This window comes from Jatropha curcas, chromosome 11, assembly GCF_041381405.1.
Source record: "Jatropha curcas cultivar XTBG-Jc1 chromosome 11, XTBG_Jcur_1.0, whole genome shotgun sequence".
NCBI lineage: Eukaryota > Viridiplantae > Streptophyta > Magnoliopsida > Malpighiales > Euphorbiaceae > Jatropha > Jatropha curcas.
In genome coordinates, this window is record NC_143161.1 from 10,967,801 (window position 1) to 11,081,872 (window position 114,072).

At 31.7% G+C, this 114,072-nt stretch overlaps 7 protein-coding genes and 1 long non-coding RNA gene across 11 annotated transcripts; 5 read left to right on the forward strand and 3 right to left on the reverse strand.

The window, feature by feature from the left end:
* Positions 1–16,476: 16,476 nt before the first annotated feature.
* LOC105636444 (uncharacterized protein At5g08430) lies at positions 16,477–51,046 on the forward strand. Of its 2 annotated transcripts, none has more exons than XM_089716102.1 (11): positions 16,477–16,885; positions 17,611–18,397; positions 20,433–20,545; positions 21,722–21,781; positions 23,881–23,931; positions 31,977–32,047; positions 34,180–34,436; positions 44,493–44,537; positions 49,903–49,998; positions 50,144–50,250; positions 50,389–50,528. In XM_089716102.1, the coding sequence occupies exons 2-10, from the start codon at positions 17,746–17,748 to the stop codon at positions 50,227–50,229; spliced, it is 1,431 nt and encodes a 476-aa protein (XP_089572228.1). In that variant the 5' UTR covers positions 16,477–16,885; positions 17,611–17,745; the 3' UTR covers positions 50,230–50,250; positions 50,389–50,528. The 2 variants fall into 2 exon arrangements, with proteins under 2 accessions (XP_089572228.1, XP_012075111.1); XM_012219721.4 differs by having other exon boundaries at positions 16,481–16,885; positions 50,155–50,250; positions 50,389–51,046.
* LOC149492564 (uncharacterized) lies at positions 26,647–31,533 on the forward strand. The gene is made up of 4 exons (XM_089716402.1): positions 26,647–26,917; positions 27,028–27,524; positions 27,631–27,744; positions 28,467–31,533. The coding sequence occupies exons 1-4, from the start codon at positions 26,647–26,649 to the stop codon at positions 29,544–29,546; spliced, it is 1,962 nt and encodes a 653-aa protein (XP_089572528.1). The 3' UTR covers positions 29,547–31,533.
* Positions 51,047–51,588: 542 nt separating the features above from the next.
* On the reverse strand, positions 51,589–53,904 carry LOC105636439 (putative cytochrome c oxidase subunit 6b-like). Its single transcript, XM_037638179.2, has 5 exons — positions 53,842–53,904; positions 53,231–53,461; positions 52,313–52,422; positions 52,042–52,123; positions 51,589–51,799 (listed from the first exon to the last, which is right to left on the reverse strand). Exons 1-5 carry the CDS (start codon positions 53,902–53,904, stop codon positions 51,746–51,748), a joined length of 540 nt encoding a protein of 179 aa, XP_037494107.2. The 3' UTR covers positions 51,589–51,745.
* A 14,115-nt stretch (positions 53,905–68,019) lies between these two features.
* LOC105636837 (putative invertase inhibitor) lies at positions 68,020–68,854 on the forward strand. Its single transcript, XM_012220205.4, has one exon. It carries the CDS (start codon positions 68,075–68,077, stop codon positions 68,669–68,671), a length of 597 nt encoding a protein of 198 aa, XP_012075595.1. The 5' UTR covers positions 68,020–68,074; the 3' UTR covers positions 68,672–68,854.
* Positions 68,855–72,641: 3,787 nt separating this feature from the next.
* LOC149492565 (ras-related protein RABH1b-like) lies at positions 72,642–78,146 on the reverse strand. The gene is made up of 6 exons (XM_089716610.1): positions 77,829–78,146; positions 76,470–76,540; positions 74,689–74,777; positions 74,270–74,381; positions 73,830–73,920; positions 72,642–72,945 (listed from the first exon to the last, which is right to left on the reverse strand). The coding sequence occupies exons 1-6, from the start codon at positions 77,943–77,945 to the stop codon at positions 72,799–72,801; spliced, it is 627 nt and encodes a 208-aa protein (XP_089572736.1). The 5' UTR covers positions 77,946–78,146; the 3' UTR covers positions 72,642–72,798.
* Positions 78,147–92,195: 14,049 nt separating this feature from the next.
* LOC149492566 (uncharacterized) lies at positions 92,196–93,232 on the reverse strand. The gene is made up of 2 exons (XR_016318979.1): positions 92,628–93,232; positions 92,196–92,430 (listed from the first exon to the last, which is right to left on the reverse strand). It is a non-coding gene; the product is annotated as an uncharacterized LOC149492566 (long non-coding RNA).
* Positions 93,233–98,887: 5,655 nt separating this feature from the next.
* LOC105636426 (Intron maturase, type II family protein) lies at positions 98,888–101,709 on the forward strand. The gene has a single exon (XM_012219696.4). The coding sequence runs from the start codon at positions 99,338–99,340 to the stop codon at positions 101,531–101,533; it is 2,196 nt and encodes a 731-aa protein (XP_012075086.1). The 5' UTR covers positions 98,888–99,337; the 3' UTR covers positions 101,534–101,709.
* An 860-nt stretch (positions 101,710–102,569) lies between these two features.
* On the forward strand, positions 102,570–106,626 carry LOC105636419 (putative purine permease 11). 3 transcript variants are annotated; one of them, XM_037638294.2, is made up of 4 exons: positions 102,570–102,878; positions 102,965–103,021; positions 104,973–105,066; positions 105,405–106,626. In XM_037638294.2, exons 3-4 carry the CDS (start codon positions 105,030–105,032, stop codon positions 106,514–106,516), a joined length of 1,149 nt encoding a protein of 382 aa, XP_037494222.1. In that variant the 5' UTR covers positions 102,570–102,878; positions 102,965–103,021; positions 104,973–105,029; the 3' UTR covers positions 106,517–106,626. The 3 variants fall into 3 exon arrangements, with proteins under 3 accessions (XP_037494222.1, XP_089572525.1, XP_089572526.1); XM_089716399.1 differs by having other exon boundaries at positions 102,965–105,066; XM_089716400.1 differs by lacking the exon at positions 102,570–102,878 and having other exon boundaries at positions 102,969–103,021; positions 104,852–105,066.
* The last annotated feature ends 7,446 nt before the right edge of the window (positions 106,627–114,072 follow it).

Below are 114,072 nucleotides of genomic sequence, written 5' to 3' on the forward strand. Positions count from 1 at the left end.
ATCGCTATTATTTAAATATTCCAGAAGTTAGTTTGTTTTTCCTGAACAGTAATTTTAAATTAGTTAGTGTTAAAATATAAAATTTCATGCATTAAAATGTCAAGGCGTTAAAATGCGTTTTTAATGTTATGAAGGAAAAAAAAAAGAGAGAAAGATTAAAAAGATAATATTATCAACTCTTATCATAATAGTTTTTACGTAGAAAAGACTTCAAAATAATACAAATATACATATATAGATAGAAAAATTAAATTCAAAAATTTAAAGATGATATTATCAACTCTTCTGTCAAGTTTATAGATAGATATATATGATATTAAATTCAAAAATTTCAAAGTCCTATATATTTATTAAAAAAAAATCAAATTTCAAAGATCTAATTATCTTTATATCTATTTTTAAAAATTAATTTTAAAAAATACATCCAATTAAATTAGAGAAAAATTAAATAAAATTTCATAAATTTCAATAAAAATATTAAATAAAAAGAAAGTCTTGAATTTTCTTCATTATTTCATCTTTAATATAGAAAAACTGAAAATAAAAATGATAACAAATATGCCCAAATAGCCATTTTTCATTAACTCAAACTTTTATAGCATAGTTTTTTTAATAAGATTTCATTTAAAAAGAAAAAACTTTTTTACGATATTAGTCAAATACAATAATATGTAAATAGTCTAAATAAGTGTTCATATCATCTCCAAAAAATTCAAAGAGAAAGAATATAATTAAAAAATTTTATTTTAATTTCATTATATTTAACTAATAGAATCTAATAGTAAAATGTTTACCCATATTTTAAAAAATTCAAAATATAATTAATTAAAGAATTTAAATTTCTATATCAATATCTGAATTAAGGTTTTTGATTTACTTTTTAAAAAACAATCTCATATGAGAACCTATAATTAAGAACATCAAAATCTATTAGCTATAAAAATTATTGGACAATAATAATATAAGATTAAATAGAGAAAAAATATATACATATTTTCAATTAAAATGCATGAAAACATCTAACTAAATGGATATATTAGAAATTCCAAAAGATATTCAAAAGGATAAATTTTCTCCAATTAAAAGATAATAAAAAAAATACAACTAAAAAACCAACAAGGTGTTAGTTGAGGTGGTGAACGACCTTAATCCTCATAAGGGTGAGAATATAAATTCAATCTTCGGAGAAGCGCACTTTACTGGGAGAGCCAAAAACCTTTACGCTCTACGGTTCAAAGGAGATTAAACTTCCTATATATATCTAAAGAGGTTACATACGAACTTATTCACTTTTCCTATAATTTCATAATATTGCGTCTCTCCCTTTGATAATGGATAGCAGGATTAGTAGAATCATCATTCATGCTATCTTTATGCTATCTTGCTATTAGGCTACTAATTCACTAAGTGGAATTTATGATATTGATATAAGAGATTAATAGCTTTTAGTAAAATTATTAAAATATTATTATTGATTAAGTTTTGTTTAAGGCTTAAACTAGAATTAGATTGAGATTTTATACGCTCAGATTGCAATTTTGATTTCGATTGAACAACTTCCAAACAAATTCAAAACAAGATTAAAATACAAAACATAGTAGTAGGACTCCAAAGCATATCATTATATTCAAGGACACTATTCCACTGTTTAGTTCCCGATTAAACTAGTTGGACCGGCCGTTTCGATTCGATTTTCAGAACCACAGTTCTTCAATTAAAATGCATAAAAATAAATCTAACTAAATTGATATATTAGGAATTCCAAATTAATATAAGGCTATTATAGAAAATTTCATTATTCCTCCTATTTTCACAATCTATCTATATCTATCTATCAATTTATATAAATATATAAAAGTTGAATCCTATTTGATGATGTGGCGAAATTTTAAGAAATATAGTCATTTACGTGGCTTTTTGTTAATTCTTAAATTTTTCATTATTTTTTATTTGATTATCTAATCGAAGAAATTAAAATATAAAAACCTTCATTTTTCCAATAATTTATAACCATATAATAAATTTATTATATTATTGCATTAATGAAAAACTTTTTAACTTCTTTTCAATAATTAATAAACCAAACTCTGTCAAGAAAAATAATTAATAAACCAAACAAAAATTTATTGTATTAACGATGAAACTCTTTTTTTTTTTTTTTACCAAGACTCTCTTTATCCCCAAAAAAATAGTCCCACTATCCATAAAGGACGTCCAAAAATAATAATCATATTTTTATTTTTGAAACTAACCTTTTTGTTAACTTTTCTATAATACCCTTATAATATAATTTGTGCTAATAATTAATATATATACAATTACTAAGTATTTATTCAAACATAAATATAAAATAATTGAAACATGTGCTGAGATATTAATTTTTTATTGAAAAACTCAACAAACAGTTCTAAAATTTAATCAAAAGATTATTAATATAGGGGGTGTATATGAAAAAAGAAGGATAAATATTATGGTTAAACTAATTTAACTAGACATTCTTAAACTGTGTGAAAAAATATGAGACTATATTTTTAGGATGGAGCAATTATTAATCCATAATAAATAAATTAATTGCATTTATATGATTGTTAAAAAATAATGCAATTTAAATTAAAAAAAAAAAAGATTGTATATTTCGCGCGAGCATTGGGCTAGTTATGTATAGTATAGATTAGTGACTTTATTTGGTAAGATGGATTAATTAATTATTTTTTTCCAATTATAAATTTTTTTGTATAAAATATAAATATCATTCTTTGACAAAAATAATTATTAATTAATTATCTTGCGCATATTTTAATTTATAATTTAAAAATACTGGGTTTGCCATTATAGTTATTTAGACACCGTTGATATCCCTCCAAACCGCAAAGCCGGAGAAACGTTGTTGAATACTGTTGATAACTGAGAATTTCTATATATACATGTGTGTGTGTGTAGAATATTATTATCCTTGAATATTTTTTGTTTAGAAGAAAATGGTGCAATTAAATTAAGGAGAAGAGCCAAATCAACCCTTACAAGAAAGTAAAAAAAATGAGGTAAGTCTTGAATCCAAATTTGCTCTTCCAAAAACGAAGAAAGAGCGTTGAAAGAAAATACATACTTTAGCTAAGGCCAAAATTTTTAGCACTTTAGTACCTTGTTCCACGTTGGGTACCTTCCCATTTCTCACCATGTTGACCAAACCAAGGCAATCAGATTCACATGTCACTTCTGTAAAGCCGAGCTCTACCGCCTTTTGAATAGTAAAAATCCTTGCTCCAGCTTCTGTATTTTCAGGGTTTAAAGAAATGGACGATCAACAGTCATCATTCCCCTTACAATTTCTAGCAATAAAATCTGCGGCAAACAAACTCCATTTTAAATATATGCATCGCAATTGAGTTAATCACGTGTTAATCACGTGACCTGAAGACACTATCCATATCTGGATAGTTTCATGTAGTGATTATCTATCTGTAAATGATTCAGAGATGTGCACTCAATTTTTTATCTGTAAATTTATTTTTCAAAATTTAGTTATCTCTAATATCTCATATTAAAATCCACATTTATATCATTACATACATTTTATGAAATCTTAGCACGTTGTACTATAAGAAAACTAAATAGTAAGAATTGCATGATTCATCATAAATATGTGTCTAGTCACAAAAGTTGTATTATTATGCATGTGTAATATATTATTGTTGATAATTGTTATTATTTAAATATTACATAAATTACTCAAAGTTTTATTTGCTAAGTACATAATTTAATCCTGAACTTTAATTAAAAAAAAAAATTTATGACATGTTGAATTTTAAACTCGATCTTGTAGTATTTTAAACTTCATTTTTTGTAATAATCTCATATTTTATCATGTTACTAACAAAATTTTTAAGACTTTTAGCTTTTATATATAAAATGTTAATTTGATATATAGTTACTAACTATTTTGAAACAATAATTTTTATATTTTTTGACTATATATAATACATATTTAATCTATCTGAGTTTATAAGTGCAAGTGTTGATAGATCAGTTTAAGGTGTTTAAGTGCAATTTTATAAATTGAAATGTTGGGTGGGTTAAAGTAAAAGTTAATAGTGCTATAAAATTTTTCGTGAAAAGTATAGAGATAATTTTATGTATTGTGCTATGTTTTTTTAATTATATATAAAGTCGTATGTATTTGAAGTAAAAAATTACTAATATCTAAAAATAATATGGAATACTATATTTAGTTTATTGGTATCAACAGTAAAATATTAATCTAAATATTTACTATATTTACATGAATTGATTGCCAACTCCAAATATGCAAAGAAGACTTTTTTTTTTTATATAATTTCAACAAATTGAGCTTTCTTCTTTAAATAATTAAATAAATACTCATGAATAAATAACGCTGCCAATTTCTCCTCACCTTTAATGTATCACATGAACAATAAACTATTTAAATTAATAAAAAAATAAACTTGTAACAAATATTATTAATATCTTTTTTTAAAATAATATATAACTTCAATCCATCCACTAATATTGATTTTGGGAAAAAAAGAATATAGAGAATGTGGTCAATATATCTATTTGGGAATTCAGTCTCATAAAACTGTAACTACTGAATTTTGTGAAAGAGATGCAATTACTTCATCTCCTTTTCGAAGTCGCAGTATGTATGTCTTCTTCCTTCTAACAATATCTTGTGATAATAATAACCATATTGGTTTCAATACCTATAACTAAATGCTCCAATGAATAATTTCTACGGTTTTCTCCGCAAATTTTCCACCATTGATGCCTAAAGACAATTTTAAGACAGCTTAAGCATTATAGAGTTTTAATGGCCATTAAAAACTAATTGCAAAATAATTTTTTTCAACTTCAATCCTAACTTATAATTTCTCTTTCAAAATTTAGTTTTCTCAAATATCTCATATTAAATTTCATTCATTTTTTACCAAATGTTGGTCGAATCATTATAAAAGAAGTAAAATAATAAAGATTTCATGATTCATGCTAAATTGTGTCCTTAGTCACATAAATAGTATTACTACACATCTGTTATTTATTATTGTTATTCAACAATATTATTTAAATATTACAAAAGTTTAGTCAAATTTTACTTTAATTAGGGTTAAATATGACAATTTATATATTAAAAATGTTAAATAGATTATGGACGATAGGGAAAAATGTTAATATTATCCATCCTTACAATGATATAATTGTTTTTATAATTTCAGCCAACTATTATTAAATGGACTACATATTAGGACGCAGTCCTCCTCTTAATTCATCAAATTGTTGAAAACTATTATAATTAAGAGTACTCAAATTTGAAACATACCTCACAAATTAGTGAAAAGACTACGCATAGTTAGCTTTTTTTTTTTTTTTAATTAGTTATATGTAGGACGTTTTATGTATTTAAAATATTATGATGTTGGATAGATTAAAATTATATAAACAAACCCAGTTGCATATGTCTCTTTCAATTTTGAAATAAACTTTTACACCCAACTATACCTAAATCATGGAATTAGCAATTTATTTTCGTTTGGTTTACATATCTAAATAATGCATTTTTAAAGTATTGGCGAAGTGAGATTCGAATCTGGATCTAGTGTTAAATAATATATGCATTTACCACTAGGCTATGTCTTGGTATGCTCTAAATAATGCATTAAATTTTCCATTAATTTAATTTCAATTATTATAAGCAAAGTTTTTGATTATTAATTGCTGCGGTAAATCATTATATATTTGAAATAATTTCTTATTTTGTTTTTAAAGTAATAGGATTTGAGTTAAAGTAGAAAATTCATTAAGCAATTAAATTAAAAATTAATATCTTTTTAGATTATTTTTAGCCAATCAAAATAGAGAATAATTTGTCATTATGAAATTAAATTGTGATTTGTTTTGTTTATCTTAATATTTACCTTCTCATTCGTACTATATATATGCTCAATTTATAATTCATGCGTGATTCTTCAAAAAGCCTCTGAATTTACCTAAATTTTCGCATTATTTGAATTTTTTTTAAAACAGATTGTACATAAGTTACAAATTGAAGTGATAATTTGAATTAAAAAAAAGTTACCTTTTTAATTTTTCTTTTTGAATAACAGTCGGGTAAAGTTAAACTTTCTCCCAAATTTAAAACGTAATGACAATAACATGATTAGTTAGGCTTGCGAGGTGCAACTGAGATTTAGTATGACGTCTTTGATTTCTGGCATTAAATTGAAGCAAGAATATGGTTGATTTATGATGGTATTTTACATTCTGTTTGGTATAAATGAATTCAAAATATGAAATTCATTTTTAAATTAATTTTTATATTTAGTATGGTTAACCTAAAATATATAATTTAATTAAATTTCACATAATCATGTATGAACTTGAAACAACCTGAATTTATATTTTTAAAATTTTTCATTTAAAATTTTAATAAATTAACACCCTACGAATTTATTTAACCAGTAAAATATAAATATATAATTTATGTAGTTGAATCAACCTCACAATTAATTGAAAACCAGAATAAAAATCGATTGAAAATCAAAAACCGCACAAAAATCACGATTTTAACCAAACCAAACCTGGATCGAACCAAATCAGCCCCAAAAACCCACCCAAACACCTTTTAGAAACTCTCCTCCCCTTATTTCCAGCACCGACTTCACCTTTTTCCCCCTCCCCCTTCGTTTTTCTGATCACCAGTGAGCCGCCTGTGCCACCATCTCCTTGCCGTGTCACCTCCCTAACCCAGCGCCGCTCTAGTCTTCTCTCTCCCTCTCCTATTTTCCGATCACAGCTATATTCATTTTGGAAATAACACCTATTTTTATATAATTTGGTGTAGTTATATTCAATTTTTTAAAATTAAATTTCTAAAATTGAAATCTACACTTTTTTTTTTCATTTCAATGACAAAAATATAGATTTCTAAGTGAATTTCACAAAATTTTGTGGAATTCATTTGCTCCAAAGAAGGGCTAATCTCAACTTAGCATATATAAATTCTCATTTGTCATTCTCATTTCGTTATATATTATTACTATCACTAGGCTTTACAAGATGCACAAAATCAAATATCTATAAATTTCTGTTAATTTAGTTATCTCTAATATCTCATATTTAAAAAGTTCTGATATGTACCATTATATGAATTTTATAAAATCTTATCAAGCTTTGGTATAAGAAAACAAAAATACAAAGAATTGCATGATATATCATAAATTTGTGTCCTTAGTCACATAATTTGTGTTAAGACTGGTTCAAAACAAAAATTGTACTAATTCGCATGTGTAATATATGATTGTTAAACATCATTGTTATTTAAGTTAGCATAATATATCAGAATATTTCAAATTTTATAGGTTTTTCCAATTTCATTTTATTTTGATTTTTTTTACTAATTCTATCCTAATGTTGATTTTCTATAGCAACAGCACTTACAATTGTAATTAATAATGTAATTGCAAATAAAAAATATTTTTATTATTTTTAAAACATATAATTTAAAAAAAATCCATTAGTCTAAATAAATAATGTTATGCAGATTAAATTTTAAATTTTGAAATAAATGTACAAATTAATAATTTAATAACACAACCTACAGATTGCGGTTCAATTAGCAACGCAGGCTGACATGTAGAGAGAGCTATCGGATTCGATATTATCTAAACGTACTTGCAGAGAGGAACGAGGAGTCTTAATTGTGACTACGCCCGAGCCGGATTAGATGGTCCCTAGTAATTTCCATAATATAATAGAGTCCAGATACCGGTAGTTTACACAAAAAAAAAAATTTAATAACACAAATTTCTGCTACTTACAAAAAATCCCTAAACACATATAAAAACTCATTTAATAAAATATAATTTTAATTATTGTATTTTTTTTATATTATCTATATTTAACTATGACAAAAATCTTATCTGCGGTAATTTTTTGGATCGATGACATAGTAAAATTATAAAAATAAAAATAAATAAGTAAGTTCTTTAAAATTTTAATTGCACAAGCCTCAAATATTATATTTCTAAATTTACAAAATGTCACCCATTATATGTAATTGATATTCAAAGCATATTTTGAATTTTTAATATTATTATTATTTTTAAAGAAATGATAAAAATATTTTTTTATTTGCAATTACATTATTAATTACAATTAAAGATGCAATTGCTACAAAATGTCAAAACTAAAATAAAATTGATAGAAAAAGCAAAACAGAATAGAATTTAAAGTTCGGATTATTACGATATATTAGCAACTTTAAATATTACATAAGTTTGTCTAGGTACAGTCTTGTCGTAAGATTACTTTCATGATTGGTAAATAGTTAATTGCATTATTAATTAATTAGTGCTAATAAAGTATAACTATAATTGCATTATTTATTAATTAGTACTAATATAGTTATAACTATAAAACAAGGTCCATAAAAATTAATAGTTACATAGAAAGTCCTTATATTTGGAATAAAAAATTACTAATAGCTAAAAACAATATTGAGTTATATGTCAATGTAAATACTAATATAAAAAAAAAATTGAATTGCAAAAAATATTATTAAGATTTTTTCTTTAAAAAAATATATCACTCCAATTTATCCACTAATATTTATTTTGGATATAAGAAAAATAAATATAAAGAATTTCTATAGTTTTCCCGGTAAATTTTCCCCTATTGATGTCTATAAAACAATTTTTAGATAACCAAGCATTGTATGTCGTTTTATATTGTTTTTAACCTACCCATCTTCTATTCGAGGAATGATGAGAGCCATTTTAATGACTATTAAGAAATAGATTGCAAAATAACCTTTATCAACTCCAATCCTAACTTATATTTTCTCTTCCAAAATTTAGTTTTCTCCCATATCTCTTCATTAAATTTTTACAAAATTTGTTCCATCAATATAAAAAAGCTAAAATAATAAGGATTTCATGATCCATAGTAATTAATTTCATGACTCGTACTAATTACGGCCTTCGTTACAATTTATTCATTAAAAATGTGATATGGTGTTAAATAGATTACATTACAGACTATAGTCAATCAGGTATTCTCCGATTGATCTTTTCACTTATGCGATGAATAAGAAGAAGTCTCGAGTTCGTGTTACTTCGACCGTGATAGTTTTCAACAATTTGGAAAATTATGAGGCGAGCTACACTTGTTGTGTAGCCTGTAGTAATGAGGGGTCTCGAAATCCTCTTGACCACAATAATTTTCACTAATTCGGTGAGTTAAGAGTGAGGCTACACTTGTTGCATTGGAATCAGCAAATCGAAATTAAAATCGTTTTAAACGATTGTTGCATCTGCTCAATATTATATTTATTAGTATGCTGAAACAAAAATATTTTTTCCAAATTCTAATGTTATATGCTCTAGTTATTTATATTATGGCTATAAATTCTAATAAGATTTGGATTACACAAAAATTTTAAAAGGCCACAATCCTTCCCTTTGGATCCATACTCAAATCACAATTTATCTCATGAAGTTAAAAAATAGGTACATAGACATGGAGATTGATCTCCCTTTCCAATTCGAAATGTGAATGAAGAGATAGAATAAGAACCAATTCAATTCAATTTAGAAAGAACAAATAAATAAATAAAGAAGAAGAACACTAGAAGCTCTAAAGCAAAAAGGCACTTTAGCATTCACATCAAGTAACTTGTTTGTATAAGAATTCTATATTTCACTATGGTCAGAGATTAACACTATTACTCCTGCTATATATATACATGTCAAAATTGCTCTCTCGCGATCGAATTCGCAGAATCATTAGAATCAATCAGCAGTACTGAAGCTAATCTTTCTGTGAGTAGTGAAGGAAAGAAAATATCTCGAGGGAACCAACTCCATCAAGACTCAAGAATCATCAAGAAAATGTATAAACATATAGATACAAATATTGCAAGAGAAAGATAAACTTTCTCTTGGGAAAAACTTGACACAACCATTTCCATAGTTCTTGAAAGAGAGAGAGAGAGAGAGAGAGATAAAGAGATTTGGAGAAGAGAGAAAGTGGATGAGTGATTTGTAGGAGAAGATGGGTAGAGAAGTTCAATGCATATATATGCAAATTTATTAATCTTGTCTTAGGTAGAAGAAGGAGGGATGGTGCGTGAACCTAGTTTCAAGATTCAGGTGATATATGTAAGGCTTTACGTATTAAACATGTGGTTTGGTTTAATAGTTCCGTCTGTTAAGTAAAATTAGTTATTTTAGTAGCCTATAACTGTTAATTGTTTAAATAATTTTTTATGAAATGCTAAAAGCTAAACATATGAGTTAACTTTTTTATAAAATACTACTTTAACTACTAAAAGATAGTTCAAACACTATGTTACCGAACGCTATAAAAAAATAGCATTTAGCTTAATATTTTAACCGGTCAAAAAGCTAAAAGCTATTTAAAAAACTGTTACACAATACAGCCTTCGTTAAATCTATAGCAACTGGGTCATTAAGAGTATTTTTATACTACAAATTTTCTCATATTATAAGGTACTTTTATACTTTTCTTTTAATTTTTTTGTTGATTGCTTGATTGATTGACAAGAGTTAGCTACATTTTATTGTGTTTATTCTTTTGTAGAAGAATAAATTTTTTCTACTCTTTTCATTTTAATGACCATTAGAAGAATTTACTGATCATTAAGAGTTCTTCTTTTATACCATCGTTGGGACTTTAATTTTTGCTTGTGCCTTAAAGTTTATTGTGTTCCTTGATTTATTTTACGTGAAAAATTTATTGTATTTGTTTAAATTATTTTACATGAAGAATTTATTGTGTTTGATTGATTTATTCATTCAATTGGACATAGCCCTTATGTTTCTACTCTCATCTTCTTGTATGAAACAAAACCTGTTCTGATGTTCAACCTGCTCTAACAAAACCTGCTCACATGCATCACGTTGTTGCTCTTGATTTTATTTTATAAATTTCATCTAGATAGTTTAATTATTTTATTTTCTAATTCTCAAACAGCTAGTCCTTCAAAGTATCCTAACATTTAGCAATTAAAAATACTCTATTCAAACAAATTCAATTATACACATAATAAATATTTAATTACCTTCACACTAGCTGGATGAAGCAGCAACATCAAATCAAATCCAGTCCTATAACAAAAAAAATTGATGCGTAAGTCCATTCATTTTGATTGACAAAAAATTACCAAGTTATCAAATACATTTATACCCTAATCCAACTGCTTATTGGAATCAACGGGAATCAACTGCAGCATTGAAAATCCCTAACAATTCACAGGAACTAAATTTAAACAGTTTGGGTCTATTCCGTAAAATTAGTTGTTTTGGTAGTTGTTGGCTGTTTTAATAGTTTTTCCTCAAACGCTGAAAACTAAACGTTACATGAGTTATAGGTAACTATTATTATTTGAATTTGGTAAGAGATTTATATCTTTCTTGCAATAAATAGATGGCTTTTTGATGATTAAACATTTTTAATTTTCTTGATTTTTTTTTCTTATATCCTAAATCTGTTTGACTTAAAAAAAAATAGTATTTAGGAAATTGGAAAAAAACTAAAAATCTATATTTCTGTTTTATGTCACTTTTTAGGGTTTTAAAAATTTTTGGGTATGTGCATATATTACTTTCTCTAATACACTAGATAAATAATACTCTTGTTGTAGCCAAATATCATTATCCATTCAGTTTGAAACCATTTCATTATATAAAAATAAAATTAAGTACAAAAGAAATTACAAATAGCTTTTACGATAAAGTGCAATACAAAAAATACTTGTATTTATTTTAATCTAAATAAAAACGTATACTTTAATATTATATAGATAAAAAAAATTAAAAGATTACAAAAAAATTAGTATATAACGAGCATAGTCAATGTGCAATGCACGTCATGAAAAATACTAGTATATATAGAAGTACGAATGGGGAGGGGAACATCGGGATTGCGAAAAACGTCCCTATTAAGTTTATGAATTGACAAAAATATCATTGGATATTTTAATTTTATTAGTTGTAAAATAACAGTAATTTAATTTTAATTAATCACATTAATTTTCTATTTAAATCTAGAATTCTATTGGATAGATTAATAAATTTTATTATATATTATATAAAGTATACATTAAATATAGTAAGAATACATTAAAGTATACATTAATAAATTTTATTATTGAAATTATCGTATTTAGTAATAAGGGCTAAAATTTTTAACTTAAAAAACTGAATGATATTATTAAATATCCCTTAATTAGTTATAGGTCTTAGAACTTATTTCTTATTAAAACACTTAATTAAGAGTGTGTTAATTACTTCACATAAAAGCTCAAAAACATAAAAGTTCAAACTAATTCATTTAATTTAGAGTTGGATAATTAATTGGTATAATTAGTTTTATATAAATAAAATGTTTCAAAAAATTGGACCACCAAAAGCAATTAAATTAAAATATTATCATAAAATAAAATTATATAGTTTTTATATACAATAATTCTATACTCTTCATTTTAACACCTAAGATCATCCAATACTGTAAGAACATGTACATGGTTTAATTTTGCTGCCTTGTCTTAGCATTGTTATTAAGACCCTTCTCAAACTTATTTTTATAGAAATCTAGCAAATGATCAACACAAAATCTAGCAAATGATCAACATGAAATCCAGCAAATCCCAGTCTTTTCATCTTTGATCATAAGATTAGTAAATTCGTCCATACAATCTACCTCTGACATATTTCTTCTGGTACAAAATGCTAAAATGGCACCACCATAAATTAACAACAGTGATGAAATCATACAAATGAAAATAATTCAAAACTAAAGTAATTGTTTAATAACATAATCACAGAGTTAAAAATTCTTCCAAATCCAAACTGTAATTTTTAATGGTACCTACTTGCAGTGCTCGACTAAATGACCTCACAGAATCTCTTGTGACCATAAAAGAAGTGAGAAAAAAAAAAAGGCTTTTATAGAGATAATGAGATAAAGATGAGTAGATTATGAGAAATAAATTTGAAGATAAAGCTTTACAATTTAAATTTAAATAATTTAATATAGATACAGTAAAATCTATATAGATAACGTTTGTAATAGAATTTTAATTTAAAAAAGTTATTTATGCAAACAAAAAAAAAAAAGAAAGAAAAAGCTCCAAATTCTAAAAAAAAAAGATTGCTGAAAAAAAGAAAAAGCTCAAAAATTTATAAAAAAAGAAAAATAGATTGCTGAGAAAGCAAAGCGCCAATTCAACATTTTTAAACTATTTTTTGCTTCAGAATTATATATATAGATATATAAATAGATACAATATAAGATATATATTAAATATGGTAAGAATATAATATCTTTAAGGACTTTAATGTATATAGATAATCTAAATATGGTATAGAATTTAAGAATTTAATTTGATTTCTTGATAACACTTGATTGAAACGAGTAATTAAATAATGAAAGGTCGGTAAAAATAACTACGGTTAAACAATAAAAGTTTGTCCTAATTCTATTCTTTTATTAAATTTTTTTCATTATCTTTTAATTTATTATAGCATAATAAAGGAAATTATTTTAAATAATTTATAATTTGATTGGTTATGATTCAAGCTTAAAATTTATATTAGAATTAGTAAAACCTACCCCTCCTCCCATTTTATTTTCTTACGATTCCTTTTTTAATGTCCCATAATATTTACAAGACTTCTAAATTTATATACTTAAATAATTATTTTTCTCGTAATAATCTTTATGATTGTCTATTAAATGAATGACTTTTACTAATATCTAATGAGTTCAGAATAAAAAATGGCAAAATGATTTTTGTTGATTGCATCCTAATATGCGTGTTTTGTCAAATTATGCAAACAAAATTAGATGAAGGTAGCATTTCACAAGTATAGGGAATCGGAAGGGGAACACTGGGACTATTAAAAAAAAGTAAGTTTAAATTTGATAATTACAATAAATTTGATAATTACAAAATTACAATTTTCCCCTCTAATTTATGGTATATTCAACAAAATTGGTTATTTTAGTAGTTGTGAGTTGTTTTAGTATTGTTTAGCTGTATGAGTATATTTGCATAAAATAATAAAAGCTAAATATTACAAGGGTTAATATTATATAAAATGCTAATTTAATTTCTAAAAGTTAGTTCAAACGTTATGTTATTAAACACTATAAATAATAGTACTATCAAATACAACTTTACTTCGCTAAAAAATAAAATGTAAAATTATTATTTTTAATAAATTTTTAATTTAATTGGATATATTATTTCCTTTTTAATCCAAATTATATTGCCAAAGTTATAATTGTAAATTATAAACTTTAATTAAAGTAAGTTTCTTACAACATAAGTAATTTCTTAAATCTCACATATATATTAAGATAATATGTTATAATCAACTTATATTGTAATTATATTAATGTATTGAGTAGATTTGGTTTTAATCAACTTCCATATAGAAAGATAACTTATTATTTTTAATACATTACTTTGGTAATACTTTTTATTCTATTTTTATTTATTAATCTATTAATAGGGTTATACTTTTTTTTATATATATATATATGTGAGATTTAAGAAAGCAATGTATTATCTAAAATATCTAAGTATCTATATTTATATTTATATTTTGAGATGTTTACTGTTGCTTTAAATATTTCTTTATTTCTTTACATAATAAATAATAAATTATAATGTTGGACATGATTATGTTTCTATTGATACTTTTGAAGTTTTGCAAAAAGGATGAAGTATTAGAGTGGTAGTCCTTAAGGTTAACTTCTTTGACCAATACAAAAGGAACAAGAATGTATTTTTAAGGAAAAGAATATTAGAAGATTCTAAGGCAAATATTATATTTTATTATCTATTTATTTTTATTATTTTCCTAATTATTGCATTTAAAATTTTCTTATAGAGAATTAGAATTCAAGCTGTTATGTTTAATGATGTTCTGGAAATTTTTAAATATTTTTTTTTTAGTTAGGAAAAACCTATTAGTAATTAGGATAAGAAATGCAATCACAGTTCCTTATTCTTTTATTCAGTAAAATATAAATTATACAATAGGTAATAGGTTTTGAAATAAAGTGTGTAATAGGAATTCTTAACCCTCCCTTCTTAATTCCTATTATGGATAGTTAAAGTACCATAAATGCTCTTAAGTGATTTGGATGTTGTTTATTGGATGAATTTTTATAAAATATCAAATATACCCTTAAATTGAAGGTTGTTTTTTGGAATTTTTAAAATAAAATATCATATATACCTTTGAATTAAATTAATAAATTTCTATATCTATTTTGTTAAAATATTTTAGTCACATAAATATTACATTTTTTTGAAAATTTATTAAAAGATAAAAATTATAAATCTAAAAAATAATTTTCATTTTCACTATTTGCAAATATTAAAACTAAACATATGCCTATCTTCAATAAATGTCTAATTTAATAAAATAATTAATTGAATAAATTAATTTATAGTAAATTGATTGATATGGATATTGTAGTATTTCTACTAATTCATATAATCGTATTTCATTCCTTCCATTTTTTCTATTAACCAAACACATAAATTAATATAATCTCAATTCCTATTCCTTGATGCACAATAAACATAGTAATATAAATTATATTTTCTGTTCGATTTCTTTTTTCTAATTATGTGGATTTTTATTAATATATCAAAAAATTGTATTATATTACAATTATAATCATTAAAAAAATGAGTGATTAGAATGAGTTAACACATGTAATGCATCATCTTAAAATACCGCTTAATGGTAAAAGGAGGCTAGCTATTTTTTTTTTAATTTACAATATAAATTAATTATTATTGTTTTTTCGCTTTGCCCCTCAAAATTGTAAAAAAAATTTTTAGCCCTTTAACATATACTTGATTTTAATGTTAATTATACATGTAAAAATGAATATAATACAATTTAATAAATACTAAAGGTCTCCTGAAAATTAGTTTTAATGCCTTAAAAATTAGGTTAAAAATTAATAAATTACATAGTAATTTTAATTTGGATGGATTGTTTTTAACTAAATATATAAATTTACTTATGAATTTTGCATCTTTAATCTTAGAACAGCTTGAACTTTGTAAATGATCTACTGTGTACTTGAATTTCCAAATTTCAATAATATTGCACATATTTTCACACTAATAATAATAGTTTTTAGAAATTTTCATTTTTATATATAAAATATTGATTTAACGTATTATTAGTATAACTTTTTTGCAATAATAATTTTACATTTTTTTAATAAATAATTTTTATATTTTTAAATTAATTTAATAGATATTTAATTAATTTAATTTCTTAAATTTAAGCGTTTAATAAAATAATTACGCTACCTTCAAAAATAAAAAAAATTATGCAATATGTGTAATTTATGGAATCGTTTCCAAGATAGTGCTGAATTTATGGAAAAGTGGTCACAACCGAGCACTTACCGTATACAATACAATAGTATTATCAGTAACTGTTAAAAACGCCATCCTGGACCTGAAGCAAATTGCCAAATTAGAATTCAATACCAGTCCAAATAATCAATGGCTCTTCCATAATTCCGTTCTTCAGCTCTTCAAGCGTCAGTGTCTCTGTCCTCATACAATCCGTCTTCCTCCTTAATCATTAATTTGCAAGGCCACCACCGCGTCTCCGGCACCGGTATACTCTGGCTTCTTCAACATTATCCCTGGCTCAAAATGGAGTTCCTAGCCTGCTTCACGTAGTGTTGAGGCTTCTTTAACTATCATCTCAACTGCTTTACGACTGTGTGAGACACAAGGTCGATTAAACGACGTCGCTACATCCAGCTGGCCGCTGCATGCTATCTCCGCTGCTCCAGTGCGCAGGTGCGAAGCCTCTCTTGTGTTTTCCCCTGTATGATTGAAACTGTATTGTGTGTTATTGATTGTTGCGGTGGTTGGTAATGTAATTCAGTGCTTAAAAGTAAAATTTGTAGTTGTTTTTAATTTTAAATTGTTTGATAATGCGTTTCTTTATATAGTATTAGTTTCAATTTAGTCAAAATTCTCTTGAAACTATGAATCAAACTTTTATTTGTGCTGAAATAAGGTTTACTAAACAATTAAGAACTACAAAGCATTGGAAATTTTAAATTTAAGCGTTGAATGATGGCATTAAAGGCCTTAAAACTTGCACTTATTTATTAGCTTTTAAATAATTTTGTAATTTAGAAACTAATGTATTTATATTATCGAGGACTTTGAATTTTGCTCATAAATTTATTGCACTTAGTTTTCAGCTTAACCACAAACCAAATCCTTAGATTGTTGGTGGTTTGCTTCGGTTCTTTGCTCATTAACTGTGATTGCGATATTAACACATACTAGGGAGCCTAGCTAAAGGGAGTTCGGAAAAATTGATTTTTATGGCAGATTTAACATGTTGCTGGATATTTTTATTTCTCTCTCTATCTCTCCATTAAATAAGAACAAGATGGTGCATCTCTAAATTTTAGTTTCTGCGTTATTCTTTTCTTTTGCTTTGTTTTGTTGGTCTTGAACCAGTTCAATTGTAAATCAGCCAGGCTTATAGCAGTCCTTTTCTCTTGCAGGGTATGTGATAGATTCTGAATTTTTTGAAACATAGAGATTTGTATTCCGGTTCTAGCGGAAAAAAAGGCCGAGGCTGAGATTCATTAAATATCACAGTGAGACGGTTTAGCTGTTATATTCGTTATTTTCAAAACATGGGCGAGAATGAGCAGTTTTGGGTGGAAGAACACACAGGACATCAAAATTTTTCCATAGGTATGAAACGAAAGGCTAGAACAAAGAAACTGGAATTTATTGGGTGGGGATCTAGACCACTCATTGAGTTTCTTGAATCAACTGGTATAGATGCTAGCAAACAAATCTCCCAATATGATGTTGCTGGCATTATAAATAAATATGTTAATGATCACAACCTTAATCATCCAGCAAAAAAGAAGAGGATTGTTTGTGATGAACGGCTCCTTTCTCTATTTGGAAGGAAGACCATTGCCAGGATAAAAATATATGACATGCTGGGGACTCATTTTGCTGAAAATCAAGTGGAATCAGATGATGAATTGCTTTTTAGTTCAGAAGAAGAGGACGGTGCCAAAGAGCAACAGAAGCATCTGACTTCAGACAAAAGAACACCTAGTAAGAAGAAAGTTTCGGAAGCTCCAAAGAGCTGTTTTGCTGCCATAATTCCTGCTAATATTAAACTTGTCTACTTAAAAAGGAGTTTAGTTCTGGACCTTCTCAAGGAGCCAGAAACTTTTGAAGGCAAAATAGTAGGGAGCTTTGTACGAATCAAATCTGACCCGAATGACTACCTACAGAAAAACTCTCACATGCTTGTGCAAGTTACAGGTAATTAAAAATTACTTACTTCCCATTTGATTGTTATTTATATAAAAAAAATGAACCTCTTCTCTGCCCAAGCTTATGAACTAATCTGTAAATAATATATATATATATATATATATTATTTTTCTCATCTAAGTCCAGTTCATTGGGTATTGACTGAAAAAAGAACAAAGAGAAAAGATTGGAAGAAATTTCCTATCATTTGTATTCCTTTTACTTTTGAAATATGAAAACGAGAATCGTTTGCGTCACACTATTGAAATGCAAATGGTTTTAATTTTACTTGTCAGTTAGAGTCAGCTTGCTATGCAACTATAGTTATGTGATTGCAATGCATTTCTTTTGAAAGAATTACATTAAAGATATAGAAATGCGAAGCTTCTCCTATTGAATTGCGGGTTATGATGGGGAATTGCAGTGCAATCAACAGACTTTAAGACAGAGAACCACTAGCTCTCTTTCTCTGTTCTCTTTGGACTTTCTTCCTTCAGAAGTTTCTGAAGTTCTTCTCTTCCAGATTGTTTCTTGAAATATTTTGCTGTTTCTATATTTTTGTAACTCCGGTTGTAGAAGGTTTGGTTGAGGTGAATACCTGAATATAACCTTAGGCCTTTCTGTCACCTGTGTGAATAGAGTCAGTGAGTTAACGGTTGACCTGTGGGTCCATTTAAGATTTCTAGTCTTTTGCAATGAGGGACAGTGAGTTTCTTCGAAGTATGTGAAGAATCAAACTATTTTTTGAGAGTACCTTCTATGAATGTTTACAAGTCAATTCACTGTTATTTATGGCCTTTAATCTGCTACATGCACCTAAATACCTAATTTTACTCAACATACCAATGCTTTGTTTCAGAGGTGTTTGAGTTCTTGTCTTATATGAAGATTCTTTAGCAGGTTCCAGGGAAATTCTAATTCTATTTAGCCAAATGGGCATTAGAATTGTTATAATTCCTAAGATGTACAATGTTAAGGGAAACAGTTTTGCTTTTTTAGTGGGTCTGTAGTATCAGGATGGTTGAGATATAATTTAGATGTTTTGTGTTGAAATGATGAAGAATGAGATTGAGAACATTCTGTAGTTTATGGTTACTGGTGGTTGCTAAGGCTGTCATGCATAGTATTCAAAAGAATCCTAGGTGCCGAGATACGTACCTTTCAGGTTGTTTTTTTTATTTCCTTTTGTCTTTTACTTTTATCAGCTGGTTTTACCTTTATCGTTAATTAAATGTTACTACTGTCTACTAGATTTGACTTTAACAGTGCGCATGTGGTATTTTATGTCAATAAATAAATAAAATTACATAGGACCAAGTATGAACTGTGAAGCGGTGAATGTCATAAAATGATCTGGTGGTTTAATCCCAATTTTGAAGCCCTCTCTGTCCAACTTATTTAGAGCGGCTAAATGCAAGTGCTTATAGGACAAGGAGGTTCTAATTTGGAGGACATGGATAAAGAGGAAGAAGGCATTGGGGTCTAAACTCTTAGGAAGAGGAAGAAGAAGAAGAAGAAGAAGAACAGGATATCGTTGGCTTGATTATGATGATACTATTAGTTTCTCAAAGAGCTTGGTAGAATTTGGGGTTTGCTGTTATGAGCTTTTGTATCTGTGTTAAATAGGCATCAGTGGCGGTTGGAATTCCCTTTATGTGCACAACATAACTTGAGGGAAGAATTTTATTTTGCTATGATTTTTTATTGATTTTTCTACATTTCCAATGCGCACATCACTTATGTTGAACCAACTTCAGTAGGTAACGGACTTTGTGTCGTTGATTTTTCTCATGCAATTATTCCTTGGAGTCTTACTTTTTACTAATGACATTTATCTTTCACTGTAAAAGGGGGTTGACCCTTTTTGCTGGCATGTGTCCTTAATCCATTATTCCATTTAATGTCATTTTACTAATCCTGTTGATATCTGTAACTCATTGATGTTTATGTCATTTTCTGAATGTAACAATATATTGTGAGGCAATTCCTTGGAACTTTTGTAGATAGTTTAAAAATAAGCCCCATCTTGTTTCCTCTTCTCTAGGTTTAAAGAGGGCCTCTAGGTCCGATGAAAAGTCTGCAGATGTTGTTCTTCAAGTTTCAAATTTTGTAAAAGATGTCTGTATATCCATGCTCTCAGATGATAACTTTCATGAGGTAATTGGCAGAACATTGCTTTTACTTGTTTGTTATGAATGAAAATGTGCAATCCTCCACATTACTGATGCTGAACAATTAGCGTTTATTTCAAAATTATAAGTACTGAAATTATTTAGTTTTCAATTAAGAATTTCATGCCTTTTCATATTAATTGATGCAGGATTGGCTGCTTAGTGAAAACCAATAGATATTAGTCATAAAAGGCTTTCTTGACATTGAAAAACTCATTTTATAATTGGCTATTGTCCAATAACTTTCAGAAAATAGGAGAAGCCATAACCATTTTTGTTATATGTGAGTTACCTTTGACAAGATTGCTCTCCCTACAAACCCTCCCCTTATTCTTTCCTCAATTCCCAATAGCACCGAATACCAACTTTTGCAATGAGAACTTGGGAGGAAAAAACATTCTCATTGGACTAAATTTGACAATATTATTGGCCATAGTCTTAGAAAAAATGGGTAAAGTGTTTGCTGAGAACCTAAAGATATACTATGAAGAGATAATTAGTTAAGTTCCTTGAACTTCTCCATTCTGGTTAACGTTTTCTTTTTGGGAAAAAAAGGTTAACAAATGAATAAAGAAAATTGACTGATCATAATCAAATCTGAGAAAATGGTGGGACTTGAAAGAAATGTTTTCCATTATGTTCTGAATGAAGTTGTTGCTATGGAGTCTTGGAGATGTTCCTGCATTTTGGCATGCATGCTTAAAATGGCTACTGAAATGACCTGAATCCACTATGATTGCAAGCTCTAGACTTGTGCATGAATCATTGATGTAAAAATCTAAACATTAAGCTTTTAGACACTAAACACTTTTTGCATGAATAGCAATGTAACCAGAGGTTAGCTTTTCCCCGTGCTCCCCATCATATTACCTGATTATCTCTACATTCTGCATTAGCATGATCTCATGTTCCAATTTTATTCTAAGGCCTTTCTAGGATCTTTTATTTTATACCCAGGAAACAGTAAATTTGAGAAATAGGCATATTTAAATAAATATGAGTTTGGGATCATAACAGCTGCTGCATATGTCAAAGCAAAAAGTTCTGCATTTTGGTTGACTGGTTGCAGCCTGCATTGTAGATTACCATTTATTCTAGTACAAATTTGCATAATTGTGCATGTAGCTCATGGGCTTCCTCAGCTTTGTTCTATGTGTTGCAGGAAGAATGCGAGGATTTGCATCAGAGAATAAGAGATGGGCTGCTCAGACAGCCAACTATTGTAAGTTTCCCATTGTGTTGCCTAATTATTTTTCATACTTTACACCCTGCAGCCTAAGTTGAGGTCATATCCATGTGCACGATGAATTTTCTTCTGCAGTTTTTATCATTCCCTGTATTTCTCGTATGGTAAAAATTTCATGCTGGGGAGGAGAAATTACATTATGTTATTTTTTATGCACAAAGAAAAAATTGGAGCATTTTTTTTTTTTTTTTTTGGCTCTTTCATGATTATGTTCCTCCTTGTAAAGTTCACTGGAAATGTGTTCCCTAGATCCACGTCTTATGTTCGTTTTTAGTGCCTGATGCCTAATAACGGGGCGTGGCTCACTTGGCTAGGGATTGTGCTCACCATTAAGGGAGGTGATGCAGTCAAGGGAAAAGTTAGTGAGTCATGATGATTTAATTCTAAATCTAGATAATTCAGTTTTTCTTATAAATTTTTATCAGTTCAAAATTGCTTCATAATCAGGATCTTCCTATCCTATGTAGGAATCTTATTGTATTATTATTTGGGAATATCTTATGTTGGTTAGAGAATTATGTTAGTTAGAGCAGATATTGGAAACAAAGGATTCATATAGTTGACTCCAATTAGTTTGGGACTAAGGTTTAGTGGTTGTTGTTAGAGAATTATTTTTGGGAAAATATTTTGTAGATTCTCACCCTAAGATCATGATCCCTTGGTGGGTGTTAATCTTTGTATTAGGGACTATTTTAGATAATTCTTCTTTTTTTTTTTTCACTTTTGATGATCAAAGAAAGTTCACTAATAAATAAGAATAGAAGATTACTACATGGAGGACGAGGTAACCTGCTAAACGTCAGCAGCAAAATTAGATTAAATACAAAACCAAAAAATTTGATAAACAGTGCCTTGCAATCAAGCTGAAAAACTCGTAAGAACAGTTCAAGGAGAGTCCTTGTTGGTAGGGCTGTTCGTGGGTCGGTTTGGTTCGGTTTGAATATAATAATCAAACCAAACTTAAAGTGGCAATTTGAAAAAAAAATTAAAATCAAACCAAATCATCAAAAAATTCAAACCAAACCAAACCTTTAACAGTGGTTTAGTTTGGTTCGGTTTGGTGGTTTAGGCGGTTTGAAATAAGAGATATTAAACTTCCTCATTCATCTTGTTAACAAGTAAAAAAGATTAACTTTATACTAAATATGAAAAATGAATTAATAAAACTATACCATAAAATACACATGATTTTGAATAGCTATTAAAAGTTTTTAAATTAATTTTTTTATATGTATATTCTTAGTTTGTACATATATATTAGTCTAATTTTACATGAATTTTTAACATTTGAACATTTTATAAAATAATTATATAATTCATCTAATTATTAAGAAATTGTTGTTTAATTATTATCCAATATAAACTAATCTCATAATTTACTATCCAATATAAATTAATCAATACAAAGGAAATTTCCATTCAAAAAAATTGAATTCAATTTAAAAGTTCAAACATATATAGATATAACGGTTTAGTTCGGTGTGGATGGTTTTAACTCTAAACCATAAAACCAAACCAAAAGCTCGATTTTTAAATTTTACAAAATCAAACCAAACCATCAATCTTTTAAATCCGAGGTTTTGGATTGGTTTGGGCGGTTTAGGCGGCTTGATGAACACCCCTACTTGTTGGATATGCTCATGAAGAAGCAAAGAAAAGCACTTGTTCTTACAATAGATAAGAAGGCGAAAAAAAGTGGTCTTGAAAATTAAGCATTCCTTTCAATTCACAGCACAGTACAGAATCTGCAATTTTACAGGGTTTTAGCATCCTTTTTTTTTTTTCACCAGATTCTCTCCATTTTAACCCTACAAAAATAATATCTGGATTTGGTCTTTTTGTGGAAAGTTACGGTCATTAAAAACTCAACTCTGCATTTGGGTGATGTTGAGTTGGTGAATGAATCGTGTCAATTTGACTTTTCTACTCATGATTGAATTTCTTGTATATTAAAAAGGCATCACTTTTGGCATCATTTTCTAACTTTAATTGTCTCTGTTTGCATTCAATGTTGGAGCTTTTGTTTTCCTTTTTATGGTTAAATGTTTGTTGATGTGATTTTTTAACCTTAATAGGTGGAGCTGGAAGAGAAGGTGCAAGTCTTGCATCAAGATGTGACAAATCATGTAGGTACTTTGTTTAAATCTTTATTGTTCATGTTTGACATGCCATGAACCCAAATTAAAAAGTTCATCTCTTCTGGATGTACTTTGTGATTCAATGTTTTAAGCATAAATGCTCTTGTGAAAAAGGATGTCGATACTGTGGGTCTACAAATCAAAGTTCAGGAAATGATAAACTAGACTTGTATGAAAAGGATTCTTCTTGTTGCAACAGATAACTTAATGTATCATAGTCATAAAACTTGAAACACTTAGGTATCATTGAATAAAGCTTGCAACTTATCGTCGATCAACATAAAGAATGTCTCATAGAAATGCAAATATATAGATGCTTTTTTGAACATTTAGGGCAAATTTGTACATATTTTTGAACTAGCAATTTATGCAGATTAGTCAATTTATTTTGGCTCATAGTAAGAAATCTGAAGAACTTGACCTACAAGAGACCCAAGGCTTGGGTAATCTATGAATTAAATTTTGGTAGATGGACAACTTAACATTGATAATCTGTAAGTTTATGATGGCTGGTGCTCGAGTGATGAGTGAGTTGCTCAGGAGACATGTAGCTAACCAGAAGAAAATAGTGACCCAGTTTAGTTATGTAGACCAATCTGCTGCCCTGGGATGTGGGCAATTCTTGAATAATCATCATAATATAAGATAGCTTGTAGGTTTAGCTATTTAGGACTGGTTTATAATTCATTTATAAGCTACGGTAAATAGAAATTCAAGCAGAGAATTTAAGTTACTGATTGTAACTTGGTTGAAGTGGATAGCAGAAGAAAAGACAAGTTTCTGTGGTTGTTTGATAGGAAGTTGTAATACTGTGAATACTACTCATTGACAGTTTTGGGGAAATGCGGATAGGCTGAAACTATTTGATTAGTGAAGACTTTCTGACCTGAATGTTACTGGAACTGTAAAATATGCCTGCGAACTTGAAGAAAAGTGATAAGATTCTAAGCTTCACACTTAGAATTATTAGGCACCACATACCGTATTGAACTGCAGCACACAATCCAAAGTAGCAGCAAAAGTTTCAATGACAAATTATTATTAATTTTTATCACGAAAACACAAGCTCAGATATTTATATATATATTCTGTTTGTTTCACAGAATTTATTTTCCTGAAAACATTTTCTGTACTTTTTGGTGTTTGGGGCACCTAGGAAAATAATTCGATGGAAAATATTTTTCCGGTTAAAGGAAAACTAAGTCATTTTTCAAGAAACATGACTTCCCTTCTTCAAAATAGGAAGTTATTTTCCAAACCTTTGCAAACTCATTATAATGAAAGAAAAACATATAAATAGATGCTATTAATCCACCAATGCCCACCACCAACCACCACTGTTCGTCGACAGCCACTGGAGGCCACCTCTATCATCAGCAACCACCACAATTTACTATTTTTATGTTTTTTTCCTCATATTTAACAATAAATTAATAAAATATTAAATTTTTATAAATATAAATATTTTTATAATCTATAAATTAAAAATGTTAATGTCTTCCGACAGATTTTCAATGTTGAAACCAAACAACAGAAAATAAGTTCTTTGGGAAATATTTTACAGAGATAGGTTATTTTCTATGCAACAAATTGCCTAAGATAATGCTGGACCTTTTAAGACATTTGACTCTTAGAACTGGCCCTTGTTCTGTAGGGATTTAGGATCCCATACAAAATATGAAGGGTGATTTTTTTCTTAATCTATGAGTACTATGAAAATAAGGCTCATAGTGTTAAGGACTAGTTGTAAATAGAGTTCTGTTAGGAGTTAGATTCCTAATAGGTTTATAGTATCCTGTATATGTATATATATGTGACCCTATTCATGAAAAATATACAACAATAGTTTTCCACAATATTCTACATGGTATCAGAGCCCCCTGGGCTCGTTATTATTATTATTTTTTTTTCTTCCTTCTCTGCTCTTTTTTGCGTTGAAACTACAGGCAGAGGGTATTTTTTGGTGACTGCCAGTCTAGGTCACCCACATAGGCTAGTCTTTCTGTCTCACCGCCACCCAAGGAAGAAGGACAGGCCGCCGATCGGCTCTCCCTCCAAATCTGGTCACTGGAATCCGCGCGAGTGGGCTTCACGCGCCACTCCAAGTTTCTGCCCTTCTTCACGTGCCAGCGCGTGGGGGAGCGTCCGGCCATCTCCGGTCACCGGCTCTCAGTTTTCGGCGTCGATTCTGCCAGTACAGTGCAACCCAGTGTGTTGCGTCGACTCTCTTTGACTTTTGTGGTGTTTTTTGTGCTGCACCTTTGCTGTCGCCTTGCCGGGTACATTCTGAATTTGTGAATTTATATTGTGCTGCTGCCTCTTTGCTATTCTGCTATCAAGTTACCAAGAATCGTAGTTTTCCTTTGCCGTGCTACATTTGTTTTTGAGCGTTTCATCACAAATCATGACGAGTACTCCACCGGGGACTTCCGAATCGAAACCTGTTATTACTGATGTGGTGCCATTACTGAATAAAATAACAGAACACAAACTTACTGGCTCTAATTTTCTGGCATGGAGTAAAACAGTTTGTATATATTTTTGTAGTTTGGATAAGGATGACCACTTGACCAATGATCCACCTGAAGGAGCTGCTAGGCAAATTTGGCTTAGAGAGGATGCTCGATTATTTTACAACTTCGGAATTCGATTGACAGTGAAGTAATTGGTTTAATTAATCATTGTGAGTTTGTTAAGGAACTGATGGATTATCCTGAATTTTTGTACTCGGGAAAAGGTAATCTATCCCGTATGTATGAGGTTTGCAAAGGATTTTATCGGGCTGACCAGCAAGATAAGCCCCTCACAGCTTATTTCATGGAATTTAAGAAGATTTACGAGGAACTTAATGTTCTATTGTCATTTAGCCTTGATATTACGGTTCAACAGACTCAGCGAGAACAAATGGCTGTAATGAGTTTTCTTGCAGGTTTTGCTCCGACTTTTGAAACTGCCAAATCACAGGTTCTTTCAGGTAGTGACGTTACCTCTCTTCAGGAGACTTTTACTAGATTACTACATACTGAAGGTTCTTATACCCCTTCCCTTATGATAATAGTGCCCTTGTGAGTCGTAATCAAATAGTTAGACAGCCAGGAAACAGAGGAAGAGGAGGACATAACCGTAGTAATGGACCAATTAATCAGGAGGCAAGCATTCTTATCTGCCGTTATTGCCATGAACCTAGTCACACTAAACGGTATTGTAAGAAACTGCTAAATAAGCCCCTAAGGGCAAATATGGCCACTCAAGATTCTGCTGTTACTTCTTCTGAGAACACTGTAACAATTTCTGCTGCGGAGTATGCTGAGCTCTCTGGATACCGTTCTTCTAAGTCTACTGATTCCTCAATTGCTGCTGCTGCCAATTCAGGTACTTCTACTACATGTCTTATGTCTACCTCATCAGAGTGGGTCATTGATTCTGGTTGCACAGATCATATGACAGGTAACCCTAGTCTCTTATCCTTAGTTAAAGAACCTGAACAATTTAATCGTCATGTTACTCTAGCTGATGGGTCCACATCTTCTGTCAAGTGTATTGGCACCGCCAATCGCATCCCATCTCTTCCGTTGTCTTCTGTTTTTTTGTTTGCCTCGTTTTTCATTCAATCTATTATCTGTTAGCAAAATTACTCGTCTACTGAATTGTTGTGTTAAATTTTATCCTACTTATTGTGTGTTTCAGGATCTTTTGACGAAGCGGATTATTGGTAGAGGACGTGAGTCTGGTGGCCTTTATCTTTTGGATGAACAAGTTTCGTCATCTCTGGCTTGTGTTGTTGCTCTCTCTCCTCTTGAGGTTCATTGTCGTTTGGGTCATCCTTCATTGACTACTTTAAAGAAGTTGTGTCCGCAGTTTCAGTCTTTATCGATTTTAGAATGTGAATCTTGTCAATTTGCCAAACATCATCGTTTACCTTTAGTTCCTCGAGTCAATAAACGGGCTTCATCCCCTTTTGATTTAGTTCATTCTGATGTTTGGGGTCCATGTCCTGTTATTTCTAAAACAGGCTTTCGATATTTCGTAACTTTTGTGGATGATTATTCTCGTGTTACTTGGTTATTTTTAATGAAAAATCGTTCTGAGATATTCTCTATTTTCTATTCCTATTGTGCTGAGATTAAAAATCAATTTAATACCTCTGTTCGCACATTGCAAAGTGACAATGCTAAAGAATATCTATCTAGTTCCTTCCAATCTTATATGTCATAGAATGATATTCTTCATCAAACATCTTGTGTTGATACTCCTTCTCAAAATGGGGTTGCAGAAAGAAAAAATCGACATCTTCTTGAGGTTGCTAGGGCACTCCTATTTCAAATGAAGGTCCCTAAACATTTTTGGGCGGATGCTGTCTCTAGTGCATGTTTTTTTATTAATTGCATGCCTTCTTCTGTGCTTAATGGTGCTATTCCTTATAGTGTCTTGTTTCCCTTCTAAACTTTTATTCCCTATTGAACCTCGTATTTTTGGTTGTACTTGTTTTATTCGTGATGTTCGTCCATAGGTTTCCAAATTAGATCCAATCCCTTCGTTGTATTTTCCTTGGGTATTTTCGGCATCAAAAGGGATATCGTTGTTTCTCTTCCGATCTTGACCGTTATTTTATTTTTGTCGATGTCACATTTTTTGAGAATACTCAATTTTTTCCTTCTCCTATATATAAGAGTGAGGGGGAGGATGATGAGCTTTTAGTCTACGCTATCCAACAATTTCCTAGCTCTCCTGCTCTTGTTCCTGTTCCTGAACTTACACCTGCTCCTACTACAGAGTCTGCTCCTCCTATTCCCCCTCCTGCACCAGCATCTGTCCACCCTCGTTCTGAACAGGTTTATTCTAGGAGACCAGAAACTCTTGACTCACTTCCTCTATCCACCGCTTCAACAGAAGATCCGGTTCCCTCCACTCAACCTGAGCCTGTGCCATCCACTGCTCCGTCAGACCTTGACCTTCCCATTGCTCTTCGAAAAGGTAAACACACGTGTACTTATCCCATTTCTTCTTTTGTTAGTTATGATCACCTTTCTCCTTCATCTCGTTGTTTTGTAAGTAACCTAGACTCTGTCTCTATCCCTAAAACTGTTGTCCAAGCTTTGTCCCATCCTGGTTGGTGTGCAGCAATGAAAGAGGAAATGGCTGCCTTAGATACTAATGGTACTTGGGATCTTGTGCCTCTCCCGGCAGGTAAGAAAGCTATTGGTTGTAAATGGGTTTTCACGGTTAAAATGAATCCTGATGGATCTGTTGCCCGTCTCAAGGCTCGATTAGTTGCTAAGGGCTATTCTCAGATTTATGGCCTTGATTACTCTGATACTTTTTCTCCTGTGGCCAAAATGTCTTCTGTTCGTTTGTTTATTTCTTTAGCAGCTACTTTTGACTGGCCTTTACATCAGCTGGATGTTAAGAATGCCTTTCTTCATGGGGATCTTCAGGAGGAAGTTTACATGGAGCAACCACCAGGCTTTGTTGCTCAGAGGGAGTTGGGTAAAGTGTGTAAACTTCGAAAATCTCTTTATGGCCTAAAACAGAGTCCTCGAGCTTGGTTTGGTAGATTTTGCAATGTGGTTCACCAATTTGGCATGCAGAAGAGTACTTCTTGATCATTCTGTATTTTTCAGAAGTACTAACACTGGTTTGATTCTACTTGTGGTTTATGTTGATGACATTGTTATTACAGGGAGTGATTTTGTAGGAATTACATCACTCAAGTCATTCCTCTAGACTCAGTTCTAGACAAAAGACTTAGGATTGTTGAAGTATTTTTTGGGTATAGAAGCATCTAGGTGTAAGAGAGGCATCTTCTTATCTCAAAGGAAGTATGTCCTTGACTTACTAAAGGAAACTGGAAAGTTGGGTGCCAAGCCATGCAGTACTCCAATGACTCCTAATTTGCAACTTTCGATTGGTGGCAAGCTATTTGATGATCCTGAGATGTATAGAAGATTGGTGGGCAAACTGAATTATCTTACGGTAACACGTCCAGATATTGCTTACTCTGTGAGCGTCTTAAGCCAGTTTATGTCTTCTTCTACTGTTATTCATTGGGAAGCTTTAGGACAAATTTTGTGCTACTTGAAAGATAATCCAGGTCGTGGCCTCCTTTACAGTAATCATGGGCATTTGGACATTGAGTGTTTTTCGGATGCGGATTGGGCATGTTCGAAGGTTGATAGAAGATCAACTTCAGGATATTGTGTCTTTGTGGGTGGAAACTTGATATCGTGGAGGAGCAAGAAACAAAATGTAGTCTCATGATCGAGTGCTGAATCAGAATATCGAGCTATGGCGCAATCTACTTGTGAGACAATTTGGATTCGTCAATTGTTAGAAGAAATTGGCTTCAAGTCGTCCTTGCCTGCAAAGTTATGGTGTGATAATCAAGCTGCTCTTCATATTGCATCAAATCCAGTATTCCATGAACGAACAAAACATATCGAGATTGATTGTCATTTCATTATGAAAAGATACAACAGGGTGTTATCTCTACAGGGTATGTTAAAACAAGTGAACAGTTAGGAGATATCTTTACAAAAGCTCTAAATGAACCTTGGGTTAACTATCTTTGTAAAAAGTTGGACATGATTAACATCTATGCTCCAACTTGAGGGGGAGTGTTAAGGACTAGTTGTAAATAGAGTTCTGTTAGGAGTTAGATTCCTAATAGGTTTATAGTATCCTGTATATGTATATATATGTGACCCTATTGATGAAAAATATACAACAATAATTTTCCACAATCTTCTACACAAAGTAAAAGTAAGACTTCCTTTTCCAGAAAATAAGTTCTTTGGGAAATATTTTATAGAGAAAGGTTATTTTCGATGCAACAAATTGCCTGAGATAGTCCTGAACTTTTTCAGACATTTGACACTTAGAACTGGCCATTGTTCTGTAGGGATTTAGGATCCCATACAAAATGTAAAGGATGAATTTAATCAATGAGTACTATGAAAATAAGGTTCAAAGTAAAAGCAAGACTTCCTTTTCCAGAACAGCTGAAAATTACAAAATGTTCCTGATTTCTAAAAGTGAAATCCAGTGATTTTCCTGCTTAAATAACATGAGATCAAGACCCTTAATTGACTCCAAAACTTATGGTTTGTTTGGCATTGCTGTTGTAGCCACTATTGAGAAACACAATCTTGTAGACGGGATTGCATTCTGCAACGTATAAAAGGTTGTTTCTTTAAACAATAATTTCAACCCTAAATGGTTGATAAACAAAGTTCGTGCTTGCTAAGCCTCTCATCATTGAACATGTGCTAAGTAAGTTCTGGCATGGGCACTGGGACTATGGCCCACTGTTTCGAAGCATGCTGATAATGTTCTCCATATGGTTTGCATTTGAATGTTATCCAGTGTGACCATGGAGAAAATTAAATAGTCATTGACCATGGAAGAACAACATAATGATCAAGGGGATAGCTTATTGTCGATTGAGAATTAATACCGCTTGCTTCACTATATAAAGAATGGGAAAGTTTTTGGGTTTTAAAAAAGTGGAAGATATGTTCAAGTTGTAAGTTTTGAAGTAGTCCAGACTCTGATTTGGATTTTTTTTTTTTTTTTTTTTTTTTTTTTTTTTTTTTTTTTGGTAATATAGTTCCTCATGTAATAATGTATCCTAAATATTTGGATATAGTATGTTTCTTTTTAAGTCAAATTAATTGAAAGAAAATCTGTAATTGTGGATAAATAATTTAATATGCTATTTTTGTGTGGTTCCTTGATTTAGAAGAACAATCAAGAAAAAATAATATTTTCCTTATCACTAGATGACAAATCAAGGATGGAAGAGACATAATGGATTCTCAGTCTGATATATATTCCTGTTTCACGTAGGTGGATATAAAAAATGTGCATCCCTAATGTGCAATATTCTAGCATGCATTGTGACATTTTTTCTGAGTTTGAAATATCAGTTCTAGTCTCTGACCTGGGAGCTTGTTGTAATGCTTTAATGAAATCGTACTGATTGATAATTCAACTTTATTCATCTCTTTCTGATTCATGTTGTGAAAACGTTTCAGTGGCTTGTGAGGGAACTTGCACTGCTACAAAAGCTAATTGATCGAGCCAATGAAAAGGGATGGCGCAAAGAATATCCTTTTATGATTTCAATAAAATTTGTGCCATAGTCAAAAGCATTTCCTTATTTTGTTCTGTGTTGCTTAGTGCATTTTAATTTCATGGTAAGGTAGATGTTGCATTGGAATGTAGAAATAATGTATTGTCATCCTTCCTGCTAGGCTTTTCATCATTAGACATGTCCCAAGGATGCTTGGACTTGGATGTTAGATACAACTATTAGGATTAGAAAGAATTCATTTAACAATGACTTATTAAAGTAGTGCAATCTGAAATAAATGTGATAGAAGTGTTTGCTCTCTTAGTAAGAATCACTCTGCACTTTCATACCCAAAGCGTCTCTTTCATTTATCATGAATTCTCATGATTCTCCATCCTTTTACCAGCAAATGCCCAAATATTTTCAGTGGTCATGGCTGTTGTTTAACAGCACAGGTCAAAACTGGTGTTTGCTGGCTATATGAGGGTACCAGCACATTTCATCATTTATATTGAGCACTTTAGCATTGTGATATCTATGACAGTTTCTAGAGTTCATTTGAGTTTTCGGGGACTGCAGTAGGGTGGTAAAGTGTTCTTGCTGTTTCAATAGACCACTGGTCACAATTCACAATGTATGTGAATAGTTTGAGCACCAGTTGCATTGAAAAGGTATGATGTTGAGTTTGTTGAAATTAAGAAGGAATGCAGTTGTTTCATGTGTAGAAATTAAAGGAAAGAATATGTTTTATTTCTTTCAATTGTGTTATATTTTTCAACCTCTACTCCACTATATATATACAAAAAATTGTTCCAATATAGGAAGCAATCTAAATAGGAATAAACCTAAACTAGGAAACACAATCTTTACACTAATTAGGAATAAACCTAAACTAGGAAACACAATATTTAATTTAATCACAAAGATTTTGAATGGATGGACTTATTTTGAATGACTGCCTTTTGAACTTAGCTTTTCAAGGAGTCTTAGTTATTTCTGGATCTGGAAGCAGATTTTATATAGGCAGAGAAAAGTAGGGGGAGGGAAGGTAGCAAGATAAAATTGTCATTCGATTCTTTGATTGTTGGTAAACAACTATTCTTGTAACTTGATAGATTTGATGGTGTGGCTGAAGATAAATTATTATGGGTTTAGGCTAATTAATTGCATATAATGTTCAAATACATAGTCTAAAAAATTTAGCCTTCTAAAGAGTACTTTGCTTTCAACTGTGAAATGTCTAAGAAATGTTAAGAAATAAATAATGACAAGTAAATAGCAATTGGTTTTCTGATTGAGAATTTTTAAGAATAATCCATTATCAGAAAAGATTAATGAATATTCTGGATAAAAGAAGAGGACTAATAAAGAAAGAAGAGAAATCGAATTGAAGGAAATGGTATCCTCCTTTCAAAGAAATCATAAAAGTGTTGGCAAAGAAACAAAACTTAACGATATTATCCTTGCTACTTTGAATGAGGTCAAATGGATATTTAATTTAAATTTATAGATGAATCTCATTTTTAGTAGAAATGATGTACTTAGAAACTGTAGATTTCTTGCATGCCTTAGAAATAATTTCAAGAAACAAAATACTTCAAAAATATCAAATCAAAGCCAAGCCTGTTTTCAGCTTGCATATATATCATTAACTTATTCAAAGCATTAATATTATGGCTTTTAGTAAACCCTTGTAGAACAGTGCATTGCTGTTATTCACTTGGTTGAAAAGGAAAAAGAAAATATTTTTGTGTCAATTTTGGTCATGACCTTTAAGTAACTCAATTTCCAAATTGCCTTGGGAGTCAATGTTAATTTAGCTGGTAACACATGCAATTTTTGTAGTTAATTTATGCTTTAATTGTTCTTCCCAGATCAGTAATCCAATAAGATTTTTCGACTATTGTAATAGAGTGCTATATAATTGTGTAAATATCATTTTTTGCAGGTGAGATTCAAGTGAATTTGCAAGTTTCCTTAAAATGCTCTGAGAACTAGAACATCTTGATCTTCTTCCCTTTTGAGATAAATTTATTAATCTCAAGTAACTTGTTCTGCTAGAAAAACATCTGACATCATCTTTTAATTTATTGTCACATTGTTTTAATAGCTGGTAATTCTGTCTAACATTCTCTTTGAAGTCCTTAACTTGCTTGAGCTTGTACGCTTTTTGAGTACTTGGATAGAAGGCAGCTGCTACAGACTCCAGATGAAAAGTCACGACTCCTGCGTGAAGTTCCAAAAGTTATTGCTGAAGAAATAGAGGCTGAGGTTACTCCAGAGGATATTCCAGATGATGCAGAAAATGGAAATCATGGTTCACCAGAATCAACCCTCAATGGAGGTTCGAAAATCATTGTTCGTGATGTAGCAGCCAAAGAACTCCCATCAGCTTGGATTTCTTTTAGTGTGGATTCAACAGGTACATCATAATCATATTCATTTATTTCTTCTGAGGCTGGCCCATGAGAGCTGAAATTTTTCTTTATTTCTGTCTCCGCATCTGCATGCTCACATTTGTATAATTGCGTTCAGTTTGCATTAACAGCTTAGTGGGAATGTTTCACTTAGTTGGGATGCCTTCATGGCTTCACAATTCACCCAATACCTATGCTATGGAAATATTTATGGAATGTGGCACTTGGAAACACGTCAAAAGCATTTAATAAATCTACTTTTAGATAATGCCAAGAAATATTGAAGGCTGTGACAATACTGGTGGGTTTTGATTCCATGCCAAATTATTCTCAACCAATTTACTTGTTGGTATATTAGCACACTTAATGATGAAGGGCGTGCGGCATGACAATGAATCAACAAACAGATGTTGTTGAACTCTAGTATCATCCATTTGTTGGGAAAGGCCCTGGGAAGGTAAGGGTAAACTTCCCATGGAAAGCTCTTTGGAAAACTTGTATTCCTACCAAACTTGCTTCTTCATAGACATAGACAACATAAGAAAAGAAGGTGTTGTCATTGTCGCTACGCATTATTTTTGCAAGAATAAACTAAGTGCAGCACCTTCTTAGTAAAGTGTATTTGGATGGACCTGATAATTTTGGATATTGGCCATTTGGACCTAGGAGTGTCTGGCCGGCTGAATAGTAGATTCAAGATGAATAGTTGGCTTGGTGGGTACACTCTTGTAAAAGTAGGACAAAGGCTGTTTGCTCTAAATCTCCTATCTTTTTCTTGGACTTGTGGAAGAAAGGAATAGAAGGGCCTTTTTGTGGGTAATGCTTTAAATTCTTGGCTTAATGGCTGCCCTGGTGAATATATATGTAAATGATTTCCCTCTTTATATATATGACTTGGCACTTTGAATGCAATATATATTCTTCTTAGCTTGAACTCCTAATGGTGACCAACTCACCACTTTCTATATGGTTTGGCACTTCCTTGGGCATTGTGATATTAGGAACTTAAATGAGTAATTTTTTATCTTCATAGTGTCATTTAGGAATTTTCTGTTTTATGTTTTTGTATGATGATGTAACCCCTATGGGCATATCTGGTTTTTGATTTAATTAGTATATTTGTTACATTAGGTTTCTATGTCTTCATACCATCTTACACTTTTTGCTCATTAAAATGAAAAGGGATAGAAGAATAGAAGTAAGCTCCTCCAGTGATTGGATGTTTCCCAATTAGTTTAGCTTTGGAGCATAACCCATCAAAAAAATATATTTTTTTTTCCTTTGATAACAAGGTGGGATTATCTTGTTGGATTTTCTTTCCTTTATTTTTTCCTCATCTCTTTTCAAAATTTTTGTCATTAATCTATTCCTTTGGGCTTTCCTCCACCCCTTGTAGTTCCTAAGATTTTACCAATTCTCTATTTATATAGTTGCTCAAATTGAGATCCCATAAAGGTATTGATCCTTCCGCTATTTTCCCTATAGGATCATTAAAAGGTCTCTTCAGTTTCCCATGTCTCTTACATGGGGTGTGATTAGTTGGCAAATTGTATTTGGTGACTAAATTATGGGATGTCAAAAAGAAGTATGGATAGAAATATTACCATCAATTTGGTGTATTTGAAGTATCCTAAGATTTTGTAACCTATGTTACATAGAAACGAAAATAAAGAAATATGGAACTGCGGAAATGATATGGGGAAACGACATTTAAAGTATATTTTACACGGCAAAAAAAATATTTTATATGGGAAACAGATATGGAGAAACGTTTCCGAAACGCGGAAATGCCTATAGTTAGGAATTTCTGTGCATTGTAGTTTGAAACTAGAAACAGGTTTGCTTAGTGGCATAATGTCATGGGCCTGAGAGACTGGGCAATGATGTTAGTCGTTCTTAGTTCCTCCATTAGAAATATTGATGCAAGAGCATCTAGGAAGTTCTTTTTTTATACAATTTCCTTCTTTATTTAGGATTCCTAATTAAATAAGAGAATGTTCATTAATTAGGAATATTTTCAATTTTTCTTCTTTATTTAGGATTAGTTAAAGAAGAATACTATTCAGTGTTAGAAGTATTAGCTAATTAGGATTATCTTTTAGTCTAGAATTAGGATTTGTCCTAACTAGTATACATAGGACAACAATTATCAGTTTATATTTTTTATCATTTTCTTCATTTAGAATTTTAGTTCTAAGGTTTCTTTAAGATCAATTATCTTTTTTTTGTTCCAATCATGATCAACTTTTTCTAGCCCTAATTGTTGAGAGTTAATTGCTTAAATTCTTCCCCAACATCAAGTGATATCAAAGCGTAAAATATCCTAAATTGTAGTATTTTTTTTTTTTCCTTTGTTCTAAATCATGGTTGGCAGAGGTAGAAGTCAAGGTAAAGGCAATCGCCCAAGAAATAAAATTGGTTGAGATATGGCGAATGATTTTTGACCCACAACTTTACTAGCCTTGTAGCGTTAGGAATTTGCGGAAGGTCTAATGGCGATTCCAGAAGGCATGAACAACTCAAGATTTAAGAGGATCTTGAGATTGATGATGAAATTGAGGGTGTGAACCCTTTACATGAAATTGGACATGCAAAACGAGGGGCAAGAGGTGGATTAAGAGAGCCATTGTTACACGCTCTTGATTTGAATGGAGGGGTGAAGTGTTGGAGAGAAAAGAAATTATGTCTCTATTTCTTGTGTATATTTACAATCTCTTTGATAGCTAATTTATATAAAAAAAAAAATCCTAGAATAGGAAACTAGCTAAATAGGAAAGTCTAAGATTCTAAGTCTATGATTCTACAATAATTACAAATATATTTCAAGATATTTCAACTCTCCCTCTTAAATTGGTGTATAGATATTACACGTGCTCAACTTGTAAACTGAAGGATCAGACAATTTACAATTCAAGCCCATCATAAGCTAGTTGTTCCTTTGAAGCTATATAGGAAACATTTAGGAAGCCTTCAACTATCTTCTCTTTAATAAACTGACGATTGATCTCTGTGTGTGGTTCGATCATGCTGAACTGAATTATTCACTATATTGATAGCTGCTTTACTATCACAAAATAAGGATACTTCTGTTGTTTCCAGTAACTTCAATTCTCCCATCAACTTATGCAACCATAAGAGTTCACAGATTCCTTGTCGCAGAGCTCTGTATTTAGCTTTTGCAATGGACCTTGCAACAACAGTCTACTTCATATTCCTCCATGTTACCAAGTATCCGCCAAAAAAAGCACAATAACTAGTGGTTGATCTTCTGTCATCAAGAGAATTAGCCCAATCTGCATCAGTATAACCTTTTATTTCCAAATATCCATGTGTGGAAAATAGCACCCCTCTTCATGAGATTGATTTCAAATATCTCAAAATCTTATTCACAGTTTCCAAGTGGGATTCTCGAGGTCATGCATGTATCAACTCATAAGACTAGTGGCACAAGCAATGTCTGGTCTAGTATGGGCAAAGTAAATTAATCTCCCAACCAACCTTTGATATCTACCTATGTCAACTGGGTTTCCCACTCTAGCTTTAAGTTTGTGATTAGTTTCAATAGGTGATTCTGCATGCTTACACCCTAATATGTTAGTTTCCTTCAGAAGATCAAGGATATACTTCCTTTGGGAGACAAAAATTCCTTTATTAGACATGACAACTTCTATCCCAAGGAAATATTTCAATTTTTCCCAAATCCTTAATCTCAAACTCCATGGCTAAAAGTTTCTTTAAGTGAGCCATTTCTTCTTTGTTGTCACTTGTCACCATTATATTATCAATATAAACAATAAGTAATGTGATATTACCTTTTTAATGTTCAATGAACAAGGTGTAATCAACATTGCTTTAAATGTATCCAAAAGAAATTATGGCTTTACTAAACCTTTCAAACCATGCTCTAGGTGACTGTTTCAGCCCATATAGTGACTTTTTTTAATATGCAAACTTTCCCTCTGGTGTTGTCATCATCAAACTTACGAGGGATCTACATATGTATTTCTTTCAAGTTGCCATGTAGAAAGGCATTTTCCGCATCAAATTGTTCTAAGTCCTAATCAAGGTTGGCTGCACAAGGCAACAATATCTTGATAGTGTTCATCTGTGCTACAGGCACAAATCTTTCTTGATAATCAACTCCATAGGTTTGATCGAATCTTTTAGCTACCAATTTGACTTTATACCTTTCAATTGAACCATCTGCCTTATGGTTAACTGTGAACACTCATTTACATCTAGCTTGTCTCTTTCTTGGTGGAAGAATTACCAGATCCCATATCTCATTCTTTTTGCAACTGTTCTCATCTCCTCCTCAATCATTGCGGCCTTCCATTTTGAATCACGTAATGCCTCTTACCAATCTTACTGTATGGAAATAGAAGAAACAGATAAAATAAAGGCCCTATAGGGAGGAGAGAGAACATTATAGGAAATGAAGTGGGAAATGGAATGTTTAGTACATGTTCTAACTCTTTTACAAAGAGCAATATGAATATGAAGGTCATAATTAGACGGATTAGAATGAGGACTAGGATTATCAAAAGGATTAGAATCAGGACTAGGATCAGAGTCAGAAGTGATTAAAGAGGACTTATTAGGTTCTTTTGTATTTTCAGGACCTGAAATTGGAGAGGTCAGTTCATGAGAAGTCACATGCTCCATGGTTGTATATATATTATCCCACCATCGGTAAATTTTCAAGTTAGGTCTATCCAATCTTCCTATAGATTTCGATGGTTTGTCTTTTTTATTTCTTATGTCCATAGGAATCTCCCCCTATAAAGGAATATCTCTAGCTTTAGGATTATTCATCACCTCTTCCATCTGATTCTCCCCCCTAAAGAGGTGGCTAGGAAGGAAAATAAGGTTCAGATTCTCTAAATGTAACATCCATGCCTGCCAAATACTTTCTAGAAGGGGGTGATAACACTTATCTCTCTTTTTGAGTAGTTGAGTAGCCAACAAGCACACCTTTGGAGGTGCAAATGTAAGTTTTTTGCCTTAAAGAACCTCTAATGGAGTTTTAAAATTTAAAGTACGAAGAGGCATACGATTAATAAGATAAGCAGCAGACAAGATAAATCACCCCAATAGGGTTTGAGAAGATTCATAGTAAACATAAGAGATCTAGCTACTTTCAGTAAATGCTTCTTTCAACTACTCCATTTTGAGCACTTGTATTGACACAACTCGTTTGATGTAAGATACCATTGGAATTTAAACAGGTACAAAAAATATTATTCATGTATTCTGTACAATTTATTAGTTCTCAGGATTTTAACATGTGCATCAAACTGGGTCAAATCATTTTATGAAAGTTTTAGAAACACGAAAAAAACTTCATGTTTTGCTTTCATCAAATAAACCCAAGTCACTCTTATGCAACAATCAATAAAAGTCACAAACCATCTATAACGAGAAAGAGAGAGTTTTAGAAGGACCCCGAATATCAGAGTGAATAGTAGCAAAAAGTACCAAATTGTTATTATTAATCGAAAAGTAAGGACGCCGTGTGTTTGACAAGTTCACAAGCATTACAAACTAATAAATCAAAATCACACTGTCTGATATAAGTGTTCTAAGACAGAAAAAGAGAGATATCCTGATCTCCTATGCCATTGAATAATCTCATGGGAAAGGTTCTTAGATACTCCTAGCAAAGCCTGATTGATACCTGAATTTGAAAAACAACAAACATCATCCAACAGATACAATCCATTTCACAAGCTACCACTGCCAATCGTTCTCCTGTGTTCAGTTCCTGAAATATACGATGAGTAGAATGAAAGATTACTTTGCAATTAAGTGCTTTTGTGATTAAACTATCGACAAGAAATTAATAGGAAATTGAGGAACATGAAGAACAAAGGAAACACTAATGTTAGGATTATAGTTAATAGAACCCATGCCAGCAATATGTACTAAGGAATCATCCACAATATGGATTTTATCTGTACCATGACATTTGGAGTATGTGAGAAAATGCTTGGAAGAGCCCGTTGTATGTCTGTTTGCTTTCAAATCTATAACTCACGAAGGTTTTGCAATTTTGGCAAGAAAAGTGAGCAAAGCATTACCTGAATTAAAAAATTAGAAGCTGCTGCCTCAGTTGGAGAAGAATCAAGCTGTAACAATAAACTTTCAAGGACTGAATTTCCTTATCAAAAAAGGTACTAGGAGGAGATGGTTCTTCAGATAGTGTTCCCCTATCCGAGATATGGGCTAGTGTTCTAGAAGAACTACCACGTTTCCTCCCACGCCCCTTAGTTGGATGTCTATGTAATCTCCAGCAATATTCTTTAATATGCTTGGTCTTACCACAGTAATCACACTGTAGTTGATACTTATCTGATGGACCAATTTTAGCAGCCCGTATTTGTTCCCTTGTAGAATTAGCAAGCAACCCTGCTTTCAACTGTATATTTGTGAATCATGACATTTCTTCTGCACTCCTCTTGTTGCACATATGAGTATGCTTGTCTCAAGGGTGTGAAAGGATCTCGTCCAAGAACTTGGACTCTGGAATGGTCATATTCGTCATTCAGGCCTGCCAGAAAATCATACATACGTTCTATATCAATCAGTCTCTGAAATTCAGCTGCATCAACGGAACATTTTGCTTTGAAATTTTGGTAATGATCTAGCTCTTGGCATAGCCTACTGAGTTCCGAAAAATACTGAGCAATCGTTGGATCTCCTTGCTTAGTCTCATCAACCTTTTTCTATAATTCATATATTTGGGCATAGTTTTCAAATTGAGAATATGTTTGTGAAGTTGCATCCCATATCTTTTTTGCAGTGTCAAGAAGCAAATAACTATGCGCAATAACTGGTTGCATTGAGTTTATCAACCAAGACATAATAAAAGAACTTTCAGATTTCCATTTGTTGAAACCTGAATCTGTCAAATTTGGTTTTTAATTTCCATCATCAAGATAACCCTGCAAACCTCTAGCCTCAATGAATAGTTAACAGGATCAGGACCAAGCAATATAATTCGTTCCATCTAGTTTTATGGGACTAATTTGATATGAGATTATCAGTGGGACAAACCATTTTTTTCTCAGTTTTAATTTTTCCTCCATCACCCATATTCAAAACAAGTTGAAGTGATCAGCAGAAATACTATAAATAGCAGCCAGAAAAGATAGACAGTAGCCCCAAAAAACAAAAGTTGCGAAACTTAAGTAAGGGTCAGAATAAAGAACTAGGTTAGTCAGAGGCGCAACACCAAGAGAGGATTGTCGGAACAAATCGCAGTAAAAAAAAGTGGCTGGACTCTGTGTCACGCGTAGCTGAGCTGCAGATTTTTGCGGCGGTGCATGGAGCTATGCGCCTCATTGGTGGTGGTGATTTTTCGGGGACAGGCCAATCGGTGGCTGGGCGTTCATCTGAGCCGGGCGGTGACACTTCACTTGCCTCCTGTAGGCTGTTGGTAGTAGCTTGACTCTAACCTAGGGTTTTTCTAATGCTGGTTTTTCTAACCTATGCCGATGGTAGACGACTGGGCTCTGATACCATGTTGGAGAGAAGAGATTCTAAGTATATTTCTTGTGTATATTTAAAATCTCTATGATAGCTAATTTATATACAAAAAACATCTTAGAATAGGAAACTAGCTAATAAATAGGGAAGTCTCAGATTCTAAGTCTATGATTCTACAATAATTACGGAAATATTTCAACATGAAGATTGAAGTAGCTGAATTTCATGGAAAATTGCATGCGGAGGATCACTTAGATTGGGAAGCTAGTCTAGAGAACTACTTCGAATGGAAACCCAAGGCTGAAAATTGAAAGGTTTTATTTGTAAAGCTTAAATTGAATGGTACTGCAGTTCATTGGTGGAAGAGAGTTGAAGAGCAATGTACATGACTAGGCAAGCTCAAAATCAGCACTTGGGAGCACATGAAAACTAAGCTATCGGAGCAATTTTTACTTGCTGATTATGCGATAGAACTGTTTGAAAAGTTCCACTATTTGAAGCAAAATAACATATCCAATTTGAGTACACTGCTAAGTTTAATAATTTACCAATTCAAGTTGGTTTATCTGAAAGTCACCAACAAATTACTTCTTGTTATCTAACTGGTTTAAATCAGTGTATTAGAGACTAGATGGGAGTAGTCCGTTACATACTATTGAGGAGGCTTGACATCATGCTTTAGTGGCTGAAAAAGCGAATTCTTCGTTATTGTACTACAAAACCTACGTATAGAACCAATTGGCAAAGCAATTTGGGAGTTGGACTTGAGCATCAAACAAGCCAAATAAATTGGAAAGCAGCTACTGCAACAAATAAAATTTTGGGGGTGCAACCAATGTTGAAATAAACAAAAAAGGGAAAAGTATTATACCTTGTGGTGGACAAAATAATGCCGGTTCAGCTGCAACTAAAGGAGGCAGCAATTTTCAGGTTTGATGCTGTACTTATGGAGAAAAAGGCATGTTTTATTTTCTTGTCCATAAAAGGAGGGTGAATTCAGCAGAGTTTGAGGAAGAGTTAGATCCAGTTTTTGATGAATATGGTGAGGAGATAGAAGAATTTGATATCCATCCTGCTCAAGGTGAGTCTTTAGTGGTGCGAAGGGTAATAGAAACAACAAACAAAGACAAAAAGGAGGATCGGAGGTGGCGTAGTATTTTCTGTAAACCTCAAGTACTTGTGCACGATTTCCTAAAGGTACTTATCATAGGTTGAAATCTAGGAAATTTGGATTTTGTGAAGTATTAAAGAAAATTAGTTCATATGCCTACTTAATTGAGCTACCACCTGAATTGCAAATTAGTCCAGTCTTCAATACTCCAGACTTGCATTTTAATGGATTTGATGGTGTTTAAATATCAAATACAGCAACTGCCAGTTGCAAAAGCTGATATTATTAAAGATATGTTAGATGTCAAGGAAGTTTGATTTAGATGAGGCAACCGACATAGAAGATTCTTGGTGAAGTGGCTTACTAAACCAACAGCTTAAAGCACATTGATTTCTAAAGAAGAGCTTAAGCGAATTGATCTAGACATATATGAGGAATATGTCAAGACTCATCGTAGCTGAGTTTCATTTGAAATTGAGGAGAATGATGCGGGAGAATCCAGGAATTTTTTAATATATTTAGGATTCCTAATTAAATAAGAGATGTTAATTAATTAGAAATAACTTTCAGTTTTCCATCTTTATTTAGGATTAGTTTATAAGCATACTTTGCAATCTAGAAGTTATTAGCTAATTACTTTTTAGTCTAGAATTAGGATTTGTCTTAACTAGTATAAATAGGACAACAACTATTAGCTTATGTACTCTGTTATTTCCTAGAACTCATAATTTTGATTGCAAGGTTTTTCTTTAAAACCAAATATCTTATCCTGTTCCAACCACAATAAACCTATTCTATCCTAATTGTTGAGAGTTAGTTGCCCTAAATTCTTCCCTTTCATCAACACTAGTGAATCCCATTTAGATATCTTAGAATACACGGCCCATACATCGACTTATAAGCGGGTAGGCATTGGAATCCATCTTACATAAAGCTAATTGGCTTAAGCTAGGTCCAATACCAATTGAATTATGTCTTTTAGTTATTTATTATGATCCAAGGTGGAATACATTTCCCAAAAGGATGTACATTTTGAGTAGTAAATGATAATAATAATAATAATGGAAATGTATCAATTGATTGGATGTAAATTTGGCATGTTGCTAGTTTGAAATCTTGGCTATTACCATTTTGAGTTGGTTTGGATATGCATGAGCTTATTGAACAATAATACATTATTGAGGAAAGTAGAGCAATGAGATACATGTAGTCTTATGCATTTCCTTGTAGTTGACGATCCCGTCTACCTTTTTTGGCAATCATATTAGAGTACTCTCCAAGCCTTGACTATACAATTATTCTTTTTTTGCCATTCGGTAGAAATTGCGTAAAAATGAGTTTAGTTATGTTCTGCTTGTGCAGCTCTTGACATTTGAATCTTTTATGTAACAATACCAGTCAACTCTAATATTTTTTGTCTCTCTCTCTCTCTCTCTCTTTCTTTTCCTTTATTTTCCTGCAGGGAACCAAGCAACCTTTGCAACAACGAAGCAGAACAATGGAACAGGTTAAAATTCCTTAATATCTCTCCCATATTTCCTGCTTATCTTTATTTGTAAAAGATTTTTTATTTAAGTTCATAGGAAGAACAAGATAAACATGATGAAAAATGACATTGGTTGACATTATCTTTACATACTTAAACTCATGTCAAAATCACTATTCATGGGAACAGTGATTTTGGCTTCCCTATAATGACCAAGCTTCTTTGATTTTGGTGTGGCATGGATGGTACTCTATGTGTCTCAAAAAAGTTAGCTATGAAGTTCAAGAACATCATTTCAAGCTTTTCCATATAACCAAACGAACAATCAACAAATTCAATGTAATCATGGAGCCTACAAAACACAAGTAAAAGCTTTTAAAAAATAAAATCCAACAGTAAATTGGAGAATAATTTTTTATTTTTTAATTTGAAGTCGGCGTCTAACAATACACATTTAATATATTAAAATCTATTAGAGTTTTTTGTTTCTATTTAATCTTGGTGTGTCAAATCTAACTACTATTGATGAATAAATTTAAAAATTTTAAAAATCTTTTAAGATAAATGATAGAAGAATCAATAAATAAAACCAGGTTAGATAAATTAAAACTATGTATAAACAAATATGTATGTGTATAGATTGTTGATTACACATTTAAAGATAGGATTATTAATTTAAATCAAATACTTTTTTAAAAATACAAAAGTTGTTCCATAGATATTCAATTCTTTTTCTCATAATCTTTTTAACAATTACGTTATCTCAATATTTGTTTGTATATTTGTCGGTCCAAATGTTAGTTTTGCCTAAATTGGTCATCGGTTTATTGGCTTAATGCATAAATTTGCCCTGAACTACAACTATTTTTCCTAATAGCCCCCTAAACTTTACAGGGGTTCTATCGTGATCTTGTACTAACAAATCCTTCAGTACCCATGTGCCTCACCAAAATGTAAAAAAGAGGTGAAACACATGTGCGATGACGTGAATTGAATGATAACATGTGATATCCTATGTATGGGAAAAATGTTGATTGAATATAAATAAATAAATAAAAATGAATTTGACAAAATGTTGACTTGATAAAAATAATAAACATAAAAATGATGTTAATCCACGAAGAATCTCTATTTTTGTTAAAGGAATTTTGTTTAAGATTTATGGCAAAATAAATTAGTGATGTTGATCCCAGTTTTGTTGCCAAAAAAGCTCGATTGTGTCCGGAGATCATTTGTCAATTCCCTTTTTTTCACTGTTCACAAAGAGCACTGTAGAACTGGGCGAGGCAAACTTAGAAGCAATGGGAGAGTTAGAGTCAAAGACCAGATGACTCATAATGTCGGGCTCGGTTGTTGATCGATAGAGTAAGCTGAGGAGATGTTGTGGTGGTAGAGAGATGGGACTGAGTTGGCAAAAATGAATGAGGAAGAAGACTTTTTGAAGCGTTTCTGTCCAATTGCTAGGTTTTAGATGGATTCTTGGTTAGAACATGGCGAAGCCATCATCTTTGGCCTTGTTGAAATCTCCACCCTCAGGTTAAACGTCTTATTCGTCAGTCAGTCCTGCTCCTACTCTAAGTGGCTTGTCGTTGCTATTCTTGACGTCAACCTCCTTTGGGCTTTGAGGGTTTATATACAAGGCTCATATCTCATAAAGAGTTTGTGACCTAACAACATTGAGAAGCCACGTTGGACATACACGTAACAAACAAAATCAATGTTCACTTTGCAAAATGTAATTGAATGCATGCTTTCCTTAATTTATGTGGCGAGGGGTATGGTTACTGAAGGATTTGTTAGTATAAGGTCACATGATAGAACCCTGCAAAGTTTAGCGGATCACTAGGAGAAACGACGATAGTTCAAGGGTAAAATTATGCATTAGGCCTCGATTTATTTTGTGCCTACATACAGTTGTAATGCTTTTAATATTTTACTTTTAGAAGTTTTCCAATTAACTTGGCATTCAATTACAATCTTATGTGTTCTTCAAATATAAAAGTTATTTTCACTATTATCTTACCTTCTCCTTCTTGGGATTATCACAAAATAATCTAATTTGGAAAATTATTTCTCATATTGATGTAAATTCAATACTATTTCCAAATATGATGTGAGTGCTTCGGGGAAGTAAATTTTTGCATGAAATGGTGGTTTCAGTATAAAAGGTTTTAGAGATGAAATCTGCGAACAATTATGGAAGAAGGACAAAAAAAGGAAAACTTTTTTTATACTTTGCACCAAAACTATCAATTCAATTGGCAGTTTTAAGGCATGCTTTATAGCTGCATCATTTGCAGCTTTTAAACAAAAATATTATACTTTGCATCAAATTCAAAACCTCCAATTTAATTTGCAAAATTCTAAACATCCAATTTAATTTGCAATTTCGGTGCAAATTATGAAAAAATTATGTTTTTTTTTTTTTTTTTTTTTTTTTTTTTTCTGAAGGCTGCAAAAGTTATAGCTTTTATAGCATGGTGCAAAGCATAAAGAAAATTTTTAAATTTTATACTAAAACTGCTGATTGAAATGGCAATTATAGTGAAGAAGCTTGGTTCCTAATGACACTCACATCATATTTGGAAATTGTTTCAATTTTAAGTTGGGAAAAAAATTTTCCAAATCATATTATTTTATATTAAACCTTTCCTCTTATGTTTACAGCCACACAAAAGTAATTAATAACAAGCGAGAAAAATCATCAACTCTTAAACTTTTATCGCATAACACTAAAAGCGTGTTTAGTACGCTGAATAGGAATGGGAATGTAATTTCTATTCCTTATTCCCTTGTTCAATAGCAAGTTGTGTAATAGGTAATAGGTTTTGGAAGTATGTAATATGGATTCTGACCACAAATTCTTTAGTTTGTTACAGAATACCATATATGCCCTTGCTTTTAATGCTGTTTTGTTGGATGAATTTTTTATAAAATACCAAATATGCCTCAAATTGAATGTTGTTTATTGGATTGTTTTCTATAAAATACCATTTATGCCCTTGAATTAAACTAACGAATTTTTCTCTGTTCATTTTGCCAAGATATTTCTGTCGCATGAATGTTATACTTTTTTGAAAAATTTATTAGGAAGAAAAATTATAGATTGAGAAACAATTTTCATTCTCACTATCTACAAATATTGAAGCTAATCATATGGTTATCTTAAAGGAAAAGCCTTGTTTAATAAAATAATTAATTGAATAAAATAATTTATAATAAATTTATTGATATGAGCATTTTGGTCTTTTTACTGATTCCCCATTCTATTCCGTCTATTATTCCTATCAAACAAACACATGAATGTAATTTGAATCCCTATTCCATGATGCATGCTAAAGACAGGAATAGGAATTCTTTTTCCCATTCCATTTCATTCCATTCCATTTCATTCTATTCTATAATCCATTCTCTATTTCATTCCTTATTTTGTAGTAACCGTGGCCTAAAGTTTTTGGTTTTCTATTCACTTATAGGAGTTCTTTAATGCCAAAAGTAAAATTTTTGAGAGGCAATCCCTAAATTATTTGAAAAGTTAAGCTTAATAACTTAGCTTGTTTCTTCTATATTCACATCCGTTGATTGTTCCTTTTCTTTGTAGTTATCCTTTCGTTGATGCAATTTAAATATAAATACCAAGAATAACTTCAAACATTAGTTGTTACTGTATCACTGGGGTTAATATGGCTTTAGCAGATTTGGGGCATATTCTGATTCTTGCCTTTTATGAAAGCCACAATTCACTGCATAACAAGATGTCAGGTTGCACGGTGATCCTGTGTAGCAAATAGGCTTGCAATTGTACAAAAGAAGCATTGTCTTCAGCAAGGAAAAAAAGATTTTCAAGTGTTGTTGATTTTTGACCATCTGTTATCCTAAATGCTGATAATTCAATCTTTTATATTTAGTTGGAGAGTAAAATTGTTCCTCACTTCTGAGTAGGGCTGTTCAAACTGGGTCCATTGGACCCAATTTGCATCATGATATATTTGATAGAGTTCCTTAAAACGTGAAATTGAGAAGCAACATTCATTAGATTTGACGAAGTAAAACAATCCTTTGGGCCCGATTCACCCGAACTGAAAAGCCCTACTTCTGAGGGTTCTTATCCTTCTATTTGTGAAGTGTTGTTTCTTTGGTATTTGAATCCTGTGATAATCCGTGTACCATATATCTTAATGTGTCAGTAATTAGAGCTGGCCGAGGGCTGGTTCTGGTTCAAGCATAAAGTATTAAAAATAAAAGGCAAAAAACTTGAATTTAGCCTGTTTCTAAACCCAGCATAGAGTCCCCATGATACCGGAACTGGAGTTGGAAACAATCTACCCCTTTTGAGGCTTCTTGTCTGCTTCAGAACTGGCCCTTTGGGTTACCTCTACAATGACATGCATTTCTTCTGTTTCATATGTTTTATCACTTTGTTCTGCAGCTAACAAGAATTTTGAAATGGAATTTATACCAGGGATGTTCAAAAATATTCTATTCACCCGGATTACCTGATCCAACTGAAAAATTAACACTTAATTTGCAGTTTTGCATCATTCTATGTAAAAACGGGTCAGATTCTTTGTGAAGTGACGCGTTTTCAGTTGAAACTTGTTTTATTGTCTGTACCAGAAGTGATACTTGTTTCATTGTCTGTACCGCAAGTGACTCCCGATCCACTCTTTCAAAAAACTATTACCTAAAACACAGCTTCAGTTACCAGAAGTAGTTGTGAATGTTTTTTCCCTAACTGTAAAACATTAAGCTCTGAAGGCTTCTCTTAATTTTACTTTTTCTATTCTTGTCAAATATGTTTCTTCAATTAAATTCTTGAAACCCATATTGCAGTCATTGATTTTTTATGTTAGGTAGAAATAATGTTTTATCTATAATTTATGCTGATAAGCTTTTTCTGCATTTTTTTAAAAATTTATTTCTTAGTTATTTATTCTGATATCTTTTGTCTTAATGGTTAATGATAAGGTTTGAAATCTGGTTTTTCTTGGAGATTTGCCTACTTTGCTTGGTTACTATTATATAAATTGATACATAGATATTAGAACTTCAAATTTCTCAAATGAGTTTTTAAGTTTAATTCTATTTCATTAGATATACAGAATCTGATAAAACAATTGGAACTAGTTCGATATTTGCCTCATGTTAATATGTACATGTTTGACCCAATCCGACCAACATGTATTTGGCCCTTCCCGAATTATGTTGATTGTCATTAAACCATTTGGGTCAGATTAGGTTAGTCAGAGGTTTGGATTATTTTTGTGTGAAGTCGGAACCATATTTAAACCAACCTGAACCCGAATTTGAACAGCAAAAATAAGTGATTCTCGGATGAGAAATCATTGATTCTTTATTTCACTGACATCTTGTGACTTTGTTACAGATTATTGGCTTGATGCTCAGGAAAAGCAACCAAATGAAGTATTTTGTGACAGCAATAGTAAAATGCAACCTATGAATGCTCAAGAGCATTCTCAAGGTGAGATGGATATCCATTCGATTGCTTTGTTCTGCAAAGAATAAGCCCTAAAATCTTGAAAGAGAGTTTACACATACTGCAATATGTTTCAATCTTTCAATAACATGACAACTCCTTGATTCTTTATTTTATTGACTTCTTGTAGCTTTGTTACAGATTGTCGGCTCAATGCTCAGCAAAAGCAACCAACTGATATATCTTGCGATAGCAATTGCAAATTGCAGCCTGTGAATGCACAAGAGCATTCTCGAGGTGGGATGGATTTCCTAGTGATTTGCTTTGTTCTAAAAAGAACAAGATCTAGAATGTAGAAATGGATTCAATCATCCTTCAATAAAATGATAACTCCTTGATTCTTTATTTCACTGACATCTTATAACTTTGTTACAGATTGTCAGCTTGATGCTCCACAAAAGCAACCAACAGAGATATCTTGCGGTAGCAATGATAAGACGCAGCCTATGAATACACAACAGCATTCTCGAGGCGGAATAAATGTCCAAGTGATTGATTTGAGTGATGATGATGATGATGATGAAAATGAAGATTCAAATGTCTCCGAGGCTCTTCATTATGACCTGGCAAGTTATGTATGGTATTACACGGATCCCCAGGGAGAAGTACAAGGTCCATTCTCAATTAATTCTTTGAAACGTTGGAACGATGCCGATTACTTTCCTCCAGGTTTCAAGATATGGATGATGGGACAGAGCCCAAGAGAAGCTGTATTACTGAGTGACATTCTTCCTCGGACTTCTCGCGTCAATTAGAGGCAGCTTCTTCTTGAGGTTTGTTGTTGTTGTTGTATGCGGTTTTTCACATTTACAGTGCCCTTGTACAGCTTGCAGGACGGAATAAACAATTTTCCGAATAAGCTAGAAATGTGAAGAAATACCAATTGAAGAGATTCCGTGGCCTAAATCTGATCTGTATGCTGGGAGACTTTTGAGACTTCCGTTTTTCCAACTTCAAACTCTTGGGGCCTGCCTGTTTGTACATTTAAGGATCTTATTGATTCGAATGTAATTCATTGCTCCTTTTTTTTTTTTTTTTTTTTTTTGTCAATGGAACTTTTCGGTTAAAATTGAATAGAAGAGATCGCCAATCCTTTTATTGGATTATTCAAATTCAATAAATTGGCCAATTTTTTAGGCCAATTTCTTGAGAGAATAAAACTTTATAGAATCAAGCATTATTACGAAAGCAAAATTCACATGGAAGTCTACTTATATCAAATACACTTTTTAACTTTTTTAACATTATGTGTGAATTTTGCTTACCAAAAATAATGAAAAAAAGGATACACATATATATATATATATATATATAAGTAATTATTATGAGCTATATTCTCCTTATTTATAAAAAAGAAAAGAAGGAAAAGATAAGCCATTATTGTATTATCATTAATGCTTCGAGCTTGTTCGATAAAATTAACTGTTTTGTTATCTTTTTAGTAACAGTTTAGCTGTTCGAATGGTCGGTAATTGTTCGAACGTTATGTTACTTAATACTAAAAATTTTAACCAAATACCGTCTTCAATATAAAAAAATACACAGCACTAATAACTATATACCATCATCGTAATATGCTGGAATGGAAATCATAATTATATTTTTGAGGTAAAGAAAAAAAAAAAGTTACTAAACAAGAATAAATCTTGGACCATACTAAATAGACACGAAAAATTAATTTCACTAATCTCTCCCTCTCTCTTCTTTCTCTTATATATATTATTTTAAATTCCTAAATTGGCCCGGCAAAAGTTCCATTTTCTCTCTGGTCATTCCACCTTTCAATCTGCACACAGAAATTAAAAAAAAAAAAAAAAGATAGAAACGGATTTAAAGTTAATTGAAAATAAAAAAAGTAAAAAATTTAGAATTTAGCGATTATAACCTCAACCTTATATAAAAATCATATTTTATAATTTATTAAATTTATATTTATATTAAAAGAAATCAAATATTAGCATTAATTATACCCAAACTATATATAATATCCAGAGCTTGTAACACCATTTCATTACCTTAATTCCTCACCCATTCATCTGGACAAAACGAGCGATAATACTTTGCAAACTTCTCACACTCAGTAGCATCTTTGCCCTTCTCTTTGATGCACCTAATCAACAAATTAATGGCGATTAATTATTATTATATTAATTTAAAAGATCTTAATAATCTAATAATTATTACATCCAGGTCAATAGATAAATAAATTTAGCTTTTAAAATTAATTAATTGAGTTTGCTAATTAATGATTATAAAAAATTAAGAATAATAATGATAATACAAAATAAAAGATACTGACTTGTGGTACTCAAGGTATCGGGTGTAGCAGTGTCGTGTTTGGTTCGTGGTCGGAAAACGTACATCCGCCGGCGCTGTTCCTGCCTCTACCCATCCTTCCTCTTCATTCTCCTATATGTATATAATAAAATTCAGCTCATTGTTTAATTAATTCCCAATAAATTGATCAAGTACCATTCAAAAAAGTAAATTGATTAAATTAAATTGATATCCAAGATCTTCTAAAACGTAGAATCATATTAGAATTTCAAACAATAGGGGAACATTATTAATGTATTGAAAATAATTTTTTTAAGAATGTATTTAAATAAAACTAAAATACCCCGTTAACTACATATCAAATAAACAAAGGGCATACAAGGGTGACAAACTAATTAACTATCTAATAATAAGTTAGTACTAACCTTTTAGTTAAGTAAATCCACATCGCACATCTTCCCATCATGGATTCTAAACTATTGACGACTGCACTTCTACCCTTCCAATTTTTAATAATAATTTGATAAATTAATATATTAAGATATTTTATCAAAAAATATTTTAAATATTTAATAAAAGAAACATCAATGAAACATATATAGCAAAATGATGACAATTGTACCCTTAAAAAAATAATAACTTATCAGAGCCAACTAATTCAAGTGCTATAACAACTAAAATCAACCTGAATTAAGAAATTTTAGCAAATAATGAAACTAACTTGTAAAGTTAATTATGAATAGCAACATCAAATAAATCTCAAATTAATTAATTAATATTATGATAGTAATTTACTAATTAATTATCTTCTTTCCTCCTCTTCATTTTTTTTTTTTTTTGAATCTAACAATTTGATTAATAGATAGATAGAAGCTAATTTCTAGTTGAGTCCACTTAGCAAAACAGGAAAATATGCATAGAAATTAAAAAATAAAAGTACCTTGTTATTTATTTGATGGGGGTATTTATTGTGGATTGGAGGGGAAGGAGTCTTGTCAATATGACCATATTGATGGGGAGGCTTGGGAGCTTGTTCTCCTCTTGCCACCTTATTTACATCTCTTGCTCTCATCTTCTCATGGGGTTCTACCTGTGCTCCTACACTTGACATTTTTCCCTCACCTCTCTTCTCTCTCTCTCTCTCAATAAAAATGCCTCCTTTAAATAATATCTATATGAAGAGTGATAAAAATAGGAATATAAAGAGAAAAGATAAATACTACCTTTGTTTCGTAGATTTATCATATTTGTAATTTCATGTCCTTCAAAAAAAATTTTAAATTCATCTAAGTTATAATAAATTATTAAATAAATAAATTATATTATTTTTAATTTAATAATAATTTCCTAATAAAATCATTAAATTGAAATTATAATTATTGATTATATATAAAAAAATAAATATGAAAAAAATATTTATTACTTTTAAAAATCACGAATGTTACAAGCATTTAAAATAAACTGATTTCTCAGCAATACTTATTTTCTTTTAAAAAATAGCAAAAATATATGATTTTTTAATTTAAAAATAAAAAAACTGAACTTAGTTACATAAATATCATTAGACTTTGCCTGACCGACTGCTTCCTGTAGGTGAATGGGAGTTGAATACATATAGTTGCGATGGAAGCGACACTTGTGCATCCACGTGGCAATGAAAGGGAATGTTAACGTGTGTATTAGGCTTTACGGTGGTTTTGTAACTATTCTTTTTATTTTCTTAATTATTCCGCCAGTGATTATTGAGGGATGAACGCATTATAATCCTTTCACTTATAATTTACTGCTATTTAAGAATGTGAATTATATGTACTTGTTATTTGATTTATAATTTTTTTTATTATTTACTAAGAGTGATTTTTGTCATTATTTTAAAAAATAAATAAAATTATAAAAATAATTAATAATTAGTTAAATATTTACTTCTATTTGATTTTTTTTTTCTGTAATCACGTTCTTTTCATCAAAATTCATAAATCTAAAAATTGAAAAAGAAATTTATAATAATTTATAAAATTGATTTATTATATAATAAGAAAGTATTCACTGAATAAAAATAACAAAGATGATTTTTTATTAAAATTAAAAAATAGTAATTGATAGAAATAAAAATAAATTAAAGGATAATGTGGACATAAATGTCAAAAACTAGAGCCGGATTATATTGAATATAAAATGATAAAAGGTTAAGTAGTTGTATCAATCAAATGTGGACATAATCAAATCGTATATATATTCCCCATAATTACCCAACAAGCCCAAGTACGTACTCAATCAATTTCCACCGTACCTGACATTCCCCAACCTCATAGAATATATATATATATATATATATATATATATATATATATATATATATATAAAAGCAGAAATGAAGAGAAATTTTAACTGTATTCAATTTATTTAATATTCTATTTTTTTAAAAAAAGTTTTAAGTTTTTTTCTTATTTTTTTATTTAATTGAAAATTTTATCTTATTTTTAATTAGTGATAATTTTTAAATCTAACCTCATTTACCCACTTAATTTAATTCAACTAAAATTTTAAATTTATATATAGATAATTATAGATTTACAAATTTTTAAGTTTTTTCTTATCCATAGCCGTAAACCTCTATATATATATTCAAGCGTATAACTATATTTTTATGAGTTCTTCGTATTTTGGTTTGGTTTCGAGATATTTACTTGTTTTTTCTTTTTCTTTTGCAATTCAATATTTTATTATCATCTGTTTTTGCAGTTTAATATTTTTTTTTTTTTTTTACTTTTATGAGTTCTTTATTTTTATCTTCTACTTTTACAATTTAAAATTTTTATTTTATTATTTGTTACTCTTTCAATTTTGGTTTCATTTACTGATAGTAAATTTTGGTCCTGAGATTTTGGTAATCTTGAGACATTAAGGCAAGAAGGAATGAGACAATTAAAGCTGATCATAATAAGGTTATGTATAGTATAAAAACTTACAGTAAACAACCAACAAACATCAAGACACGAGGATGACGAAGATAAAAAAAAAACTTAGTAGTTGCATCTTTACTCAATTTATTTTAATCCATATTACTGCACTTTATAATTATTTTCGATATAAAAAATATATCTATATGCTAATTAAAATTTAGTTCTCCATTTATTTATATTTGTAATTGATAAACTTATTTTCTAGAATTTATTTAATATTAAAAGAAAATAACTATATAATTACTATTTTTTTTTTTTTTTGTATTCATGTGTTAGTATTTAACTTCAAGTCTGATTACATCTATCTACATTCAAGCAAATTTTAAGCAAAGAAAAAAAAAAAATGACTTTGGTGTTTTGTTTCGTGGTGGGGAATGCCAATAACTTTGCCAATTCCTTATATATATATATATATATATATATATATATATATATATATATATATATATACACTATAACATATTTATTAAAGTAAACTTTATTTTTATTGTACTTTCTTTTTTTGGCGTTACTACTACGTTTTATATCTATTAAAATTAAATATTATTTGTTGATTAATCTATATATTTTAGTTTATTAATTTATTTTTTAAATTTATTTAATATCAATAGAAAATAATCAGGTAAGTGTTAATATTTAAGTATAAGTCTACCTACATATCTATTTACGATCTATAATAACATATTATTAAACAACTAGATAATTTTTATCTAATTATAAATCTATTTGCATCCTATATCTAAAAAAATAAAAATTATTCCTTCATTTATATATAAAAATAAAAATTATTCTTTCATTTATCTATATATTTTAATTGGTTAATCTATTTTTTAAATTTATTTAATGTTAATAGAAAATAACTAGATATAATAGAAAATAACTAAAATGATTTGCTGAACAAATCATCCCTAGCAAAACCTTTGCATTATTGCATTGTTTGTTTTCTGTAAAATCAATGTAAAACATGAATTTATAATTTTCAATAAAAATTTCAATATCTATTTTTTTTTTCATCAAATCCAATATAATTTAAGTTTCATTTTTATATTTGTATAATTACCCGGTTATGTATTTCTCATATTTGAAAATTTCTTCTACATAATTTTATTTCCTAGATTCTCCCTTTTTATTATTTAAAATTAATTCCAAGTATCTAAATATCTTTAATAATGAAATTTACCAAGTTTTTTCAATCATCTTTTGCAAATTTCAGCATATGGTACTTCTTCCACTGTGGGGTTATTTTGATAAAGAAACCTGATTACAATATTATAGATTTACAAGATTATGCTATTGCAAACAATGTTATAGTCGTTTTATTACAAATCATTTTGAACCATTATTAATTATTTCAATTATTATTTTTAATTGTTCTAACTAAGAATTTGACAATGTGTAATAGTTTATAAAAAATAATAATATAATCAACTATAATAATTAATAAAATAATATTTAAATACTCATGTGCGCGGTTTTCAACTAGTTGATAATATTGTTAGCCCTGTATCTCGACTAGAAGCTCAGTTGTGTGTGAATATGAATTCTGAGCTTAGATCAAGCCTTTCTCCTAAGACAAAACAAACTTCTTATACTCACCAGCCTTCTTGTAATTTAGCGGATAATCAACCATTGTCCCTCCCGAAACCACTATCTCCTGCTCTCTCTTCATGGAAACGAAAAGCTCGACGAGTCCGTCCTAAGGTGACTGAGGTTTGTTTGACCGGCTTGCAAGGAAAGCATAAGTTGAATACTAACGAATGGATATGGAGATTGATTCAGAGTAAGGTGGTGTCTGTCAGAAAAGGTACAGAGGTGTGAGTGTGGTTGATACTGATTCAAATGTTGACATATCGGCCGAGGTTGCTACACAACCCTGCCGGATGCCATCACTTTATTGATCTAGAAGTATAGGTGGCTTGGGAACCCCCATGCAATTCATCATCTGAGAAAGTTGCTGTAGCTTGAAGGTCCTGATTTCGTATTTCTCATGGAAATAAAATTAACGTAAATTGAAATGTGAAATGTTAGAGGTAACTGTGGCTTTTCGAATGGTATTGATGTTTCATGTGATTTTGCTGAGGATAGGAAAAGGGGGCTGAGTCTTACGTGGAGTGAGAACATGGATGTGTTGTTGATTTCTTATTTACAACACCATATTGATATAGAGATCAACCAACAATGGCGATATACAGGGTTCTATGGTTGGCCTGAGGCTTCTAATCTGGCTCTTTCTTGGGATCTTCTACAAGTCTTGAAAGATAATCGAAGATGCTTTGGGTGGTAGGGGGCGATTTCAATGAAGTCTTATTCCAGGCTGAGAAGCAAGGAGGTAGAAGGAAAGATGCGAGGTAAATGGTTAATTTTCGGGCAGCTCTGGAATTGTGTAATTTGGATTATTTGGGATTTTTTGGGTACCCATTTACTTGAAACAACGGGCAAAGGGGAGCAAATAATATACAAGAAAGGCTTGACAGACTTGTTGGTAGTGTGAGTGGGTTTCATTGTTTTCTTGGTTTACTATAGAGCATTTGGTTTGGCAACATTTGGATCATAGTCCCATCAAATTTCTAGACCTGTTCGGAAGAAAGGTAGACGGAGGAAAATTTTCAAATTTGAGCAGATGTGGCTTCGGGAGCCGATGTGTAATCAGATGGTAGAAGAGTCGTGGTGTTCTCCCACCGGTCATGAGCATCTTCGTTGGAGGCTAAGACAACTAAGTGCAGTTTCGATCTTAAACCCTGGAACAATAGTTATTTCGGTAATGTTACTTCTCAGTTGCTATCCTTGCGGAATGAAATGGCTTTGTTAAAAAAATTACCATAGACAACTGATTGTATTGAGAAACAAAGGCAATTGGAGATTCAGTTAAAAGAGCTTCTCGCCAGGGAAGAGAGTATATGGGCTCAGGGTTCTAGAATGTTATGGCTTAAAGAAGGGGATAGAAATACCTCTTTCTTCCATTCTAAGGTGACCTTCAGGAGGAAAAGAAATACAATTTCAAAAATTGAGGATGAGTCAGGGAGGATTTTTGAGGAGGAGGATGATATTGCTTGGGTTATGAGGGAGTACTTTATTGATCTTTTTATCACTGCAGTTACTCTAGATTACAATGATTTTCTAAAAACTGTAGAAAAGAAGATTATAGCCGAGATGAATGATTAACTCCTTAAACCTTTTTCACGGGATGAGGTGAGGTTCACACTCAAACAAATGCATCCTTCCAAAGTGCCAAGCCCCGATGGCATATCTCCCCTATTTTTTCAATCCTTTTGGCATGTTGTAGGCACTGATGTTGAAAATAAAGTCCTCTATCCTTAATGATGGTTGTTCTCCTACTTTTTTGAATCATACTTTCATAATTCTTATCCCCAAAACAAAAAATCCTAAGATGACTAAAGATTATAGGCCTATTAATCTTTTGTAATATGGTCTTTAAGTTAGTAACTAAAGTTCTTGCTAAAAGGCTTAAACTAATTCTCCCGGATATTATTAGTACTACCCTAAGTACTACCCTATCTGCTTTTGTCCCTGATCGTCTAATTATAGATAATGCTCTAATTGCCTTTGAGAATTTTCATTATATGAAAAATAAAACTAAAGGTCGGGGCCTCTTTACTTTAAAGTTGGATATGAGTAAAGCATATGATAGGGTGGAGTGACATTTTCTGAGTAATGTTTTAACTCGTTTAGGGCTTAATACTAAATGGGTTAATATTATTATAAGTTGTGTTTCTTCTGCCTCTTATTCTTTGCTCATTAATGGTAAACCTAAAGAGGTATTTTTTTTCCATAACGAGGACTCCGCCAAGGAGACCCGCCCTTCTTGTTATCTTTTTGTGGTATGTGCATAATTTTTATCATTCACTTTCTTTCTTCTTTTTCTCTCCTTTTTTTTTGACTAAAATTGGTGGTTTCCAAATGTAGCTTGTAAGTGCCAATGCTATGGTGAAAGAGCAAATGAGGAATCTTCGAATCCAATGTTCTAATTTTCAGAATGATTTAAATATGGCTCAACAGAGAAATGAAACTACTAAGGAAGCCTTGGAGAGACATATAATAATAAATATGTCTGACTAAGGTAATGCTTCCTGATTCGAAGAAAAGAAAGATTAGTTTTAAAACTTCTAATTGTCTGTTTATTGGTTATGTTGAATATAGTGCTACATATAGATTTCTTGTTTTGAAGAGTGACACTCGATTACAACACTACAATTGAGACAAAAAAAAATGCTGAATTTTTAAAAAATATTTTTAATTAAAAATTGATAATATTTCTCATGCACCTGAACAATTTATTTTGAAAATTTTAATGAGGATATGAGAAAAAGGAAAAGGAAAGAAATTCCTTTTGAAAATAATTTTTAATAGCTTTACCTCTAGGAGCTAAACTTATTGGTTGTAAATGGATTTTTAAAAGAAAATACAAATCAGATGGATCTATTGAAAAATACAAAGCTAGATTAGTTGCAAAATGTTTTGCTCAGAAAAAAAAAAAAAAAATCAGTTGTTGACTATTTTAATATTTTTACTCTTGTGACTAGAATTACTTCGGTTCGAGTTTTAACGAGATTGATAAGACCTCTAACATACAACAAAGAGTTTTGGTTCATAAAACATACTTCACATGGGCTCTATATGTTATGACTTATCAGTCTCGATCTGATTCAGATTCAGAGTCTTGAAGATAATAAATTTGAAAAATATTTATACCTATGCTTTTAACCCAACAAGCTAATTTTCTATAAATTCTTTTGAAATATATGGGGATTGTTACAAGTGAGTCTTGGTTAATCCTGTCTTTTTTTGATAAGGGAGCGGTGATGCCATACACAAAAAGGAAGAGTAGTGTGTTTCAAAAGTTCTCACATTGCTTGTTTGAGAGATCTTAGAGTTGTTTATCTATGTGCATTGATATTAGGTTGTTAAAAGGTGTAGAAAGGGGTTAAGTTCATGCGCACAAAAATTTTGTCAAAAGTCCAGTCCTTATGTAAACCAGTGGTGCGCACAAGATATGCGAGGCCTAGTTCAAGTAATATTTTATTATTTTTTATTTTTTATTTTTTTTATCATAATTTTTTAATAGATAATTTCAAACTACTATTAGATTATAATGTTATCTTTACCATTATCTTTTTTACCGAGTATTTTTCCTAAAATCACGTTACATAGCTTGCAATATTCACTTGATTTTCTATAACGTTAACTTGATTGATTGCAAACATTCATCAGGCTTTTATGCAACTTATTTTTTATAGTTTTATTTTTTATTATGTCTATATACAAAAACCTTTTTTCTGGGTAATTATATCAATTCAGGAGAACCTATTAATCTGGGGAGGATTTTCTCCTTTTATTTTACTTTAACCTGTGTAGCAAAATAATCATTTTAGAACAGTGCTATTTTTGCACGTATCAGGTATGCATTCATCATTTGATTCACCAATAGTAAATTCATTAATGACCTCTTCTTAATCTATGTCTATAATAACAAACATAAAGCTAGCTAGTTCTCATATGGCATCAATGCACATGTTTGAAGATTAGAATTACGTATATAATACAATTGCAAGTCATTTAGATGATGGAAATGTAAAATCAAATCATTTCTCTTAAATAAGCACATACATGTGTTTTGAAATAGAAAAAACTGTGCAAGAAATATTTTGCATTTATGAAATTCCTTTCTAAGTTTCCATTAATGGGTATTATTTTTATATGGTGATAAAGTTATGATTTTGGGGACCATTTTGCATCTTTTAGAGAAAAGCACACGAGAAAAATAAAAAAAATAAAAAAAAAAATAAAATAAAAGGAAAGGAAATTTGAACAATACATAAATTTAGTAACAAGACAACAAATATGGTGATCTCTTTTTGATAAAGAGAGAAGAATACAAAAACTTAGAAATAAAAGGCATGAACTAAACGTGGTTTCTAGTTGGCTTATGGGACACTAATCTTTTGCATATACTTTTGTTCATGATCATTTAACTATGTGATTGTGTCATGCTAAAATGCAAGAAACCTCCATACAATTCTTTGTTTGAGATAAGGGACGTGGACCTCATCTAGGTTTCTTTAGATAATATTTGAGAGAAGATGTTATAGATGGCAAACTCTGATAGGAAAATTCACAAGTATATAAAATCGCAACAAATGATATCAAGCCACGAGGATTGCATACCAAATAGCAAAATGGTTTTAGTATATTATTATTTAAATGACAATTAAGGAAATTGTTTGCAAAATTCAATTAAAAGAAGTAAATTAAAAGATTAATTAAAGAAAGTCAAGCAAAGTAATTTAAAAAATTCAAAGGATAAAAGCTATTGAGAAATTTGACTTCATTTAATTCTATCAAATTTATTCCATTAGTTTGAATCTATTTTAATTGTTCCAGATAGAAGACATAATCCTAAAATCACTAATAAGCTCTCTCGATATTTATTAGTTGTTTTAACCCATTTCAATTATCTCTCTCCCAATAATGTAACTAAATACGAATTAAATCATTAAGATCTATGATTAGTTGATAAAAACCTCCTATGAATCAGACCATATAGCTTCCCTATCAAGTTATTATTCCCATGAAATTTGTTACCTTTTGCATATAAAAAACCTATAGTGATTAATGAAATAAATCAATCTAATGGAGAAATTCTCCTTGGAAGCATTAAACACAATAATAAATTATATTATGAACAATGACATACAAATCTAACTTTATAAGTTGGAATCGAAATTAATCTACATCTAATCCCTAGTATAAAAGTTTAGTTCAACATAGTAAATATTTTAAACCCAAATACACTTGTAACTATTCTCATAAACAACATGAATAATAAAAATAAAACAAGGAGAGTTTAAAAATAAAAACTAGTTGACGAATGACTTATATTGCTTCCTTGAATCTTGGTCTCTAACTTGATTGTTTGAAGTTTGTAAAGAGAAAAATGATGTAGAGAATGAAATATGGAATAATGAATAAACGTAGAGATCTCTCTTTATAAAGACTGTTCAGGGTGTCTTCGAGTCTAATTAAGAAAATCACCTAACTTATTGAGGAAGAAATAAAATCTCAATAGGAAAGAGATTTAGTCTTGTATCTCCTTTGGGTTTCCCAAGTGGCCAAATAAGATTAGAACTCGATAAGGTAGGTCCCATGTAGACTTAAACAAGAAAAACGTTCCAGGCTTGGCACATAGCACAAGCTTGGTGCAGATCTCACCCAAATATAAATTTATCAATTTTAGAGAACATGGGCGTGTTATGCAACACGAGCAACCCGTGTTCTCCACTGCCTAGACACAATTCTATTTCTTTCTCCAGCTCCAATCTTCCTTTTTGCAAAATTTTGATTGATCTCCTAATAAAATCTCATAAAACCTCTCAAATGAAGTGAAATAAGGTTAAAGAAAGAATTACTAAAAGCTAGCTAAAGTAATAAAAAGATGCTGAATATTCTAATAAAAATCATATTAAAATACTATAAAAATAGAACCTATCAAACTCGTGAACCATTTTGGCTATGAAAACCTCTTATTAAGTTTCTCCCAAATTTGATTTTCTTCTTCAAAATAGAAAACTCTCGAATCTATTGGAGATGAAACTAATTGAAGAAGCTAAGCAACCATCAAACTATTACATCTTACTATGCATCACAATCCAATGATTCTTGTGAAGGCTTCCTATAGTCCCATCCAAAAACCCTAGCTTATTTCTGATGGAAACCGCCAAAATAAAAGATTGCTTCTAAGTAACAATTTCGATTGTTATTGAAGAAATAGAATAATTTCGATTTGATAAGAAACAAACTCGATTGCTAATTGAAGAAATAGAACAATTTCAATTTGAGAAGAAAGAAAGTGAAATCCTAATTGAAAATTAAAACTGTTAATTTCAATTAGAATGAACTCAATTTCGGGAAATGAAATCAATCAAGAAGAATTGATTAATAAATCAAATGCAAAAGGAAATAAGAAAATCGATTGGCGATAGAAAAAAGCCATCAATTCAAGTTCTGATACCATGTTAGTTTTAGAAAGAGAAAACGATGAAAGAGTAAAAGTATGAAAGAGCAAAATATTTCTCATTGAAAAATGAGTTGATTGTTTTGTTTTTTACAACTGTACATATACTCCTTGGCTACAAATATTTAATTTTAGCTAACTAATTACATTCACTATTTACAAGAATAGAAAAATACAATAAATATATTTATTCAGTATCAGTATATGCTATTTCTCCGCTCGCAACCCGTAAAGCCAACACAACATTCGTTAGGGTCCTTACCTTCATTTTATGTTGATCCCAAGCTGGAGTTTAATACTAAAAACTTTATGATCAGAACTTATTATTTTGATATGTAATGGAATTAATTGAGCTCATAAGAATAATGATTTTTTCTTTATATTAGTGAAAAAGACCAATGAAATTGGTACTATTAAATTTATTTTAATTTTTATGACTAATATTTATTTATCTCCAGGAAAAGAGGGAAAAAAAAAAAGAAAAAGCATCAAACCGCGGAGACCTGTCAAAGAAAGATACTATTCTTTATGGTTTGGATAGGTGGACTTAAAGGACATGACATACGTCGAAAGGAGGCTGATGAGTTGAGTGCATAGGCGAGCTTCATTCAGGTAGGTTGTATGTCATGTCGCCTTTGACGTTCGGCGTGCAGAGAAGGTCATGTGGCGGAGTAGGCTGGTAAGTCGCCGTGTCGTCTGGAAAGGATTAATTATCGTTTTGCAGGTTGGCCTGTCTCATTGGACTCATTTCGACGCCAACCGCAGTAGCTCCAATTTTGCTTTCTAAGGTTTTATGGGTTTTTCTTGGCATTTCATGGAGATTTGTGGTTCAAATTAGATGTAAAATATTATGAATTAATTATTCATTATTTTATCGAATTAAATTAAATAAATAAAAGTGCTTTTAATTAAAAATATAAAAAAAGTATGGTTATGTCTTAGAAAATAGCATTTTTACTCAAGAATGTATATCTAGTGCTCCAAATGGATTTTGGTTGAGTTATTATGTATGAAAAATCATGAAATTATACCATGATCTTGTTGGAATATCGACCCTTATTTGGAATAAATGAATTCTGCATAATTTTTTGAGATTCATTTATAAGTTCAAATTTTTATTTTTGGTATTAAAAAAATAATTTAAAATTTTAAGAATTCAATTATATGGATTTGAATATAATAAAATCAAATTTCTACTAGAAAAGATGGAATGACTATGAATTCTAAATAAACCAAAATTTTATGATAAAACAATTCATCTTCTTAACCTTCTAAAATTATTATGCTAAGAATATTTTAGAAAACAAAAGCAATAAATTTTCAATTTTAAATTTATTCCGAACATTTAAAAATTTATTCACAAATGAATTTTATTTATTAGATAGAATGCAGAAATTTGGTAGCTCCTCTTGCTTGAAATGAACAAAAATATAATTTCCGTTAGGTTTTCAGATACGCATTTTTTTCGCTTCAAAGGAAGCCAAACATCAAATTCTTCCAAAGTCCGGTGAAATTATGACCATGAATTTTGAAAAAGTGCCAGCATAATTTCTGATCCACTCCGCGATTTTTTTCTAACTAAAGCCATGAGAGAGGCCATGGACTTGGATCCATATATGAGTATGAAAGAGAGATTATGCGGTTTTTCTGCAGGATCCAGCAATTGGAATAGCAACAAATGCTGATTAAAGGTCTAAGAATCCATTCTAATTGATGGAGATATACCATTAACTATGCAAATGTAACAGTATGTTTTTGTGTTATTTCTTTAAACAATTATTTTTATGTTTTTAATTGGAGATTTGCATTAAATGAATAAAATTTTCAGCATATTTTATAATAAAAGTGTTAGTACATTTTGTATATATCTAACTGGACTAAGTAAAGAATGATCGTTTTATTTCGACTTTTAAAATATATTCTCTGGGACATTAGAAATAAGATTTATGCTCATAATCTTGATTTAATTAATATGAGCAAATATACATTGCTTTGTGCTTTAATTCATTAAAGAGTGAGTTTCATTTATCGGAATAATAATTCTCGGTGAATTGGGCAAAAGCAACTTATATTTGTGAAATATCAATTAATGATAGAATCCATGTCTCGATTTAGAGAATGGTGATGTACTTTAAATAAGCTTATAATGTTTTATTGTGTAAACCTTGCTGGTGGATTTTTAATCCGGCACATGAAATAAATTAAGCGACAATCTTAAAGATTAAAATTGTTATTTAACTAAATTATCAGTAATTTATTTTATTTGACAAACATCTGTAATCTTTACATGGAAAACATAAATTATTAAGTTGTGAAAAGTTAAATTAATAAGGAGTTCAATCATGAATTTTTAGTGGAATAATTTATGATTAATTATAATAAAAATATACTAGTCCTGTATGGATTTTTAATATAATTTGTAGCTTTATCAATTTATTCCTGCGATTTCTATTGTGCCTTCATTATTTGGACCGCACGTGGATTATGTATTTTAAATAATTAATAGATTAATTTTTAATTAAAATTTTATTTATTAATTTTAATTAAAAAAATAATATATTTTATTTAAAATATTAACCGCATGGATAACAGAACGATCAATCTTATCATTTGTCTCCCACGCAAATAAGAGATATTATTGGTTTTTGAATACACGCAAGATATAGTAGAGTATTCAGAAGAAAAAAATACAATAGTCTCTCAAGAAATAGACATATTGTATTTGTCTGCCTACCCATAAAAATAGTATTCATAGAATCAATTAATATCAAATAATAGAAGACTGCAGGGTGACTTGAAGATATCTGGAAAGAATACTAATGAACGATTTTATGGTACAACAAATTAGTTCTTGTGTCATTTGTGTTCTAATTTATTTTCATACTTGTGATCCTGGATTATTCCCGCTGCTTAATTCCTAGCTATCATCAACCCTCTCAATATCAACTTCATTAAAGAATTGAAAGAGAAACAAGTTACGAGCCACCTCATGAATACTGACACTGCTTGCTGGCCTCCAGAGGGACGCCATATATAATTCGGCAATGATGTTGATGCTCTTGTCAGTTAGAAGCCGTCCAACCAGAGTGGGCGGGCTGCTCTTCAGACCTAACGTCTGCAGCACCCAATAATATCAATCCTCCAACCTCCTCTTCACAAATATTCAGAAGAGGCAATATCTTTTATTGGGAAGAACTTGAAGTCATTTTTGAAAAATGGTTAACAAAGCTTGTCAAACTGAGGAGAAGACTCCCCCTTGTTTACATAGGACAAGGCCCATCTACAACCACCTGTACTCCAAATTGACTTATGCATGTTAAAAGATTATAGATATTTCAATTCCCACTCTTATAAAATGTGAAAATATATAAAATGAATTATTTTCCACTTCCGCTTTAATATTAATTTATACTTACATCACCATAATAAATAATACAATCAAACTTAGAGTTGTTTAAATTAGAAATTCGGTACTTGTTATCTATTTTAATCACTAAAAAAAACGATTTTTAGTGACCGACGTGATGCTGTCACTAATGATTAAATCTAGTTTAATCACTGCAAAAATCTATTTTAACATATATTGTGCACAAATTTCACCATTTTAATGGGTCACATCAGCAAATTAAATTGTCTTATTTATTTTACATGAACAAAATTTATAAAATAAAAAGCACAATGCAAAGACAGTATTTTCCAATTGTGTAATTGACATTTGAGTATAAAGAAAAATTCAAATAATATGCATCCGGTTGATCTTCAAAATTAAGCTCTCCCAACGGCCACCTTCTAGGAAAGTTCCTTTTCTTAGAAATCTAAAAGCCCACACATATGCAAAAATACATAAAACCTCTCTTATCAAAAGATGAACACTAATTAGAAATTATTTGGCATTTTTCCTATTTGGCTAGCTATGCAAGAGAAGCCTCAATCACTTCACTCTATTTATTTGGTTGCTTTTCTTGTGATCAATAAGATTTATCTTAACTCTATTTTTCAGCCCACAATTTTCGTTTTTGGGAGTTTTCACCATTAAGAGGGAAGATTTAAATTACTGAAATTCAAATTTCGATGCCCAATCTTCATCTTACTACTACATTAAGACATTTGTTTATGGAAAAAATTATCTAGATGGTTCATGGCCCTACTTATGTACTAAATCAATGAAACTTATGATTTTTATTTAAATGAAAGTATTTCTGACCATACACTTGGAAAAAAAAAAAGGATATATAAACTCACACCACTCTTTAAAGAATCCTATGTCTCATTGGTTTGGTTTATAGATGAGGTCATGACCCGGTATAGGCAAGTTTTTTCCTTTGTTTATTAAGCATATAATTTTAGTCCGATAAAAAAATGGATGTTCTAAGCTAAAATCACACAAAAGATTTGTAAAAGAAAAAAAATAATTGCATAAAATAAAAGTTGACTCAATGGGTAAAATTAGACTGTCCATCACTTTATTGATCGCAGTTTAATTGTTGATAAAATCTCCGAAAAAAATAATTCTGAAATAGCAAGGAGAGTATCCTTAAACTCTTAACATATAATTTAATTTTCTAACTTTAATTAATAAAACAAAAGGTAAATTTACTTAACAAGCAAACACTTGCATGAATCATAATACGTAGCCTCAATCACTTTATTTTTTTTATTACTCACTATTAGTAGCTAAAGGAGCAGTAAGTTACTATGCCAAAAGGAAACTTCCTTATAAAAAGAAACACAAGGTTAACATATTTGACATAACCTATTCCATTGTAATTAACATTTGACAGAAAAAAGAAAAATGTCTCGTAATACTTCTTTCTCCATCTTTGCTCTTAGCTTCCTTTTGATCTTCTTTTTCTTGTCAAACCCTATTGAAAAAACTTTTGCCCTCGATGAGTCAACAACAATCGATATACTGAACAGAACCTGTAAAAGATGCGCTGAAAAATCTTCTTCTTTCATCTACGAGTTCTGCCAAACCTCTCTCGACGTAATTCCGGCAAGCCATGTCACAAACCTCCAAGGAATAGCCGTTATTAGCATGGAACTAGCTCTTGAAAATGCAACCACTACAATTGCCAATATAAAAAGCTTGTTCGATATGAAAAGTTTTAGCCCGTACACGTTGGCTTGCTTGCAGGATTGCTTGGAACTGTATTCCGATGCTATTGTGGCGCTGGTAGACGGCGTCGCGGCCTTCTTGACAGGGAAATACCATGTCTCTAATGTCAAAATTAGTGCAGTTATGGAAGCAGCAACAACATGTGAAGAAGGGTTTACACAGAAGAAAGGAGAGGTTTCTCCATTAACATTGGAAAATTTTAATCTCTTCAACTTATGCGATATTGCACTATGTATTATCCATTGGCTTATTCTCCCCGCGCCTCAAAGTTAAATTAACTTTTTTTCTGTTATAATCGTATATTTATTATTGAAAAAATTATATATGTAATAATTAATTGGAATTGTAAGTTTCAAACAGTGCTTTGTGTAATTCCCATTTTTATTATAAGGGTGTTTATTTTAGCATTTTGAATTATTCAATATATTTTATCATGAGGAATTCGTACTTTCATAATGTTTTGTCTATCAAGAATCGTTAGTTTGGATTAAATTCAGAATGTTGAATCTAAATTAACGCTTATTGAGCTGAACAATTAAGAATTGGTATTAAAAATTAATTACCGAATTATTAAAAAATGATATATGGTGTTATAAAAAAATTCATTTGTATTTTAAAATTTGTATTTCATTTTTTCTATTAAATCAACTCTATAAAAAAATTCATTTAAACAAAATTTGGTTTGCAATTCAAATAATCAGCTTTTTTATTAGCTAAAAAAAAACACAAGGTTATTTCATTATTGTCTAAATAAATAAGTTCAATATCCAATAAACTGTCAATAAGATAAGGGTTAAACTTGTCTACACCAAGTCTATAGCTCCATTCATGGACCAAATAAATAAAAATAGGAATTTTTCAAAAAAATTATTTCTACTTCATCCTTTTTTTTTATGTATGATCAGAAATACCTCGTTTTATCAAATTACTTTTCTTTAATTTAGTCAATGGGTAGATCCATAAAATAGGTCTAGATAAATCAATCCCACAAGGCAAAACAAATAACTCTTAAGTCTTTAAACTTTTATTTATTGATATAAAGCCCTTCAACCTTCATTTTGATAAGGTTTAAGCCTTAAATTGACTGAGTATCTATGATGCACGGACACGGAAACGGGAAAACAGGAAAACACGGAAACGGACATGGAAAAATGACATTTCAAAAAATATAGAAAATAGAAACATGGGAGAAATGAATAAATATAAAAAATATAGGGATTTATTTATAAAATTTAAAAATATAAGAATAAATATAAAAATAATTTAGAAAGAGTACATTTACAATTTTTAAAGGACAATCAATTCATAAGTTCCATACTCAATAAAGAAAAAAGAAAACAAAATATTCAAATGTCAAAATGGAAAAAGAAAAATGAAATTCTATTAAATTTGAAGTTTGAATATTGAAATTAAAAGTAGGATTATTTGTCATTTCCCAAATAAGATTTGCAAATCATCCAAATTTGATTTAGATTTGAAATCTGATTTTTTTTTTTTTTTTAATGTAAGAAACGTTTCCGGAGAAAAACAGGTGTCCGATTTTCAGTATTTATGGAAATAAACTGACGCGTTTCAGAGCCATTTCCAAGTATTTCCATTTTCGACACATGAAAACATCAAGCCTTTCGTGTGTCCGTGCATCACAGCCGAGTGTAAGTGGCAAATTCAAACCACCAATGACAAGAAATAAACTTGATAATAACATAATACATGAAAATCTAGATTAAAAATAAAAGCTCATTGACTTAATTTTACAAAAATAATAGAAATTTTAATCAAATTCAACATGCATTTAACTCTATGATTATCACTTTCTAATCTTTAATTAGATAATAACTTATTTTAATAAAAATAAAAATTTGGAGACTCAAAATTAGGCAATAGTCAATAATTTCAGGGTTTCTGATATGTGAGGAGAAGCGTATTATGGTCATTTTGAGTTTGACCACAAAATTACCAATTAACAAACGACAAGCCATCTTTCAGGAAACCGACAAGCCACAATCATAATATCTATGTCTGAACTTTTTCATATCATTACAAGGAGACAACAAGCATCAATCTAATTGAGAAATATATAGGGCTAAGCAAATGGTCCCGTGATTCACATGTCACTCAAAACACAAACTAGATAGAATCATATAGTAGTATATATTGTACTGTCTGCAATTAAAATGATTAAAATTCGTGATTTACAAGAATATTTTTAAGGATTTTAATTTTATTAGTTAAAAAATAAAATAATTTAATTTAATTGGCTATACTTTTTTCAATTTAAATTTATATTCTATTGGTTAAAATAAGAAATTATATTTTATATTAAATATTCTATATATTAAATATGGTAAGAATATAATAATTCAATTAGATATGAATACAAGAAATTAATTTTATTGATTGAAAAAATAAAAGATTTTATTGATTGAAATCATACTATCAGAATAAATAAATTTTATTAGTTATATTAGTTTTCTATTTAAATCTAAAGTTTATTGACAAAATAAAAAGTTATATTATATATCGAATAAGGTATATATTAAATATGGTAATAATATAAAATTTTAATTTTATTGCTTGAAAAAATAAATGATTTTATCGGTTAAAATTATATAATAAATCTATATTTTCATTCGATATAATATTTCCTATTTTAATCAAATTTTTTGTTATAAAAAATTATAAATTTTTATTTATGCAATTTACAGTAAATATTCAATTTATTGTATTTTAGTTTTTTAATATAAAATGGTACAATTGATTCTCTTGATTTTAGTTTCTTAATTTTTTTTTTTCAATTATTCTTGAATTTCTTTTGTATTGTGCATTAGTATGATTTCCACTTTATTTTAGGTAAATAAAGTGGAAAAAATACTGAACTTTGACGTTTTTGGCATATTTAGTCAATACGTTTAATTTTATTTTTTATTACTTCAGACTTATTTTTTCTTATCAATTACGGACTTCATTCAGAGTGTAAGTACATCACAAAAATAAGTTTTGAGCATATTGAATATTGTTACGAGACAATAGGTTTCGAATTACAGGGATCTACCAAAGTTGTTTCCAAAACAAAAGGCAAATTGAAAGAGACGAAGTTTTAGTTGCATGTTAAATAAAAAATTAGATATTAAATTTTTAGTTCTTTAAATATATTTTTAACTTATTGAGTAATAATAGTTTTTTTTTCAACGAGTTTGATTTTTTCACTCTTTTTGAAATAGTAGTTCTTTTATTTTTTTTTATTTTATAAAGTATATTAATTTTCATTGTTTTTAATCAAAATAAATGGTGATGTAATTTAATAATAAAATTAATTTAAACAATATATTTATGCCTACCTCCTCTTGGCAAAATTACGAATAGAATATTATATATTAGTTATTATATTTAAAATAGGTATTTAAAATAAAATCAAACTTAAAAGCAAATATAAATTAAAGAGATGGAAATTTCATAAGCATTTATATTTCATCAATTCAAGTTGGATAACTTAAAACATAAAAGATAATGACTAATATAATATTTTCTGCAATAGAACGGGACCGGTACTTTAAAAAGAATATAAATGAAAAATACTATTTTTTAGAGTTTAAAAAAAAAAGAATAAATGCAATTTAAAGGGAAAAATAGAAATATCATTTTCTTTTTAATTAGATATTAGAGTTCAAGATATGTAACAAAAAAAGAAAATATTTATTGCATAAATAAGAACTAATATTATATAAATGAAAAATTAAACGAGATAAAATTAAACGATTTACAACTAGAGTAAACGATTTACAACTAGAGTAAAGTTAACACGCAATGTCCATCATAAAAAAACTTATATAAATTTTAGTCTTGAAAATCTCTTTTTTCCGATTTTATTTTTTAAAAAATTCTCTTGAAAATGTGAATAATTCTTTTTATTTTGTTTAAATAAAAATTGCATTCAATTGGCCCAAAAATAAAGGTATCTATGTTAACCCCAAGAGACAAAAAAAAAAACAATTATTACTTTGTTTATGGTAAAAAAAACAATTATTACTTTATTTATGGTAAAACAAACAATAAAACCTATGATTGACAGTAAGTTCGACCCCACATAGAGCAAGCTATATGTCCAGTCTAAGAAACACAAGAATAGATCGCAATTCTTTCCACACCTAGTTCTCCAGTCATTTGTGCTGCCAAGAAGTTTCTCAAGCAAACAGGACAAAAAAAAAAAAAAAAAAAAAAAAAAAAAAAAAAAAAAGAAGAAGAAGAAGAAGAAAAGGTAAACTGAACATTTACAAAATCCCGGTAAAATTTGTTCAAAATTCTCATAGCATCAGAAAATTGCAATAATAAAGTTTACAGGCATTAACAGGCTGAACAAATTCTATAGCATCAGAAAATTGCAATGATAAAGCTTCCAGGCATTAACAGGCACATCCGCCAGACTGACCCTGGGACTGTGATGCACTTCCACTTGTAGACTTCAAATTCACATCAACCATGTCTTCTTGCTTTGTTGAAGAAAGTGTTTCCATGCCTGGTAAAGCAGCAGCAATTTTCCGGAACAAAGCCTGCAGAGAATTTCATCCATCAAGTAAAAGTTAAAACCATCTAAACAGGGAAAAGGAACGTGAGTTGTAAAGAAAACTGTATCGGACTAAGGAAACTCCTCCATTAACGAATAAGAATACCGTTAACATATTAGAAATACAAATTACAGTTCTAGGAAAGCTGTTAAAATTGAAAAGATGCGTCTTCATAACATAGTAACTTAAAGAAATGAGTTAGTTGTACTCTTTGTTCTTCAATTTTCTGGTTTTTGGCAAAAAATAAGTTCATTGGCCTATAAATGAAGCTACTTGGCCAATCCATTTAATTAATTGGTTAGTCCAAGCAAAAGAAAGCATGTACAGAGACAAATAGAGACAGATAAATAGGGGAGGCTAAGAGATGGGAAACGTATTGTAGAAATTTGAAAAGCATTGAAATGTCATCTATAGATTACCCAAAAAAAGTACTGAAAAGAAAGGAGTGTCCAAAAGATTATGCTCAAATTTTAATATGTACCTCCTAAATCAGGGGAGAAAGGGGGAAAAATTAAGACATGGAAAGTACAACAGGGACAAGTGTCAAATGCTGTGTCAGAGAAGTATCTCAAACAGATTTAAGCCTAAACTTGAAGTTTGGTGCTTAGTGCTTCATAGGAAAAAACAAGGTAGATGGACCCTACAACTCTGATGTTTCATTTAGTTCACAGGCTACCCTTTCCTTGCCCTCATTTTGTTTTTCTCCAGCATAGACTATTGCTATGACTCAAAAAGGCGCTTTGTTAGGCAGAATAACAGTTAATCTTCAACCTTATATAAACACTCAAGATCACTGTATGAAATCATATATATGTTTATGTATATGTGTGCGTGTAGAGAGAAAGAGAGGGAGGAAACTGAGATCGTACTTTAATATTAAAACCTGCTTTTGCACTAGTTTCTATAAACATGACGTTAAGGTCACGAGCTTTAGCTTCTCCTTCTTCTATAGAGACTTGCCTGTTGCTCATCCACATAAGAAAATGTCAATCTATACAAGGCACTATAAACTAAACAACAAAATTGGTCAAATTACGGAGAACCAAAGAAGCAAATACTTCAAATCCTTGAAATTTTTTATGCTAGAAAAATGTAATGGCCAAAATGACTGCTGGAAAAAAAAAAATTCAACCATATGCAACTGAGTTTTGGAGAAACAATAAAATGCTCATGCCCATGCAAGTTTTTCAGAAACAATATAATGCCCATGCCCATGGAAACCTTTAAAACATGCACACAGAGTTTCACAAATGAGCAACATTGATCAGGTTTACAAAGTAATAATTTATTTATGCCAGTAAACAATCACCTTTTCTCTACAAGGTCAGTTTTGTTCCCAACAAGGACAATGATCACATCACTGCCCCTCTCAGTGCGAACCTCTTCAATCCACTTTGAAGTGTTCAGGAAAGTTTGCCGACCTAAAACATGAATATAAAGTTTATTAATATTCCCAACATATGAGCATGATTCACAGACGAGTAGAAGTTCGCAAATATGTAGAGGAGAAAGAAATGGGAGAGAGAAAAAAAACTTCAATTCCAATGAGTTTAAATTGCACTAAAAGCAACAGAACAAGTTTATGACCTTATACAATCCAACAAATGAATCAAGGAATCAGCCAGTATATAAAGCAGCTTTACTTAGTTTTTCTTGAATGCAAATTTATTAAGGTGCACAAAAATTGACTTGGAGGTAAAGTAAAATTTTTATCATAAAGTTGCATACTTGCAACATCAAAAACAATGACAGCAACTGAGGAATCCCTAATGTAGCTTGGGATAAGACTCCTGAATCTTTCCTGTCCAGCTGTATCCCTGCAACCACACACATCAACAAAGGATCAGCATTTTTACAGTTGATATTTTCTTAACATTTTGAAATCATACAAAAAAAAAAAAAAAATTAGCTGCAAAAGTAACATTTCCAATACTCATACCTGCACACTTATGTGTACAGAGAACTACATAAGTATATGTGTATGCATATATTAGTCACACATGCATGCTAAAATGCAAATGTGTATATTCATATGGGTGGACCTTGACTCATGTAGCAAAGTGAAATGAACATGCATGCCTGAGCATTCTCAAGGCTAAAATCTATTTTCATGTAGCGGGATGCAAATGCTTCACAAACTAGCTCTGAGTCAACTCTTCTGTGCAATATGCAGCTTATGAAATTATATCTAAATTTTGGCACTTGACCATCACCCCAGGCCGGAACACATGAAGAAGTCTATATGCATTATAGGGAAAGCTTTTCTGTTTCCATAAATTTAATTATATATTGCAGCCGAAAACTGAAGGCAGGGGTCTTTATTATCTTTTCAATACATTGTAATAATAATTTTCATTCATCAGCTCAATCATTGTAAGAGGAAAGGGAAGGGGTTCTTTATTAAAGAACCATTGAGAGTTTTTCTTTGGTCAGACACATTAGTCAATGGAAAGGGAAGCAAACATCAAAATCCAAAATGTGACCATCTAAGGAAAGAGGAAACCCTTGATAAACAGGTCAATCCCTCCAAAACCATAAAATACATATTGAACTCGCATACATTTTCAAGGTTTTATGCAAACCTTAGCTAGTTCCCTTAGCTTCTGGTTTTGCACATACCTTGACCATATTTAAGCAATTTGTAACACTTTTTCAACAATGATAGACTACCTACATGTTTTCTATATTTTAAGTTTTGAACCTTTTGTCTTGTATAAACAGTGGTCTTGCTTTATCTCTATCCCCACCAGTTATTTTTTAATTAATTTCCCCTAGAAAATGCTTCTTTTTTTTTTTCCACCTACCAAAACTGCTCCTCCATGGTAGCTAAATGTTCATTAAGGAAATAACTCAATCGCTTCAGTTAGAGTAAATTCCAAAATGGCACAACCTGCACTTGTCTAGCTATTGATCATGGATTTCAAACAGAGTGGATCAAACAACTGAGGACATTTCCAATACCAACAGCAGGTCCTGCACTAATTCACTTTTAACGTTTTCACTTCACACAGATGTTTTTCAAAGTTATAGAGAAGCTATTTGAAGCAAGGAATAATGCATTACTGCACAAATCTTCCAACAGGTATAGTAGGTTCCTTCTGCAGTTGAAATTTAGTTTTTTCTGCAGATGTTGTTTCTCTCCACAAGAACAGATTTCCAAAAAATCCAACTTGAATCACAGAAACTATTAACCCCACCAATTGCTATTCTTTCTTTCAAGCCTATGGATTTCATATTTTTAAATCAAATTTCTCTTCAATCATTGGTAAGGTTCAGAAGATGCAAACTTGCTTTGGAGCAAATATTACCCATACAACTTCCCCCACTCTAGGCTTCCTCTTAAACCAACATGACTTCCCCAATCCTATTCTGTGTGTGTGTGTGTGCACGTTAAAAGATCAATTCTCTGACACTTGCTACAACTCCTCCTGTCCTCCCTGAAGGAAACAAAAATAAAATGCACCATCACCGATGAACTAGTGTGATTTATATAAGGTCATGAATCTAACCACAATTGCAAACGAACAGTTCGATCTTCAAGGTACATGGTTTTGGACAGAAAATCAATACCAATTGTAGCCTGACATCAATTGTAAATGAATAAAGTTAGATAACAGCAGAAAACTTAAATATTTAGCAATCTCTAAAAGCTTGCTGTAATTCAAAAACTAAGACTGGCACCTCGTGATCATGAATGAGGAAATAATCTATGCTGCATATAAAAACCTTAAAATCAAATTAAACGAAAAAAATGGAAAAAGAAAACTTGATTCTATGAAAATCAACTTACTTAACAACAGCGCTGACAACATGCTAAACTGATTGACTGAGAAAGCAGTTATCTCTATAAACATATAAAACAATAAATGGGAGCTTTGAGAAGGTTGAAGAGCTATAGTTGCGAGCAAAGAACATAAAATTTCCACTATACATGTTGAAAATTCTAAAGGCTCCCATTTAATAAATTCACAACCATCTCAAGTATGCCCTAAAATAAAACACTAATTCTCTTGGCAATTCTTTTACTTGCCTTGTCCTCATTACTGGTGAGTTGTATAATATACTTTTCATCATTGTCATTACCTATACAACAGTTCTATAACGTCCCATCAAATAATCCACATCTAGTCAGGTTTTTACTACTTAGACCTATCTAACCCGAAATTTATCATCAGCAATCCTTGTATCATAGCCTCATTGTTGCCCGAAATAAAGTTATTCATTTCCACTATATTTTTCATTTGCTTGTGTCAACATCTTGTGGTTAAGTGAGAAGTCTAAGTTAAAAAGCCAATAATCTCTTTTAAGTGATTGAAATTAGAGCTCATTTTTGCTGTGAAAAAAAGATGCTAGCATGTCCTTTTACATTAAACATTATAAAGTACTGCTGGCTGGAATATTTGAACATACAAAGGAAGTCATTCAAAAAAACATTAGTAATGTCGACCCTTAGATCAATATCGAGGACTTCATTTCTTTACACATAGATCAAATCAATTAAGTCAATTGATTCATGAACAACTGTTAGCTATGCTAACTGACGCTTGCACACTTACCTGAAGTTCAATTGTAATAACAATGTTTTGATCATACACAAACTAGAATACAAGATTTTTTTATTTTCCTCTCTTTCCTTCAGATTTTCTCCAAAACCCAAAAAGGGTACATCAACCACAACTCAAATTTGGGAAAACAATACAAATCAATCCAGAGATATAAGCTCAAGAATCTTAACAAGCAAGATCAATACCTTCACTAATGTCTCTGAAACTTAAAACATAAATAAATTATGTGACAGCAAAGAGATGTAAAAGAGAAGTGATCTGAGTTCTTTCTTTTCTTTTCAAGTACAGTATTGAAATTTTTACCTGATAGGTGTTATCAAACTTATCATACATGAAGCGAGTGATGATACTCGTTTTGCCCACTGATTGGTCGCCTAAGAATACCAGCTTATACTTTGCGAGAGCTGAGACAGGTGCCATTTCTCAGATCTCGCAAATCAAGCCAAGCTATGTTTTTGCTTGAATGTGTATTTTTCTAATGTGTACAAAAATGGTTTAAATTCAGATTAGTCTAGTTTAACGTCGTTGGCTTTCAACTTCAAGGAGGGAGAGCGATTGGGTTTCGCATATTTCCCATTGCCAGGTACTCGGGTCGGGGTTTTTAGCATTTTTTAATAATATTTTTTACCCAAACTTTTACACTTTGTTTGGAGGGAATGAAAGAAAATAACCAGAGAAAATAGTACAAAAAATTCATTTCTTGCCTTTCCTACTTTCCTCTCTCTTGTTTGGATGGGAAAAAATATCGATATTTTTCCTTGTTTCGGAAGCTATATAGTTACAATACTACCTTGGTTTCCATAATATTTGTCATATTTGTGGTATTAATGAGTAATATTTTTTTTTTCATGTTTGCACTTTGTATATGACCAATAATTATAACTTTAATTTAATAGTTTTCTTAGAGAATTAGTATTAAATTAAGGATAACATAATCAATTTACTCAATAATTTATTGTAATTTAGATAAATTTAATGATTTTCTTAAGAGACGCTGAAAATTTCAAACGTGACAAGTATTATGGAATAGATATAGTATTTTAATCATTCTTATACTCTCTCAGTTCCCAAGTGATAGACACTTTATATTTCACAATAATTAAGAAAAATTAATTATTTTAGTTAAAAATATAAATTTACATATATTTTTCCTATTATATCCTTAATTAAACCTGAGATATACTCATTATTTAGTTACTCGGGTTTTTCATAATTATCTAAGTAATCTCGACATTTTATATAATATATAACTAGTCTCTGACCTCTAATTCCGTCTAATTAAAAGGTCATTTCGTCTGAAAATGGGGTGGTTTGCCGTTAAAATGACTTAAAAACAAAGAGAGAGATGAAATAATAAATTTATAAGGACATATTATACCATTATTGAACTGTCCATAAAAGAAAGGAGGTTTGACCATATTAGATAGGAAAAAAAATCAGAAAATGCAAGAAAAAGTGAAATAACCCAAAATAGGATTTGTTGGTCACTAAAGAAGAGACAACCGACTATGTCTTGTTCAAGCACAGCCGATGGAGCATGGGAAGGAAGGTTTGTGAATATGTATTGCAAGTGTGAGGAAAAGGCAGGCATTAGGATCTCAGCGACACAAAAAAACAAAAATCGACTCTATTATTACTGTATTGATAATACATGTGGGTCTTTCCTTGGATAGTGTAAAGCTATAGATTCATCATATCGATCTCAAGGAAGTGATTTGGAAGTGAGGCGAAGAAGTGGGCTATTGACTTGTTTGAATTGAAGGAAGAGATGTTGCATCTGAAGAGGGAGTTGATAAAAATGTAAACTGAGATTGTGACGATTGGAGGAAAAAAGGGAGTGCTTAGAGTTGTAGATTGGCAGCTTTAAGAAGTTGATTTTCATATGCATGATGGCTATTATGATGCTTTTTTCCTTACTTGTAATTTTGCTCTACAAGGGTAACTGAGGATTGTGATTTATGTGTTTTTTTTTTTTTTTTTTTTTTTGTATTTTGGGTACTTGGGTAGTTTTTGTAATGGGATATTTTAATGTGGTTGGTTAGTTGTTGAATGTTATTAACTCAGGTGAGCACGGTCAATTCGCAAATGAATGTAATATACCTTTTGGAAGAAAATGTATACTTATTAACTCTAAACTCGTTTAGTGGTAAGTATTATAAATGCCGAGCAAAAAAAATATAGAAACATATATACAAATAGTTCCAATCTCATTAATCAAATGTTTCCAATTCACTAAAGGCAAAAATAACCTGTTTACATAATGTGCATTACAAAAAGAACTCAAATCAAACTTGGTTCACATGCACTGGAGTGTTTCCTGTAACACACTTGCGTGTTTGCTGTCAAGAAAAAGACATACATAAAGAGGAAATAGCGACACATTTGTTCCTGTGCTTGCTAGAAAATCAAAAGATTCCTTATTCTCCCTTTCTTAATATCTTCACACCAGTAGCACCTCTTCCCACAAAATACATATAGCAGGATCTCCATATGCAGTATACTAACAACTCCAAAATACCTTCTGCAACATATGAATCACAAAATACCATCTGCAACACCTCAACAGCCCAAAATACCATCTGCATCATATGAATACACAAAAAACCATCTTCAACATATCAATAAAAAAAACCAAGTCTGCAACATATCAACACAGAACAAAAAAAGGGCTATTCAAGACATAGGAGCTCCTCTCCCTGTAGAAACAAAAGGGCCTCTCCCTCGATAAATAGCAGCTCCTCCCATAACAGAAACACCATGTCCTGTTCCTCTTCCTCTTAAACAAGAAGCACCTCTCCCTCTTGAAGCAGCAACACCTCTCCCTCTTGAACCAATAACACCTCTTCCCACAGCATCAACAACACCTCTTCCCACGACAATAGCAGATCTAGATGCTCTTTTTCCTCCTCTTTATACAAGTTATTTATTCCTCTAATAAAACAAGTGGAATATAAATTAAAAATGGCATACTATAAAACAACATACTTAATAATCAGATTGTAATAAGTGAATATGACATGAGACTTGGCTGGTGGGGCTTGCTCGCATGTTCTTTTATTATGGCCTAATTGCTTGCATGTCACACACCTAATTGTGCAAGATCTTTTTGCTGTGCTTGGATCAACTTCTCCCTCTTGAAGTATTCTCCTTTTTTTTTTTTGTCTACTAGGCTTCCTTTTAACATTTAGAGGCTTTAGGGTTAGAAATTCAGTCTCTGGTGGGATGTTGTAATTTGGGATTGGATGAATGACTCCTTTGTAAGCCTTCATATACTTCTCTACTGTGAAATACTCATCACAAAAGTCTTCAAGACTGAGTCTCATGTATCCAAGTGCAATGCAAGCAAGTTTACAAGGAAGACCTGAAATGTCCCAATAATTGCAAGTGCATGTCCTTTTCCCAATGTCAACAGCAAAAGCCACAGGCTCCTCTCTCACCTCAAACTCATTATTGCTACTTGGTAGTATCTTGCATTGTCTAGATTCTTTTATCAATCTGTTTAATGCACTCTTGCATTTTGGAGTCACTCTCCTTTCCCAAGTAGCAGCCATTGCAAACATTTTGTGAAGCCTAACCACACATTTCTACCTAATAAAGTCTATTAGCTCAATAATTGGTTTGTTCCTCAAGTTTCCAAGCTAGCTGTTGAAACTCTTTGTCATATTATTTGTCACATTAATGCTTTTAGCTGCTAGATGAAAGGCATGTCTAGTCCAATGTGAAAAAGGAATATCCAGTAACCATTTTATAGCCTTTCCCTCATTCTTAGCCTCAACATTCTTCATATGCTGCTTAAATGCATAACTATGGCTAGACTTAGCTGCCATCTAAAATTCCTTCCTCAACATCACCCTTGGAAATTATTTCTTAAAGTTTATTAACAAATGTTGACAACAATATCTGTGGATTGAACCTTCAAACTGTGTCCTCATAGCCTCAAGCAATTCCTATATTCAAAAAGAATTCAACATCAATAGCTAAATAGGTGAAAGTGAATTATGAAATACTTTGGAGGAAGTTACATTTTATCTGTTTGAAATGAATGTCCATGGCTTTGAATCACACCCAAGCCCAATGCACTGTCTAAGACAATCAAGGAAGAAGGTCCATATTGCAGTGCTTTCATTTTGAACAATTGCAAAAGCTATTAGGAACACCCCCTTATTCCCATCTGGTATAACAACACTCAGAAAATATCCTCCAAAAGGACCCTTGAGAAAGCATCCATCTAATCCAATGAGAGGCCTACATCCCTCCAAAAATCCCACTTTCATTGCTTCAAAACATAAGAAAATGGAGCTAAAGAGAAGTGGCTCATCCAAACTATTCCTTGGCATTGATTCAAATTTTATGAAAGTTCCAGGGTTTGACATTTGAAGATGTGCTATGTATTCATGCAACTTATTATAGCTCTCCTCGTGTGAACCTGCAACTTGCTCTCTAGCAGCTGTCCTTGCCTTATGGAGGTGCCAACATTGAGTCTCAATGCCCCATTTTCGCTTCAACTCAGCTTGCACTAAAGCAAAGCTCATTCCTGGATCAGCAGCCAATTAAGATTCCAGTTTCTTCTTCACCCACTTTGTTGTTGCATTTGGATTCTTGTTGTTTAATGGCCTCATACATGTATGCTCAGGTTGTAGGGTTTTTACTACAAAATTGACTAAGTCTGGAGCCACACTAGCATCGAATCTAAATGGGCGACCCTCCCCCTTACATTTTGTTGTCACTCTTCTACTATCATTCTTGATCATCCTTATTATGAACCCTCCCCTAACAGCATAATCCCTTAAACCTTCCCTACAACTATCAACACTTAAAAATGCATGCTAACTCTAAATTCAATATCACCTTCATCTGGTGTTTCAAACATATTGTCATATATTTTCTTCCAAGGATCTCCTGTTTTCTTTCTAACTCTTCTCCTTCTTGGTGCATCAACCTTCATGTCACTACTTGTAGCTGACTATTCCGTGTCAGTATCAACATCATTGAGACTATTATCAACATCATTATTCAAATCAATATCCTCTTCTGGATCTGTTTCCATAACCCCATGTGTTTCCGATTCACTACTCTCATCTTCAGTACTAGAAAAGACATAGTCATCATTTGTGGACTGGTTATCAGCAACAATTTCTGTTTCTCCCCCTTCCTGTAACACCCTCCGCCCAGTCCCGTGAGACCCGACGACGGATGCCACATTCAGTGTCGGAGACATCGTCTTAACTTAACATACAAATCATAAAATCATACTTATGTCATACTTATACTATACAAAAAAAAATAATAATAATAAGTAAGCCTTACCACCCTAGAGTGGTTTGGCCTCTTAATGAAAACCGAGGGGAGGAATTTCCTTCTCCAACCAAGCATACTAACATAACTCTTATGCACCAAGGTATCCATTTCTATCCTCATCATGCATTATCTAAACTAATTCCACACTTTATCCCAAAATTTCCAATAATTTTTCCAATTTATGTCCATTTAAACATATCCACAATACCACTTTTCAACCATATATCTTATTTTTGTCAAATCAATCCTCAAACATACAAATAATCAAGAGAACCTCATCACACATGATTCATACATACATTTATCCAAATAAACCTATGAGTCAAGGCATAGGAAATTTCCAGCATTAAAATATCCTTGACCTTTGCTGTGTTTTTAAGATATAACTTGAGTTATAGGTCTCCAAATTGAATAAAATTAGATTCATTAGAAAGCTAAGATAAAATTATACAAATGTTATGAAGGGACCACAGCCCAGATCAATGTGTAAGGTGGTAAACAGAAGCTAGGAACACAGACCAACAGTCCAGACCCGATTCAGCAGAACTAAGTCCAATGTTTATTAAATTCCTACTTAACCAAACACTAAAATTAAACCAATCCAGAACCATGGAAGTCTCAAGACACAGGAAAATAACTTTCATGAAGACCTCAGAACCAAATCTTGTCATTATAGTAGTCAAAATGGGCACTCAATTCAGTGATGCATGTGGCCCGACATAACAGAGTCAATTTAGGTATTTCAGCCATACGTTGAGCTATGTATCTCCAAATTGGACACAAGAGGATGGGTTGGAAAGCTAAGAAGTATACCTACAACTTTCATGAAGGACTCAGACACAAATGGAAAATAGAAATGGTCGAAAACTAGTCCTTAATCTCACCCAATAACACTGTTTCCCAAATTCAGCTTTCTTCAACCATGAAAAGAACATGAACAACAAAGATACAAGGTAGAGATTTCTACCACATACTAAATACTCATCAAACATCACCCAAGAGCATGTTATTGCAACCAAAGTTCAACAAATCAATCATTTCACACAAAATCTCAAAATACATGTATGATAGCATAAATGCACAAAATCAAAAATTTAAGTAAGGTAAGTGTGTTTATGAACACTAACCTTAAAAATAAGCTTTAGCAAGCTTAAATTAAAGCTTCCTAAGCTCTAACTTTGCCTTTACTCCATGGTAGAGGTTTCCCCAACCTTTGGCTTAAGTAGAGAATCTCCAAATTTCTTGAAAATAATCACCACAAATCACTTCTCAAGCTTAATTCTCTAAGATTAATTACTTAAATCAAGTTGGGTGGGTTCAATTTGGTGGATTTAACAAGTAAGAAGTGAAGAAAAACAAAGAAGAGAAGAAGAAGAGGAAGTTGGCGTTGAAGAGAAGAAGAAGAAGAGAAAAAGTGGTGGCTCAATAATTGGAGTTGACCTTATAAAGTGATCAAAGGGTGTTTTGGTCTTTTCCCCATAATTGGATGGCTAAGATTAAGCTCATCTAATGGCTAAAAATATTCTCCAATTCAATTCCTTCACAATATTATTTATCTCCACAAATTTCTCAAATTACTCCATAAAAATTATTCCTCAAATTTCCTTAATTAATAAAGCATCATAATTCACTATTCACTAATTATCTAAATTCTCCAAAAATATTCATTACTTACTTTCTACCCATAAAAATCATGCATACATACTCCAAAAACATTAAAGAAAATATAAAACATATATAGTAATTTTTTCGGACCAAAATAATACCGACTCCCGGACCGGTAGCACTATTCACAGACCGGTGGTACTATGCATAGACTGGTAAATCACTACCCATTCATAGTTAATCATACTCAATATTTTTCTCAGATCTAAATAAAATATTATCTCCCTTTCTGTAGCACCATTCATGACCCGATAAAATAATATTATTTTAAGATTCGAAAATTTTGGGGCGGTACACTTCCCCCTCCAGTGGTTGTTCTTATTGTACCCTATGTCTAAAGCTATAAGAGGCTATAACTACAATTGCTATTTTCCCCTTCCTATTGTCCCTATGCACATTTACCTCATGAGCATTTGCCCTGCCTCTATATCGCCCTCTCCCCCTCCCTTTGTCCCTGCCTAAACCGTTTACATAGCCTGAATACTCAGTGTCGTCAGCCAGCACATTATTCCACATCTGTGATCCTATTATAATTTCTGCCCCCTTGCCCCTACCCTTACCTGTACCCTCTCTATTTCCAATCCCACCACCTACATTTTCTTGCTCAATAATAATCACATCTCCAAGATCCCCACTTATTTCAGTCTGTGACCCAATATTACTCTCTGCCTCTCCAACACTATTACTTGGAACTTCCCTATTCTTAGGCTGCAAATTTTCATGATGTAAACCCATATTATCCGCCACCTGACTCTGGAACACAATTTGCATAACAACACTCGGTTCACCTTGCTTTCTAACTAAATTCAATTCAATATAAACAGTATCCTTGAATCTTTCGAACAATAAAGCCACGCCTGCATCGTTCTCTATGCTATAATTTTCAGAACATGTAATATCCACATTCCCATCTTTTATCTTATGAACTTTGCATACATTTGTAAGAGAACAATGTAGCTCATCCTGTCAGGTTGTGCATTTACAAATACATAGTATCCCCTTCTTATATGACCCCAATAGTGTAACTTTCAGGCAAAGCCATCAAATTCAAGCTTTCCAACATTGCAATTTAACACATATGTTAAAATAAGCATTAACGTATGCAAAAACCTAAATGCATTCTCATTATAGAAATAAGAAATCATAACGATGCTGGAGCATTTCAATATACTAAAAATCATCATCATAAACGTCCCCAAAAATATGGGTTTCCAATTTTTTCAAGAAAAAATTGAAATGGTTCTCAGTTTCTGGTATGTACTTCAAACACGAAGCTTCAAGATTGTGATTCCATGCAAACGAAGCACTACATACTACGAGCACTCACTTCGTGTCATCAAGAAGCATCATTTTCTGGAAAAGTTCTTCAAATTTTGAACTGGCGATTAAGAGGTTTTTGAGTGACAAGTTTTCATTTTGGAGAACTGGAGAAGTGGTTTGACTTTTCGTTTGCCTCATTTGGAAGGTCATACTGGTCCATGTCAGCGAGGGAGAGATGTTTTAGTATTTTCGTCTTCCATTTACGGCAAAACACCCCATTTTTTAGACGAAATGACTTTTTAATTAGACAGAGTTAAAGGTCAGGGATATGTTACATATTATATAAAACGTCGGGGATTACTTAGATAATTATGATAAACCTCACAGACCTACAAATAATTTTCCCCCAATAATTATAACTTTAATTTAATGGTTTTTTTAGAGAATTAGTATTAAATTAAGGATAACATAGTCAATTTACTTAATAATTTATTGTAATTTAGACAAATTTAATGATTTTCTTAAAAGACGCTGAAAATTTCAAATGTGACAAGTATTATGGAATAGATATAGTATTTTAATCATTCTTATACTCTCTCAGTTCCCAAGTGATAGACACACTTTATATTTCACAATAATTAAAAAAATTAATTATTTTAGTTAAAAATATAAATTTACATATATTTTTCCTATTATACCCTTAATTAAACCTGAGAAATGCTCATTAATCTATGATTGATTTTTTTTTTCATCAACCAAGATTAATTAATTATCTAAGGTTGGTTAATATGTATTGAAAATGGCTAAACTTAGTAAATACTGACATTTTTAATTTTGAAAGTGATTGTCAATAAATAATTGCCCAGGAAAATGAAGAGTAATTGATAAAAATAAGAAAGTTATTTTTAACAAGTAATATTAAATATGGGTATAATAGAGATTTAACATATTAATTGATTTATTCAAATGATAAGTAGACTATAATCTGGGACAAACAAAAAAGAAAAGTGTGCCTATCAATTAGAGATAGAGAGAATATATTTTTTGACCAATAATAGAAATGGATATTATCATTATTAGTTTATATAAATAATGTCATTTTTCCCTCCAAGATGCTTATGGTGTTAAAAAGAGTTGGCGTGTCGGGTTCGACACGAATTCGCTTAATACGCCACATGATTACGATCAAAACGAACACAGTCCGTTTAATAATTATATCAAATTTTTTAACATAAACACGGCACGAAAATTAGACAGGTGACATAAACACGACACGTGTAACCCGCCTAATATCATAAGGAGGTTAAGTGGGTCATACTAACCCGTATACAACCCGTGTAACTCGCCTAAAATCATAAACAGGTTAAGTGAGTCGTGTTGACCCGTACACGACTCACTTAACTTGCTTATGATATTTTTAAGTTTTAACCTATTTAACTCAAATCATATTTAAAAATAAATTTTTATACATAAAATGTATGGATTCTCCAAGATTCATAACTAAAATAATAAAAAATTAATACAACTATAAATTTTAAATAGGATTTTAGTTGGATATTTATATTTGATACTAAAATTATATCTTTACCTTAAAATAAATGGGTCACTTGCCTAACCTGCGTGTCAACCCATGACACGATACGTTTATATTCGTGTCATAAATGGATAATAGATTATCCGTTTATGATATGAACTCATTTAACCACAACCCTAACCCATTTATTTTATGTGTTAGACGAATCGTGTTCGCGTGTCATGACCCATTTTGATACCATTACTTATTTATCTCTCCAATTTGGAGAGATTGAATTTTAGGGACAAAAATTTTCCCCTCCATGAAGAACTTTGTATATTTTTCTCTTTAGCCTAATACATAAATTTGCCCTAAACTATCGTTGATTTTCCTAGTGGTCTCTTAACTTTGCGGGTTTTCTATCGTAATCTTGTACTAACAAATTCTTCAGTAACTATGCCCCTCAGAATAACAGAAAAAAGATATCTGTTACACGCACGTTGATGTGGATTTAATAATAAGATATGTATCTAATTTTAATCCAACTAGATTACAATTAAAATGCTGACCGTGTAATTTTTTCTTTTACTTTTTTCCTCTTATTTTCGCTTTTTAACTCTTCTATTCCTTCTGTCTGATGCTACAATGGTCCTCTGCTTAACTTTTCTAGAACAGTAAAAATAACATGGATCAAAGAAGATAAATTCTCAACAAAATAATTGACCCCAGAATCCCAAAAAGCTCTTTATTTTTTTAAAAAAATAATAAAAGACTATTTAAGGCATGAAAAGAAGCATAGAACTTGAAGAAAATAGGACAGGAAAATGAAATTGAGTAAATCATCTTTTATCATAACAAGACTTGTTGATTTTGCATATTCAAAGGAAATAATAACATAACCCACAATAGACCAATGAAGAGAGAAACAATCAATATGATTCTTATTCAAGAACAAGATCTATACTAGTTTCATGATTAAAAAAGAAACACCCAGAAAAAAATCATGAAAATTTTAAAATATTGAGACCAGACCCTAGCTTTCCTGTTTATAACAAGCTTCTTAATTCTTTATAGATTTCGCCATATTCAGCTGGATTCTAGTTGAAGAAACACAATGAAGTTGAGAGGGGGGGGGGGGGGTGGGGAGATTAATATGGTCTCTCCAATCGATTTTCGAGAAAGAAATTGAGAAAAAAAAAGCTTTTAATGCCTCTTCAAAGTTAGCTTTTGCTTATGCCACATGCCCTCATGTTCTGAAACGCGATCGAATGCACGCTCTCCTTAACTTAGTGGCAAGGAACATGGTTACTGAAGAATTTATTAATACAAGGTCATGATAGAAACCCTGCAAAGTTTAGGGAGTCACTAGGAGAATCAACGATAATTCAGGAGCAAATTTATGTATTAGGCCTTTCCTTTTTATCTCCCAACAAGGAAAAATCACTTTCCTCCAATATTTTCTTCAATTATTTTCTTTTCTCTAATATTTTCCTTCCATCTAAACATAGTATTAATGTTTATTTGTCCAAATTATTTTTTCCCAAAAACCCATCTTTTAAGTTATTCAAGTTAGAGATGAGCTTTCTAATATTCGTATCTCTTCATGAGATTAAATACATATCATCCTATTTGAGGCAAGAGAGATAAAATTGGGTTGGATTTTATTGAAAACATTAAAAGAAAAGTAGAAATTTGCTTAAGATATCCCTACTTTAAATACTATCATTCATGTAATTTTTGGATAATTATCCATATAAAAGTATTGAATATTAGAATTTTATAATTTGAAATTATAAAAAGATAATATGACGTCAAATTTGAAATATTTTATCATTGCAAATTATTAATTATACATAGCAAAAAATCAATTTGATTGAATATCGAACCGACCCAAGGTGGAAAAAGGTAAACCATAGTTTTAGGAGTGAAACTGAAAAGAACCAATGTTGATTTCAGAACCAAACCCACTCACGTAGTCTATTTGATAATTTGCGATATTTTTTCGGGTCAATTTGATTTTAAGCCTAACCAATTGATCTTGGTAAAATCGAACAAAAGGAAACTTTGCTTCAAACCATCTACACCTATAATTGATGTTCTTTGTGAGTGAACTGATTAAATAATATTGATCTGATTTTAGATTTAGTTCGGTTCGAATTTTAGTCGCCCTAATTATAGGAATGAATATTTAAAGTTATACTTACGAATTATTATGTCAAATTATTTTGAATTCTCTATCATAATACCCTTTATTAAAAGACCGAAAAGTTAATAAACAAAATCATTAGAGAATATTCTCTCTTATCTCTCAACTATTTGTTTCATTTTTTTGCCTTTCTCGGGGAGTATCTGGAACTTTTTTACTGGTGTCTACCCCTCCTTTCCTTCCCTCCTTTGTTTTTCCTAGTTTTTTTAATAATTTTTAAGTGTGTATAGAGTCCATGTGGCCCACTTATAGACCAAATCAATGAAATTAATGATTTTTAAAAAGTGTTATGACTTTATCTTTTTTTTTCTAAGTGCATGGTAAAAAATACCATCATTTCAATAAAAATCTTTAATTTCATTGGTTTGGTTCATAAGTGGGGTCATGGACCCGGTCACGAAAAATATTTGTTTGACTGGTCCATGGCAAACAAATGAAACTAAAGATTCTTTGAAACATATTTCGGCTCTATTTTTTTTTTTCCAAGTGTATGGTCAAAAATACTCTCGTTTCAATAAAAATATTTAATTTTATTGGTTTGACCCATAAGTGAGACCATGGACCCAGTCTAGATAAGTTTTTCCCTTCATAAGAGCTTTGTTGGTATGTTTTACTTTGTCAATAGAGTGGTTCCCCTTATTTTTTAAACCCTTTTATATTTTGTTGGTTGAGTTTTTTTATAAAGAAATTCACTATAAGATACAAATCTTTTTTCCAACAAGAGATTTGAGTTTGAATTTGAAGCTTTTGAAATTTTTACACTATATTTAGGAAGAAGAGGAAAGAAAATAAGGGAGGAAAATAATAAAAGATTGAATTATTCATTTTCCTTCTTAATTTTTCACCCTTTGTTTGGACTCGAAGGAAAATAAAAGAGAGGATTATTTTCCTTTGTTTGGAAAGGCTCAAAATATGGAGGAAAGAAACTAACCTTATTACAAATTTACATTTTACCCTTTATACATGTATGCAATATTAACAAAATGAGTACTAAGATTAAAATTAAGTTTTTCTATATCAGATTTATATTTCTAATTAGTTAAAATATTATCAAATGAAAAAATATTAATAATTTATTGAGTTTGTAAGTTATCTACGTCTTAGGCTTTAGTGAAATTGTGCAGCCAAATTGAGTTGACATAAATTATATAAACAAAGGCTAGCATATGGACCAATGTTATAATTGCAAGAAAAATGCTATTCAAAATATGTCTGCAACCGCCTAAGTGATGTGATTTTAGGGTATTCATATAATTTCATGTTCAACAGTTAAATTTTCACCCCTCGTTTCCCTATTTTTTTTTCCATTTCGGATAGATTCTAACCGCGTGGGCTTAAGAGGAAAATAATATTTAAAATCTTTCTTTCCATATCTTCCACACTCTTTTCAAACAAGATAAAGTTCTTTTCCTTCAATATTTTCCATCTAAATTTTATTTCGTCCCATAAAATCAACTCTTTCATAACAGAGTGTTAGGGTCCTCACCTTACAAGATATTATTGAGTCTGACTCAAAAGTTGCATTTGTTGGGTGATTAGAAGTAAAAGCGTCCTTACCATTGCTAGAAAATATTTTAATAAGTTTGATATGATGGTATCATCTTTGGAACATATGAAATTTCACCGTATGGACAGAGATGAAAATCATTTTTATTGATTACATGCTCAAAAAAGGAGTTGAGGCGGCTGCACCATTTTTAGCTAGGATATAATCTTATTTGATATGAATTTTATGAACTCATTGTTTGCGTTTCTATATTGACTGAGTTTCAGAACTTCTAGTATTGGTATTTGGTTGCTTTTTGCAGTATCAAACTTATTACAAATGTGAACTTTGCTTGCCATCTCTCTTTCATCATTTCCCATCTCAAGAAATGGTTTTAGATGGTTGGTATAGCTATAGAATTATTGTACCTACTATTACGACTTTATAATTTTATGGAATATTAGTTAATAGTTTTGATTTTCTGCTCTATTTAGTTTTGGCAAGTATTAATGTTTTGACCATATTTTTTTAGTTATCCAAGTTAAATTGGGTGTACGTGGGAGACTTATTTATTCGAGTTAGTAATTGGATAAAATAAATTTTTCTTGAATATTACAAGTTAATAAAATTTAATTTTTTTGCTGAAAAAATAAAAAAATAAGAAAAAATATATATTAAAATTAAAAATAGAAAAAATTATTATTACGTTCCTGTATATATTGAAATACAACTAGTCAGTCCTTATGTTTTTAGAAATGTTGTTTGAAGTCCATATGTTTCATTCTGTTAAAAAATATAGTCATTCCTTTTGATTTTAGCCATTTGGTTGTTAAGTCAATAAAAAAAACGAAAAATATCATTATCATTTTCTCATATTTTCATTCTCTACTAATCGATCCCCCTTCTTCATTACCAAACCCACCATCAAACTTCATCACAACAACTTTAATAAAAAAAACACCAAAACATTCACAAATGAACAAGTATTCATAATCAAAATAAAAGACGAAACTTTCATGAAACTAAAGGATGGAACCCAGCAACTTGCAAATGTTGGTTAATCCAACATTGATTTTCTGTTTGTTCAATTCATTGTCTGAGCTGTCCCCATAGATTCATACTTCTGCTGCATTTTGCATTTCATAAATAACCATTCAACTTGAAAATTTTTGTTTTTACACTATTGAAAAGTTTTGTCTATTTATTTATTTATTTATTATTAGATGGAATAAGCAATTGAGCTTTGTCTATCTAAAAAACAGTACTTAATAAATTTCAAAGAAGAAGATGATTTGACAGTAGTTAAAGGGAAAAAGTTGTTGGTAACAACAACAAAATGAACAAACCAAACAACATTTATTGGATGGAATTCTCTGAACCTAAGTATGTCAGGCATTATGCATTCCGCGGACCAGGGCTTTATGCCGCTGGTTTATCTACTTCAATAGCCCATCTCAAGTTCAACACAATCCCAATCCTGCATAATATGATTTCCGCTAATCAACAATTCATCCTTACTGTAACTATAATAAAAATGAAAAATCAAGGAAATATTTCAATCAAAGATAAAAAAAATCACTGAACAATCTCTTAATGGGATATACCTTCCTTTTAAGGAAAAAAAGAAATCAAAAAAATCAAAATCAAAAAAGAAAAGGAAGAACGCTCACATACCCTTTAAACGTGCATCCTAAACACAAAATGCTCATATGTCATCTTTTTTTTCAAATCCGTCGTGGCCTTTGGTTAAAAAATGTACAAAAAGCGCAATTCCTATCTTTTTTTTCACTCTGTGTGGCACACGTGGTCAATGAAAAATAATAAAAAATTAGATTATACTAGTATTTAAATTAATTATTCTTTGTGTCGTTGAAGAGAACAAAACAGAGTGCAATGGAGCCTTTCGGTGGTTATTCCTCATCATCACTGAAGCTAATGGCTCCTGTAGACCCATCTTCGTCATTCTTATCCTCCCATCTACACTGTTCATTTGCTGTCTCAACAATCTAAGAATTGTTTACTTTCCTTTCTCTCCGCGTTGATTCATATAATAAGAAACTGAGTTGATTCATTCCTGTTTTTATTTATCATGAACAGAATTGAGAACCCAGAGAAAATAATGAAAGAGGAACGGAAAAAACAAATAAAAGAATAGTAAAAGGTAAAAGAGGCACATATAGGTAGATAGTTTTGATCAGATAAAAGAATGATGGGGTGTGTATGGAAATCTCGAGAGTTAATTTCTTTAAAAATGAGGGATTTAATTTCATTGGCTTCATAAGAATGAAAAGGACAGAACAGACAAGAGAGTATTATAGTATTATGAATTATGGAAAGCAAAGAAAGCATTACTACTATTATATCGCAGATTGAGATTGATTGCTAAAGTATGGGTTTATGAGTTGGCCATTGCAAAAAGGAATATGGAAATCTAAAAGAAGCAAAACTGAATCCTAGAGAAACTTATTGATAAGAGTATAACTTAGTCAAAATTCTGTTGTAACTCTCTCCCTTCTAATAGGGATATTTTATGATTTATTTGTATCTGTTCCTCCTGTACTTTAGGAACTTAGTTGCTGAACTTTGTATATAAATACTCAATCATAACAAGCAATAGATATACCATTACCTATCTAATCTGCATTTCTACATGGTATCAGAGCACATTAGGTTTTAATACCATTTTTTTTTCTGCTCTTTCTCTATTTAATTCCTCTTGCAGTTATCTCCTTATGGCTGCACCATCACCTGCATCTACTCACAACAACCCAGTACCGTCTTCCATTCCTTCCATTCACAATCATGTTACGGTCAAACTCACCTCCACAAATTACCTTCTCTGGAAAACGCAATTAATTCCTCTTCTTCATGGCCAACAATTATTTCATCATGTTGATGGGTCCGTTCCCTCCCCTCCCAAATAGCTTAATAATGCTCCAAATCCCGCTTATCTTGACTGGTTTGTGAAAGACCAAACTGTATTGGGTTGGATTCTCGGCTCTCTCTCCGAATCCGTTCTTTCACAAGTCGTTGGTGCCACCTCAGCTCACGACGCTTGGTCTCGTCTGCAGACAGCCTTTGCTTCTAGTTCAAAGGCCCAGATTTGCACCATTAAGAGTGCTCTTTACTATCTATCTCGTGATAATGATTCAATTGCTACTTATATGAGTCGTGCTAAGCAATTGTTTGATCAGTTACTTGCTCTTAATTCTCCAATTGCAGAAGATGATCTCATTGATCACATTTTACGCGGACTTGGACCTGATTACAGACCTTTCACTCGCAATATTGAAGCTAGACTTACACCGATATCTTTTGATGATCTTTTTGGTCTGTTACTTTCAGAAGAAATGCAACTTCAAAATACAAATGCATCTCTAAATACACCAGCAGTTGCTCACTTCAATAATCGCCAATCAACTGGAGGGAATTCCAGAGGAAGGGGCCGTGGTGGACGGCGTGGAGGTTATCAATCGAATACTGGTCGAGTACTTAATCAGAGTGCAGATTCCTATAATCCTACTTGCTACAATTGTGGTGGAAATGGTCACACTTCTAATGTTTGTCCCAGCCCCAAACAAAACAGTCCAAGCCCTAAACCAGCCAGCAACTACTCTTCCTCACCTACTACATCACACAAACTGTGGATTGTGGACAGTGGAGCAACCCATCACTTGACATCTGAATTGGAAAACTTGGGCATTCACTCTGAATATTCTGGAACAGATGAAGTTGCTCTTACAAATGGTAAAAACTTACCAATTTCCCATATTGGTTCTAATCATATTTCTCTTGATTCTCATACGTTTTCTTTGGATAATATATTACATGTTCCCGCTTCTAATACCAATTTATTGTCTGTTCGTCAGTTTGCAGTTTCTAACAATGTCTCACTTGAATTTTTTCCCAATTTTTTTGTGATTAAGGACCTTCAAACGAAGCAAATCCTTCATCGGGGACCGGTTAAAGATGGACTTTATTTTCTCGCCTTCAACATGAATTCACCAGCTTGTCATTCTGTTTCCTTGTCAACTTGGCATGCTCGTTTGGGCCATGCATGTTCTCAAACTATTAATAAAATTCTTTTGTCAAATAAGTTGTCTACTTCCAATACTATTGCTAAGCATATGTGTGAAACATGTTGTGTTAGCAAATCGCACAAATTATCATTTGTTGAGTCTTCTTTTGTCGCTAAACAACCTTTGGAATTAATATGTTCTGATTTATGGGGTCCTGCACCCATTCCTTCTTCTGATGGTTGTCTATATTATGTCTTATTTTTTTACCATTTCACTAAATACACCTGGATATATTTCATTCAGAAAAAGTCTGATGTATTCTCATGTTTCGTTAAATTTCGGAATATCGTTGAAAATTTTTTTGATAATCCAATTAAACAATTTCAATCCGATTGGGGTGGGGAATACCAAGCTCTTCAAAAATATTTGAGTGACAATGGAATCATTCAACATAGTTCTTGTCCACACACCCCTGAACAAAACGGATGTGCCGAAAGAAAACACCGTCACATAACTGAAACTGGTAGAGCCTATTTAATCCATGCATCTGTACCACCAAAATTTTGGGACCATGCCTTTGCTGCGGCAGTTTATACCATTAACAGACTCCCCACTCCAACTCTTAACCATAAGTCCCCTTATCAAATTATTTTTCAACGAAATCCGGATTATCAGTTCTTTCGTGTTTTTGGTTGTGTTTGTTATCCTTTGTTGCGTCCGTATTCTAAGAATTAATTGGACCCATGCTCTACTAAATGTGTATTTCTTGGATATAGTCTTCTGCATAAAGGTTACAAATGTCTTTCTTTATCTACTCATAAGATTTTCTTCTCACGTCATGTGTTGTTTGATGAACAGGTTTTCCCGTTCCAAGAAAGTGATAGTCGCTCTTCTGTCCTCGGTTCACCACCATCGCTACCATCTATTTTGTCACTCGCTAAACCAGCTTCCACAACTTCTACTCCCTCGGACAACATTCCACAACATTACCCTGCTGCTATTTCGTTACCACAATATTCCACTACTATACAACCTTCAGCTGCCCCTATAACTGACCAAGCAGTACTTGCTGCCGCCACACCTATCATGTCCGAGGCTGTGGTTGCCTTACCTCCACCACCTGTCCATACTAAATCTGCCTCATCTATGATTTCTCAACCCAATCGATCTATAATCAATCGTCATCCCATGGTAACACGTTCTAAAACCGGTAATTTAAAACCCAAAATGTTTCAAGCTTCTGTTGTTCCTACTCCACCAAGTAATTATACTGAAGCTGCTAAACATTTGATTTGGAGGCAAGTAATGTCCGAAGAAATTGATGCTCTCATGGCCAATGGAACTTGGGATTTAGTTCCTCGTACACAAGCTCTCAATGTTGTTGGGTGCAAATGGATTTATCGAACGAAAACAAAATCGGATGGATCTATTGAATGTCATAAAGCCTGCTTAGTTGCCAAGGGTTTTCACCAACGGCCAGGGGTCGATTATATTGAAACATTTAGCCCGGTAATAAAGCCTGCTACTATTCGATTAATATTGTCTATTGCTGTTAACAGTGCCTGGTCTATTCGACAACTAGACGTCTTTAATGCTTTTTTACATGGCACTCTTGAGGAACTAGTTTTCATGGAGCAGCCTCACGGCTTTGTTGATCAGAACAAACCGAATTATGTGTGTGCTTTAAAAAAATCATTGTATGGCTTAAAACAGGCCCCTCATGCATGGTACTTTTGTCTTGCTCAGGCTTTGCAACGGCTTGGTTTTTACAATTCTAAATCAGACAGCTCATTATTCATTCTCTCAAATGCTTCTCATGTTGCTTACTACCTTGTGTATGTTGATGACTTAATATTAACAGGCTCAAGTACCGATCTTCTGCAATCACTTATATACCAGCTTCAAAAAGATATTGCTTTAAAAGATTTGGGGTCTCTTAGTTATTTTCTGGGTGTTGAAGCTGTCTCATTTGTTGATGGCCTATATCTTTCCTAAACTAAATACATTTGGGAAATTCTTCGTCGTGTTAATATGCACGACGCCTCATCTGTCAGCACACCATCTTCTCCACAAACCTCCTTATATATGGACAACTCACCTAATTTTGAAGATCCAAAATTATTTCGACAAGTGGTGGGCATGCTGCAATATCTCGCATTAACACGACCCGATGTTACCATGGCTGTCAATAAAATTTCCCAATTTATGCACTCACCATCTGTCCATCATTGGCAGGCAGTAAAGCGAATACTTCGCTATCTCCGTGGTTCAGCTGATCATGGATTATTGTTTCGGCCATGTTTGACACCAACACTTGTTGCTTTCAGTGATGCAGATTGGGGTGGTGATCGCCTTGATCGTAAAAGTACTTCAGCTTATGCTGTTTTTCATGGCACAAACTTGATCTCTTGGTGTTCAAAAAAACAGAAGATTGTTGCCCGCTCGAGCACTGACTCTGAGTATCGGGCATTAGCAACGACAGCATCTGAGGTTTACTGGTTACAAAGCCTTCTTCGTGAACTTAAGCAATCTGTTCCAACAGTTCCTCGCATTTGGTGTGATAATGTTTCTGCTACATATCTTGCTGCTAATCCAGTTTTCCACTCTCGGTCAAAACATCTTGAATTGGACTTTCATTTTGTCCGTGATCAGGTCCGCAAGAAAGTACTTCAGGTCTCTTACATATCCACCACAGATCAGGTTTTTGATTTACTTACCAAGCCTTTATCCAAATCTCGATTTCTTCACTTGAAATCCAAACTCAAGGTTGTTCCACCCATGTGTTTGCAGGGGGTGATAAGAGTATAACTTAGTCAAAATTCTGTTGTAACTCTCTCCCTTCTAATAGGGATATTTTATGATTTATTTGTATCTGTTCCTCCTGTACTTTAGGAACTTAGTTGCTGAACTTTGTATATAAATACTCAATCATAACAAGCAATAGATATACCATTACCTATCTAATCTGCATTTCTACACTTATCCCTACAATTGAACCCAGAAAAAAAATCCTAAATTCTTAAATTTCTATATCGAGCTTGCTTTGCTTATCATAGATCTTGAACTGAGTTGTAAAAAGTGCAAGTTAGAGCTTTCGTTGAAGGGAGAAGAAGAACTGAGTTGTAAAAAGTGCAAGTTAGAGCTTGCTTTGCTTATCATAGATCTTGAACCAGCTCTACAGTTACATAAGTGGACTTGTTTTTGTCTTGCACAACTTACGAAGAATGTGATTAAAAGAAGCTATTTTCACACTAGAAAATGAAGATGTTATTAAGAATATAATAGAATTAGCAACAAATTAGAAATGGACAAATGGTAAAATATCAAAGGTAAGCCAAGAAAGAAAAATAAAATGCAAAGGTTCTTAATAACAAGGGTTAGAGGATCAACTCAGTTAGGATTCTCGATCTATGAATAACAAAAGCAAGTAAATGAGTTTGAATACTTTATTTTCAAATTTTTATTAAAAAAATACTCTATTTTCAAGTTCACTTGCTTTTGTTCTTGTTTACATTGGACGCATGTTGACTTGGGCAAGAATGGGGCCTCTAGTACATTTATGCCCAAAATCAGGACTGATTTGGATAAAAAAGGCCAAATATGTGCATTCTGTATTTTGGATCTAAATTTAGGGGGCATTTCGAACATTCTTCCAAAAGAAAATAAAGACAGAAAATACTAAAGGGTATTTTTAGATTAATTTTAAATTTTCTCTCTTTTGACCCTTCTTTATTCACTTTACAAATAGAAAATCGAAAAAAAATTGGAGGAAGGACTAAAAGTTGTGATGTAATGAAAACATAGGGAGTTCAAAATGTATTTCTATAAATGTAGGGATTGACTAGTCATATTTGATAAATATAGGGATGTAATAGTAATGTTTTCCAAAAAATATAGTTCCAACCTGACTCTTAACACTCAAGCGGGCCAATCCAACAAAGCCTCATTTTGAACGGAGAAACCATTCAATCCCAAAAAATAAAAACCCAAATACAAAGAGAAACATAAGGGTTTAGCGCCAGGGTTTGCCTCTCCACAATCTCTTTCTTTTCACGGTTTAGTTCTTCAATCTACAAACGGAGTTTTTTCCAGTGTAATCCAAGGCATTTCCAGGTTTATGATCCCATTTCGTTGTAAGAACTCAAACCCGAACATATTTTTTTCTATTTATTTACTTCCTCAACAATTTAGCTTTGAATTTGTACTGCCAAAAAGCTTGCTTGAAGTGGGTTTTATTCGTTTTCTGCCATAGTTTTTGTTGTTTCTTTCGTTTCTTTATACTATTTGCTATTGCAATCTCAATTACCTTTTGATTATACATAGAAATGACTTGAAAAACCTGTTACTTGATTTTATCAGCTCCAAATGCATCGTTGCCTTGCTATATTCACCCACAAGATTCTAACTAATTCCAACCTTATCACCACTACAACCACCAGTACTTTTTTGTACTCTCAATCTAATACCTTGAACCCTAGGATTAATGGGTTTGCTTTATTTCGCTTACTTTCATTTACTCCAATGCACCGCCGTGCACCGGATCCGGATGATCCAGCCACCTTGATAAAGGAAGATGGTGTCTCAGTTTGCTCCCACATGTGGATTGAGAATTTCCGTGAACCTGATAGGATAGTGAATAATTTGACCTTTTATATCCGACGCTTCGAATTGTGGGTTTTGGCTTACCAAAAAGTGTGTGCTGACGAGATGGGGGCATATATGCCCCGTAGTGCAATAGAAAGGTCTGCGCTGGAGGATTTATTAGCACTTAGAAATGCAGTTCTTGATGATAAATTTAAATGGGGTGCAAGGCTGCAGTTTTTTATAAAGTCTCCAAGGGATAAGACAGATTATGAGTCTTTGTCGAAGAGAAAGATTAAGGCTATTTTGACAACCACACAACCAGCTCCGTTTCAGGATAAGATTGTTCAGGAGGTTTTGCTTTTGATCCTTGAGCCAATATATGAAGCAAGATTTTCACAGAAGTCATTTGCATTTAGGCCTGGTAGGAATGCTCATACAACATTAAGGGTAATTAGGAGGAATTTTGCTGGCTACTTATGGTATATAAAGGGAGATTTAAGTACAGTTTTGGATGGCATGAAGACAGGGTTGGTGATAAGTGCTTTGATGAGGGATGTGAGGGACAAAAAAGTGATTGATTTGGTAAAGGCAGCTTTGACTACGCCAGTGATCACGAGTCGTGTGGAAGAGCCAAAGAAGAAGAAAAAGAGGAAGTATCAGAAAAAGAGGGTGTTGGCAGAAGATGAACCAAAGCCAGATCCATATTGGTTAGAGACCTTTTTTGGTTTTGCACCTGAGGAGGCAGAGAAGGTTCCTTCTTGGGGGCATTGTGGGATTCTTAGTCCCCTTTTAGCTAATGTTTGCCTTGATGAATTGGACCGATGGATGGAGGGTAAGATTAAGGAGTTCTACTGTCCTTCAAAGACTGATGTCATATGGAATAGTCCAGAAGGGGAAGCAGAACAGGGAAATACATCTTGGCCAGAATTCGTGCCTACAAGTGGACCAGACAAGACGCGGAAAATGGATTATATAAGACATGGGGGTCATATTTTGATTGGTGTTCGGGGACCTAGGGCAGATGCAGCTACATTGAGAAAGCAATTGATCGAGTTTGTTGATAAAAAATACTTGCTCAAGCTTGATAATGAGAGCCTCCCCATTGAACATATAACTAAGGGTATAATGTTTCTTGACCATGTTTTGTGCCGAAGAGTTGTGTATCCAACCCTTCGGTACACTGCCACGGGTGGGAAGATCATCAGTGAAAAGGGTGTTGGTACTCTTTTGTCAGTCACAGCAAGCTTGAAACAATGCATTAAGCAATTCAGGAAGTTGAGCTTTCTAAAGGGAGATAGAGATCCAGATCCACAACCTTGCTTTAGAATGTTCCATGCCACTCAAGCTCACACGAACGCGCAAATGAACAAGTTTTTATCAACAATGGTTGAGTGGTATAGGTATGCTGACAATCGGAAGAAAATTGTGAACTTCTGTTCTTACATTATAAGAGGTTCACTTGCAAAGCTTTATGCTGCAAAATACAAGCTTCGTTCACGTGCAAAGGTATATAAGATTGGTGCTCGGAATCTGAGTCGTCCTTTGAAGGAGAAAAAAGGATCATCACCTGAGTACCACAACTTGCTAAGAATGGGCCTTGCTGAGTCAATCGATGGGCTTCAATATACCAGGATGTCTCTTGTGCCTGAGACTGACTACACCCCATTTCCAAATAATTGGAGACCTGATCACGAGAAATCACTGCTTGAATATATAAGGCTGGAGGATCCAAAAACACTGGAAGAGCAACGATATTGCATTAGGGAACTGGGTCTGGTTTCACCTCAAGACTACATTTCAATGCTTGTTTGGAACTACAAGAGAAATGCTATTGCGATGGATCAGCTTTCCCTTGTAAAAAGTGGTAACACAGAGAAGGAGCGGCAGTTATTGCTGACTGCTAATTATGAGAACCATGCTCAGAAAAGCAACGAAGATGAGGAACATGAAGAAGGGTTTCATGTGGCCGAAATGTAAGATGATTTGTGTACTCTGCTTGAAAGGCAAAGTGTTTTGTAAGTGTGCTTCATACTGTTTAGACGAAGCTAAGCAGAATGATATTTTTTTTGCAATTAGTTAAAACTGCAGACCTTGTATAAATTCAAATATATTTATTCAACTTTAATGTCAGAAGATGCAACTGAATTGGCGAATTGGCTTTTCCTGCACATTGTTTGACAATGTGTTTGGCATTGTTGCCTGCATGTTTATGCTTTCATTTATTTACTTGTTATTACTAATATTCTAACTGTAGGAGTTATTCATAACTGTCAGTTATGAGAGTTATGAACATGCAGACAATCACTTTTCCTGCTTCAATATTTTTTAACAATCTAACTACCAGAATCTGAATCCTTACATGTAAAACTTATTTTGATGGTACTCTTACCTTAATTTGATATTTGAACTGAAGATAGACAAAATCAACATTTCACGTTTACATTATATTAGTGCTTTAATTGTTCAATCTGATTTTCAAAGACGTGCCTCATGCACTGGTAGGCTTCAAGCTCGTGCAGGCACTATCCCCTGCCCTGGATGGTCAAACACCATGCAGAGCCTGTGGAATGCTTTTCTTACTTTTCATGTGTACCATAAGATATTAGTGCTTTAATTGTTCTTTTTCAGCGAAGTCATGGTTATCAAAGGCATGCCTCATGCGCTGGTAGGCTTCAAGCTCATGCAGGCTCTATGTCACGTGCGCTGGATTTTCTAATGCCAGGCAGAGCCTGTGGAAACTTTTCTTGCTTCTCGTTATTGGTTTTATCATTGGGTTTTGTGTTCTATTTCTCTGTGATTTGGTTTTAACCGTGGAAAGGCACTTATTATTAATAGCACGTGAGATATGTTTTCAGATATACCCCAACTAATATTTGTTTTGAATATATCTGTACTTTGAATTTATGATTCGCTTTTATCTTTACATGATCCTAGGGATTTTCTAAGTTGTATTTTGTTACTGCTGTATCTATAAAGAGCATGACCTGCTCTCATTGTAAATATGACAGAAACAACTTTCTTCTCTTCTATTTTCTTTATTAAATTTTAGCAATTATAATTTTTCATATTTCTTCAGGTTAACAAGATATTTTTCCTATTTATCATGTTATTGATCATTTCTTAAGTTGTTCAAAATAAGTGATTTTTTTTTTCTCCTAACTGACCCATATCGTAAAGACAAACTGAGTTAACATCTTCAATCTGCTATTTGAGTGAGCCGCCAAAAGTTTCTCACCAGTTACCCCTCTTAAGAAGAATTTTTGAGCTTAGCTTATAGAAATCCCCAATTTAAAAAGCTAGTGTTTCAGCCAAAATCAGAGTGGTAATGATAGTCATCAACCATATGCTCACTTTGCTTGTAAACAATTTTTTTTATTATTATTTTTATGGCATTCTTCATGAAAACAGGTTTGGACAGATGAAGTTGGAATCCTGTATGGAAATACTGGTAGAGCTCTTTCTTTGGTAATGTGCTAACTTTCCAAAAGCAGAAATTAATAAAATGAGGCTTATTTTATTTTATATCATCCCACCCTTCTGAAAATGTTCTTTACAAACTGACAAATGCAAAAAGTCATTCCTCAAGCATATTGCATAAAAATGGCATTGTTGCCATTGGGCTGCAAACTATAACTGTTTTATTAATTTCATTCATTATTATTGAATTGTTGCTTTACAAACATGCATTCTTCCCCCTTTATCTTTTCTGTTCATTGCTAAAGGGTACTGTTCTGGTTCCAAGGAATTACAAGCAAGCTGGATCAGTCACACTTGTTAAAACTTCAGGTGGCTTGAGTTAGTAGTAGATTTTGATGGTTGTTTTGTATAGGGAGTTCTTGATTTTTCAATAAACATTTTGTGTTTCTTGTTTTCCTTTGCTTCACGAATCAATGTTTCTAGGCGGAAGATGTCAGGGTTAACATTCTCATTGGACCAAACTATGTTTAACCAAGATTGACAGCCAAGATCTTAAGAAATTTTATGATTAGCAATAACATGTAGGTCTCTTCCATCATGATCTTCATTTAAATGTTCTTGAAATGAATTGTTGATATTGTTCCCATTTTGCTCTGATGTCCCAACAATTTAATTTCTTTGCTCTATGGATTTAGTTGTGTGTTCTTGTTCGTGAACATTGTCTGTACTTTTTCCCCTTCATTTCAGCAGTTGGATTTTAAAAGTTAATAAACGTTATTTTATGACTTGTGAACAGAGGGAAAAAAAATGAAGATAAGAGAATGATTTATGACAACTGTTTGCAATACTTTCATATTGGTGATTTGCTGCTATTATGTTTAGAAATAGATTTATAATGAATTTATAAATATATTATAAAGCTCATGCATGTTAAACATCATTTAGAAGCAAAATGCTTGGTGAGAACTTGAATAGGTTTAGTAGAATTTTAAGGTAGATTTGGTCAGTCTTTAATGAAATTAATGGTCTTGCTAAGCAAATATGTTATTTTATATTACATATAATTAGAAAAATAAATTATATGATATATGTTTTCTTAATCAAAAACTTTCTTGTATACGCATTTGCTATGCTAGCCTATGGTTCTTTTTTTCTGGCTTAGATGCAGCAGCCTCCCTTTGTCTTTATAGTTGTTCTGTTCTGGTATTTCAAGTTCTGGCATGGGCCTTTATGTAAATTTAAAAATTTAAAATTTTCATTTTGGTTTTTATTGATAGGCACATTATTCAGGTTAATTGAGTGGAATGTTGGTTCAAGGAATAGTGGTGGAAATGGAGATCTTGGAAAATGATACATACAGCCATCTTGATGTCTAGTTAAAATGCTTTTTGAAGTAAAACTAAAAGTTAAAAGGCTATGTAGGTCAACATTTTTTACTTAATGGTTAAACTGCTGCTCACAAGTCACAACTCTTTTTACATTAGCTTGTTGGTAGACTTGTTAATGTACTGAAAAAAAAGGACAAAAAACAGCAAGGCAATAAATTATCAACACATCAATTTTAATGTTGACATTATGCATATATAAGTCCTAATTATCCACTCATTAATACCTTCTGTTGAAGACTTGAAAGTCATGCCAAAACAGCTAGTTGGCTGTATAAGTACACTATGTAGCTAACCAAGTTAGACCAGTTGACAATATTATTAGATCATAGTGCAAATAAATGGCTATGATCCTCTGAATCTCCATATGCTATTCTACTGAGACACTTCAAAGCAACTTGCATTTAATCTTTATAGAAATTGGACTCTTTTTCCTTCATGGAAAGATTAAATTATTGAGTTTGCTATCAAACTGGATTGGTCAATCTTGCAGAGTTATCAACCGGTCAAAAGATTTTATCTTTTGACTAAGAGGGGAAAAATCTGCAAGGTCTATATTGCTTGTTTAAGATATTTCCTTTTCGAAAAGGGAAATCTCATCCATTTGCTTATAGGCGCAAGAAGAAAGGGATACCCATTTCTTTCAGATAATTTTACCAATCTGAATCTTCATGGATGGTGTTCAAGAACTGCAACCAGAAATGACAGGTTCTGTCACTAACCATATTTTCTAGTAAATAGAATATACATGTTTTTTATTCTTTTTGCTATTAGGTTTTATCTAATCTGTGGAGAATTGTGTCCAAAGCAATTCATGTTAATCTGAATTGGCTTTTTATCTAAACTGCTTGTTGTATTTGATTACTAAACAATATGGAGTATATCTTATAATCTGCTAATCTTAATTAATATGATTTTTTAGACATTTTCTGGAAGTAGCAAAGGATAGGGATTATGATATTTAATGCAATTCTTATAAGCACTCCAATCATAATTTTCTTTAGTTCTTACGATCCGGTCATGATATTATGTTTGGTGGTTTTCAGCTGTTAATGATGGAGAGACACCAGACTCGAATAAAGGCTATCTATTTTCTGTTGACGATAAACTGCAGCTTCCTAAACTCGTACATTATAAATGGTGGTTACGTGTGACTTGCTATACCCTCTTTGTTCTCTCAGGCCAATCTGCTGCAACTCTTTTAGGAAGGCTATACTATGACAAAGGTGGCAATAGCAAATGGATGGCAACATTTGTTCAATCTGCTGGCTTCCCAATTCTACTTCCCCTTCTTTTCTTCGTCTCCCCTTCTGCCAATTCTTCTTTAGCAACTAAACCAAAATTATCCACATTTTCACTTCTTTATCTCGCCTTTGGCATACTCTTAACAGGTGACAATTTGATGTACTCATATGGACTCCTCTACCTTCCTGTATCCACTTATTCGCTGTTGTGCGCAACCCAGTTGGCCTTTAATGCAGCCTTCTCATTCTTTCTTAATTCACAAAAGTTCACTGCTTTAATATTCAATTCTCTAGTCCTTCTTACTACTTCAGCCTCCCTTCTCGCGGTTAATGCTGATTCGGAGAACCCTTCAGGGATTTCTAAAAGCAAGTATGCAATTGGATTTGTATTCACAGTTGCTGCATCTGCAACATTCTCTTTATACCTTTCTTTAGTGCAACTATCTTTTGAAAAGGTTATAAAGAGTGAAACCTTCTCTGCTGTATTGGATATGCAAATATATCCATCATTTGTTGCAACTTGTGGATGCGTAGTGGGGCTTTTCGCAAGTGGAGAATGGAGAAGTTTGAAAAATGAAATGCAGGAGTATGAAGAGGGGAGAATATCCTATTTGATGACTCTAATTTGGACTGCTATTACATGGCAAATTTCTTCTGTGGGTATGTTGGGATTGATCTTTGAGGTGTCCTCTCTTTTCTCTAATGTAATTAGTACTTTGGCATCGCCAGTTGTTCCTATTCTTGCTGTGATATTTTTCCATGACAAAATGGATGGAGTAAAAATTATAGCCATGTTGATGGCAATCTGGGGCTTGTTGTCCTATACTTATCAGCATTATCTAGATGATGCTAAATCCAAGGCAAATAGTGCTACTGCCAATGAAGTTGCTGGCTCTCAATTAGAAATGTGTTGATAGTTTGCTGATTTTTACTAGTTAGAAATCATTAATTTGTAAGGTGAGAATGAGATTAGGTACTTCTAATCTTTCTAATGGTTACAATAATGAGGTTCTCAAATTTGAAATTGTTATCATTCTTTAGTAAACAATTTTAGAGAAAATATATATGGTTAGATTCTAACCACGTTTCAATTAATTCTTTAACGTAAAAAATTAATTTTTTGGGATCCATATGAACTTTATATACTCCGCGATTTATTATATCATGACCTATTTTTTATAGTTTTTAATTGAGATGAACTTGGTCGGACTCTAACCACCTATGCGTGCTTAAAATTTTAACTATTGACAAGAAAAGCAAATTTTAGATAAGCCTTCGGCTAAGGTAATCATCGATTTACGGTATCGAACCGAGATTATTTGATAAAAATGATTTAATAAAATGGTAAACAGTGTGTAAATTTTTTAAACAAATTCAGTAAATGGTAAATGATTTGGTAAAATACTGAAAAAATTCATAATTCCCGATTTCCAATTTTACTGATTTATTCAAAATAGCATCATTTTAATTTTTTTTTTTTAAAAAAGCCAACCCTTATATGTTAAACTGATTAATTAGGTAAATCGATTGGTAAAACTCCACTATTAAATCGGTAAATCAGTAAATAGTAAATTCGGTAAATATTTAAATAGATTGATAAACGGTAAATATTCAATTGGTAAATATAAATTCGGCAAACGGTTAAACAAATCGACTGAATATCCACGGGCGGCCATTGAGGTGTGTTTTTAATCTCACACCAGAAAATTACGGCATCTTGGTAGTAAATATTGATGGCAATCGGGGAATTCGATTGACTCAGAAAATAGCAGGGTACTCAATTTGACAGGGTGCCAAATTTGCCTGGAAGAAATGAAAACTATTGGGCCATAATGTACTTTATTTACTAAATTTCGGCCATAATTCTGGTATAACTCAGTTGGGCCAAATCAAAATAATGAGGTTTAACAAAAGCCCTAACCTACAAATAAAACTGTTAATGACAACCCTACAGTGTACAGTACACTGACAGATTCAAAATACCTTTCAAATTGGAACCATTCATGAATCATGATTCATGGATCCGTTGCTGCATTTTGTCAAGCCTTTGTTAATTAGGCATTCTAATTTTTACAATTAATAAAATTTTTATTATTTTATCTAATCCAATCTAAAATATAGTTTATGGTCTCATTTTACAATTGTGGAGGATAATTTTCTCTTTTCATATAATACATCATATAGTTTATTGAATAACTTAAAATTTTTTTTTTCATTTATACAAAATTAGGGCTGCAAATTCAAAAATAAAATAAATAAATTATTAATACACAAATAAATAAATTTTTAAATAAAATTGAAAAAAATAAGCAGCTTATTAATTTAGTTTAGACAATTAAAATTATTTTATTATCTAAACAACACGTTGGTTTAGTTATTTACAACTGATAGCGATTTTTCATAACTGGTGGCTGATAGAAAAAAATTTTGGTACTCACGTGCTGATCATATATATGCACGTAGATATAGAAAATGATTATTTTTTCAAATATGTATATTATTGATTTATCTATGAGTGGCATTATTGTTTATTAAATCAAATAGAGAAATGTAATTAAGAGCTTTGTGATTGAGCTTTTCAACTTTATTTCCATTGCTAAATTCAAGAAATCTTCTTAGCTACCTGTTTTTGTGTTCCTCTATTGCTTTTAGCTCTTCTTTGCCATAATGAAGTGGACCAATGGAAACTACTCGAGGGTGTATATGTCTTTTCATTTATCTGGTTTAATCGTTTTGCAACTCTGTATGTAGAACACTGATTTGATAGTTGAGGCAACCTTTCCAATTTCTCTTGGTATACACAAGCTAAATGTCGTATTATTGAATTGAATAATGATATAATATTAATATAATGTTAAATAAATATTTTTGAAATTAATATTAAATAAAAAAATTAGTGTTTAAAAACTATATGCAGTACATGCTAATTATATCACATATAATCCTTTAATTTCCAAAGGAATTATTTAAAGTGTTTGCTTTGTTAGTCCTTTTAATATATTTTAAATATCATATATACATATGTCCTTCCTCACTGTGCACTGCGAAATCAAGATTCCACTAGGTAACTCTTTGCATGGCAGCATATCCTCCAGTGGCAAAGGCTCTGAGAAGGTTAAGAGTTGCAGCAAATTGGCAGTAAGCTCTTATAAGCCTCTGAGGGTATGGAATTCTTGACTTCTCGTGAAAAGCATCTCCATTAACATTGTCCCCTTTGTAACTTGGCAATTTTACTCCATCTTCTCCTCAAATGCCTCTGATCTAGGCTTTGCAAATTGCCTGCCATTCTTCTGACCTAGAATTGTTGGATTTAATTTTCTATTATGGGCTTAATATGTAAAATAAATACGTACAACAGTCTAATTGTAAAGTCAATTTCAAATGTGGTTTTGATTGTGAATAATTGACTATTGAGGTATCAACTAATTATAGATATTAAGTGTAGAGACCATTATATAATTTCTATTTTGTTAAAGGACTGAAATAGGAATTGTACTAACGCTACAGGTATATAAAGGTCGAGGTCCTCAGAGGAGTGGAATACGATTCAGTTTTACGTTCATTTCGTACTGCTTCCGCTAAATCGATTCTTCAATTCTCTGGAAGGCTGCAAACCTAATTCCACACATCAAGATCGATGAACAACGATGTCAGGTACGCAACCTTTTCTTATTCAATCTATTTTGTTGAATCTAGTGGTTTGCACGATCTAGGTTATTGTGGAATTATTTGAGATTAATTAACAACAAGTGGTATCAGAGCCTTGTGCATAATTGCTAGATTTTAGATTGATTTTCGTATGTTTTTTTTTTATTTGTTTTCCCTACTGTTTACGGATTGAGGGTTTTGTTTAATAAAAAAAAAAAATTTGTTCTCACTGGGGAATACGAAGAACAGGTAAGAAGTTTTGATATTTAGTGTTTTGTGTTTTCTTTTGATTCAATCATGTGTTGGACCCTGTTTTTCACGTCGGTGGTATTTTGTTTTTCCTGGCCGGATTTTGTTTAAATAATAAAAAAAAAACTTACATGTAAGTTGCTGCCGTTCACCGGTTTTGACTCCCTTGGCTGCCGTTCACCGTCCAATGGCGACCGGAGCTTGTCTTCGGTTGGAACTGGTGGTGTTGGCGGCGGAAAGGGGCTGGAACGGCAGGTGGAGAGAGTCGGCGGCCTAATTTTCTGGTTTCTTTGGAGAGAGTCGGCGGACCTGTTATTTTCCATCTCTGATCGTTTTTGGTTTTAAGGTTAGGGATGGAAAATAATGGTTAGGTCCCTGGAAAACTTCAGATTAGGCCCTTAATTTTCTGTAACTTCAGATTAGGCCCCTAATTTTCTGTAACTTCAGATTAGGCCCCTAATTTTCTATTTTTTTTCGTCTAGACCCGTGGACATATATTTAATTATATTAGAACCCCGAACTTTATTTATTCAAATTTATTTAGTCCAATTTTATAACTTAGTCTCTAATTTAGTGACTTAAAGACTAGATTATAATTTTTTTTTATTTTTTAGGGCTAAATAATTTTAGATTATTAAATATTTAGACAATCAATTCATTTAATTGCAATTGTTTTGTTTTAATTACAATTAAATGAATTAATTTGTCGACTTGAGATTAAATTTTGGAGTGATTAAATCCCTATTGTGTTTGATATTTGTTAAAATAAATTGATTTGATCAATAAGTCACCAAAGTGACCTCTATTGCTTGAATTGATTTATTTTAGAATATTAGACAGGTGTATTAGAATTCGTTGCGGATAGTTAATCGGCCCAAAGGAAGGTTGCTATCTGGCTGAGTTTTGAATACATGTTTAGCAATAAGTATGTAATAATTGTTTGATTATTTTCCATGACAATGATATATCGGCCCAAAGGAAGATTTATTATTTGTCAGGACTATGTTATCAATATTTGATTGCTGCGTTGAGATACTAATTACAAGTTAATGTTTTACATCCAAAGATGAGAATATTAATGTTGTGTCTGTATCTTATTTCCATTTTTGATCTCTACTTATGTGAATTGTTTCATTTGTGGATTGTGAGCTTATACTTATCTATTTGTTTATTTTCTCCGATGTCAGCTAACATGTCATTTAATCCTGATTGTGTCCCTAAACTTGAGGGATCAAATTTTGAGTCTTGGAAATCAAACATTATGATCTTTCTGGGCTGTATGGATTTGGATCTTGCATTCAGGATGGACGAACCTGCTCCTCTTACTGATACGAGCACTGATGTTCAAAGGGTTCAGTATGAGAAGTGGGAGCGTTCTAATCGCTTAGGTCTGATGATCATGTAGAAAGGAGTCCCAGAACATGTTCGAGACTCTGTCTCAGCTGAAAAAAAACAATGCTCAAAACTATCTTGCCGAGCTGGAGAGGGCTTATGCCAAGAATGACAAAGCCGAAGTGGGAACACTTTTAGGAAATTAACCTCCATGAAGTTTGCTGGCAATGGTGGTGTTCGGGAGCATATTCTTAGCATGTCTCAGATTGCAAAGAGACTGAAGGCGCTGGGTATGGTTTTACCAGATGACCTTTTAGTCCATTTGGTTATGAATTCTCTTCCTTCTTAGTATGGACAAATTAGGACTTCCTATAATTGTCAGCCGAATAAATGGACTCTTAACGAGCTCATTTCTCATTGTGTTGATGAGGAGGAAAAGATGAATTCTAACAAAAGAGAGAGTGCTCATTTTGTTTCTTCAGCTGGGAAGGGCAAGAACAAGAAAAGAAAGAGGCCTTCTGCAAAGCCTGTTGAAAAGGCTATTGAGAAACCTGCTGCTGCTACTGCTGTAGATCCAGTACAAAAGAAGCCTTATGTGCCAAAATGCTTCTTTTGTGGAAAGACGGATCACTTGAGAAAGGACTGTCCTAAATTTGCTAATTGGCTTGCAAAGAGGGGTAAGTACCTTGTTTTAGTCTGTTGTGAAGTTAATTTAACTTCAGCTCCTAAAAACACTTATTGGATGGATTCTGGTGCTACCGCTCATATAAGTGTTTCATTGCAGGGCTGCCTCAACTACAGAAAGCCAACTGACGGTGAAAGATACGTCTATGTGGGAAATGGCGATCCGGTTGAAGTAGAGGCAATTGGACATTTTAGATTATGTTTAAGTACTGGTTATTTTTTGGATCTTATAGATACTTTTGTTATTCCCTCTTTTAGAAGGAATTTGATTTCTGTTTCCTTTTTGGACAAATCTGGTTTTCATTGTTCTTTTGGAGACAGTGTATTTACTTTATCTATGAATTCAAAAGTTTTGGGTACTGGTTGCTTGAATGAATGTGATAATCTATATATGTTAGACATTGATACTAGTTATCATGAATCCCTGCATGTTACTACAAGAGGTACCAAAAGAAAGTTGAATATTGATAACTCAGCTGTACTTTGGCATAGACGTTTGGGTCATGTATCCAAATCAAGAATTGAGCGTCTTGTTTCTGATGGTATCTTAGATACACTTGATTACACAGGTTTGGATTCTTGTATTGAGTGTATTAAAGGAAAATAGACTAAACAAAAGAGACTAGGTGTCATTCGGTCATCCAATGTTTTAGAACTGATTCATACAGATATTTGCGGTCCATTCCATATTGCAGCTAGAAATGGCCAAAGATATTTTATATCATTCATTGATGACTATTCTCGTTATGGTTACTTATATCTCATTCATGAAAAATCTGAGTCTTTGGACGTGTTTAAATCTTATAAAGCCGAAGTTGAAAATCAACTAGGAAAGAAGATTAAATCTGTTCGATCTGACCGTGGTGGTGAATATTATGGTAAATATGACGGTTCAGGCGAACAACGTCCAGGACCTTTTGCGCTTTTCCTACAGGAATGTGGAATTGTCCCTCAATATACAATGCCTGGTACTCCCAGCATGAATGGTGTATCTGAGAGACGTAATAGGACTCTTATGGATATGGTAAGGAGTATGATTAGTCATTCTACTTTACCAGAGTCTCTGTGGGGTGAAGCGTTAAAGACAACAGCTTATCTTCTTAATAGAATTCCATCTAAAGCAGTTGCTAAAACACCTTATGAACTTTGGACTGGACGTAAGCCTAGTCTAAAGCATCTTCATGTTTGGGGATGTCCAGCTGAAGCAAGGCCTTACAAGCCGAATGAAACAAAACTGGACTCCAAAACTATCAGCAGCTACTTTGTTGGATATTCTGAGCGGTCTAGAGGTTACAACATAATCTAAATATTTTTAGACCATTAGATTAGCTCATTATTGTTATGTGTTTTTTTAATTAAATAGTTACATTCTTATTTTATTTGTCTTTAGATCTCATTTTTTTTTATTTAAAAAAGGTCTCGTTTGAAATTAAATTTAAAGTTTCTTTACAAAATTTATGTTTGGACTTTTTAGTTAAAAATTACTATTTAGTAAGTTGTTGTTAGGAATGGGTGCAGGACAAGTATTTTAGGGTACTTATTCTATTCCGATTAATGAAAGTATAGGTGGTTGTAAATGAGTTTGAGATGATTGTGAATAGTAAAAACTCTGTTTATAACGAATACGGGTAGAATAAGGATATAGATCTCTAGATATCTACTGTCCATTACCTATTATATTAAATGGGTCCGGTCATAAGTATCCACAAATACCTTGCCCATTATTAAAAAAAAAAAGTGCTTTAAATAATCTCATATTTGAATAGTTTAACTTATAAACACCCTGACCTTTTAAATGAGTTTTGAGACAATAAATTTTTGAGGTTCCTGAGGTTATTCGTCCCTGTAATTCTAAGAACTGATTTACTCATCCTAAGTTTTTACTCCGTCAAACAACGTCCTCCATCTGTCCAACAAGTGAAATTTTTGTCGTTAAGCCAAAGAGGAAAAAGCCAACTTAAAGTGAGAGAAATATGTTTTATGACAAAGATAAGGTATATTTTAGATTACCTATTTGACTTAGATTACCGTCCTTTTAATCTCTCTCGTCCCTCTCATCTCAACCACAAACAGTTCTCATCAGTCCCAAACCCAAGCGTCAATCCCAATAATCCAATGAACTCAACTACTGCTGCAATGGTGTTTTCACCTTCATCTGACTCCTAAAGGCATCCTTGCCTTTCAATCGGCTTCTAAGGATATCCTTGCCTTTCATCCCTAGTTTCAATTACTTAATCAATTTGTTCTCGTGAGACTTCTTCAGATGGAGATTTTGAATTCACTTGTAAGGATAGTAATTTCCCAGAACGGCTTTCAGATCGAGATCATGGTTGAGTCCCTTTGGTGGTAGAAATTTTGGAATTTTTTTTTACTTGTCAATATATTTGAGATTTGAATATGACGTGTTTATTTGGGAAGTTATTGAATATTTCGTCAAACATTCTGCGGGAGAAAAATTCTTATCTGTATTTAATTCTTTTATTTGTTCATTGATGAAAAACATGAGCTTTTAACGATTCTTTTTATTATATTTCTTTTTTTTTTTTGGAGGAGGGAT

Excerpts from the sequence above, each read along its gene's own strand:
- LOC105636444 (XM_012219721.4), top strand. The coding sequence starts at position 17,746 with ATGGGCGAGAATGAGCAGTTTTGGGTGGAAGAACACACAGGACATCAA. Across the intron at positions 18,398-20,432 it reads CATGCTTGTGCAAGTTACAG|GTTTAAAGAGGGCCTCTAGG; the intron begins GTAATTAAAAAT and ends CCTCTTCTCTAG. Across the intron at positions 49,999-50,154 it reads TGCTCAAGAGCATTCTCAAG|ATTGTCGGCTCAATGCTCAG; the intron begins GTGAGATGGATA and ends GCTTTGTTACAG.
- LOC149492564 (XM_089716402.1), top strand. The coding sequence starts at position 26,647 with ATGGATTATCCTGAATTTTTGTACTCGGGAAAAGGTAATCTATCCCGT. Across the intron at positions 26,918-27,027 it reads CAAATCACAGGTTCTTTCAG|TTAGACAGCCAGGAAACAGA; the intron begins GTAGTGACGTTA and ends GTAATCAAATAG. Across the intron at positions 27,525-27,630 it reads CATCTCTTCCGTTGTCTTCT|GATCTTTTGACGAAGCGGAT; the intron begins GTTTTTTTGTTT and ends TGTGTGTTTCAG.
- LOC105636439 (XM_037638179.2), bottom strand. The coding sequence starts at position 53,904 with ATGTATTCAACTCCCATTCACCTACAGGAAGCAGTCGGTCAGGCAAAG. Across the intron at positions 52,124-52,312 it reads CGATACCTTGAGTACCACAA|GTGCATCAAAGAGAAGGGCA; the intron begins GTCAGTATCTTT and ends TTTGTTGATTAG. Across the intron at positions 51,800-52,041 it reads CGTTTTGTCCAGATGAATGG|ATTGAAAGGTGGAATGACCA; the intron begins GTGAGGAATTAA and ends TTCTGTGTGCAG.
- LOC105636837 (XM_012220205.4), top strand. The coding sequence starts at position 68,075 with ATGTCTCGTAATACTTCTTTCTCCATCTTTGCTCTTAGCTTCCTTTTG.
- LOC149492565 (XM_089716610.1), bottom strand. The coding sequence starts at position 77,945 with ATGGCACCTGTCTCAGCTCTCGCAAAGTATAAGCTGGTATTCTTAGGC. Across the intron at positions 76,541-77,828 it reads AGTTTGATAACACCTATCAG|GCTACAATTGGTATTGATTT; the intron begins GTAAAAATTTCA and ends AATTGATGTCAG. Across the intron at positions 73,921-74,269 it reads ACTGACCTTGTAGAGAAAAG|GCAAGTCTCTATAGAAGAAG; the intron begins GTGATTGTTTAC and ends GATGAGCAACAG.
- LOC105636426 (XM_012219696.4), top strand. The coding sequence starts at position 99,338 with ATGCATCGTTGCCTTGCTATATTCACCCACAAGATTCTAACTAATTCC.
- LOC105636419 (XM_089716399.1), top strand. The coding sequence starts at position 105,030 with ATGGATGGTGTTCAAGAACTGCAACCAGAAATGACAG. Across the intron at positions 105,067-105,404 it reads ACTGCAACCAGAAATGACAG|CTGTTAATGATGGAGAGACA; the intron begins GTTCTGTCACTA and ends GGTGGTTTTCAG.